Raw genomic sequence first — 144179 nt, 5'->3', positions numbered from 1 at the left:
CACTAGAGAGACTGTTGCCTTGCACTCCCCAAGACCGAGCAGTGGGCAAACCACCCACTTGAGAGACTGTGGCCTTGCACTCCCCAGGACCAAGCAGTGGGCAAACCACCCACTAGAGAGACTGTGTCTTTGCACTCCCCAGGACCAAGCAGTGGGCATGGAGCCCCCTCCAGGCCAGTGGCGTTGTACCATCTTCTGGCTGAGGTACCCCCATTTCCCGTCCCCCTGAGGTGCCTGTGTGTTTTCGACCTGATACCCATGCAGTGTTCTCTCCGTATTGAGGCAGGAGTCAAGTGTGGCCTTGGCCAGTGGGCCACAGACATTTTGGAGTGGGCATTGTCCCTCCTTTTGTATATATTGTACATACTGTTTGTTGCTTTAAAAACATATTTTTCTATACTTTTATTATTACACTCAATTTAATAAATTCCTTTTGTCCTTGCGTTATTCCTGAGGGTTACAGGGTGTATATGTAATGCTGTTGCATCCGTTTGTGTGTATGGTGTTGGGGGTGGGGGTGTTCCATGTTGCGTGTGTGTGTCACTCTCTTTTTCTTCCCTTGTGTGCTAGGTGCATTACTCACCATGGTTGTCTTCTCCGACATTCATGCTCCTGGTGTATGTGAAGGTACACCAGCATTGGGAAAAAGTGCAGCCAGGGCTCCATGGCGTCGTGGTTCTTCCTTGAGTGTTGAGAGGTGAGTCGTTTCTCTTCAGTGTTCTGTTTCTGCCGTGCTTTTGATGGCGTTGGTACTGCCCCGGAAGAGCTGGCGGATAGGCGTGTTGTAATGCAGTGGGCGGTACATTGTCTTCCGCCTGGCTGTAGGCGGTTACCGCCGCGGTGTTTGTTGCTACCGCCATGGCTGTTTGTGTTGTCGGTTTCTGCCATGGTCATGATTCCAAATTTTTTACCGCCGGCCTGTTGGCGATGTTACAGCCGCCTTATCACCGACTGCCAGGTTTGTAATGAGGGCCTTATGTTTTAGCTGTGGTAGCATCGTTCATGGGACTATTTCAAAAACACCTTGATGAATTTCAATTTATAAGCTCTAAGATCAAGATCACTTCTAGCAAGGTAGATCCACTCAGGAGCTGCATAACATTGGAATGGCACTCTTTGTCTCTCCATTCTTCTGACTTCTGGTTGTTCATTGTCACTAGCACTCCCTTCAGTTTGCTTTTGTTCTTCCCTGATCGTTTCTGGAATGCGTTCTTTTGAAACAATGGTTCTCATTCTTTCCACGCTTTTTGGCTACTTCTCTCTACAGTCCAACATACTTGCACTTTCTTCCAGTTTGTGGTACCCATTCCTATTTTCATCTGCTCGATTGATTGTAATTATTCTCTGCTCATCCAACACAGGCTGTGTGCTTCTCATGAGTTGATTTTGAGACCCTTGTGTACTGTCTTGTTCTCCCTCTGAATGTTCGTTCTGGACATGCGTGTGACTCTGCAAATCGTTAATTGTTGTCACTAGTTTTTCACTGGCATGTCATTCTCTTGGCATGGGAGGCGAGTATCCACTGTAGTAATCCACCACACTTAACAGCATTGTTCGTCACAAGGGTGACCTGAAATGGCCCCTTCCAAAGCAGCTCAAGACACATTTTCATGACATGTTTCTTCACTGGACCCAGTCTCCTTGACTGAGGTCAAGGCACAGCTATTGTCTTGCAGATCGGGTCACCAAGTCAACCTGATAAGAAACGGAATGCACCACATCAGCCAATCCTTTGCAATAGTCAAGAACTATATCACCCTTTATAGTCACAAGTGAAGCTGCAGGCACTGACAGAATTCTCATGGCTCTCCCCATCAACACATCATGTGGGGAAAACCCAGTTCTTCGATTTGGAGAGCTTCAAAGGCTCATTGTTACAGTGGTGCAAACCTGAGCAGAATTTGCGCATTGCCGCACTGCGTGGATTGTAACCGCCACAAAAGGCCTGCATCATCATCATCACATCAAGTACATAGTGGGGATAAATATACATCAATTACTTACGCTGTGACACTTTAATTGTTTATCGGACAACCATATTTCTTTACATAGTATTTATTGTAATATTTTTCTCTTTCATTTCAATTACCCGTTCTCCAAACTAGTATTCCAACATCACTGTATTATTCATATACCAATTCTTCTATACACCAGGGGCCAGATGTAGGAAGAAATAGGTTTGCAACTGGCAATTTGCGAGTTGCAAACCCATATGCAGGATGGTGTCCCTGACACCATCTACGAATCGCAAGGGGGTCGCAAAGACCCACCTTATTAATATTAATGAGGTGGGTCGCAATTTGCGACCCCCTTGCGATTCGCTGCACTCACAGGGATGGTGGCCTGTTGGAGACAGCAGACCACCATGTCTGTGAATGCTTTTGAATAAAGCAGTTTTTTTTTTTATTGCAGCCCGTTTTCCTTAAAGGAAAACGAGTGGCAACACACTTGAGAAAATGAAACTTTTTTGTTTAATTTTTTCAGAGCCATTCACAAAGGGGAAGTTTCCCTTTTGCGAACGGGTGAGCACCCACTTCACATGGGTGCTAACTGCGAATTGCTTTGCGACCTCGTTCGCGGTCACAAAGCAATTCTGCATTGCGATGCGAATCGCAAATAGGAAGGGGAACACCCCTTCCTATTTGCGAGTCGCATTCCCATTTTGCGAGTCGGTAACCAGGTTACCGACTCGCAAAATGGGAATGAGCATCGCGATGCGAGTTTTGCATGGTGCAAACAGTGAAATTCACTGTTTGCGCCATGCAAAACGTTTTGTACATCTGGCCCCTAGTTCCTCATCTATATTCGACGCAACATAAAATCACGTACCAAGACAAAATAAAATACATCCTTCTACATAACTTTGTCAATAACAACACCATATAAACGTTTCAGGGTATTATGCTTCCTAATTGTTCCACACAGGCTGCCATTTTATATTCAAAAGGGCAGTCCTCTATGAGGTAGTAGGATAAAATGTCTACAAACAGTGATGATTACACCATTGCGACATAATTAGGTGGTCTAGTCATTTCTTCTGTTAGATTCATAAATTTCCAATACTCCTCAAATCTTTCTGTTGATGCGCTTTGGCGTTTGTTGCTTCAAAGCCTCGTCAGGACATAGGAAGACATGCAATACCTAGATATAAAATTACACTCATGTGTATTTCTCTAGTCAGTAAGTGACATTCCCACCACGGTCAAATATCCCTCTGTTCACCATTATATGTCTGTACACTTATTCAATTAGAGCACCCCGTGAAGTTATCATTGTATTAAACATTATCTCTGCGTGAGCCTTGCATCGCAGCCCAACACTGCACCGAAACTGCTGTTGTACGACACATCCCTGCAGCAGGCCTTTTAATCTCTCGTCAACAGCAGTCTTGACGATGGCGCTGGACTCCACATCGTAGCCCCACAGCTCCTCTGAACTGATGCATCGCCCTGACTGCACGACTTTAGATTTTGCATTGCAAGCCCTCATCCATGAAATCGTTAACGTCGATGCAACAGAACCTCGCACTGCAGCCTCGTCGCATCTTGGATCTGACACATCGCTTCAGCTGCGATATGCATCTGCATGATCCAAGCAATGCGGCGCAATCTAGGATTAAATGTACTTTTGTTCAGCTGTCCTAATTGGGTCCACGTAGCTGGCCCGCTCTCTTTTGCGGTCGGCCTCAACTTGTGGCTTTGTTCTGGTCCTTCGTGGACAGATATCCACAATTGGCAGGTTACGCCCTTTGGTGCTATTTTTGCTAAAATCTTTTAAATTAAATATCTCAATTTCTACTGATTTTTTTCTGTTGTTTTGGTCTTGTTTTATTTATTAAATTAACCTCTAATGTGCTAACTTGGCGTGGGACCTTTTTGTGTTTTGTTCCCACTATTTTACCGTTTGCAGTGTTGCATGGATACTTTACTCATTGTTTCTAAGTTAAGCCTGTCTGCTCTGTTCCAAGCAGCCAGAGAGTTGAGCACAGGATAATTTGGGGTATGCACGTCCATTACCCTGACTAGGATTGTGGTTGATTCTTGACCAGTACTCAAATTCTAGCCAAACCAGTAGCCCAGTTTCTAACATTTGTGGCGATGGTGAGGATAGGATGTGTTTTTGTGCAGTGCCATACAGTGTTTTGGTGTACACTATCAGCCCAAAGCTAAGAGCAATTTGAGTTTCAAATTCTCCGATTGGCTTTTTCCTTTCTCTATATGCATTCTTACTGTACCTGACGGATTGTATCTGCAGCCTAACCTCCAAAGATGGAGTTTGAACTTGCCAACCTGGAGAGCTACACTTTGGCTGAGTTCAAGGAATTTTGCTTAGAGTGGGGGTTGCCCACCAAGAGTGGTATCAAAGAGATGGTGCTCCAAAGGGCCTTGAGGTCATGGGTACAGGCCCACCAGTTGCCAGTCACATTAGATGACCAGGAGGAAGAGAAGGATGCGGAATGATCAGAGCAAGATCTACAGAAGGGTCTTGGAATGCAACCTGTTGAGGAGGGGGTGTCACCTACACCCAAGATTGGGCTCTGTGCAGTGTGTGCTCCTGCAACCTGTTCCCAGAGGAACTGGCAGAAAGGCAGAAAGGGGTACAGTCTAGAGATGCCTAAGTTCAAGATGGAGGAAAAGAGACTGGCCGTGGAGGCAGAACAAAGGAAACTGGCCATAGAGAAGAAGAAATTGATGTTGGTTCATAAAGTCTTAAGGAGCTGAACCTCAAAGACAGGCACTGATGGTGGCAGCATTTCTACAGTGCCCTCTGGAGATGAGATTGTTCATGTTCCTAAAGGTCTGGAGCCTGACTTTATTGTGGGAGACGATACGACAAGTGGTTTCAGGCTTATGACATTGCCTTGAAGATGCACAAGTTCCTGAAGAGGATTGGGAGGGCCTAGTGAAGAGAGGGACACCCTACTGGACTAAGAACAGTGAGACAAGATGAAGTAACCTGCCATGAAGGAAGCCCTTGTCAGGAAGTATGGTCTGACCCCAGAGAAGGACAGACTGAAGTTTAGGAACTGTCAGAAACTGGCCTAACAGACCTGGGTGGATTGTGTGGATTCATTTTGCAAGGCACTGGATGGTAGGGTGAAAGACCGTGAAGTGAAGGATCATCAAGGGCCCTAAAAGTTGATTCCAAGGAGCACATGTTCAGACTTGAATACATTCCACAGTTGAAGAGGGTCAGGAGAACTACTCTAGCACCAAGTCCTCACTGGTGCCCCGAAATTAGACTTTCTCTTAAAGGAGGATACTCATAAATCACAGCAACATATGTTCTTAATAACAATATGTGTCCTTGTATCCATGTTTTCATTTCCATCATTTCTTTTTTCAATTAAAGTCAGTCTGACATCAGGATTCAGATTATTCCCACAGAGCCAAAACGTGTTTCGAGGCATCGCTTCTTTTTCAAGGCTGAAATAAACATACAAATTCATGTCTAAGTTAAAAGATAATAAAAATAAATGTATATGGTTATATTGTCACACAGTTCTGGCTAAATAAATCAACCTGCACAATATGCACATTATGACTTTTTATACATGATTTAGTATTCTTTAGCCAACACTGAAAAATAACATTCAAGTAGAGGATACCTACTTGTCTATTTTTTGAGTAGAGGATACCTTTTCATTTGTTGGGGAAATAGGCCATTATAACCAATATTTCCCTCTTTTTTGCCTTTAACCTTGAAATAGGTTCCTACTTATTTAGTGTAACAAAGATTTTCTTTCTAGGTACTTATAGTCAATGTTAACTCCACATTATCAAGTCCTGCCTTTTCACTTAATCTTTTCTGGCAACAACAATCAAAAGATCTCCGGTAAATAGCCCTCTAGCAGGCCCATCAGGCATTGCAGTGCTGGGCTGACAAGGAGTAATGCCCGATGATGAAACATGTCACCTATGGGTGAGTGAGGGCAATTGTTCCTAATTAACTAATGCATATTGACCTGGTGACTCCCCACCTAATTGGTTGTGTGGAGTCCACACCATCAGAACAGCGTACTTCAATTTGAGGTTATTTGCTTAAAACACAAATATTAAACAATACTTCTTCATGACCTGTACAAAAATAATAATGACTTTGATGTAAATGTTTCAATAAATCCGTTCATGAAATAATGCTTTGAGAACAGGAAGCACCATAGCCACTGGATCAAGTATTGAAGAGAAATAAGCCTCTGGCCATTTTGCTTCCCCGTAGGTCTGTGTCAACACAGACAGTGCACACTCTGTCTCTCATGGCAATGAAGGACAATGCCTTTGTAGTAATTGGCCATGCCTAGACCTGGTGAGCAGCAGAGTTACTCTCTGAGCTCCAGGAAGGTGCTTGCTTTCCCAGGGCAGTGGATCAGTCACAATAATGTGTGTAAGTCTCTGTAGAGGCTATGTCACTAGGAAACAGTTGAGAAATCACTGATAACAATAGCCCACCATTCCCAGAAATTTCCAGACCTCTCTGTAAAATTGGAGGGTTAATTCTCAGGATTGTAGGACACTTTCCTGTCTCCTTTCTCAATGAAGTGTCCCAAATAGAGAACCTTTCTCTGACAGTTCTGATGTTTTGTAGGGGTGTCTGTTCTCTGCAGGGTGATTCAGAAAACAATTGTGTTTTGCTTTCAGGCCTCTCAAGTTATAGACACCACCAGTTGGTCGTCTATGTATTGCACTAGAATCTAGCTGCCAGGCATCTGTTAAGTCTCCAGATTTTTGTCAGTATCTGATTAAATATTGTGTTTCCCTCTTTCTACGCCATGTGGGACTCATCACCACCTAAGTGTTTTAATAAAAAATTGTAACAATAAGAAATTTGCTATCCTAATGTTAGGGAATGAAAAAGAATGCTTGACAGAATCCATTGACTGAGAACTACTCGACATCACATGGAATCTGGAAAAGAATCACAGCATAATTTGGTACCATGGGGCAATATGGGACTACAATTTGATTAACTTTTGATCAGTTCCTGAACTATCCTTCATTTCCTGTTCGGTTTCTGAAGACTTATCACTGATAATTTGTAGGGACTTCCTTCATGATGTTGTGTTCTAAAATGGATTTGATGACAGATGTAATTCCTGCCACGGCCTCAGATGTGAGGTTATATTGGGGCATTCAGACATACTCTGCATTAGTTTTCACTGTGACTCTTACTGCTTCAACATTCTTAATTAATTCAGTGCCTTTGCTTGTAAAGTCCCTGACAATTTGTTTCACAGTACATCTTCATTTGGGAGGCAAAAATGTCCTGCTTATGCCATATGATCACAGCCTATGAAAACCAACTCCCCACATTCCTGCACCAATACTGGGCACAGATTTAAACTTCAATTTGCCACCTATGGACAATTCTGACATTTTTTCTGCGCCAACCTAGTCTTGCTACCATTTTTTCCTTGCTTAATCTTCTTCTGCTTAGCCTCCCAATCGTCACTTCAGTAGTTAGTGTATCAGAGAACCTTATCCAAGAACTTTGACTACCACAAAACACATTCTGCTGTATATGAGAACTAGAACTGAGACAAGAACCCATCAAGATTCTACCTTTCTAGATTTTCAGCACAACTGTGCTGTCTGAAAACTTGCATTAACCTCTCATAATAAGCATGTACCAACTCTTTTGACTCTTGAATAGTACTGGTTATTTGAATTTTGAATTTTGCGGAACCTTCATTTTCAAATAAGTAATCACATGGCTACGCTTGTCCATGACAATAGGAGACGACGTATGTGTCTGAGCATCTCTCTGCCATCCATGGTTAGGTCACCCATGGCCACATTTTTATCTGCCCACAAATCCATGGGACCCACAATTTCAAGAAACATATTCAGATCGACCCAAAACACCTTTGAGATTTTCACAATCTTGTTCACCTCAGTGTACTGTTTGTCAGGATTCTTTCAACTTGGGAAACTGATTTGTGAATGAATAAAGATCACTACAACTCTAGAGCACAAGTATGTACACACCTATGTGCACATCTCTCAACTGGATTTCTCCAGCCTCTGTCTCACTCACACTACACCTCCCTTCCCTCCTTCTTCTTCCCTACACGCTTTGTCCATTGGCTCTTATATTTCTTTACTTTTCCCTACTTTCTAAAGCATTACACCAACTCCTTAACATGCAGTTTCAAACTTGGTAATCTAATTTTCTGTAATTCATCCTCCATCATAACCATCACCATCCTAATGTTCTTCAGTAAATCCTTATTTTAAATCAAGTCAATCCCAAACTCATCACCCATCTCTTCCAATCTGGAATGTGACTCACAAGTAAATGTTGTAGCGTCTCCACTCAAAACCAAAAAATCAGTCTGGGATGTGCTTATGAAATCGAATTCAAAAGTCCCGTTTGCAAGCTCTTCAAATTCTGCTTTTAATTTTACATCATCAATCCCTTTAGAGGAAGCCCCTTCTGGTTTTGATTGTAATTCTGAAGCTAAAGCTGTAGTGACGACAGGGGCACTAGGGTGTTCCAGAAATTGTGATCCTGCAACGAATGTTGTGATGACAACAGATGTACTAGGGGCAATTCAGAGACCAACCCGAAGTGGCAGCCGCCAAGCATCCCTCTGGGGATCTTGCTCAACTTGTTCACTTGTACTTTATAGAGAGGCCCCTCCCACAGCCCCCAGCAGCAGTGGAGGTTGTTCTCCGGGCTGAGGGACAACATAATATGGAGGTGATTGGGTATTCAACAACTTGTACAAGAACTCCTCATCCATGTCACTGTCACTTTCATACTCCCTCTTCTCATGCCCACCTCCCTCTTGTGACTTTATTGATCCCTTCCTTTACAATCACAGGATAAACACCCACACTCTGAAGCACATTCTCTCACCATCCCTGTTGTCTCCTATTTATCTTCACTCCATCCAATTACTAACTTTATATCTCATTTGCATTTTATGTTTCTGCTTTTCCTTTTTGTTTGCAGCATATTCCCATGCATTCAACACTTCAAAATGTACAGGCCTTTGTTGGAGGTTCATCACATACATCACTCGTCTTAGAGTTTTCATCTTTCTCACATTGAACATGCCGTACCAAGGAAATTGTAAACATTCTTCTTTCGTTGTGATCTTATTTCATTGTTTGACCCAAAAACATATATGAAGGCCAACATTAATTACCAAATTGCATGCTGTTGACTCCGCTGGTGCCTCCTTATCTTCATGAACAGGCGCATCTTAGTTTTTCAACATATTTCTTATTTTCTTGAAGAATTTCATTTTTGCTACTCATGTAAAATAAACACAAAACTTGTACATTACTGTAGGAGGCTGGACTGGCTTGTAGTGAGTACCAAGGGGTACTTACACCTTGCACCAGGCCCAGGTATCCCTTATTAGTGTAGAGGGGTGTCTAGCAGCTTAGGCTGATAGAAAAGGTAGCTTAGCAGAGCAGCTTAGGCTGAACTAGGAGACGAGTGAAGCTCCTACAGTACCACTAGTGTCATATGCACAATATCATAAGAAAACACAATACACAGATATACTAAAAATAAAGGTACTTTATTTTTATGACAATATGCCAAAAGTATCTCAGTGAGTACCCTCAGTATGAGGATAGCAAATATACACAAGATATATGTACACAATACCAAAATATGCAGTAATAGCAATAGAAAACAGTGCAAACAATGTATAGTCACAATAGAATGCAATGGGGGCACATAGGGATAGGGGCAACACAAACCATATACTCTAGAAGTGGAATGCGAAGCACGAATGGACCCCAAACCTATGTGACCTCGTAGAGGGTCGCTGGGACTGTAAGAAAACAGTGAGGGTTAGAAAAATAGCCCACCCCAAGACCCTGAAAAGTGGGTGCAAAGTGCACCTAAGTTCCCCAAAGAGCACAGAAGTCGTGATAGGGGAATTCTGCAGGAAAGACCAACACCAGCAATGCAACAACGATGGATTTCCAGACGAGAGTACCTGTGGAACAAGGGGACCAAGTCCAAAAGTCACGATCAAGTCGGGAGTGGGCAGATGCCCAGGAAATGCCAGCTGTGGATGCAAAGAAGCTGCCACCGGATGGTACAAGCTGAGGATTCTGCATGAACGACAAGGGCTAGAAACTTCACCTTTGGAGGGTGGATGTCCCACGTCGTGAAGAGTCGTGCAGAAGTGTTTTCCCCGCAGAAAGACCGCAAACAAGCCTTGCTAGCTGCAAGGGTCACAGTTAGAGTTTTTGGATGCTGCTGTGGCCCAGGAGGGACCAGGATGTCACCAATTGTGTGAGGGGACAGAGGGGGCGTCCAGCAAGACAAAGAGCCCACTCAGAAGCAAGCAGCTCCCGCAGAAGTGCCGGAACAGGCACTACAAAGTGGAGTGAATCGGTGCTCACCCGAAGTTGCACAAGAGAGTCCCACGCCGCCGGAGGACAACTCAGGAGGTCGTGCAATGCAGGTTAGAGTGCCGGGGACCCAGGCTTGGCTGTGCACGAAGGAAATCCTCAGTGAGTGCACAGGAGCCGGAGTAGCTGCAAAACACACGGTTCACAGCAATGCAGTCTAGCGTGGGGAGGCAAGGACTTACCTCCACCAAACTTGGACTGAAGAGTCACTGGACTGTGGGAGTCACTTGGACAGAGTTGCTGAGTTCAAGGGACCTCGCTCGTCGTGCTGAGAGGAGACCCAGAGGACCGGTGATGCAGTTCTTTGGGGCCTGCGGTTACAGGGGGAAGATTCCGTCGACCCACGAGAGATTTCTTCGGAGCTTCTAGTGCAGAGAGGAGGCAGACTACCCCCACAGCATGCACCACCAGGAAAACAGTCGAGAAGGCGGCAGGATCAGCGTTACAGTGTCGCAGTAGTCGTCTTTGCTACTTTCTTGCAGTTTTGCAGGCTTCCAGCGCGGTCAGCAGTTGATTCCTTGGCAGAAGGTGAAGAGAGAGATGCAGAGGAACTCTGATGAGCTCTTGCATTCGTTATCTTAAGAATTCCCCAAAGCAGAGACCCTAAATAGACAGAAAAGGAGGTTTGGCTACTTAGGAGAGAGGATAGGCTAGCAACACCTGAAGGAGCCAGAAGGAGTCTCTGACGTCACCTGCTGGCCCTGGCCACTCAGAGCAGTCCAGTGTGCCAGCAGCACCTCTGTTTCCAAGATGGCAGAGGTCTGGAGCACACTGGAGGAGCTCTGGGCACCTCCCAGGGGAGGTGCAGTTCAGGGGAGTGGTCACTCCCCTTTCCTTTGTCCAGTTTCGCGCCAGAGCAGGGCTGGGGGGATCCCTGAACCGGTGTAGACTGGCTTATGCAGAGATGGGCACCATCTGTGCCCATCAAAGCATTTCCAGAGGCTGGGGGAGGCTACTCCTCCCCAGCCCTGACACCTTATTCCAAAGGAAGAGGGTGTAACACCCTCTCCCTGAGGAAGTCCTTTGTTCTGCCTTCCTGGGCCAAGCCTGGCTGGACCCCAGGAGGGCAGAAACCTGTCTGAGGGGTTGGCAGCAGCAGCAGCTGCAGTGAAACCCCGGGAAAGGCAGTTTGGCAGTACCCGGGTCTGTGCTAGAGACCCGGGGAATCATGGGATTGTCTCCCCAATACCAGGATGGCATTGGTGGGGCAATTCCATGATCTTAGACATGTTACATGGCCATATTCGGAGTTACTTTTGTGAAGCTATACATAGGTAGTGACCTATGTATAGTGCACGCGTGCAATGGTGTCCCCGCAGTCACAAAGTCCGGGGAATTAGCCCTGAACAATGTGGGGGCACCTTGGCTAGTGCCAGGGTGCCCACACACTAAGTAACTTAGCACCCAACCTTTACCAGGTAAAGGTTTAGACATATAGGTGACTTATAAGTTACTTAAGTGCAGTGTAAAATGGCTGTGAAATAACGTGGACGTTATTTCACTCAGACTGCAGTGGCAGGCCTGTGTAATAATTGTCAGAGCTCCCTATGGGTGGCAAAAGAAATGCTGCAGCCCATAGGGATCTCCTGGAACCCCAATACCCTGGGTACCTCAGTACCATATACTAGGGAATTATAAAGGTGTTCCAGTATGCCAATATGAATTGGTGAAATTGGTCACTAGCCTGTTAGTGACAATTTGTATAGAGAGAGCAGAACCACTGAGGTTCTGGTTAGCAGAGCCTCAGTGAGACAGTTAGGCATCACACAGGGAACACATACATATAGGTCACAAACTTATGAGCACTGGGGTCCTGGCTAGCAGGGTCCCAGTGACACATAACAAACATACTGAAAACATCGGGTTTTCACTATGAGCACTGGGCCCTGGCTAGCAGGATCCCAGTGAGACAGTGAAAACACCCTGACATACACTCACAAACAGGCCAAAAGTGGGGGTAACAAGGCTAGAAAGAGGTTACTTTCTCACACAACCCCCCCCCCCCAAACAAAGGACAATAAGGCTAACCTTGTCCAGTTGAGACTTTATTGTCTAAGTGGTGATAAGTAGAGAGTAGCTCTGCAATAGACTGGTTACTCCCTTTATCATCCACTATATGGTTACTTCCCTTTGGGGATGTAAACCACCCTGTTTGAAGTTTTTTAGTAAAGCAACAATGTGAAGATGTATTTTCAGAGTTTCTATCAGTAAGTTTTAGTTTAGAGCAGTGGGAAGTGTCCACTGAACCTATTTGTAGTGATGAAAATGCCAGACAGGGATGCTGTCTCAATAAAGCCATAGCTGGGCAAAAGCTTTGTCCATATGGCTTGAAGAGAGAACAGGGATGCTGTTTCTCTTGATTTGGAGCAGGGCAGGGATGCTGTCCTATGAGCTCCACACTAGGGCAGGGATGCTGTCCTAAGTGTTGTGAGGCAGTGCAGGGTTTCTGCACTAAAGTTTCTCTGGGAGGGTTGGAGGGATGCTCCATGTTAACTAAAATGGTGCTCTTTTTCTCACCAATGTTAGTTATCCCACAGAGAGGTACTTCTACCTCAGGGAGTACAGCTTTGCCAGCTGATGATTCCCTTGGAACAGGTGCCACCCCAGGAGAGGTTTATCCCACCACAGGAATGATATCCTGATTGGCAGGGTGGTTAGGGGATACTGTGATACCCTTTTTACCTGTTGTTGGAGAGGGATCCTGAGTTTTCAGGCCTTCTCTCCTTTGCTTTTTCATTTCCGTAGAAATGAGAGGGAACAATTCCTCTGGGATGCCCAGCATGGCTGCATGGGCATAAAACTCTACATCAGCCCAACCTGAGGCCTCTAGGTCATTACCTAAGAGACAGTCTACAGGTAAGCTAGGTGATACTACCACCTGCTTAGGGCCAGTAACTCCACCCCAACTAAACTGAATTATGGCTAAGGGAAGAAACTTAGTGGAGTTATGGACATCAATAATCTTATACTGTTGTCCAATGATGTGTTGTTCAGGATGCACTAGGTTTTCAGTCACCAAAGTGATACTGGCACCTGTGTCCCTGTAGGCCAAGGCCTCAACACCATTTATTGAAACTGTCTGCCTGTACTTATCCATTGTAAGGGGACAAGCAGCCAGTGTGGCAAGGCCAATGCCACTAGGTGTGACAGAAACTGTCTTGGGACTGACTACCCCAGTTTCTATTATGGACCCATAAGTGAACCCAACTACACCCTTAACTTGACTGTTGCCAGCAGTCCCACCACTAGTACCACTACTGCTAGGGGCACTAGAGCTTGATGTATTAGTGGTGGTACGCTCAGGGAGTTTACCTGGACAGGACTTATCCCCTGGCCTATGGCCTCTGTTTTTACACACAAAGCACCAAGGCTTTTTAAATTGAGTAGGTTGAGAAGAAGAGGAAGAATTTGTTTTATCCCCACCCCCTGAAGAGTGTTTAAGATTTGAAGAAGGATCTTTGATTTTACCCTTATCCCCATGCTTATCTTGAGATTTCTCACCATCTTTCTTCTTGCCATCCTTGTCACCACCTGTATGAACTTTTCTGTTCACTCTTGTTCTGACCCATTTGTCTCCCTTCTTTCCCAATTCTTGGGGAGAGGTCAGATCTGAGTCCACTAGATACTGGTGCAACAAATCAGACATGCAATTATTAAGAATATGCTCTGTCAGGATTAAGTTATACAGGCTTTCATAGTCAGAAACTTTACTGCCATATAACCACCCTTCCAAGGCCTTCACTGAATGGTCAACAAAGTCTACCCAGTCTTGTGAAGACTCCTTTTTGGTTTCTCTGAACTTCATCCTGTACTGTTCAGTGGTTAAGCCATAACCATCTAGGAGTGCATTCTTAAGAACTGTAAAATTATTGGATTCACTTTCTTTAACAGTAAGGAGCCTATCCCTGCCCTTTCCACTGAAAGATAGCCATAGGATAGCAGCCCACTGCCTTTGAGGGACCTCCTGTACAACACAGGCCCTCTCAAGTGCAGCAAACCACTTGTTAATGTAATCCCCCTCCTTGTAAGGGGGAACTATCTTGTGCAGATTCCTAGAATCATGCTCTTTTGCAGGATGACTATTTGGAATACTGCTGCTGCCACCATGGGTTTCAAAACCCAATTTCTGTCTTTCTCTTTCTATTTCCAAGGACTGCCTATCTAAATCCAGCTGTTGCTTCTTGAGCTTCAGCCTGGATTGTTTCACTCTCAATCTATTGAGCTCCCTTTCTAACACTCTGTTAGCAGGGTGGGTGGGTTGGGCATGTCTTGAAACAGAAGAATGGTGAGAATGAACAGAGGGAGACCTGGCTCTAACAGATGGCACACTAACATTCTGGCCTACAGAAGTGACACTTCTACTGTGATGAGAAGCAACACTATTACTGTGATGTGAAGCAACACTTTTACTGTGATGTGAATTCACATCAGTACCAGCTATGCTAGGTGGCCTGCTAAAGGGGCAGGTTGGAAAGATTCCCTCCCAAATCTTTTGCTAGGGGTGCCCCAGAATCAGAGTGGGAATCATCAGCTAATTTCTCACCAGAAGTGCCAACAAAAGTCTTATCTTGTTCAACTAGCATGTTAACTAATAGTTCTCTAGAGGGATTCTTCCCTACCCCTAAACCTCTTTCTACACAGAGACTCCTTGCTGCCTTCCAGCTAAGGTGGTCATAAGCAGTCTTGGACAGATCAACAGTTTGGCCTGTGCCAGACATTTTAGAAAGTGTTTAAGGGATAGAAAAAGAAAGAAAAAGTTTTTAGAACTTTTTAAAGGACAGGAAAAAACTTTTTAAACTTTTTAAGAACTTTTTGAAAGTTTTAGAGGTACTTTTCAGCACTTAGTAAAGAAGTGAGAGAAGAAAAGCAAAACTTTTTGGTTAGGTGTACATACACTGAACTTGTTTTGTATATTTTTCTCTTATGAAAAGTACAATGACAAAAGTGGTAAGTAGTTGCAAAGTACTTATCCCACCGCTGCACAACCAATGTAGGAGGCTGGACTGGCTTGTAGTGAGTACCAAGGGGTACTTACACCTTGCACCAGGCCCTGGTATCCCTTATTAGTGTAGAGGGGTGTCTAGCAGCTTAGGCTGATAGAAAAGGTAGCTTAGCAGAGCAGCTTAGGCTGAACTAGGAGGCGTGTAAAGCTCCTACTATACCACTGGTGTCATATGCACAATATCATAAGAAAACACAATACACAGATATACTAAAAATAAAGGTACTTTATTTTTATGACAATATGCCAAAAGTATCTCAGTGAGTACCCTCAGTATGAGGATAGCAAATATACACAAGATATATGTACACAATACCAAAATATGCAGTAATAGCAATAGAAAACAGTGCAAACAATGTATAGTCACAATAGAATGCAATGGGGGCACATAGGGATAGGGGCAACACAAACCATATACTCTAGAAGTGGAATGCGAACCACGAATGGACCCCAAACCTATGTGACCTCGAAGAGGGTCGCTGGGACTGTAAGAAAACAGTGAGGGTTAGAAAAATAGCCCACCCCAAGACCCTGAAAAGTGGGTGCAAAGTGCACCTAAGTTCCCCAAAGAGTACAGAAGTCGTGATAGGGGAATTCTGCAGGAAAGACCAACACCAGCAATGCAACAACGATGGATTTCCAGACGAGAGTACCTGTGGAACAAGGGGACCAAGTCCAAAAGTCACGATCAAGTCGGGAGTGGGCAGATGCTCAGGAAATGCCAGCTGTGGATACAAAGAAGCTGCCACTGGATGGTAGAAGCTGAGGATTCTGCATGAACGACAAGGGCTAGAAACTTCCCCTTTGGAGGATGGATGTCCCACGTCGTGAAGAGTCGTGCAGAAGTGTTTTCCCACAGAAAGACCGCACACAAGCCTTGCTAGCTGCAAGGGTCGAGGTTAGGGTTTTTGGATGCTGCTGTAGCCCAGGAGGGACCAGGATGTCACCAATTGCGTGAGGGGACAGAGGGGGCGTCCAGCAAGACAAAGAGCCCACTCAGAAGCAAGCAGCACCCGCAGAAGTGCCGGAACAGGCACTACAAAGTGGAGTGAATTGGTGCTCACCCGAAGTTGCACAAGAGAGTCCCACGCCGCCGGAGGACAACTCAGGAGGTCGTGCAATACAGGTTAGAGTGCCGGGGACCCAAGCTTGGCTGTGCACAAAGGAAATCCTCGGTGAGTGCAGAGGAGCCGGAGTAGCTGCAAAACACGCTGTTCCCAGCAATGCAGTCTAGCGTGGGGAGGCAAGGACTTACCTCCCCCAAACTTGGACTGAAGAGTCACTGGACTGTGGGAGTCACTTGGACAGAGTTGCTGAGTTCAAGGGACCTCGCTCGTTGTGCTGAGAGGAGACCCAGAGGACCGGTGATGCAGTTCTTTGGTGCCTGCGGTTGCAGGGGAAGATTCCGTCGACCCACTGGAGATTTCTTCGGAGATTCTAGTGCAGAGAGGAGGCAGACTACCCCCACAGCATGCACCACCAGGAAAACAGTAGAGAAGGCGGCAGGATCAGCGTTACAGTGTCGCAGTAGTCGTCTTTGCTGCTTTGTTGCAGTTTTGCAGGCTTCCAGCGCGGTCAGCAGTCGATTCCTTGGCAGAAGGTGAAGAGAGAGATGCAGAGGAACTCTGATGAGCTCTTGCATTCGTTATCTAAAGAATTCCCCAAAGCAGAGACCCTAAATAGCCAGAAAAGGAGGTTTGGCTACTTAGGAGAGAGGATAGGCTAGCAACACCTGAAGGAGCCTATCAGAAGGAGTCTCTGACGTCACCTGCTGGCCCTGGCCACTCAGAGCAGTCCAGTGGGCCAGCAGCACCTCTGTTTCCAAGATGGCAGAGGTCTGGAGCACACTGGAGGAGCTCTGGGCACCTCCCAGGGGAGGTGCAGGTCAGGGGAGTGGTCACTCCCCTTTCCTTTGTCCAGTTTCATGCCAGAGCAGGGCTGGGGGATCCCTGAACCGGTGTAGACTGGCTTATGCAGAGATGGGCACCATCTGTGCCCATCAAAGCATTTCCAGAGGCTGGGGGAGGCTACTTCTCCCCAGCCCTGACACCTTATTCCAAAGGGAGAGGGTGTAACACCCTCTCTCTGAGGAAGTCCTTTGTTCTGCCTTCCTGGGCCAAGCCTGGCTGGACCCCAGGAGGGCAGAAACCTGTCTGAGGGGTTGGCAGCAGCAGCAGCTGCAGTGAAACCCCGGGAAAGGCAGTTTGGCAGTACCCGGGTCTGTGCTAGAGACCCGGGGAATCATAGGATTGACTCCCCAATGCCAGGATGGCATTGGTGGGGCAATTCCATGATCTTAGACATGTTACATGGCCATATTCGGAGTTACCATTGTGAAGCTAAACATAGGTAGTGACCTATGTATAGTGCACGCGTGTAATGGTGTCCCCGCACTCACAAAGTCCGGGGAATTGGCCCTGAACAATGTGGGGGCACCTTGGCTAGTGCCAGGGTGCCCACACACTAAGTAACTTAGCACCCAACCTTTACCAGGTAAAGGTTTAGACATATAGGTGACTTATAAGTTACTTAAGTGCAGTGTAAAATGGCTGTGAAATAACGTGGACGTTATTTCACTCAGGATGCAGTGGCAGGCCTGTGTAATAATTGTCAGAGCTCCCTATGGGTGGTAAAAGAAATGCTACAGCCCATAGGGATCTCCTGGAACCCCAATACCCTGGGTACCTCAGTACCATATACTAGGGAATTATAAGGGTGTTCCAGTATGCCAATATGAATTGGTGAAATTGGTCACTAGCCTGTTAGTGACAATTTGTATAGAGAGAGCATAACCACTGAGGTTCTGGTTAGCAGAGCCTCAGTGAGACAGTTAGGCATCACACAGGGAACACATACATATAGGTCACAAACCTATGAGCACTGGGGTCCTGGCTAGCAGGGTCCCAGTGACACATAACAAACATACTGAAAACATAGGGTTTTCACTATGAGCACTGGGCCCTGGCTGGCAGGATCCCAGTGAGACAGTGAAAACACCTTGACATACACTCACAAACAGGCCAAAAGTGGGGGGTAACAAGGCTAGAAAGAGGCTACTTTCTCACAATTACAAATTGAAATTACCAGTAGTTTTCAGCAAATCACAATGCAATGGTCAGCAACACAAAAACAACTCCAGCAGGGCACCTCAGAACCAACCAATTGCAGTGCAACATTAAATGTTGCAACAGCCAATCCTAGCAAATCACACAAGCTAAACAACCAATCCCAACACAACACCTAACAACTAGCTCGTAGCACAGTACAGAGCAATTCTCACTACACTTAGATTTGCTTTGCATAAACAAAGTTGCAAAAAGTGGAATAATTCTTGTCTGTCTTATTTAAGAAAATATATAGTCAACAATAATTCTAGGTGAAAATAAGGCATTGGTACCCTACTGGTACTACTAAACACACAAAGTGAGTTCTCGACTGGCAGAAACTCACTCAGACTAATGAGGTATGCTCCTGCATGCGAAGGATCCACCGAACACCATTCTCAGTTAGCACGATTTTAGCTTGGTGTGACTGTGGTGCCTCATAATCCACACCTTAACCTTAACAGAAATGCCAAATGCCAGTTAAATATACCTATCCAGGGATCTTGAATTACATGTGCATTAATCGCAGTAAGCAAAAGTGATAAACATGAAAGGACACTCAAATCTACAGTTCGTCACAAAGTCCTCATGGACATATTTCAACACCACAACCTATAATTTAGCCAAATCATCAGAAAAGGCATAAACTCTAACAACTTACAATCACAACCACATTACACTACTTTTACTCACACTCATAGACTACTACATCTGCTTTCAGTAATGCTGTAACATCGTCAATAATACAATTGCACCATGTAAGGGCATAATCTTATATTGAATCGCAGCAAATTTTAAATCTGGGAGTGAATTGTAAATTATCTAAGCCTCAGCTGAAAACCATCCTCTGCTACCAGATTTTGTTAGCTTTTTCCTATGTGCACATTTCAGGGCCATAAAGCACTATTGGATTGACCAAGCTTTGTAGCTTAACATGGTCAAAAATATAATACCTCTGATAAATGTGAAGCTCATTAGGCTCCACAAGAAAGACAGAGAATATTTAAATTTCAAACATTGAAGGTTTATTTAACTTTAATAGTTTACAGAAGGCAACAATCAGATTAGTAATCAAAATATGAATGAATTAAATAATATGAAATTCAAATCAAGTCAATGTCTTATATACCAGAGGACGAACCTGCATGGTATTGCTTTAAAAGGGAAGGACAAATAAAATCAATTCTGTCATTAAGTGAGTACTCTAAATCTTGTACTCTGCTGTGCTGTAAGCTGCATTGAAAAACCAGTCTGAACTGTAATCTATTCTGCACTAACTTAAAACCCACAATTCTAACATTTTACACGCCTATGTAGAGTTCTCACGAGGCTATCAAATTAGGTTAAAGCAAGATGATACATGAATGTGCTGGTTAGGTTCTCAGAACGTCTCACTATATGGGCTTTTCTCAGCACACTTCAAACGTACATTATCTGCAACAAGATGAGATACAGGGGCCAGTTGGTACTCTACAAGTGTCTCCTTGAATGTGCTACTCATTAAGACTTTCTGTGATTATCATAAAGAACAGAAAACATTTATTCATATGGGAAAATGTCAAAAGAAGATTGCATTTAATAATAAAAAATTGACCTAGAAATAAAATGTTCACGTGTCACAAAGCAAGATGGCAACCAATAGTACCCATTATAAAATGTAAGCCTACATTAGATATAGTCAACCTAAAAGTTAAATGAACATAATTGCCTCTTCAAATTGCATTAGCTTATCAATGCATTAATGTTGTAGTCTTGCAAAAATATTTAACATAAAAAAGATGTCACCGGTATTACTCCCTATAGCTTTCACCAGCCTCTGTTTTCAGATTGTCCATAATGGGGTTTGTAGCTAAGATGGAGGTGATCTTCTGGGTACTCCTTGTCAAAGATAAAAGTAGAGGCATCAGTGAGTTAGATGTTTAGCACACAAAATCAGTACCGATAAGAACAGTTTGACCCGAAAGAAAAGGTCTGTGCTGCTGTGTTATGCTTTTAAGGCACTGTGTGTGTGTGTTCTCTGCTTATGTCATGTAGAAGCTTCAGAGCCGTAAGTTCCATTCTGGTCAGTTACTTCGGTACTGGCAAGAGGGGAGCCACATCTGAGGCAGGTTGTGAATAAATGTCTACTTATAACAACATTTGTGGAGTTGACGCCTTACTACAATTTGGTGACGAGTTGCCAGAACACAGCCTACTATGGGGCACCTGAATCCCATGCATGTGAAAGGAAGAAACAAAGCCCACATTTGAATATTGTAAAGGAGACTTCAGCATATGGTACCGTAACCTGCAGCACCAGCTTAGGCCACCATGTGCATAGGCCCATTTATTCCCTTCTAAAAATTCCAAGCTGGTGATTTCTACAAATACCAGAAGTGTGCAGCACTAAGGCCTTAAGTGCCTAATACTAACCCTGCATTTATTTGGACTAGCGCTGAAAGATTTTAATACGCGTGACAGCAATCACATGATGAATCTCAAATCATTCTCAGAGGTGCTTGTGAACAAGAGTCTTATGCCTGTAAAAACTATAAGCAAAACGACACAGGGCTCGCAAGCAAAACAAAGTCTAATTCTGCAAGAAATTTACGTGAAATGACATGACACTGGCCATCTTTAGTCATTGGGTAGACTCCCATTGACTACAATAGAGAACTCTACTCACCCTCTGATGTGTTGTCTTCAGCAAGGTGCCTTTTAACATCGGTGCTAGGCACACCTCTAAATATAAGCTTGGGAACAATACATTACAGTACATTTCCAGCAGCAACATCGGTGACTAGTGTACGCTGCTTTGTTTGTATTTGGTGCACAGAGTCTACACGCATCATTCGTTCTCACCAATTGGAGGATAGAAACTCATTTCTTTGCCCCAGAATACAGTATTTTGGTTCCATCAAATGGCTTCAAATTCTATAATCCTACCACTGCTGTTTACTCAGAACCAGGCTCACCTCCAATTAATTGGGAAGACTGGATAGATATCTTAGAAAACAACATATTAGCCCTGAATGGTCAAAACTTTAGACCTGAGAGAAAGAAAGCCTTATTACTAAGTGTGTTAGATAAAGAAGATCAACATATATTTTTCCTGTTGCTCTGGGCGAGGAAAATCGTCCCAGTCAAAACCATATGAATGGGGCGAAACTACTTCTGGGAAAGTGGTTGGCAAAGGAAACAAATATCGCCATGACCAGATATAGATTCTACACTCATTCTCAAAGACTGGAAGAATCCATTGACAATTTTGTTGCTAGGTTAAGAGAATTTTTCACAAATTGACAATTTGGTCAGATGGCAGGCAAACGTATGAGCGACCAATTAATAGTATTGTGCAGTAGGAATCTAAGTACTGTTTGTGTTAGAAGAATTAAAGGGAATCAGCAGATGAGGTGAGTGTATCCATGAATCACAGAGAAGGAGAACAAGGGTTAGTGGGTGCCTCAAGTAATGTAAGCAAGAATGTAAAAAATATATGAAAAGAAAAATGCTGTCAGAAGACAAACATCTGCAGAATACCCACTTGGGAGATTCAAAATCTTGCTTCACCATCAACAAGGAGTGTGTTAAGTGGGGACGCAAAGGCCATTATGCAAGAGTGTGCAGGACTAACAGTAAATATAGAGTTGCAGTGCCAGATGCAACTGAATTGTTCTCTAACAATAGTGAGGATTGCGTTTTAAATGAACAGCATGCTTCTTCTGTCCCAGTTGGTAGGAGATCTCGTTCTGCTGCAAATTTTCAAATCATGGGTAGAGAGGTTGAACTAATGGTAGATTCAGGCTCCATGTTCACTATTATCCCTAAAAAAATATTTTTGAACACCTGGCCTGGACTGATGCTTATTCCCAAGGATATAAAGCCAATTGGTTTCCGAGGTGAAACAATTGATATCACCATAAAATTTGAATCCAGAGAAATACGAGGAAAGATTTATGTGACGGAAGATGGCCCCTTGATACAAGGGTGAGTACACGAGTACGATTTGCACATTATTAAAAATCCAAGAGCACCTAACTAAGTCATGGTCGTAGGCGAATTAAACCTTAACATGATTTAAGAAGAAGCCAAAGATGTATTCAGAGAGGACTTGGGCCAATTGAGAGGGTATGTGCTTGAAATTGTACTCAAGAAGGGGGGCATTCCAATGAAGCACAACGTTAGGAGGGTACCCATTATATTCAGAAGTGAAGTGAAGAAAATGATTGAGGAAATGCATTGTGATGGCATAATTTAGCCAGTGGAAGCCACAAGTTGGATATCACCTGTAGTTATTATGAAAAAGGCTGATGGATGTCTCCGTTTCTGTGTAGACATAAGAAGTTTGAATCATGAGATTGTAACCGATAGCTTCCTTTTGCCTAACATAAACTAAATTATATTGTTATTGAAGGGAGCTCAATTCTTTTCCAAACTAGACCTCAAAAATGCCTATCATCAGATTTGCGTACATGAGAGCTCTAAAAGTTTAATTGCTTTTGTTACTATGGAGGGGACATTTCAGTTCATGAGAATGTCGTTTGGCCTCTCCTCTGCAACTAGTGTTTTTCAAAGAATGATGTCTGATGTATTTAGAGGAATGGAAAACACCATTTATTTCCAGGATGATATACTTGTCTTTGGGAAGTCTGAGGAAGAACACAATTGTGTTCTCCAACAACCCTTGAGAAGATTATCAGAGACAGGTCTCACATTGAAAAAAGACATGCTAATTTCTGGTGCAAGAGATAGAATACATGGGGCACACCATATCTAGTGAAGGGGTCAGGTCCAAAGACGACCTTCTCAAGGCGTTAACACAAGTCCCAATTCCCCAAGATTAAGACTAATTGTGTTTGTTTATGGGGCTGATATAGTATTATTCAAAGTTTGTCTAAAGATTTGCAGAAAAGACTGAAAATCATTGGGTTGTATTAAAAGAAAACGTATTTGATTTCGGGCACCGACAAACAGAATGCTTTTGAGGATATCAAAGGAGAGATTTGTAGGGCAGGTATTCTTGTGCCATTTGACACTTCACTCAAAACTATTCTGATGGTAGATATTAGTGCCTCATGTATTGGTGCAATTCTGTCCCAAGTACACAATGGAACAGAAAAAATTGTGGCCTTTGCTTCTCATTCAACAGACATGAAATGCAATTATTCTGTGATTGAGCGGGAAGCATTGGTGGTGGCTTGGAGTGCTGAATATTTTCGTACGAATTTGTGAGGTTTGAAATTTGTACTTCAGTCTGACCACAAGCCATTAATAAACATTTTGGGTCCTCTAGGGGCAGGTAAAGGTTCTGCCAGACTTCCAAGGCTAGTAGCAAGATTACAGGATTTCTGTTTCAAGGTTGAGTACATTCCTGACTGGAAAAATGTGCAAGCAGACTGTCTCGGCTCGCATTGGGCTGGAGAGAGGTAGATAAACAAGCAGTATTGATGAAAGAACAGGAAGGCGTTGTAGCATGGGTGGCAGACATAGAAGAACACTGTAGGGGAGCGGTTTTACCAGAGAGGAGTGGGAAAAGGAGCTGTAAAGTGATGATGTACTAAAGATGGTGAAGGAAATGTTATTACAAGGTAGCAGGAGGGAAAGTACTGTGTCGATTGGTATTAGACCCTATATCAACGTCCTGGCAGAATTATCATTGTGGGGACTGGTGTAATTATGAGATGGGACATGTTTGTACCTCCAATAGGGAGAAAACGTATGATAATGTTGGCTCATGAAATACATTTAGGGCAGACAATGACTAAAAAAAGGTTACGAGAAAACATTTGGTGGCCAGGGATGGATGAGGAGGTAACAAATTGGGTGGTTAATTGTCATGATTGCAAGGTGAGTGAGAAAAGACCTTATACCGGGATGCAATCAGAAATGGATCATATTGAGAACCTCAATATACCTTATTGCAATGTGTGCATGGACTTTATTAGCCCAATGTAAAGCCTGAAGTCAGATTTGAGATATGCTTTGGTGATGATGGACATGTATTCTAAGTGGCTCATAGTTACGTTTATGAAAGAAGTGACAACAAAGAGTACAATTTTAAGGTTGGAGAAAAATGTTTATAGAGGAGGGTTTTCCCAGGATTCTCATCACAGACAATGGCACAAAATACACATCTTGGAAGATGACAATTTTTTTGACGAAGCATGGGATTAAACACAGGAACATAACATTGTACAACCTAAAAGGTAATGGTCTTGTGGAAAGGGCTAACAGCTTAGTTAAGGGTACCATTTTCATGGGAGTACAAAGTGGTAAAAATGTGGAGAGAATGGTAGAGGAAATGGTATGGGCCAATCGGTCTACTGAGAATGCATCCATTAAGATGTCTCCTTTTGAATGCATGCAAGGGAGGAAGCTGGATATGAAGTTGATGCTCGCATGGTTACAGCAGGAAGGCAGGTTGGACAAGGTGGAGGAAAGTTTGGTAAAAAAAGGGAAGACCAAAGTTGAAGAGGGAGATTGGGTAAAGATCAAGAAGGGACATGTAGAAGCGGGCTTATCCAAGTTCTGGGGCCCATTTAAAGTCAGGTCTGTTCATGATTGCCATGTTGTAATTGAGGATGGAGATAAATGGAAAAGAGGAGAGTTGTGTTATACCAAAAAGGGGTTGAATACGTTTCATCACAAAACTTTGACCATAAGGACAATGGTAGTTTCACGCTGATAGAAGATGCTGACTTGATTTATAGTAAAAGGCAGAAAAGAATGGGTTACCCATGCGCTTGAATGATTACGTTGTATAGTACCTTGTTTACTTGCTCAACTCTGGGATATTATATTGTTTTTATTCACTCTAAATCCGTCATAGTGTTGAGCTAGCGGGGAGGGGATGTTTTTGGGGTAGAGGTTTTACGCAAGTTTACTTTTTGTCCTTGTGCTTCTTTGTCCTTTTTGCATTAGTTATGTTTATATAGTGCAATGCTTTCATTGCAAAAGGGGAAGGTATGTTATGCCCTCAAGGCATTGAGTGTATGTGTTCTCTGCTTATGCCATGTAGAAGCTTCAGACCCCGTGAGTTCAATTCTGGTCAGTTACTTCGGTGCTCGCAAGAGGAGAGCCATTCCTGGGGCAGGTTTTAAATTAACTTCTACTTATATCCACATTTCTGGAGTTGACCCGTTACCACATGCTGCTTTGTCCCCATCTCAACAAGAATCCATTTTCAAACTGATTACAGGAAGATTTGAAACCAGTCTATTAAGTATAGAACAGATTGGTTCAGAGAAAGATGCAGTGACCATGTCAGTCCCTATATTGCTCTTAACCCTGTAACTGACTGACAAAGTTGTGGCAATAAATATAGAAGTTTATACTTGTGGCCATGAAATGAAAACTCTCGGATTATCTACTACTTTAAAATACTAGTGCATGCCAGTACACAACACACCTATTTTCCAGTGTGCATCAAAATAGCCATGTTGTTAGCTTTCTTTAAGAAGTATAAGAGGCTACCACACGTCAATTGGTTTGAAATTTGCTTCAGCTTTCCAAGCCCGTATTGCATTGAGCCCACATCGTTCAAACAATAAATGATGACAAACTGGAGGACTTCCTCAGGTGGTTGCCACAAATTGTGGTTTATTGTGCACATTATGTGGAAAACCTGTGAGCACCTGAGAAATGGCCACTTTACGCCCCAAAACATGTGTCAACAGGGACTTGCAGCTGCTTGTAGGCCCTTTTTAAAGGGAAATTAACAGGGAAGATATTTTAGATTTTTCAGTGAAGTCCCTCATGTTGTCATCATTTTTAATGTTTGAACGTCATGGGCTCCAGTGTGATGTGGGATGTATGAGAGTCTCATATCTCACAGATATTCAAATGCTTCAGCTGGATGGGGGCACTTGATCGTTGAGGGACTGCAGGGGTGTTCTTTGTATACCATGAGAAGGGGTCTGATCCAGCAAATGTGTGGCTAGTTATTATCCTACAGGGAGTGCAGAATTATTAGGCAAGTTGTATTTTTGAGGATTAATTTTATTATTGAACAACAACCATGTTCTCAATGAACCCAAAAAACTCATTAATATCAAAGCTGAATATTTTTGGAAGTAGTTTTTAGTTTGTTTTTAGTTTTAGCTATGTTAGGGGGATATCTGTGTGTGCAGGTGACTATTACTGTGCATAATTAAAAGGCAACTTAACAAAAAACAAATATATACCCATTTCAATTATTTATTATTACCAGTGAAACCAATATAACATCTCAACATTCACAAATATACATTTCTGACATTCAAAAACAAAACAAAAACAAATCAGTGACCAATATAGCCACCTTTCTTTGCAAGGACACTCAAAAGCCTGCCATCCATGGATTCTGTCAGTGTTTTGATCTGTTCACCATCAACATTGCGTGCAGCAGCAACCACAGCCTCCCAGACACTGTTCAGAGAGGTGTACTGTTTTCCCTCCTTGTAAATCTCACATTTGATGATGGACCACAGGTTCTCAATGGGGTTCAGATCAGGTGAACAAGGAGGCCATGTCATTAGATTTCCTTCTTTTATACCCTTTCTTGCCAGCCACGCTGTGGAGTACTTGGACGCGTGTGATGGAGCATTGTCCTGCATGAAAATCATGTTTTTCTTGAAGGATGCAGACTTCTTCCTGTACCACTGCTTGAAGAAGGTGTCTTCCAGGAACTGGCAGTAGGACTGGGAGTTGAGCTTGACTCCATCCTCAACCCGAAAAGGCCCCACAGGCTCATCTTTGATGATACCAGCCCAAACCAGTACTCCACCTCCACCTTGCTGGCGTCTGAGTCGGACTGGAGCTCTCTGCCCTTTACCAATCCAGCCACGGGCCCATCCATCTGGCCCATCAAGACTCACTCTCATTTCATCAGTCCATAACACCTTAGAAAAATCAGTCTTGAGATATTTCTTGGCCCAGTCTTGACGTTTCAGCTTGTGTGTCTTGTTCAGTGGTGGTCGTCTTTCAGCCTTTCTTACCTTGGCCATGTCTCTGAGTATTGCACACCTTGTGCTTTTGGGCACTCCAGTGATGTTGCAGCTCTGAAATATGGCCAAACTGGTGGCAAGTGGCATTGTGGCAGCTGCACGCTTGACTTTTCTCAGTTCATGGGCAGTTATTTTGCGCCTTGGTTTTTCCACACGCTTCTTGCGACCCTGTTGACTATTTTGAATGAAACGCTTGATTGTTCGATGATCACGCTTCAGAAGCTTTGCAATTTTAAGAGTGCTGCATCCCTCTGCAAGATATCTCACTATTTTGTACTTTTCTGAGCCTGTCAAGTCCTTCTTTTGACCCATTTTGCCAAAGGAAAGGAAGTTGCCTAATAATTATGCACACCTAATATAGGGTGTTGATGTCATTAGACCACACCCCTTCTCATTACAGAGATGCACATCACCTAATATGCTTAATTGGTAGTAGGCTTTCGAGCCTATACAGCTTGGAGTAAGACAACATGCATAAAGAGGATGATGTGGTCAAAATACTAATTTGCCTAATAATTCTTCACTCCCTGTATTATGATTATTATTATTAGTAGTATTGTACTAACCTCATACTGAATGAATGGATGCAAAGTTTTGAAGAGTGTGTAAATATCCCAAAAGCAGATCTGGCTCAAGCCCTGGCCAGAAAGGAAATCGAGAACAAAGTTAAAAATGGAGATAAAAAAAGAGCATGTGAATTTTGGGATCTTCAAGAAAAAATAAAAAAATAGATCGCAAGCAGAATCAGCAGATGCTAGATCTGTTCTCACAAAATCCCCGATGCTCATCATATTCAGAGTGAAAGGTCCATCCGAGTCTTAGGGGGCGTAAGAAATTTCTTCTGGGAGCTCTGCAGATAGTCAAGAGGTTTTGTCTTTGACTTTGATGATAAGTGGAAAACCTGATGCCTGGATTTCTCATTATAAATTTATCACTATAGTATTTTTAAGAGATAAACTCAGTTGTGAACTGATATAGGGGATTCTAATATGAATTGTAATAAATAATTTCCTTTACAATATTTGACATGTTGCGTAATTTCTTTTTCCTATACTATTTAATTTGTTGTGTGTTACAGAACATTATTTAGGAAAACCTGACCTTACTATGTGCAATGATGAGCATCCAGAGGTGTAAATTTGAAATCTTTCATATGCATATTTTTGGAAGATGTGCTATCTGCCTACATCCTAAATGAAATGGAGAAGAAAAAAGTAGGAGAAGGAAAAAAAGAGGACATCAAGCATGGGTTAGCGAAACTCTGTTGCGTATAACTGTATTAGCACACAATTGCAGTTATACTTACCATCTCGGACCATTTTGCATGCATTGCCTTCTTGTCCAGGTGCCTCCACAACTTTGAAGAGGGGCGCCTTTAGCTGCACCACGGGCAGGAGCCACTGCCTTCCCCTGACCACAGAGACGGAGGTTTTGGCGCTGGAGGAGCATACACTGCGTCATCAGGCGGTGCAAGGGAAGGCATTAGGAGGCCTTTAAGCCTCTTGACCAGATCTCTTTGCCCCCTTCCAGTACGACCAGGACAGCCCCTTGCTTGAGAGATCAGTATTTTATCTAGTCAATTGAACCTTGTCTCGCAGTTAGGAAAATTACCTTGTATCAGTTGCAGATATTGCTGGGGCAGCTGAACTTTGCCTTGAGGGTAATACCCATGGGGAGGGAATTTTCTAAAAACATCGCCAGGGCTATGGTGGGTCTCCAAGCCAAACATCGACACACCAGGCTGGCTTCCGAGGTCAGGGTGGATCTGCTTACTAGGAAAGTTTTCATGACAACTTCTATGGTACCCTCTTGCGGCAGCAACCATCAGAGTCCAATGCTGACTTTGCTCTGTACACGGATGCAGCAGGCAGGCTGGGGTTTGATGCGATCTTTGGCATGAAGTAGTGCATGCAGCATTTGCCATGGGAATAGGTGGCTTCGGGGCTCACTCGCAATGTTACCTTATTGGAGCTTTTCCCCATCATAGTAGCCCTGCAGATATGGGGAGCTGCCTTGGCCAACAGCAGGATTGTTTTGGTCTGACAGCATGTCGGTGGTCGTGGCTATAAACAACCGGAGTGCAAAATGTCCCTTTGTGCTACATTTGCTTAAGGCCCTCATTTTCAGCTGACTTGCACATATTGTCTATTTTTCGGCAAAGCATGTCCTGGGGATAAATAATGCAGTGCCTAACACGTTGTCTTGTTCCAAGTTGGCAGAGTTCAGATCACTTTGGCCGCAGGCAGACAAGAGAATGTCAGACTTCCCCAAGGAGTCGTGAAAACTTGGTGACCCGTTGCACTTGACCTAATTGCCTCATCTCTGGCGCCCATCACCAAACGGGTGTATGGCAGATATATGAGTCCTCCTTCAAGTCGCCTGCTAAGGCTGAACGGTTTACCCCTGAGGGTGTACTACAGTTCTTGATGAGGCAAAAGGAGGGTGGCAAGTCACTGCACATAGTGCGGAGACAGTTGTCAGTGATTGCCTTCTTCTCTGGCTTAAAGGGGGTGAGGACTCGATCAAGGATCCTAGGGTGAAAAGGGCTATCATGGGTTGGGAGCGCAAGACCCATATTAAGGAGACCAATCAACATATGTAGGCCGGCGCGCATTGTTGGGGTGTTACATCAGATATGCCTATCTCCCTATGAGGTTAATTTGTTCAGTTTCACCTACTTGCTTGCCTTTTTTGGGGCATTTAGGATTTCCGAACTAGTAGCCTCCTCTAAGGCTGGGTGGGGCTCTGGGATCGAAGCGTCTGATGTTATTGTGTCTGGCAGCAATCTCCGTGTAAAGGTCAGAAGATCAAAGATGGATAGTCGGGGAAAAGGGACGTGGGTGAACTTCAGCCCAGCCCCCTGAGCCCCCTACTGTCTAGTGGTCCTTGCTCAGGAGTTCCTGCAGGTGTGCCTCACTATCGGATGTTCCAAGTTGCTAGTACACGCGGACAGAGCACCCCTCATCCGTTTCATGCGCATATACAAGCGTGCCTTGGCCCTTTTGGGTGAGAAGACTTCACGGTTTAGCTCGCACTCCTTCCGCATTGGAGCAGCCACCACCGTGGCCACACTGGGCCTATCAGGGTTTGACATTAAAAGGGTGGGCAGATGGGGGTCGAAGTGCTATGAGCTCTCTGTGCGTCCTCACCTGGCATAGGCTCCTCTGTAACCATGTTCCTTCTCTTTTTTGTAGCCAATGGGTGTGGGACAATTCACGTGTGCTAGTGTGGGTATTTCTTCATTCGTAGATCAGCTCAACGAGAGAGCCCAATAGGAGGTATGCCTCAAACATCACTCAGTGGGTATTGTGGGGCTTAGGTTGAGGGACCTATTCGACCAGATCTCATGGGCCCTTGAGAAAGGCATGGTTTGTACTCCAGATATCATTACCATTCCTGCAGGAGGTAAATACATGGTATCCATGGGTAGGCTAGGGGTTAGGGAGGCTCTATTCTCCACCCTGTCAAGGATTAGGAATCGGGTGCCGTCGGCAGACATATTATGGTTGGAGGTGATCCCCTGGTTGGTTTGGCCTGGGGGAGTGCCAACCCGTGGTATTAATGAATGTGAAAAAACTGAATCATTCTATATGAAAAATATTGGCGGGATCTTCGATGGGCATGGTGCGGCACAACTTGCTCCAGGTAACCAGGGTAGAGTTCTTACACGACAATGGTGTCCTTTTACCCGCCAGGGCCCAGTTGTTTATCCATACTATTTTAGGGGCTAGCTCTGATCTCTCCGAGAGCCGTTGGGGGGGAGGGCGAGTTCGCCAGGAAGCTCCTCGCCCTGTGGCAGGGCCCCTGGCAGCAAAATAGTATTGAATACCTCAAATTCAGATGCTTTAACTGGACTGACACCAGGGCAGTGTGTAATTGAGCAGGCACTGGGGTGGCAGGAGAGGGGACTGACCTGCCAGTGGACTGGGCTCTCTGCCTGGTAAGAACTTTGGGGGCTGCGCCTGTGTTCAGATACCCTGGTGGGGCCTTTGACCTATGCGGTGACATGGGAGTTGGTAGCACCCTTCCGGATTGAAAGGATCTGCAAATTTGGTTTCCGATGGTCTGCCGACAATGTCTTCTACTGATTGTACTTGGAAGCCCGGGTTGAAACCCGGAGGATGGTGCGAGTTGGGACCTTCTGGCACAACGCGCACTGCAGCCTTCACAGCAAGGAACTATCAAGGATTATGTTTGTTCACAATGTTTTATGTTGCTTCGCCTAATGTAACCATCTGCTGCTGTCGTTGTATTATCTGGAATTATCTCCCAAGTGATTGACTGGTATGCATTTCTAGCGTTCCTTTGGGATTTTTGTTACAATTATGAAGTCTTATGTGACAAATGACGTGACAAATGTGATGATATGAATAAAGAGCTCGTGGGCGAACAACATAAACATGTACGGATTCTTTGCGGGAGGTGGGTTGCACGTTGTGTGCACATTGTGTCCAGGCGCCTCCAGCACTTCGAGGAGGGGCACCCGTAGTTGTGCCACAGGAGGGAGCCCCGCCTCTCCCCCCACCATAGAAGTGGAAGTTTGACAATGGAAGAGCGTACGACTACGTCATCAGGAGGCGAGGGGAAGGGGTCGGGGGCATTTAAGCCAGTGCGCCCCTTGACCTGATCTATTTGCTCCCTTCCAGTGCGCCCAGGACAGCTTGATGGACACCAATTGTCACTCATCTACCTGTTGCCTTTTGGTTGGCTTGGTCCCTGGCAGAAAAATAGTGGTGAATACCTTGAATTCGAAGACTGGACTGACCCCTGGGCAGGGTGTAATAGAGTGGGCACTGGGATGGCAGGAGAGGGGACTGACCTGCCGGTGGTCCTGGACTCCCTTGTCCCAACCACAGTGCCTGGTTTGAACTTTGGGTGTTGCACCTGTGTTGAGGTGTCCTGGGAATTGGTAACACCTTTCTGGGTTGGAGGGATGTGCAAGGTTGGTGTGCCGATGGTCTGCTTGACAGTTCCTTCTACTGATTGTGCTTGGATGCCCAGGTTGGGACAGGAGGGATGATGCAAGTTGGGGCCTTCTAACACAATGTGCACCTCAGCCTTCGCGTCAAGGAATAATCGAGGACTATGTTCACAATGTTTTATGTCTCTGCGCCTAATGTAACCATCTGCTGCTGCCTTTGTATTATCTTGGAATTATCTCCCAAGTGATTGACTGGTATGAATTTCTGGTGATCCTTTGGGATTTTTGGTACAATTATGAAGTCTTATGTGACAAATGACGTGATAAATGTGATGATATGAATAAAGGGCTAAGCAGGGGTGAACCACATAAACCTGTACTGAATCTTTGTGGGGGGAAGTGTTGCACGTTGTGCGCACACTATGACTAGAGCAGTCATTGATCTATCTTTTCTTTGTTGAGGTTTGCAGTACCCAGCCAGCAAAGTGATGCTTGCTGGGACGTGCAGCACGTTGTGACAGCAGAGATACAGTCTCTACACTAGTCTGTTTAGAACTGCACTGACAGCACAATGCAAAATTACATTGACAATGACAGTACAATAATAACATTTGCACCAGCTGAAATGTACGCTTTGCATTAGCTTGCCAGTGCAAGCCAGTCACTCCAGTACAATATGCACAGCTGATAACGATGGAGCTATTCGTTTCACTTATTTGACTGCTAGATGGAGCTAGAGGCCAAGATCACAATGACGTCTTCCCTTTTAGAACTCGCTGGTAGATGTATGAATCGATAAGTATTTAATCTGCCTTGCCTAACAAGCGTGCTAAAATACTTTTCAGAAACCAAACATTTTTATTATATTTTCCTACTTCATTAATAATGATACCTTAATCAACTTGAGTTCTGTTTGCCTGTGCATGATTAGCAAGTGGTTATGCTATTTTCGTTATTGTGGTGAAGTAATCACATACTCCCTCATATACTTTTTTGAGGGTTGAGCGAACTCAGTGCAATGGTGTGGAATGCTTAACGAATGCTGACTTGACGAGTGTTTTGAAAAAGGAAACCCTACCTCAGTGAAAATGATTAGTGTGCCTTTTCTGTTTGTCTCATAGTAAGTAGCTCCCAAATCAGCACCCAGAAAACCGTCATGCACGCCCTAGTCACAAACCACCCTTTATGCTGGGATCAACAGAAAAACTCATCAGAAGGCTCTAGATCATTCAGAACTTTGGGCCATATTTATACTTTTTGATGCAAAACTGCGCTGATGCAGTTTTGCGTCAAACATATTACCGGCAGCATCGCCATTTCTTTGCACCGCGCAGGCGTCAAATTTATACTTTGACGCACGGCGGCGCAAACCACAGGTGTAAGTCATTTTTGTTTACCCACACCGCAGCGTCATGTCGTAAAGGAAAACAGCGTTAACGCGGCGGAAATGACTGTGAGCCGATTTACGACACCGCAAACCGGATATGCAGCGTTTTTTGACGCAATAGCATCAAAATTCCCCGCAAACACAGCCATTTCAGCAGAGAAGAACCAAAATGGATTCCAGATGCCTGTACAAACCCCAGGAAGATGACAACAGACTAGGAACCAGCCAGGAGGACCCACACAAGAACCAGGACAGGGAGAAGAAGAAAAGAAAGTGTTGCTTCAGTGCAGGGGAGCAGGAAATTCTGGTGAAAGAGGTGACGGAACACTAGCACCAACTGTTTGTCACCTCAAAGTTGCCAATCAGTAGGAGAGAGGCAATAGGCAACAAATTGTTGACAAGATTAACAGTGTGGCAGAAGTACGCAGAACAATCATCGAGTGCAAGAAACGCTGGCATGACTGCAAGCGCAGGACCAAGGAAAAGATGGCCAGGAACAGGAAGGCAGCACTGCAGACTGGAGGTGGGAGTCCTGCACACCAGGAGGCCCTGGACCACATGGAGGAGATGGTCGCAGCCGTCATCCCTGAGGAGATCGTCACAGGGATTCAAGGACAGGACTGCGCAGACTACCAGGAGACAACGCACATGCAGGGTAAGTCGCATCCGGAATTAATATGCACTAATGTGAACTACAATGGGGGGGGATACTGACTACAAAATGCATGGAAGTCATCATATACATGGAGTGGCATGGGTAAAGGGGTACGGCATGGGGGCATGGCCTGTACATAGAAAAGCTGGGGCACACCATAACGCAACACCAACAACAGTTCCATGGGGGTATGCTGCCATGCCAACGATGTAGCAAAGGTAAAGCCACGCCAGGAGAGAAGAGCACAACGTCAAACTGACATCCTGTCACACGTCAGCCACTACACCGCCTACATTAACTAGGGCCCAATTAACAACCTCTAGCCATACCGACAACTGGAATGTAACAGTGACAACAGTTCCACTACCACCTCCGCTGTGTGTGCAGCTCAAGTAGCCAACAGCAGTAACGTCCCCATGGATCATACACACCTAAATTAGAGGGTTTAGGATGACAACGTTAACAATCCCCTGAAACAAGACAAATGTTCTAGTCATGTCAAATGTAAATGCCCATAGTTGCCGCAAACATCAGCCAATGTCATCAACATTAGGAGCTACACAGCACTAATGTCATACCCATGCTGCATATGTCAGGATCCATCCTGTGCCTGGGTCACAATGCAACATACTGCTCATACAACAGCATTGAGGGGGAGGACACATGTAACTGGTCACTGAAATACACCTGCACAGTCAGAGGAGGTAATAGGACACTGCTACGACTATCCGGGCAATCCAATGTACCACACATTCCCCAACATCAGCTGTACACATATCCAATGCTGACATCCATATTGTGCCATCACAATGCTGTGCATAGTATACACTACATTTCAACAACATATAAGCGGATGTGATAGATCAGAAACTGGGGCAGGTCCAGGTTGTTAAGTGTGCTGCTAGTGCCATCACAGCACCCACAGCCAGTGAAAGGTCTCACCATGAGAATGGATGTAGACGGAGGGTTGAGTAGGACAAGAAGGTGGCAATTCACAAATTGGCCTGAACCAACACCTAGAGGAGATGATGCTGACAAGTTAAATAACTTATCACAATACATGTGACGTGCAGGTGGGGCATAGGCCTGGGAGAATGCCCATCTGAAAGGCTGGAGCAATGAACAGGAAACAAGATCACAATGTGAAAATCATCACAAGACAGGCATGTCACATCACCAATGCCACAACACAGACACACTAATTGTACCCTATTTCATTGCAGAGGACGATGGATCTCCTGCGGATATGCCTGTCCAGGACTACCCTGATGACATGGATGACGAGCTGATAAACATCAGCCACCAGACCCTCCAAGATGTCCTTGGAACCCTCCAGACCCCACCTTCAGTCACAAGGAGGAGCACAGAACAAGCAGCAATCACAGAAGACCCACCCACTACCCCAATTGTAAGACCTGCCAGCTTTAATACAGCTGACGACTCAGATGACACAGGCACCAGCTTTGAGAGAACTGTAGTCAGAGTACAGCGGGAGCTGGCCAAGGAGGTGCGGGTGGGGATGCAAAATATGGCAGCCAGCCTTGAGGGGATGCGTTCATGCATGATGTCATCTGCAGATCAGGCAGCAGCCATGCAAGTGCTAACATCCATTCTGCAAGGACTACAACAAACTCTAAAGGAATTCACCACTGCAGTAAGGGAGTTGCCACAACACCTCGCACCCCAAACCTTCCACTGCATGCACGAACGCAATCATGACCCCAGCAGGGCCGACCTGGCTGCCTACCATCGTGATGTGGCTGCTATTCTGAAGGACAAGCAGATCCTCCTTGCAGCAGTACTGCACTTTAGACCCTCACAGGTAGCAGCTACCGGGATGTCTGACTCCACGTCTTCAAACACTGAGGTGTGTGTTGCCACTTCACAACAACCACCACCTAGGACAGAGGAGGCTACACACACATCAGAAGAGGAAAACATGGAACAGATCACCTTCACACGTAAAAGTACCCGGAAGCACTAGTCCCTGCCACATGGCCACCTATTACCAAGGTCCTGCGCTTTGTAACATGCCAGTCTTCCAACAACTGTACTCAACGACTGTTCTGCAAACCACTGCATATCTTGTCAGCCTGCCTTGTGATTGTCTCTCACTTACTCATTGGCAAATCCTGTCCCTCTGCACTGTCTGACACATCACCCCAGCATGTCAAATGCATTTTCCTTTAGCACTTGTGTAGGATCACAATGGAAGATGTCACTATAATGGACTCACAATCATGAACAATGTACATATAGCACTACAGCACTTTTCAATAAATAGCACTTACACAACCACTTTGTCTCTGTGTAATGTGACCAATCAACCGTGCAGTACACCACTGAATTTTGCCTCCTGTCAAATTACATAGCTTGTCAATACAACTGTCCTGAAATAATGTAGTCTGCTAACTATGCACAGTGGCCTGGATTCTACCATACTCTGCCCTTCCTGAGGGTAATATCTGACAAAAAGCTCAACTATACACCATAATGTTGTGTTGGACTGAATAATGCTTCCTCAAGGGATATCTAAGCCATTAATAGTGCCTGCAAAATGTTGCCTCCATGCAAAACTAACATATATAACATTGCCCACAAATCTAAGCGAACAGTCACCAAACTGCATGAATGGAGGTGTCTGAGTTTACATCCAAATAAATAATCATGCTCAACAGAGTAACAAATGATCTATGTGAGTCATGAACACAATACTACAAGAGTGCTTACTACCACTCACCTTATAAGGGTTTCCTTGAACATCAGACTGCAGTCAGACATAACACCGTGTCCCCAATACCAAATCTGGAAGCACTGTATGTGATTTTGAAAACATACTTATTGAAAAAAACACGTTGGGATCCATAGTAACTGAACTTTGATTGGTGGTTGCAATGAATGGTCTAATCTTTTCAAGGCTGCTTTGGGGTAGCTGCCAATGTTACAGCTAATTTGGGATTTGTTTGTAGCATAGGACACAAATTGTAATAAAAAAGAAATCATGTACACTCATGCCAAGGCCCTGATCTACAAGCATGTCACACATACTCTAAAGGGTTTACTACATATTTATTAAACTGTAAAAACAGAAGAGAAAACTCAGGGAAAAGCCTTACCTACCCTAATCTACCCTAACTACTCATTACCCACAACTGTCCCTAACTAACCTAAGCTAAACTTACTTATCACATGTAACGAAACGTACTAAACATCAAACCCTCACCCCCCTTATGAGACAGGACACATGGAGGACAACAGATACTAACCTAAACACATACTATCCTATACTAAACAAATGTATATTTTTTTATTTTTATACATATTTTTTTTAAACACACAAGAACCCCGAAATTGCCCCCAACACACACACCCACCCACACACTCAAAAAGAAACAGTAGAAATAATCAGGACCACCCACCCACTAACACTAAATTAACAGCCTATACTAACCTAACACTAAGCCCCCTAAACCCACAAAGTATAAGAATAAGGAAAGAGGAGGGAGGGGAGGAAATCATGTCCATCAAAATGTCTATAGGCTGGCCCTCCTGAGGGTCCGCTTAATGGACGGCACCCGCCGGTTTATATGTTGCACATCGTGCCGCAGGCAACTCATTTTTCGCAGGACACGGTCCAATTTACGCTGCATGTCAACAAAAGCAGCAGGGTCAATAGCTGCAGCTGGGGTGGTCTGGGTGCCGGCTGATGAAGTGTGGGGCCTTGTAGTGTCCATGTCTGTGGGCTGCTCTGCAGGTGGTGCTGTGCTAGGGCCTGGAGCACTTGCTGATGTGGTTGCCACAACGGTCCCAGCTGTTGGTGGTGCCACCTGGGTGGTAGTGGTGGTGGTGGTGGCTGTGGTGGGCAAAGTGGGGCCGCACTGTGGGAATACCCCCCAGGCTCCGGAGGCCTGTTCGTTCTGGTATCCGTGGGACATTCTTCGGTACCCAGACTCTACCTGAAGTATATGCTGGTACCTCATTGCCCGCCTTTGGAATTCCCGCACCTGGATGGGTGTTGTATTTACAGCTGTGAAGAAAAATCGAAATAATAACATTAGGAACTGCATTGTGTGAAATGGCGCAAGAAGTAAATCAGACAATACATCTACTGTACTTGTAAGAGCTGATATCATCATACAGATCATTGAATGTCCCTGAGGAAGTACATGGCAGGTCAGCCTACAAAGGTTCTAACACACATAGCACATCCAAACTCTACAAGATGGGTAACAACTGGAATGTTTTGGCATCAGAGTTCTGCCAGTTGTCAGCTAACAATCATGCAGCACTTCCTCCGCCAATGCCAGAGATACAAATGTCCTTGTACGGGATGGAAATCTAGGGCCACATGATCTGCAAGTTGTAAATGGACTTGCTAGTAATGTACTCATGTGGGAAAAATGAGTGTGTATACTAGGCTCAGACAAAAGATTCACTGATTCTCATGTCTGTGTACCAAACTTGTATCATCAGTCCTAGGTACACTATTCACAAACCCATGCCTGTGTTTGAGGGTGGGGGATGGAGTAACAACTAACAATTTCAAACAACATGGACACCCAGGAAGCTTATGAAAGTTGGACATGTGTTTGGCTCTACACACACACCACAGGTAAGGTGTATCTACAAATAGGAGACAGCAAACCCTTGACCAATCCCAGCGCCACACGTCTGGAAATGCAGACCATTGTCCACATCATATACTTCCAGTAAGCCATGACTTACAACAAACACAGAGATGAAAAAACACCCCTGGCCATGATTTGCATGCACACCTAGGCCATTGCACTCAAATGCCACATACTCGTAGCACTACATGAGGAGCTACATGCTGCTAGGAAGTTCAACCCACAGTTTAATAAGTACATTAGTGAATTGGGAAGCCATGTATGTGGGTAAGCATTTAGCAGCCCCATTCTGGGAGAATGTGGGTCTGACAGGCTGACTAAATCACAGATTAGGTTCAGTGCGACTCTTGCTGATACACTTGTTATCCACATGACTCTTCCCCATTCACATTGCGGGGCCTACAGGACTGACCTAGAATCCCTAAATAAGACAATAGGATAAGCATTGGCCAACTCTAAAATGGTGATAAATTGAAATCCCACTCATGGAACAAGACAAATGATGGGCCAGTGCATCACACCTTGCTATGTGTTCAACACACAGGAGTCCATCACACATCACCAGCAAACACAACACATAACAGACATATCAACACTTAGTGGAGTTGTCTGGGTCCTTGAATGAAGCCACCTCGCCCACAGTGTAGGGTGCGGGTCCACCTGTAAGGCATGAAAGGGAGAAATGTGCTCAAATTCTGTGCACTGTCCAACAATTCCAAAGACAAATACTATGTGTAAGATTACATAATTAGGTAAAGCCACTCAGACATGATGATACTGCATCCGATATAGCACAGCTAACATGTACATACCATGGGTCTCCTGTGAATTTTACCCACATATCTGCACACATGCAGTGGCCCTAACTATCATGTGGTGGCACACATGCTCCTTCATTAGCGAGCAGACATAATAATGGAGTGTATTCGTCTCATCATGTGTATCCAAGAGAGACATCCAAAGCCACTTTCCTTGAGGAGTGCATTACCAGTCACACAGCCATTGTGCCCATGACAAATTGATGACACACAGGTACAATGTACAGAGGGGCAGGGACAGTTGTAAGCCCTCATGTTGTTACATTTTCTTCATTTGAAGTGGCCCAGCTATGATGAGTTACACCAACCGTAGAGATATGAACCCATGTGCATACCTTTGGCCAGCCATCCGTAAACGAAAGGTGGAACAACAAACACCAAATACCAGTCTAAGATGTTAGCTGAGGGCACCTTTAAATTTTTCCCTATGTCTCCAAATACAGATCTGACATGTGTCCGAAAAGACGAAGGGCCACAATAATCCCTAAGAATTTTTGAATTTCCTTGATCGCTTTCCTTACACACTCACCAGACACACATGAGACACATGTTTGGACCACATTGCTATCATCATTTGACGTGAAGCCTGCACTCATTTTCAGCCTCATGTAGTGTTTCAAAAGTCAGTCTAGCTGTTGCGTCAACAAATGTTGGTAATGATTTTGAAAATCTATACCTCACAGGCAAATGTGACCTATATCTATACATAATTGGCTCCTGATTTGTGTTGCTGTTTGACACAAAGGCGGCACCAACTTACATTAAGCCAAAGTATTCAGTAAGTTTGCAGAGCACTTGCTTCCTAACAGCTAGCAATTGTGGTCTTTAACATAGTCCATGAATGACCCTGTATGTTTCCAAAGCATTCCACACACTCAACAACATTGCCGGCAGATATTGTACAAATCATCTAATGTCACTACAGAGCATTTAATCGTGCACATTTACATGATTTGTACTCACCAACAGGGCCACCAATCACAATTCCCAGGTGGTCCAGCAGATCTTGCTCCCTGGAGATGAGGTCAGCCCTGCAGTGCTTCAGCTGGTGGTCATTCCTTGGGGTCCGATAGACGCGTTGCAAGTGATGCAATACCTTTCCCCACCGGAGCCTCCGTGCCTCGGTGTGATACCCCTGTATCACCCGCCCACCTGCCTCAATCATAAGGGAGAGGAAATGGCACACCAGCCATATGAAACCCCCAAGCTCCTCCTCACCCATCTTGCCAAGACGTGGCCTACCCAACATCTTAGCAGAAACAAGGGTAATAGGGGATAAAGGAGAACAAAGGAGAATAGGGGGAAAGTAGAATAAGAAAAAACGTAAACTAAACAACTAAAACAGCCCAACTATCCCCAAACTATTACTACCCACAACAGACTCCCAAAAACAACAAAGACAATACAATACTAGACAATTGTACACAATAAACATTCAGACAGGATACAACAACAATATTTTATTCACAAAATGACAAGTAATGGACCACACAGGAGACAAAAGCACAATTTGACCAGACAAAACTCTCAACACAGCCACACAGTCTAGAAGAATCACAGACTGCAAAGTGAAAGTGAAAGCACACCCACTGTACATAATCTGTAAACAGGATATCCTATTACATCACTTCCTGCCTAAAATGGTGGCCCTTTTTATCGTTATGCGTCAGAAAACTTTGATGCATACAGTCTGGGCGTCATTTTTATGGATGCACAGGAGTAAAAAGGAGCCCACATCCATATATTTGGAAATAGTCTAACACTTAACCAATTTTCTGAGGTAGTGGGGAAGAGTCAGGGCATTATGCGTCGTTTTTTGGGCATAAGCGTCATTTTTTGATGTTTGTGCGTCATTTTTTGACGCTTATGCGTCAAAATTCAGGACATTAACTGGGTTTGGGTCATTTTGCCATTTTAATGTTATGTAACATTAGTGACACAACTGAGATAGGCTGATTGCACCCACTTTGGTCTTCATGGTGTATGTGCACATGTGAGACATCATAACAGGATTTTCACTCTTCGCTGACGCACTAGATGGCCATATGTGTATTGCACAAATTGGGCATGTTTGCCGTCAGGAGAGGATAGCAATGTGACGCACATAAGTACAATACCTCAATGCCTATGGCTCAATGTGTGTCCATTGGCTACTAATGTAGTTGTTGACCGAGTGTGTGTGCATCACAAAGTGCATTATTGAAAATATGCTTGTATGAATGTGAAGTCAATGTGTCCAAACCTTAGATGCAAGTCAGTGTGGAAATGAGAGAGGACATGTGTTAGTCATACTTGTAGCAACATCTGTTGTGTGCACTTCCAAGACTTTGGGTAACGTAGACACCACAAATGACAAAGCATGCACCGGATAGATGGCAGACGCTTGTTCATGTCAATGGCCCAAAGTTGCCCTTCACATGTCCTGGAAATTTGGAAACTAATTCCTAGGCACTTGTTGGTGAACCCACCGTGAGTCAGGCACATGTACATCCTAAGTGGGTACCATGTTATTGACACGGAAAGCCAAAGGTGACCCACAAATGTAATATCACCCCACAGTTGTGGTCATATGACTGAGCCACAATTCTCCTGTGGCAGTGGTGGACCAGCAGACGAGGCAGCACGTGGCCACATATTTTCAGTGATCAATTGCACAGAGGTGTCTGGTTCATGTGTGTAGTGCAATGTTGATCCTGTATATTTTTAGGGGTCTATGTTGTCACAGTTACGTCCAGGTCTCATCATGTGTCAGTGGCGGCTATTCCTGTTTCTACTGAGTATCCTTCGGAGATCAATGGAAGTAAAGTCGATGAGGACATGAGAACCTACATGGGGATGGTCCCACCATGTCACTGCTGACGTGTTAGGAGACTGTCAACAGGGCAACCTTGGTGTGCTGAGTGAGATCATATTTCAGGAGTCATGTTCCGGCAGGTGTCATTACAACATTTGTACACAGGTTGGCCTGTAAAGTTCCCTCTGCATCTGGGAACATCATAGCCTCTGTGTTGATTAATCTTGCAGCTAATCAGCAAGCACAGGCCATCAATATGTTGTGAGCAATCTGATTCAGCGTGTGAACTGTCAGGGTCCTGACATGTGTGGAATTTTCATGCATATTATCAGAGGTAGCTGGTTCTGCTGGAGGCACCATACCCAATCCCTGCATACGGCCCTGGTACACTGTCACACTTTGTCATTCATGCATACATGAGACCCAGACTAGGGATAGGCCATGATTTTGGTATCTGGAGACAAATTTACAAATATGGTAAAATAAAAAAGCAGATGATCCTATACAATGTATTTGAGTATGCATTGAGGAAGCACCTGACAAAATACCCCCTGAGGAATGTGAGGTTTGGGAAAGCAAGTGTGGTACATATGTAGACACAAGTAACCTTTAGGGTAACACACAGACAGGTGCCAGTCAGGCTGACAGGATGCAGGGTAAATCAGGATTCTGCAATTTCACAAGGTACATACTCAGTGGTCTGACTAAGACTGGTCAGAGGAAGAACAAGACAGTTGAATTGGAAGACTGTGTTTGTCCTGTGTTTTTGAAGGTGACACATAAACCCAAGGACTGTAGTTACACAGCTTATTTTTCTAGCAATGCATAACAGTGTAATAGACTAAATGGCAGCTTCTATGCTGTTCAAAGCATCTGCAAGGGCAGTGCATGTTCAAATGGGTGGTCTGCATGGAGGTGCTCACAGGTGTGTCCTGCATCAGTTTCTCACAAGTCCTGTAGGTGAGATTCTAGTTCAAATGGCCAACAGTACATTTCACATGGGAAGCAATCTACAGCTGATAACAGGGCTTAGAAACTCCAAGCCAGTGTATTAATTAACCTGACGTCCATGCAGTCAGATGTACTATGACTATGGCATACCATACGAAAGGGTGAAGCACACTGGATTACTATTAGTCTGTGTGAGTAGAGGGGGGAATATCTGGGTACACATATTACCATTCCAGGGACCTCTTCAGACAGGTGGGGTGAGATCAGGAGCATGGGTGTGTCAGGAATTAGGACATGGGCTGACAAGTACATGGAATGTCATGTGCGCAATGCTTGTCATAGGTGTGGCACTTGTGCTGTCTATGTTCTGCTTATATGGAGCTCTAGTCACAGATAGTCCTTGCAAAGATAGGTGCTGTACAACTTACTGCTGTCAAGGGTCTGGTCATACATTCCTGTTATCAATGCAATAGCACATCCACTGCCTCATGTATGAGGCATATTTTTCCCTTATAGACTGATGGTGTCTTAGTTGTGTGCCATATGCTGTGATGAAACATGTTGCCAACATGTATGTGTGAAATAGGTGTGGTCCTCTGCTATTGTCCTTCAAAGGTGAAATGTACAGGATATATGTCATTTACAGTGTGTGTGAATGTGACTGTTGAATAATACGCATCACAATTGCTTTGGAAATTTCTGTGTCCTGATCGGTATATCAGCAATGCTCTATGAGGCTACACTCTTATTCTGACAGTTAGAGATAAAGGTGAGCAAAAATGATTCCCCAGACCATGACATGGTGAATATTATAGGTGTTTATTTACATATGTTGATACAGTGGTGATGGTGAGTTGTTTTAAAAGAAATTGTACACAATATGTTGGTGCCTACGCAATCCAGCTGCTGTGTTTTGTTGTTCCCCCTCATGTTGCAGGCCAGCATCCTCCTCTTCCTCCTCTTCAGGCATTTGTGGCTCTGGTTCTAATAGGGGAATGTTCCTTCGTATACAAATGTTGTGCTGGATGGTACATGTTAAAATGATCTTACAGACCATTTCTGGTGAATATAGGAGGCTGCCACCAGTGATGTCGAGGCACCTGAATCTCAACTTGAGGATGCCAAAGGTCCTCTCGACTATGGTGCGTGTTTTCCTATGTGCCTCATTGTAGGCACGCTCTGCTGCAGTGCTTGGGTTGCCAAATGGTGTCATAATCCATGGCTGGATCCCATACCCCTGATCAGCTGAAAGAGAAAATGATTGGGATCATGTTGACGTATCTTCCCCCATTAATATCACCTCACATGGCAGTAGTTGTCTTGTGTTGTCTGTGGCTCTTTTGTGTTATTGTGCGGATTCCTAGACTTCTAGGATGTACCATCTGCATTGGGTTGTTTCCTTGGCTGAACGAGTGTTTGCCTGCTGACCGGTTGTCAGCAGTATGTTTTGGGATTTGCAGTACAGTGTGCACTCCCTAGCATTGTGACTTGTGATACAGGTGTCCCTGTGTCTTCATTGGGGGTGAGATGATAGTTCCATACACAGATTCAATTTGACAGTGGTGGTAACACATTAGCGTCTATGTACCCTGGACATCCCATACCTTTAGACATATGCAATGGATTAATTTAAACATCAGTGAGACGCTTACATTTTGCAAGGTGACAATTAGCCAAACCTCTCCATACGTTGTGATCATTCATGTATTGACATTAGACTGTACACTAATTTCAGATGTGTGACACGTTCACTGCAGACCTATCAAACATGGCTAGCGGTGTCACAACCTCAGTGTGTTCCTGTCCACATGTTGCTGTTGTGGTGTATGTGTTGTGTGTCCTAGAGGGTTGCTGTGCAGTGTGTATATAAGTAGGTTTCTGTACTTACCAACAAGTAGTCCATTGCCATATCGTCCATCCTGGAAGTGTTGATTGATGGTAGAGTGACAGAAGATGAATGAGTCATGGACACTCCCAGGATACTTTGCCACAAAATTGGTGACAAATCCTTGGTGATCCACAATGGCCTGCACATTGATGGAATGTGTGTGCTTCCTGTTGCGGTATAGGTGTTCAGCTGCAGCAGGTGGCACAAGGCATATTTGTGTGCAGTCAATGGCACCAAGGACGTGTGGGAATCCATTAATGAGGTAAAACCCCTGTTTTGTCTCCTGCTGCTTCTGCTGTGTGTTTGGGAAGCAGATGTGGTGGGGTGTGAGTCCAATGATAGCATCCAGTACTTTGGGCAAGAAGGCAGAGAATGATGGCTGTGATATCCCGGCAACCAGGGCACCAGTAGTTTGAAAGGAGCCACTTGCCAACATGTGAAGTACAGCTAGTAGCTGGGTTTCTGTTGGGATGGTGCGGGGTGTCAGCAAGGTGGGTGCCAACTGTGGCTCTATGTTGCGCAGCAGCTGCTGAATGGCTTGCCAATTCAATCTGTACCTCTGGATGATGTCATGTTCCCTGAGGCCATGAAGGGTTGTCCTGGTGCGGAATATCCTCTCCTGCCTTCTGCGTTGCCTTTGGGGTCCCTGCTGGTGTTGTGGCAGCTGCTGTTGTCGTTGCTGGGTTCTGCGTGCACGCTGGATGAGAAGCACCTCCATGTCTCCCTTTTGCTGCTCTGCTTTTGCTTCTTGTCTGTTCAGATTATATACAGGTGTGTTTGCCCCATTTTAATGCCTGCCCTGACCCAGGCGTTAATTTTTTACGCAAATCGGGCTGTGCGTCATTTTCCGACTCCGCCACCCGGCCGTGCAGGATTTTTGCCCGGAAGCATAAATACGACGCACGGGCGTTTAAGTCTTTTCCTGGACGGGAACGGCTACCTTGCATATGATTAACGCAAGGCGGTTTCCCGCATCCAGAAAATGACACACACGGCGGGATTTTGACGTCCGCGGGCTTGGGCGTCAAAGTTTAAATATGGGGCAAGGTTTGCGCCGAATGTGCGTCAAAATATTTGACGCACATTTGGCGCAGACAGAGTATAAATATGCCCCTTAGTGACCAGAATTGCTGTCCTCCCACGCCCTACTCACATCTTATTTGAAGCAGCTCCACTGGCTCCTCATATACAAACTAGCACAATTCAAACTCCTTACCCCCACTTTCAAGGCACTGCATAACACTAGCCCAGCATACTGCAACAATTGTTTTTGCTTTCACAAACCTTCCAAGCACCTCCACTCATCCAGATTTTTACTTGAACACATCCTACGCATTCAGAAAAACAGATCTGGCTTGGAACCCTACTCCTGCATCTGTCCTAAAGCGTGGAACTTAAAAAAGCAGGAGTTTCCTGCATTATCTGGTCTTTTGGCATGACCTGAGCTGTTACCAGAGTAAACATGTTTGGTGCTTGGCGCCTCTTCCTCTTTGCACTAGCTTGAATGCTTCCATTCCCTAAGGCATTAACCCCAGAAACAATCGCTGTTTGGTGGTGAGCCCCAGCAAAACAGGAGGCTGTGTGGCATGAGGCCTGCTATTTTTAAGGACCCATCCATTTGACAATGCCTGCATCAACCCGGCTTGGAGACACCCATAGCAACAGGTAGATCTGGGACCTCAGATTTCGATACTCCAGCTTCCACCATCATGTGGCTGTTGCGGGCCCAGCTACCTTAATCGTCCTATGCAGTAAATTCTCCACTTTTCTTCACTGACTGAGCTCAGAAATTCCTGGCACCATGTCGGCTGATATCACTGACTCACCAAGGGTCCCCTTGAATTTGGTCATTTGACTGCCCTCAATACTGAGTCAATTGCTTTCCCTTCACGGTTACTGTATATCTGTGGCCTGTCTACTCACCTTACTTGGTCTTAGACATACTACACAGTGCAGTAACAACCATGTTGGCTTTTGATACCAGCACCCTTATCATTCGACCCTAGATGTGCCCCCAGATGTGGGTACATGCTTAGAGAACTTCTCTGCAACAAATGAAGCAGACTCTAAAACTAGACGGTCTACAGTACACCATTTTGCTTGTGAAGAAGTATATAAACTACTTCTCACTTTCCCCAACATTGGTCTGCCAACTATGGTGCAGCACCTGAGGCACTAAAAAGGCATTTTAAAACAACCAATTGATACATTGATATGAGACGATTGTCTTTGAAATTTTACCTCAGTGCATGTTAACTGGCCAACACAGATGAGTAAATTAGAGCACAGGCCATCCAAGGTTGTCATTTGTTGAAACTATGATGGCTTATTCTAAGACAGGACAAAACCGACACTACTAGCAATGCTTATTCTCGGGCACTCACACGCAGTATTTGAAGAACACATAAGTCCTCCATGAAAGTGTTGCTAACATCATGGTTCATCAACCCAGAGCCAGTTGAATATGGGAACGATCCAAGTTACACAGTGCAGAAGTTATCACTCTGAAAATCTTCCAAGCCATACAGATACTGCAGAGGACCCCTACCTCTCAACTCTTACCTGGCAAAAGAAAAGAAATGTTCAGTTTGTGGAAAATCCAACCACTTTGCTAAGGTCTGTACAAAGTCTTCAAGGTGGCAGCTTACACCAAAGAAACAAATGCCCTTGTCACACTAGGTGGTCAGACCAGTGTAACAGTCCTCCAATCCAGTTCCATATGATGAGTTTGAGATAGATGTCAGGAAACTTCCACTTGATCTCTGGTCTGAACAAGGCACATGAACAGACAGATAATAACCAGAATGCAAACTGAGCACCCACGTGGTATGCATTGTCAGCGTCATTGACAGAGGCACAACCATCTAGTTGGTAGTGTTACAAAACTATCTGAAACTATCAGCAACTCCAACTGTTAAGAGCCCGAACACAAAAATATATGCATGCAGCAGCTCAACACGTCCTGACAGCCGCAGTTTCACATCTTCACATCTTCACATCTTCACAACACCATCACAGCTAAAGCCTTTGTTAATACTCTCACCACCTGCAGAGCTGTAAAATCCCTTCAACTGATAGCTTTCTTATTTGAAGTACAGAAATGCAGCCTTGAAAGGATGCTGAAGGAGTATACTGGTATATTCCAAGGAATCAGTTCCCTCAAATATAGAAGGCTTAAACTCCACATCAACTAGTCAATCTGAGTAGCCCTGAGACACCATAGGATTCCCTTCATGTAGGAGGGCAAGTTGAGAAGGTGCTGCTAAATTTGAAAGAAGGCATAATTGAAAAAATAAATGATCCCACTCCACTGGTCTCAGTGATAGTGGTCACCTGCAAACCAAAATAGTCTTGAGAAGTGCGGATTTGCATGGACATACTGATGCCAACTAGTGCTATAAAGAGAGAACACTTCATCATGCCAACATGACAGACTTTATCACAAAGATGCATAGTGTGAAGTGATTTTAAAAATTGACCTCAAAGTAGAATATCCCCAAATGGACTTTCACAGTACCTCCAAGTACTTTAGCTCTTTCTCTCAACACATTATCCAACAATAGTAACAATGTCTCAAGGGCAGTCAAAGTGTTTAATTGTGCACATGTGAAGTACTAACTGGATTGCACGGCGTAGTTAATTACTCTGATAAAGCAGTTCTTAGACACACATCAGGCACCTGGATGCGCATTATGGATGGTGACTCAAAATCGCTGCTGAGTCTTAAAAAATCCCAATAGATGGATAAAAGCTACTTCAGGCAAGAAGTAGCTCTTGATGAAATGGTGAACTGAAAATTCGGATTGGGATACAAAATTATTCTTGTTTCGGTTCTGACATAACTTGTTCCAAAGTGAGTGGTCAACACTCAGAACATATGTATGTTTTATTGACAGTGTATAACAATTACAATTAAATACATTGGGGGTGATTCTGACCGCGGCGGACGGCGGTCGCCGCCCGCAAAGCGGTTCCCGCCAAAAGACCGCTCTGCGGTCATAAGACCGCAGCGGTCATTCTGGCTTTCCCACTGGGCTGGCGGGCGACCGCCGAAAGTCCACCCGCCAGCCCAGCGGGAAACACCCTTCCCACGAGGACGCCGGCTCAGAATTGAGCCGGCGGAGTGGGAAGGTGCGACGGGTGCAGTTGCACCCGTCGCGAATTTCAGTGTCTGCTAGGCAGACACTGAAATTCTTTTTGGGGCCCTCTTACGGGGGCCCCAGCAGTGCCCATGCCATTGGCGTGGGCACTGCAGGGGCCCCCAGGGGCCCCGCGGCACCCCCTACCGCCATCCTGTTCCCGGCGGGAGAACCGCCAGGAACTGGATGGCGGTAGGGGGTGTCAGAATCCCTATGGAGGATTCTCAAGGGCAGCGGAAAGTCGGCGGGAGACCGCCGACTTTCTGTTTCTGGCCGCGGCTGAACCGCCGCGGTCAGAATGCCCAGCGGTGCACCGCCAGCCTGTTGGCGGTGCTACCGCCGACCTCCGCCATGGCGGTCACCGACCGCCAGGGTCAGAATGACCCCCATTGTCTTCAACTGAGGGTTTTCAGTCAGATCAGTTCAACAGCATTAGCAAAGCCAATATGAAAGTCGAGTGCCGAAAAATTGGCATTGCCAGTGCTTCAATTAGTACTTGTATAGCACAGCGTATCACTCTCGAGGGTATCCAGGCCCTGTGCCGCAGGTGGCAGACGAAGAGCCAGGCCTTGAGTCAGTCCCTTTCTGAAGAGAGTCAGTGAGGGTGCGGTGTAGAGGTGAAGAGGGAGGGCGTTCCAGGCTTTGGCAGTGGAATGGGAGAAGGATCGTCCTCTGGAGCGGCAGCAGCAGATACATGGGGGCATATTTATACTCTGTTTGTGCCGGAATTGCGTCGTTTTTTTTAACGCAAATTCGACCCAAAACGAACTCCATATTTATACTCTGGCGTTAGACGCATCTAGCGCCAAAGTTCATGGAGTTTGCGTCATTTTTTAGCGTGGACACCTACTTTGCGTTAATGATATGCAAGGTAAGCGTTCCCGTCTAAAAAATGACTCCGAGGCATGTGCGCTGTATTTACACTCCCGGGCAAAAATGACGCCCGGGAGTGGGCGGGTCAAAAAAAATGATGTCCAGCCGCTTTTGCGTCGTTTTTTAGCGCCTGGTCAGGGCAGGCGTTAAGGGACCTGTGGGCTCGGAAGGAGCCCAGAGGTGCCCTCCCATGCCCCCAGGACCCCCCCTGTCACCCTTGCCCACCCCAGGAGGACGCCCAAGGATGGAGGGACCCATCCCAGGGAACTTAAGGTAAGTTCAGGTAAGTATTTTTTTTTTGTGGCATAGGGGGGCCTGATTTGTGCCCCCCTACATGCCACTATGCCCAATGACCATGCCCAGGGGACTGAAGTCCCCTGGGCATGGCCATTGGGCAAGGGGGCATGACTCCTGTCTTTGCTAAGACAGGAGTCATTTCAATGGGGGTTGGGAGTAAAAAAAAAATGGCGCAAATCGGGTTGAGGCGAAAATTTTGCCTCAGCCTGACTTGCCCCATTTTTTGACGCCCAAGCTCCATATTCCCCTACGCCGGCGCTGCCTGGTGTACGTCATTTTTTTTTACGCACACCAGGCAGCTCCGCCGGCTAACGCCGGCTAACGTCATTGAATAAATACGGCGCCCGCATGGTGCTTCAGAATGGCGTTAGATTTTTTGACGCACAACTGCGTTGGCGCAGTTGTGCGTCGAAAAGTATAAATATGGCCCATGGTATCTCTGCGAGGTTGAGGTTTGCGGAGCGGAGATTCCTGGTCAGTCAGTGGAAATGCAGGCAGTGGTTTATGTATGCGGGCCCTTGATTGTGGAGGGCTTTGTAGGTGTGGGTCAGAAGCTTGAACTGAAATCTCTTCTGGACAGAAAGGCAGTGGAGGTCCTTCAGGTGCTAGGGAATGTGTTTCCTCTTGGGCAGCTGTGTTCTGGATCATCTGGAGTATTTGCATGAGTTTAACAGTTGTGCCTGCATAAAGTGCATTGCCGTAGTCTAGTCAGCTAGTGATTAGGGCCTGCTTCATCATTTTCTTGGTGCTGAGGATCCATCTGAAGACTTTGGGAGCATGCGGACCATGTGGAAACAGGCTGAGGAAACAGCGGTGATGGGAGGTTTCATGGAGATTTTGCTGTCCAGGGTGATGCTGAGGTTTGTAGGCATGGTCTTTCGGAGTGGGGATTGGTCGAGCCCCGCCGGCCACCAGGAGGCATTCCAGAGAGCAGTGTCACTGCCAAAGATCCGAACTTCAGTTTTGTCCATGTTGAGGTTCAAGCAGTTGTCCTTCATCCAGGCAGCGACGTGCGTTATACAGTTGTGGAAGTTGGTCTTCGTTCAGGTGGGGTCGGCTGGGAGCAAGAGGACGACCTTGGTATCGTCAGTGTAGGAGATGATGTTGATGTTGTGCAATCTGGCAATTTCTGTGAGTGATGTCATGTAGATGTTGAAGAGGGTTGGACTGCATTTTTGTATTGACATTGGCACTCAATCACACTTTAGTTTTTATATTTAATCTACTGTTCTAAAATAGCTGTAGGCTATGCTGTAATTATTTCCTAAAAAAGAATCATTCCCAGATGGCTGCAGTATGTGTTGATGTGTGAACATGCACTGTGTCGGGCTAGCACAAATTTTGGCATTTTCAGTATCCCTTTCCAACATTCACAACAGCCATTTTAGAACAGTAAATTAAGAGTAAAAAGCAAAGTTCATGAGAGCACCAAAAATAAAGTGGGTGGCCTGATTGCACTTTGCAGCTGCCAGGCCAAAAGAAAAAAAGAAGTAAAAGAGTAAAAAAGAAGTAAAAAAAGGGGAAGACCAGTGGAGCACTGGAGTGCATCAGAAGAACGTGGTGCTTTAGAATATAATGTTAAAATCTTTATAACAAGCATTGGCAAAGCCAGTAAGTCTCGTCAATCTGAGAGCTATAGTCGTTGCAAATTTTAATATCTATAGGCATTGGCTACGCGTTGTCAATGCTAATGGCACATCCGCGCAACCATGCACACTTGATGCCAGGTGTGGCCTACCCTCTTCACAGCATCACCAACAGAGTGTCTAATGTGCCCTTCTCCCCAACCCCACTGTCCTCACTTTTATAAAGAACACTTGAGGTCATTAACACAATTTGCTTTCCTTATTGTTTATACTTCATGTACGAGAAAGACTGAGAGAAATATAGAGGGGAGTGGAAAGCAATACAGAGATACTTGGAAGATGCTCAAAAAGTGATTAAGAGATACAAAACAAATAAAGCCATACTGAGCAAGGCTCTAATAATTCAAGTCATCACTTTGTGTTGGTACATCATTAGCACACCGGCCAGTGTAAGTTAGGGACTGGTCCGTTTTCTCGTTTGTTTTGGCATACATGAATTCATTCTCGAAAGTGCTGATCGTGATGTCTGTTTTTTAATGTCTTATGTGTGATTGAATATATGCAGTTTACCCTTTCGAGATTATGGGCCTGATTGCAACTTTGGCGGAGGGGGTTAATCCGTCCCAAATGTGACGGATATCCAGCCCACCATATTACGAGTTTCATGGGACATAATGGCCTCTTAATACAGCGGGCGGGATATCTGTCACATTTGGGACGGATTAACCCCCTCCGCCAAAGTAATGAGGCCCTATATCTGCGTAAAAGTGGGTTCAGCAGTGATTATAAACAGTATTGGCAATGTTGCTCAGTTTGCCTCTTGTTTAGTGAAATGACTATACTAATAGTCACAGCACTCTCCTTTATATACCTAAACTGATCTTACATTCCAGAAATGTGATAAGGAGAAACCCCTTAAATGCAGCAAAATATACCCGGGGTTAAGGTTACGACTCAGTGTCACCAAGGACATGGAGCTCTAGTCCTGAGCTTATTTATTTAGCAGTTTGATATAGCACAAAGTTATAGGAGTGCTCTACATATGCACCAGTTACATTACACAGGGTACATTTTATTTTTTAGGCATGGGGAGAATAAGTGATTTGTTTAGAATTACAGGATGAAAAGCAGATGCCAAGGCACAAACTTGGTTCTCTAGCTCTAAAACTTTGCTAGTAACACCACATACACTCCCCGCTGTGTTCCCGAGCATGAAATCTGTTTGACTAACTGCAATTAGCCAAAACTTCAACTCCCAGGAAGCACTAGATTGTTAAATAAAAATGCAAGACACAAGCATTGTGTCCTCATTGAACAGAAAAAAAACATGGTAACATTTCACAGAAGGATTCTATCTGTACTTAACTTGCTTGAAGGACAAGAATTTTCTGATGTCCAGTGAAAATTCTGATGTAAATTGGCACATGACCCACACCTGAAAATCAGGCTATCGTGACCACAACTCAGAATACTCGCTATAAACAAGCCTCAATTATTACAAATGTTGGGTGAACACAGAAACCACGTGACAATCAGATCAAACCAGCACCTTGGTGCACAGAAGCTGCTGGGTCAAATCAAAAGTCTGAGCATGGTACGCTTCCCAATCCCTGTTGAGAGGAAAGTAGCTGAATCAGATCCAAAACTTCGATTTCTTACAGCTAAAATTATGCACAAAATACCGCTCCCACAATACTGCCTTGGAGTAGGAAGACCTGAAATATCAGCTGCAATAAACATTGCGGCCATTATGAAATGGTAATGTATATTTTGGTTGACTCGTGTGGAGAATGAAGGCAAGTTAGGCACTATGGCCCTCATTCTGACCTTGGCGGGCGGCGGAGGCAGCCCGCCAAAGTCCCGCCGTCAGGTTACCGTTCCGCGGTCGAAAGACCGCGGCGGTAATTCTGACTTTCCCGCTGGGCTGGCGGGCGGTCGCCTTCAGACCGCCCGCCAGCCCAGCGGGAAAGAGGCTTCCACGATGAAGCCGGCTCGGAATCGAGCCGGCGGAGTGGAAGCTGTGCGACGGGTGCAGTTGCACCCGTCGCATATTTCACTGTCTGCGCAGCAGACAGTGAAATACATGTAGGGGCCCTCTTACGGGGGCCCCTGCAATGCCCATGCCAGTGGCATGGGCACTGCAGGGGCCCCCAGGGGCCCCGCGACCCCCCCTACCGCCATCCGGATCCCGGCGGTCGGACCGCCGGGATCTGGATGGCGGTAGGGGGGGTCGGAATCCCCTCGGCGGCGCAGCAAGCTGCGCCGCCTTGGAGGATTCAATGGGACGCCGGTACACTGGCGGGAGCCCGCCAGTGGTGCCGGTCCGACCGCGGCTTTACCGCCGCGGTCGGAATCCCCATTGGAGCACCGCCGGCCTGTCGGCGGTGCTCCCGCGGTCCTCCGCCCTGGCGGTCTTTGACCGCCAGGGTCAGAATGACCGCCTATATGTACACTTACCCCTGTCAATTTAAAAATTAACGAGGAAGATACTGTGCATCTGTAACTACCACATGCGCTATTCTGTAAAAACTAATGTTGTATACTCATTTTGCAAAATTGAGGATTTTTAGTGCAACCTATTTGATCGCCGTTCCCTAACCTAACATTCTACTTATTTTTGGCAGTAAATGTTTTTTAAAAATATTTCACCTTTCCTTAAACTCTTCTCCAATATGGTCATTTGTGACTCTCACTGCCTTAGCAAATATAGCACAATGTTCCTGAATCCTGAAAAACAAGAGTCACACAGCGTGAGCTTCCCGAGTCAGGCAGAGGTGGATTTGCTGGAAGGTGACATTGCTTCTTACGTGGGGTAGTCTGCCTACACTTTCAAAGCTGCTACTGCTCAAACAGAAAGGTCTTGAGGTGTCTCCTGAAGGTCAGTAGGTCCTTGGTCTGTCGTATGTGGATGGGGAGGGTGTTCCATGTCTTGGCAGCGAGGTAGGAGAATGATCTGCTGCAGGTGGTTGTCCTGTGGATGCGTGGGACGGTGGCGAGGTCGGCGGGGCAGAGCTGTCAGTTCGGGGTGTAGAAGGTGAGTCGATCATTGAGGTATGCTCGTCCGGTGTTGTGGAGTGTTTTGTGGGCTTGCTTGAGGAGCTGGAATGTGATCTTTTTGTTGACGGGGAGCCAGTGTAGGACTCTCAGGTGGGCTGTGATGTGGCTGCGGCAGGGTTTGTCGAGGATGAGGTGTGCGGAGGCGTTCTACTTCGTTGCAGTCTTTTCTGGAGATTGGCCGTGGTTCCCTCGTAGAGAGCGTTGCCGTAGTCTAGTCTGCTGCTGACCGTCCTTCTGGTTTCGGTGGGGATCCACCTGTAGATCTTGCGGAGCATGAGGAGGGTGTTGAAGCAGGAGGATGAGACAGTGTTGACTTGTTGGGTCATGGAGAGCAATGAGTCAAGGATGAAACCCAGGTTGCGCGCATGGTTGGTGGGCATCAGTGCGGCTCCCAGTGTGGTTGGCCACCAGGAGGCGTCCCAGGCAGAGGGGGTGGGGCCGAGGATGAGGACCTCTGTCTTGTCCGAGTTCACTTTTAGGCGACTGTTCTCCATTCAGTTGGCGACGTCCTTCATACCTTTGTGGAGGTCGATTTTGGCAGTGGCGGGATCCTTGGTGAAAGAGAGGATCAGCTGGGTGTCATCTGCGTATGAGACGATGTTGAGGTTGTGAGATTGGACGATGTTGGCGAGCGGTGCCATGTAGACGTTGAAGATGGTCGGGCTGAGGGAAGAACCTTGGGGTACGCCGCAGATGGTCTTGGTGGCTTCAGATCGGAAAGGAGGGAGGCGGACTCTCTGGGTTCTGCCGGTGAGGAAGAAGGTGATCCAGTCCAGGGCTTTGTCGCGGATCCCTGCATTGTGGAGGCGTGTGCGCAGGGTGTGGTGGCAGACGGTGTCAAAGAGAGCTGAGAGGTCAAGGAGGATGAGGGTGCGGTTTTGCCTTTGTCCAGGAAGGTCCTGATGTCATCGGTGGCAGCGATGAGGGCGGTCTCGGTGCTGTGGTTGCTGCGAAAACCGGATTGGGACGGGTCCAGAGTGTTGTTTTCCACAAGGTGGTGGGTCAGTTGTCTGTTGACGATCTTCTCAATGACCTTCGCTGGGAATGGGAGCAGGGAGATGGGCGGGTAGTTTTTGAGGTCCTTTGGGTCCGTCATGGGTTTCTTTAGTAAGGCGTTGATCTCGGCGTGCTTCCAGCTTTCCGGGAAGGTGGCGGGCTCGAAGGAGCTGTTGATGATCATCCAGAGTTGGGGGGCTATGATGGAGCTCGCTTTGTTGAAGATGTGGTGCGGGTAGGGGTCAGATGGTGAACCGGAGTGAATGATCTTCATGACTTTGGTGGTGTAATCCTCACTGACGTGGTTCCAGGAGAGCAGGAGTCTGAGGTGTTGGCGACTGCCACTGGGGTCTTGGTGTTGAAGCTGTCGTGGATGTCTGGGATCTTGCAGTGAAAGAAGGTGGCAAGGGAGTCACAGAGGTGTTGCGAAGGTGGGATGTCGTTGGTGTTAGAGCTGGGGTTGGAGAGTTCCTCCACGATGTTGAAGAGCTCTTTGCTATTGTGCACGTTGTTGTCAATTTGTTCCTTGAAGGAGGTTCTCTTGGTGGCCCGGATGCTTGCCGATCACTTCTCGAGTTTTCGGCAAGTCTGTTTGGAGGTCCAGAGGTCAGTGGTGAACCAGGTGGCCTTTCTGACAACGTAGTTGTAGGAGGGTTTCTTGATCAGGGCGAGAGCGTTGGTGCAATCGTCGATCCATTGCTTGAAGTTGCGTGCAGCTGTGTCGGTGGTGTTGGCTGGTGGGACTCAGGCGAGAGCAGAGATCAACTGGTCGTTGGTGACCTTGTTCCAGCTGCGGTGGGGAATCGGTTGCGGGTGGTGGGTTTCTCGAAGGTAAAGTGGATGTAGCGGTGGTCGGTCCAGTGTAGTTCAGTGGTGTGGCTGAAGGTGATGTGGCAGCTGGCGGAGAAGATGGGGTCCAGCATGTGTCCAGCTGAGTGGGTGGGTGATGTGACAAGCTGTTTGAGTCCGAGGTTGACAAGGTTATCGAGCAGGGCAGTGGAGTTGCTGTCATTGGTGTTTTCTTGAGGTGGAAGTTCATGTCTCTGAGGAGGATGTAGTCTGTAGAAGTAAGGGCTTGAGTGCTGACGACATTGGCGATTGAGTCACTGAACTGTGGTTGAGGTCGTGGGGTCTGTAGATAAGGGTACCTCTGAGGGTGGTCTTGGGATCGATGTGGATTTGGAAGTGCATGTGTTCGGCAGTGCTGAGGGTGCCTTCGGTGTTGGTCGAGATTCTGATGGTGTTCCTGTGGACGTGGCGATCTCTCCTCCTGGTCCGTTGGTGTGGTCTCTGCCAGCCGTCCGGTGGTCCGGTGGTGCAACCTGGTAAAAGCGTGAGCACTGTTGTAGAGTGCTGCAAATCTAAGAAAAAAGTAGGTCCTAACACAGGTCTTAAAATGGGAGCAGTGGAGAGATACTTGTACTTTGCCCATGCTCTCCGGAAGTGGTAAACACAAGAAGAGGCATGACACATGCATGCCAAGGACAAATGATGAGAAAGAATAGGAAAGTGACAATGGAGCCAGCAAATAGGAAGCCTATGGGTGGGCTGAAGCCCACAAAGTAGATACAGCATGTCTCTTCGAGTCTAGAGGGAGTCAGTTTGGGGAGCAATGGATGAGTTGGGGAGAAAGCAGAAAGAGAAAGCATGGGAGTGGGAATTTAGGGGGAACAAACTGACAGAGCAAAGGAAGGCGATTCCACAACAAGCACTGAAAGAAACATTTAAAAACAGAGGTCCTTCAAGCCAGCAGTGAAAGGATACAACAAAACCAATTAGAAGTAATGTAAAGTATTATTGACGCAAAGGTGAGACAAGCACAAGAATGGGAGGATAACCTTCAAATAAGGGTGATAGAACTGAGATAGACAAGAAATCCATCCAAGCATGAGCAAAGGGCTTGGCACATAATACTACAAAGGCAGTGCTAATGGAATTGCACAGGCAGAATAATGTGTAATCACAAACAAAATATCAGCTTCAGTTGATTAAATGGTTTTTAAAAACATAACAATATATTTAATATGTATTGATGGGAAAAAAGTAATCTTCATATGCAATCACAAAGTATTGTACTAATTAATACCAGTTTGTATGGTTTGGCATGTGGTGGTGTAAACAATACAAACAACTATTGTTCGTGAAGAAGTTCAGAACAACTCATGATTTACAATGGAGCACGGAATATTGCACATGTTTGATGTGGGACTCTCTAAGCCTATGGGCAAAATTAAAAACACAACCAAGGATGTGGGAGAAAGAACTTTCTTTGGCCGATAACAGAGGCTTACAATTAGATTTTTGGTCAAATGGGAGGCCTAAATACGAAAAAACTTTTCCTTTCCCTAGTTTTTAGCCCTTGATCAAGAAATCCCAGAACTGAGTTTTGTTAGGCCCACTACCATGATGAAGGCCTTGCTAACGCTGGCGAACAGTTTGCGCTTATCCATAAAAGAGGCAAAAAAGAGGCAAAACCTTCAAGAAGCTTATAAGGTGAACTTCCTGTTCTGCCCCTCCACAATATGTCGTCCCCATAGAAAAGTATAGGACTGCTCTTGGAATTAATTTGTGATATGTCAAGATTAAGATGAACAAGTCTAGATTCTGCATCATTTATATATAGAAGAAATAGAATTGGCGCTAGCATGCAATGCTGCCAAACGCCCGTGGCCAAATTCAACAAATCAATACACTCCCACTTCTTATTAAAATGGTCTGTAGCATTAAGATCAATGTGCGAATGTTGCAAAAACAAGAGGATCCCATAATCTACAACCATTTTGTCTAATAAGGACCACAGCTCCACCTTTTTAACGCAATCAAAGGCAGAAGTGAGGTCCATAAGGGCCAAGAGGAGGAAACCTTTTTCTATAACTGTGTATCTCTCCACAAAGAGATGAAGAGAGAGACAATAGTTGCTAATCCCATTCTAAAACCGTATTGACTATCACATAGTATCCTCTTCTACTCTGCCCACCCTATGAGGCGTTCCAAGATGACCTGGCCTACAGCTTTAACTACAGCAGCAAGAAGAGAGATTGGGAGGTAGCAGCAAGTTCCCTGTCACCTTTTTTCAAAACAGGAATAATAGTCGAAGTGCCCATGAACTAGGTTTTGAGCTGGAGCTCGCAGCATTTAGGACCCTTGTAACCAAGGGGCCCAAAGAACCACATTGTTCTTTAAAAGGCCCATAGGCACCCCATCTGAGGCTTGCACCTTTAAAGAGGGGCTGTTATCCATTCTGATTGTCCACCCTGCAGCCAGTTTGTAGTTTCTAAGATTGAAAAGATCTGCTAGTTCAAGTTGAACTCGCACCTAGGGAGGCTTCCTTTTTACTCTTGGTGATTATCAACACATTCAAGGCTGCAAACACCTTTGACTTTATTATTAAAAGCGTTAGTGGCTAAACATTGTAAGTACCCCTAAATCAATTTCTGCGACACAAGCTGGCCTTAAATCATGTTTCTCATGTTATTCCCTTTACAGTTCCCTTTATGAATTTGTTAATTGCAATTAGCATTGCCTCACATATGATGATTTGGACAGTCTCCAAGACTCTAATTTTCCTAACGATTGCCTTTGTGATTTTCTGGTGGTCAGCCAATGGTGGGTGCAAGAGAAGGTGTATGACCATAAACATTAAGACAGGGAATGGAGTGTGTCCGACAGATATGATTATGGTTTAGGATGTAATACCTAATTAATTTAGTGTTTGTTTTAACGCTGCACCCTCTTCCCCAGCTCCCATGCTGAATGTTCTACTGTTAATGCAAAAACACTCCCTTTTCAAGACACGCTTAAGGTGCTTGTAGTCAAATCGGAATCAAGTTTTCTAAACATCATTTAAACCAGAGTTCAAGAAAATTTAACTTGGGGCCCCTTGCCTGCCTTTCATCACTTTAAGCGTCACACACCTACACTTTTTCAATCAGAACACAAAGTAATAATCAGAGTGCAATTCTCCCAGATGAGATAATCCCCTTTATCACTTAGGTGAGATGATATCTATCCATGGCAGCTCTTTTCAGTTGTAATTCTATTCTGATATTGACGGGCAGCCAAGTTTCCTCTGGAAAGTCTTTGATAGCTTTGAAGCCGAGACAACCTTTGCAGTTTATTGTTATAATAACTGATGAGAGTAATGAACTGCTCAGAGCCTTTATAATCCTAAATATCTAAATATCCCACCTCGTAGTGATCAGCAAATTACCCTTTTAGAAAAAAGTGATGATTTAACTTCTCGGGTGAAAAGAGCATTAAGACCTCAGACACCAGGGATTAATGAGTAAAGCAAATTTTCTTCCTTCTATCAGGAGGTAATAAGCTAATGGAAAAAGAAAAAGTAAATGCCGTCCGTTTAAAAGAAATAAATTGATCCAGATTGTAAAATAAAATCCAAGTCCTCTCTGCTGTTGAGTCTAAATATGTGAAATTGGTGGGATTTATTAGAATGCTGAATAAACCATTGAGAAAGGTAACAAAAAAGACTGGGCTGGTAGAAGACGGGAAGTCTGAGAAATCCGCCTCATTGCTTGAAGGTTTGGAGCTCATCTCTTCCACCAAATTTACCATTTAAGTTACCATAAAGTGCCTGGCCACTTTCACTCAGAGGTTATTTCTAATCAAATTGTCTTTGATCCCAGGGAGAAAGGTGGGATAATAAGACTGGGATTTTAGTGCAATATTCTGTAACATCATTTATGACATCTCAAATGACATCAGCGAGGACATCACTGATGGCATCATCCAAAGAGTGTGTTTGTTTGTTTACAGTTTACATAGTTGTGTGTAGGTACCATATTACTTTTCTTCCTAATTTTGTACAGCCTCTACCTAGCTAATAGTTTTGTTTACATAACACGTGCTTCTAATGCATCATAAGTGTGTACAGTCACATATTATAAATCTTTGTATTGAAGAGTAACCCTGTGTGCTGATGACAATTGAAGTCTTGCGTCCAATAAGTAATGCACAAGTTTTTTGGTTCTGCAGAAATAGTTTCCAACAGGGCAAAGAGTCTACATAGTAGATACCAAGTATTGTTGAGTTATTAGAGTTATTAGTCATCTCAGTATGACAATTTCTACATAACATAAAAGACTGTGTGCACCTAGTATAAATCTATACACATGGGCTTCTTTTTCTTGAGAAGATGGGCTAGCAGTAAAGTGTTCACCACAGTATGAAGGCTGTAGGTAGTATGATCTTTAGCACCTTTAGACCTTGGTTATTATAAGCAAATAGCATCCTTTTTGACAAGTACTGCATAGTAGATAAACTGTGTTCTTAGTAGATAATTTTTAATGCTCTGTGCTGTGTTTCTCATGAGAGTTTCACTGGCTGCATACAGTGTGGTACAACATAGTAAACTCTCCATAGATTAAACACTGTTAACAGTACCCACATTTCTACTCACATCACCTTAATCTCTCAAAGTAGGTTCCTTGACTGTGAGGGGTTTGATACAGATAAGAGATGTCCGTAGTAGGGCATTAATTTGGAACAGACGCAGATTGTAAATATGAACTAGGCCACTGGTGAAGTGTGTGGTATAGGGTCAACGTGGCACATAACACATGCTTGCTACACATAAGGGAGTTGTATCTGTGATGGCATTTATGATGCTTTATATTATTGAGAGCTATTTTGTACTTACTCTGAGGCCTCTAATGCCATACAACTTTATAGAATAATGTGTTCAACATAAGCCTGGATGATGTCATCAGTGACATCATCAGTGATGTTATTTAAGATGTCGTCAGTGATGTTATAAATAATGTCAAAGAACATGTCATGAGTGATGTAATATAAGAAGTCATAAGCAGTGCATGCTCTAACTATAACTGGTAAATTTCTCTGTTTTTTTAGTTCCAAACTTTAATGTTGTCATTGACATATTCACCTAACTATAACCTTACTAGGCCCTTTTTTTTTTTCAGTGAAATTCTAGAGTTTTTTAAAGTAAAGTAATATTTTATTAGTATAGGTAAAGCCAACCCCCCACCATGCACGGCCTACAGCTGTGTTGCCATGACCTTTCATCACATGCAGTGCATAGGCAGTCAACCCCATATTGCACACAGCCTTTGGTCGTGCTCAGCATGGGTTCAGCTGCCGGCCATGTCTTGCAGTCAGGCCCAACTCCCCACAGGCAGCCAAGCCCATGCTGCGCTCAGCCTTTGGTTTGGCACAGTGGGGAGGGTTGGCTACAGGGCCTGGCCAAGCCCCCTACCCTCATTAAATAGATTGGGCCCCAGGGGATGGGATCCCCGGGGTCAAAAATGGCTCAAGGAGGGGGTGGGCACATGTCCCATTCACCTTAAATATACCCAGTCCCGAGTGATGGTGTCCCTGGGGCCCTAAATGGGCTGTGGAGGGAGTCCCTACTGATGCCCCCTTCCCCATAAATAGATCTATATCTGAAAGTGGTGTCCGACATTTCATTTTTTCTATTGTAACGATCCTGATGGACCCCTGCAGTATCACAGAAAAAGGTGCTGATGTTTTTAAAATATTTCTTTACATTCTGTTTTAAAACATTTGGCCAGGGGAGGGGGGTCACAATGGGACCTCTCCTTATGTGGCATGGAGGGGCAGGGTATCTTTGCTCCCTTATATAATTTTTTTATAAACTTCAGGGCAAGGAACTAAGTCACTGAGTCCTATCTTGACTGCCAGTAACATTTTTCTCATGTTGCTAGCATCCAATCAGATTGCTTGCATAAGCAAGATAGCCCAAGGGTCAAAACAAGGGTCCCTGGGCCAAGCAGAACACTCTATTTTTAAAATGGCACTTCTGCGAGATCCCACAGACCCAACCGTCCAGATACACAAATAATTTCAAACCTCAATTTCTCAAAAACTACAGAACAGATTTAAAACAAATCACAAAAAGCACAATCTGTGAACCAAGATCTAGCTTCCTGTTACATTTACTATAATTTTGTTCAGCAGTTTTTGTGGTAGACTTTCTTAAAGAAATCTATGGAAATGGTTGCAGATTTTACATTTTGAGACCCCTCTTTCCTTTTGTCTGATCACCCCAAAACCTTCCTTGCACAAACTAGGCAAAAAGATCTTTTTTGGAAAGTTTTGTGGAGATTCATCAAAGCAGTAGAGGTAGCCACCTTGCAGTTGATGTTAGGATCCAGAGAGCCAGGAATTCCTCAGATTTTTGCATCCTAGTAATTTTGTCACCGTTTGGTGATTCTCTACGAAACTTTTGCAGATTTAATTAACTATCTCATCTGTGTGTGGCTCCCCTCTCTGAGCCACAGTGACCCCATCCCCTGTGGCAATATTCAAATATAAAGGGGAGGTGGGCCACACAGCCCCCCTCCTTGAGCCTTAAGAAGGCTGTTGGGACGCCATCCCCCAGGGCCATTACTTTATTTAAAAGGGAGGAGGACCCGAAGCCCACCACCCTGAGCCTTTAATGGCCTTGGGGACCTCATCCCCTGGGGTCAGGTCACTTACTGTGTGCCAAGGGGCACAGTTACATTGGCCAAACAAATGATTGCTCCCAACTGGGAGTATTTTTAAATCTCCCACCAAATGGGAGCGAAAACTAAGGGCCTGATTTAGATATTGGCAGATGGGGTTACTCTGTCCCAAACATGACATATCCCGTCCACTGTATTACGATTCCATTATATCCTATGGAAATTGTAATACGGCGGATGGCATAGTCGTCATGTTTGTGACAGAGTAACCCGTCCGCCAAGATCTCAATCAGGCCCTAAGTCTGCTCTCAGCTGACGGGAGATTTAAAAATGCTTCCGCTGGCTGGGAGCAGGCTTGTGTTCTGTTTCACTGCCTGCACTGATGCGGACAGGGAAATAGAACACATATTGATTCCACCCAGAGGGAGCAGCATAAATAGCTGCTCCCTCCAGGCAAGTGCAAACACTATGCGGTAAGCCAGCCGGTGTCGTGGGGGGCCATGGGGCCCTCCAACCTTTTAAAAAACGGCCAGCCGCATGGCTCAAGGAGGAGTGCCTCCTTCCCTTTTTAATTATATTTAGTACGAGGATGGGGTCACATGGACAACCACACAACACACACAACCAAAGGTGTGTGTGTGGTGTAACATGGGCTGCCTGGATGGGGGCGATTGGCTGCTTCTGCATGGGTAGGCAACAGGGCCTGCTGTGCACGGCAGAAGACTGTGTGCAGCGTGAGGTTGGTTGCTGGGCCTGGCCACAGGCAGGGTCCTGTTGCCATTCACCTGCTGTGCACAACAAAAGGCTGTGTGTGGCGTGGGGTTGACTGCCTGCACGGCAGGGTTGGCTGCCTCTAGGTTTCTTGACTGTGGCCAACCACCTGCTGTGCACTGCCGAAGGCTGTGTGCACCATGAGGTTGGCTGCCTGCAAGGGATAGGCTGCAAGGCCTGGCCGCAGAAGGCTGTTCTCGGCAGGGGGCTGGCTTTACATATGGTAATAAAACATTACTTTATGTCAAATCAAACCTCTAGAAAGCCACTGAACAAAACATACAGGTTAAAGTAATATTATTGTTAGGTGTGAAAAAAATAACTTGTTTTGTTTTAGGAAACAAGGAGAAATTCACTGGGAAAAAAACAAGGTTAAAGTGACGGTCAGTGACAGCATTAACATTTTGAACTCTGAAAAGCATAGATATTCACCAGTTTTAGTTAGCAGAGCTAACTTTAGCTTGCGCCTCCGTCATGTGCTCCTTATGACCTCACATATTACATCACTCATGACATTTTCTATGACATCATAGATGACATCACTTATAACGTCTCAAATGACATCAGTGAAGACATCACTGATTACATCACTTTTTCTTTGCCTCACTTACTTTTTGGCTTGCGCTCTTTTGTTTCTGTCTTGTTTTACTTCCTTCTATCTTCCTCTTCCCTATTTGTCTCATTTTAGGATTATTCCTTCTTTGGTTTGCTTTTTTCTTCTCTTTTTTGTCATTCTTTTTTTTATTGTAAATTTATTGACATTTTTGTACAACACAATTATCATGCCTATGAGAGTGATACATTAGGCTACCCACTGCAGTCCGTGCCCCCTCATAGCGCCTCCCCATGCGGAGTAAGCCTTACATTTTCCGTAGAGAGCACACAAATTTAAGGCAACAGTGTCACCCTACAAATGGTGAGTACAGCCATCTATTTCAGTAGTTGAAACACATACAAAACAACTTTAAACACACAACAAATAATCCATCCCTGGATATGTCTGAATTAACTAATAGAAGTGAGTGGTTGCGGACTCCCCTCTCTAAGCCAGAGGGGGGCCCTATCAAGTCCACTCAACGAATCTCAGCATCTGGTTCCTATATATGGAAGAGGTGCTATGCTCTGAGCCGGGGACCACATGTAGTAAGGGGTAAACCCCTAGAGAGAAACCTAACCAGGGGGTCCCAGACACAATCGAAACTTCTGCGCAAACCCTCCCCCTCATCAACCAGATGCTCCAGGGCAAGGCTCCTCCACAGCCTGGTGAACCACAAGGCTATAGAGGGTGGGTCTGCTCTTTTACAGAAGGAAGCTAATGTTGTCTTCGCCGCCCCTAGAGCCAACCAAGAATGGCACGGTCCCTGTGTGATTGGTGCTGCAATTCCTGGGCTCAAAGACCCAAGAGAATATGCTCCTGCGCGGTCGGTATGGGATATCCTAACATCTCTTCAAGAAGTGATAGAATTGCGTTCCAATAGGGGCGAATAGTTGGGCAGTCCCACCAAATGTGTCTCAAATTCCCCAACATGCCACAGCCCCACCAACATCTATCGGACACCTGTACGTATAGTTTCTTAAGCTTCTCGGGGTAGAGGTACCAGTTGTAGAGCAGCTTATAGTGTGCTTCCCTGGCGCCCATTGAGCGGTTATGCTTGGATATGTCCTGATATAGATTTCGCCAACGGTCCTCCCCCACCGAGATGCCCAACACCTGTTCCCAGAAGGGGATGTGTTGAAGGGTCGGCACCCTCTGTTTAGCGTCTAATATAGAATACAGCGTAGAAATACTGCCCTTGTCACTCCGCCCCTTTGCACAAATCTCTCCATTGGAAGCAAATCCCTTGTGGCTGCCTCCTGCATAAGTGGCTGTGAGACCCAATGCACCAACTGAGTGTAATGGTAGTGTTCGGACTGTGGGAGCTGAAAATCTCTGCAACAGTTATTAAACGTACAGAGTTGGTCCCCATGATATAAATCTGCAATTCGCAAGCAGCCCCCTTCCCTCCACTTATCAAAGGGCCCAGAAGCTTCCCCTGGGGGGAATGCCTTGTTAAAATGGATGGGGGTATGTGGTGAGGGGGAGGATGTAATCTTGCAGGCTCTTGTTACCTTGTTCCACACTTTAAGGGTAAAAAAGTGTCAGTGGGTGTGTTAATGTATGCGTTTTGCAGCTGTGCCCCCTTGGGCTTCCAGGGGACATCCCACAAAGTCTTGCCCGTCACTGCCCTATCCATATGCAGCCACAGCTTTTCTGACTCTCGGAGGGACCACTTAGCCAATACACACAGCTGTGCAGCTCTATAGTACTGAAGGAGGTCAGGGAGCGCCAATCCACCCTCTTCCTTGGAGCACACCAGTACTTTATTTGATACTCTAGCTCTTGTTCCCTGCCAAATGAACCTCTTGAACATCGCCCGGGTCTCAGCAAGGTAATCTGGCGGAATATCAGTAGGGAGGCTTTGAAAGAGATAGAGGAATCTGGGGAGCACTGTCATCCTAATGCTATTGATGCGCCCCAGCCAGGACAGCCATAGCGGAGACCACCTCTTAAAGTTTTCTAGTAGTGACTTGATCAAGGGGGGATAATAAGCTCTGAACAGATCAGACACCTGGGGAACAAGTCGAATACCCAAATATGTGATTTATTTTTTAGCCCACGTAAATGGGGTCAAGTAAGCTACCTGGGTCATTACCCCTACGGGCATCGTCAGGTTAAGAAGATATGATTTCCCTGCGTTTACCTTAAAACCTGCCACCGCTCAAAGAGTGTTAACTCCTCTTGAATTACCATGAGGAAAGCGCGGGGTTCAGTGACGAAAAATAAAAAATCATCAGCAAATAAGGAAATTTTATGGTGGTCGGAGCCAAATTTAATGCCCGGGAATGCAGAGCAAGCTCTCACCCATACCGCCAAAGGCTCAACACTCAAAAAGCAGTGGGGAAAGAGGCCATCCGTGCCTCGTGCCCCGTGATAGATCAAAGAATTCCAAAATCACCCCATTTACCGAAATACTGGACCTGGGGCATGAGTAATTGCTCATTACCATTGTTATAAATTGTTCTCCAAATCCGAAATGTCTCATGGTTGCCACCAAAAACATCCACTCGACTCTATCAAATGCTTTCTCAGCGTAAAGCTCCAATAAAAGTGCCGGGACCTTTGAACCTTTTTGATCAAATGGATGACACGTCACAGATTGTCATGCGTCTGTCACCCCTTGATAAAGCCCGATTGGTCCGGATGTATCAGCTCTGGCATCACATCCTCCATCCTTTGCGCCAGGATTTTACAGTATAATTTGGCGTCGAGATTCAGCAGGGCAATGGGTCGACATGAAACGCATAACTGAGGGTCCTTTCCCGCCTTGGGTATTAGGGTGATCAGAGCCTCCCCCATAGATGGGGATACCGCTCCTTCACCTCGTATGTAATTAAACAGTGCAGCAAGCTGTCCTGCCAGTTCGGCACCAAAAGATTTGTAGAAGTGGGCCGTAAAGCCGTCAGGGCCAGGGGCCTTATGCAGGGGGAGGGCGTCAATAGCCGCCTGAACCTCCTACACTGTAAATGGCGCCACTAGCATTTCATTCGTCTCCTGGGAGACCTGTGGCATCTGGGTATTTCGCAAATAGGTTTCTTGAGTGTGGGCTGGTGGGTGATCTGAGTGATAAAGACGGTCGTTAAACCGTCTAAATGCCATCGCTTTCCCCTGTTCAGTGAGGTGCTCTCCGAGCTCGTCGGTGACTTGCTCTATGTAGTCCTGGGCCTGTTTGGCTCGAAGCTGTCTTGACAGGGGGGTACCTATCTTGTTGCCCTTGTCATAATGGGATTTCTGAAGTCTCAGCAGTGTCAATTCTGCCCTATTTGTATAGATAGCTAGTAATTTACCTTTGAGGGACACCACCCTCCTCTGGGCTTGCCAGGTCGGGGATAGCTTATGGTCTTGTTCAGCTATCTTAAGTTCACATTCCAAAAGAAGTTGGTCCTTAGCCTTTAACCGGTGCATCGCAGACACTAAGGAGATGCATTTGCCTCTGATGACTGCCTTAAAAGCATCCCAGAGTATATGGGGGTTAGTATCTCCTACCCTATTATGTTGGAAGTATTCCCTGATCGTTAACGGCAGATCGTTACGGGATGCTGTGTCACGGGTGAGTATAGTGGGAAAGTACCAGCGCTTGGTAGAGGTGCGTGCCAGGGACCAATTTAGGCCAACCACCACTGGTGCATGATCCGATATTGTAATCGGATGAATGGCTACAGACTTAAGAATCTGTCTTAATGGTTTGCTCAGAAATACGTAGTCTATCCTCGAGTAGGAGCGGTGGGTATGTGAGCGAAAATTATAATCCCTCTCTAAGGGTTTCAGGGCCCGCCAAGAATCAAAAATCCCCAATCGGCAGAAGGTGGACTTCACCGATCTGGCAAAAGCACTTGTCTGTGATCTCTGTGGTTGTGTCGTGTCTAGAGCTGAGTCCCAAACCAGATTGAAGTCTCCCACTAAAATTATTTTGCCCTCTGCATAGCTCTCCAGCTCTCTCAGGAAATGTAACAGAAATTGGGTTTGACCGCTGTTAGGGGCGTAAATAGTAGATATCGTACACATTTCCCTTCTAGGCTGCCTTTTCCCATTAAGTATCTTCCCTCTTTATCTTTCTTGGAACCTGTTTCCCTGAAGTGGACAGATCTGTGAAACATCAAAGCCACCCCACAGTGCTTCGTTGGTGCTGAAGCTAAAGAAATCTGAGTGTAGTGCTTATGACGGAGACAATGTCCCTCTTCCCTCTTCAAATGTGTTTCTTGTAAGGCCACATTATCATAATGGTGATCATCAAAGTACTTTCTCAATTGCGACTGCTTATTGGGGGAATTAGGTCCTTTCACATTCCATCAAAAAGCTGTTCCAGCATCATCCACCGAAACAAAAACTCTCTCAACTAGACACCTACTATTATCTCTAATACCCCGCACATTGACCCCCATCCTCCCCCCTTTGGAACTCCAAGCCTTTTTTGGGCTTTCCACATGACTCTTTGGATATTGAAATGGATGGTAAACAATGAACAAACCAAAAGAACATCTCAGAAGAGATATAGAATCGTAGACTTGACAATACAGAACAACAAACTTCCCTATGTACTTCATTCCATGGACAGGGTCCAAGTCCGCCTCCTCTCCCCCTCAGGCCTCATCAAACCAAAATACATACAAGCGGAGGAGCCCTCCCAAAACTCCAGAATCCAACAGGAGTGGAGTATGCCATAATGTCATGTAGAGTTGAGGCCTTTATCGTGCTTCTCACGTCCACACATTCTCCCTAGAGGGAGGAGCCCCCTCCGTCACTCCATCTCCATTGAAGCCCCCACCTGGGGTTGCACGCCAGCTCTCTCCGGTGATCCGCCGGGGCCCTCCCCGAGACCAGACCGCCGGGCAAGGTAATCTCCTGGGGGTCTTCCTACCCCTCCTCTGTTGTTTTGTTGACGTGGAAGGGATATCCTCTCCTCGCCCAGCTCTAGCAGCGAAGCCGGCGTCACCCCTTTCTCCTCCAGACTCTAGGCCCAACGCGGCTGCCACATCATCCACAGCCGTGAAATGATACGCCCTATTTTGGAGTTCGAACACCACACCAAAGGGAAAGGTCCAACGATATCTTATGTTCTTCTCTCTCAGAGCCTCCGTCACCGTGTGGAATTGTTGACGCCGCGCCAAGGTTGCTGGAGCTATATCCTGATAGAGGGAGCATCTTGCACCCTGGAAGGAGATAAAGGGCCATCTGTAGCAAAGTTTTGCGAGTCGCAAATGGCCTGAATCGCTATTTGCGACTGTGCAAAATCGGAAATGGGATGCAAAAATCCCATTTCCAACTCGCAAAAAGCGATGCGAGCCGTTAGCGACTCGCAAAGATTGCAACCCCATTTTGCGACCCACAAATAGGAAGTCGCAATTTGCGAGTCGCAAACCATATGCAATTACAACTCGCAAATTGCGACTAGTCGCAAAAAGCCCAGTTTGCATGTCCCATTTACTACCAACTCAGAGCAGGTGGTAACCATTACCAAAGTATAAAAGGAGACCCAGAAGGCATCAGGGTTACTCAAGATGGCGGAGATATACCAGATAGCAGTGAGGAGGAGAGTCCACGCAGCCCAGCAGAGGAGGAGGAGGAGCCAGAGACAGGAGAAGATTTACAGAACAAGGCAGACACTCTTCCAGCAAACTGAGGAAGAGATATACGACAAATACCGCCTTTGCAGCGCAGCCATACTAGAATTTATTGAATTACTAAAACCACAGCTAGAACGCCAGACGCTGCACGGCTGCGCCATCCCTACGCATGTGCAAGTGCTATGCCCACTGCACCTCTTGGCCTCAGGGAGCTATCAGGGGGTCATTGCTGTGGCAGGCGGGGTATCTCAAAGTGCACTGTCAAGGTTCCTCAGGGCATTCCTAGATGCCATACTCACACACATGTCTCACTTCATATACCTACCCGGGAATAAAGCAGAAATTAACAGCACCAAGCTGCAATTTTACCGGATTGCCAACTTTCCCCATGCCATAGGGTGTGTAGATGGGACACATATTCAAATATGCCCCCCTGCAAACCTGGAACATCTGTTCCGCAACAGAAAGTGTACCCACTCACTCAATATTCAGGTTGTTTGTGACGCCCACTATGTCATCACCGACATTGTAGCGAAATTTCCAGGCAGTACCCATGACTCCTACATTTTTAGGCACAGTGGGATACACCAACGCCTGGAACGAGGGGAGTTTGGAGATGGATACCTCCTAGGTAGAGCTGCATACACCTCGTAGACATACACACAGGTCACTGTGCACACCAACCAGGACTTTCTAACAGTGTAATGTTTGTGCCCAACAGGTGACAGTGCATATGCTCTACGGCCATGGATTATGACTCCGTACTTAACACCCAGCAATGATTCCGAGAGGCGATACAAAAGTGCACATAAGAGGACCAGGAACATAATAGAACGCACCTTCGGATTGCTGAAAGCAAGGTTCAGATGCCTCCACCGCAGTGGAGGTGCCCTCCAGTATACCCCCATTACAGCATTCAAAATTGTTGTCGCATGCGCCATCCTGCACAATATTGCCACCCGACGTGGGCTACCTCTCACCCCTGCAGACCCTGATTCAGAGGATGATGAGCAGGAGCAACCACATCGCCATCATGGGGATCGGAGTATAGCAAATTAAGGCAGACTGAGACGGGAACACATCGCAACCCAATACTTTGGAAGGTACGTGTCAACTTCAACCATGCTCACCTATTGACCAAACACTCCATTTGTTAAGTGGAGCAAAAAAAAATATTTAATATGTGCAGAAATTCAACTATTTACAATTACTAACTGTTCATGAACATCAAAAAGCAAACCATGCATGGGGCACATTTGTGTCATGTGCCCCTACATCAGGGACAGGGTCCAGTCTATGTCCTACGGCGGCCTCTGCCAGCCTGGCTGGTCCCAGGTTGTTCTGCAGTGCTCTGCCTGGTACTCCCACTCCGGAGCACCCTAGTGTCAGTGGCAGAGACACTGCTCACTGTAGAGCCCTCTTCGCTGTCCTGGGGTGTGTCCCCTGTGCCCCTGGACAGATGCCGTGCCTCCATTAAATCGATCACATGTGTGATCCGGCCCAGGCCTCTAGCCAAATCCCCTGCAAAGTGGCCCATTTCTACTTGGAGGCCAACTGTCCTTCTCGACAGGCCAGTGGTGTTAACTGCCAGTCTGCCAATTGATGTGGCCATCCTGTCAAGCCTCTGTAGCAGCTGACGGTCCCTGCGCCGTCCACCCTCGCCCTGTGACAGTAGTCCTGCCACCAGTTCCCTCATGGACAGGGATAGGTCCCCAGTGTTTGTGCCAATCATGTCCAATTGGGAATGGAGCTGCTGCATGCTGGCCTCATTGCTCCTCACAAAGCGGTGCAGCACCCCACTAATACGCCCTAACATATTGTTCTGCAGGCGCTGACCACGGAGCAGCTGTGCCTCGGTGTTGGTGGTAGATGGACGGCCGGACTCAGCCTGCAGCCCTGCTGTCCTGAACCTGCGTCGCCTGCGCAGCGGTGGATGCCCTGTGTGCTCTACTGTGGCACTCCTGCCTGTTGCTGGTGCAGCCTCCTGAACCACTGTTGCAGCAGGTGTTGACATCACAGGGATGGTGTTGGTCGTGCAGGTGGGAGTGGTGGCAGCTCCTGTGCTGTCCTCATGGGGCTGGCTGCTGTGGCTTGTGGTGGTGTCTTGTGGGAGACCTGTGGGACATGGGGAACAGACTGTCAGTGTCTACTATCTGTTGCACACTTCCTAATAAACATTTGCCTATGAACTGCCTACTTGACTACATTTCCCATAATGCATCATTCTGGTGTTTGCTACCCTGTAATGGAGCTATCTTGGTTGTGCATGCCCCTGTGTACATGGTGGGTGGGGGTATGGCATTGATGGGGGTACAGGCATATCACATGGTACTCACCGGTTGATGTAGTGGGCTCAGAGGTGTCCAGATCTCCTATTCCTGTCACTGCCTCCTGCTCCAGGGTCTCCTCCACCCTTTCTTCCAGGGGTGTGGGTGGTGGTACGGATGATGGTCCCCCTCCTGTGCCTCTCATCTCCCGGAGCCTTTCTGCCACCCTCTCCTTGGTCCGGGAGCAGAGGTCATACCACCGTTTTTAGGTCTCTTCCACACTCCTGTGGCTCACCCCCAGGGAGTTCACTTTTTCTTGGATCTCCAGCCAGAGTTGTTTTTTGGTTGCTTCTGGCACATTGAGGGCTGCCTTTCCAAAGAGATCATCATAGTGCTGACAGCATTCTTCTGTCAGCACCTCCAGCTCCTTCTCAGAAAATTTGAGTTTTCTTTTTCTTGGTGTTTCAGCCATTGTAGATGCTGTTCCTCCTGTTGGCTGTGCAGCAGTTCAAAATGGATGTGGTCCTCCCTCCTCCCAGGTGTATTAGTAAACTTCCTGGCTGTGATGTCATCATCATGTGCCAGGAAGTGTTTCCAGAGTGTTCTGGAGTGGTTTCTGGAGTGTTCTGCAGCACCTGCAATCAATTTACATGGTACTCGCAATTTGCGACACCCACTCGCAAATTGCGAGTTTGTTTTTTGCGCGGTCGCAAACAGCGACCTCGCAGACAGCGGACTCGCTATCTGCGTTGTGACTCCGGGTGCGAGTCGCAAATTGTACACGGACATTGTACCTGCATTCCTATTAGCGACATGCAATTTGCGAGTCGCACATACTCGCAAATTTCGAGTCGCGATTTTTTTTGTACCTACATCTGGCCCAAAGTCTTGTTGTTGTGCCTTTAATAGAATTCGTTCCTTCACCTTGAACGAGCCCAGCTTAGCCAGAATGTCTCTAGATCTTCTCCCCTCACCCGCAGCTCTACTGCCCACACAATGCACTTGTTCCACTTGCACCTCCGGTTGATCCTCTCCAAAAAGGGTGGAAAATAGATCAATCACAAAGGCCTTCAGATCAGTCCCCTCGGCTCCCTCCTCCAGGCCTCTCACCCTTATGTTGTCTCTGCATGCACGATTTTCTAAGTCCTCTCATTTTAATGTGGCAAGGTGTAGCAGCGCCTTACTATACGTAATCTCAGCCTCCACCGGGGCAACTTTCTGCTGTAAATCCTGCAAATGTCTTTCAAGATCCATTGTACGGGCCCCTACCGAGTCTACATCTGTTTGAAGTGCGGATAGTTTCCCATTGACGTCTGCTTGGAAGGCATCCAGCGTCCCTCTAATATCAGTCGTAAGCTCCTCTCGCAGTTTGGCTTTGAAAGTGCGAAGGGTGGACAGGAGGTCCTCCTTTGTGAGCGCCATCTCTCCCCCCTGTGGCAGATCAGAGTTCTCTAATCTGGCTGGAGAAAAGTAGCTGGAGACTCTGTTGGCCTGTACCTTTCGCCGCGGCATATGCGTCTGTCAGGGACCGGACCCTAGTGCTTGTCTGTAGGCTTTCTCTCCCCACCAGGACTTCTCTCCTTCTCATGAGGGCCCTCCTCTAGGCCTCTGCCCACGTCTCACAGCCCACTTCTCAAGGGGGAGTCATGTGTCTCTCCTCTCCCCCTGCATCTCACTTGCTCCCGCTCATTCCAGCTGTCTGTCGCTCCCTTGCGGGTGTGGCCCCCTCTTTGAAGTGCCCCGCCGCCAGTCACCTGTGGACGCACCATTGGGCCCTATTGTCTCGGGCCCCGCTCGGCCGGATCTTTCCAGCTCAGCGCTCTCCAAAGTGGCTTCTCTCTCCCCGTCCCGGCTCTTCCTGCGTGGAACCGCGCCATCATACCACCGTGCTGGCCCCAAAAATATTTTCCAGGGGAGATTCTCCTGTTGGCTCTCTAATTTCACCGTTGGGAAAGGGGGTTAGCTGTGGGGGGCAGCCGCCCTCTCCATTTCGGGCCGCAGCCCCAGGCTCTTGAAAATCATCCCTTCCTGGGCTCCGCCACTCCACCGATGTGTGCTCTGGCGCTCACCTTAATGGAGCTCTTCCCAGCTCCCAAGCAGCTCTGCAGGGGGAGACACCGCTCTCCCCTGCTCCGCGGCGCCCACAGATGTCATCTCCATGTCAGGGCTCCAGCCCCCCGCCGTCTCCACTCGGCTCCGTCCCGGCCACCACTAGGCCGCAAGGCCGCACTCCGAGGCGAGCCGAGTGCTCGGCTGATGGGCTCCACCTCGCATGACACACCTCTCATGGCCGGCAACCAGGACGGATTCTCCCCCTCCAGGGGCTCAAAGGCACACCAGCAGGTTGGGGGGAGTCCTTTTGCGCCCCTTCACCTCCTCAATACATTGGCCCTGGGGGGATTTAGACAGAGCCGACGGGGCTCACGTCCTTTCGGCCATGTTGGTTGGCCCTGCCTCCTGTCATTCCTTTTTACCCTTCTCCACTTTGTTCCTTCTCTCCTTTTCTTCTTTCCTTGTCATTTTTTCCATTTATTGTTGCCTTAATTCCCTTTACCCTTTTGTTCATTTCTTCGTTTTTTTTCTTTAACTTTTTACCCCATCATCCTCTTCTTTTACCTCTTTCTTGATTACTTTTTCCTCTCCTTCCTTTCCCACACTCTCCTTACACCCCTTTTGTTCCTTCCTCCATCCTTTCTTTCTTCTCTGCCTTTCATTTCTCTTTGCTTCATTTTTGTTTTGTTCTTACCTTCATCCTCATTCTGTTTCTTTCTTTTCTTCTCTCCCCCCTTTCTTTCTGCTTTTCTTTCTTCCTTTCTTTTTCTTTCTTTCTTCCTCTCCTTTCTTTTATTCTTTAAAAGTAGTTTAGTTCCTAAAGAAATCTCTTAACTGATTAATTTGTGTTTCAGGTTTGCCTCAGAGGTATATTTACCAGTACTGGGGTGGCTGCAGTGATATGTTTGGATGTAGAGCACTGTGATGCCTGCATATACCTGATATTATTCTTGGTCATTAAGGCAGGGCAAGTTTCTGGACATCAACCAATACATTTTAAGGCAATTGGCGAGATTATGGATTTCTTTCAGGCCTAACTCTCATAATGAGAGTAGTCTAATCCCATGTATTGCATGATTGGGAGGCCATAAACCCACGTGAGACACTTGAATCACGTAGGGTTTCTAAAGAAGAGTAGAGAGACATAACTGGTCCTTGAGGACCCCAGGGATAAACCTTTCCAGTTACAGCTCTTATGCACTTAATACTGTGTACTGACTATAGCAGGGCTGGGTGCTCTAGGGTCAGTGTTTAACTGGCTTGCCCTTTTGTGCTTTTACCTCATCCACATGTAAGACAGAAGCTCAATGTCTTCCACGAGGACTGATATTGAAATTGCTTATCAATTACTGATCAATTAGATTACTGATCCTGCGATTAACTCCATTACTCGTATGTACTGGTGAATATCGCTCACTGAGTTCTTCATCCTAATCCTTTTCAGTCTCTCCACATTAAATATGGTTATTGCCTGTGCCGAATCCTCTTTCCTACAGATTCTAGCTTTCTCACATTCAACATGGCTGTTGCTTTTTCTGATCTGTAACTGCACGTGGTTATGATCTATGGAGTTTCTTTTAATTTTTGTTTTCTTGCTTGTGGTCATAGGGCCTGTTTTTCATCTTCACAGGGGGGTGTTCCCTAGTTTCTTAGGTTTTTCAGTGGTCACTGGTCTTGTGGGTTTTATAACGCTTGTGCACCTTAGTTTACTACATAGTAGTTTGTTAGTTACTATATGCATACATCATACAATGTTCATTTATGTTGGCTTTATGATGTTAATCTTGCAGCCTTGAAAAAGTCATCTTTGACTGAACACGTGTTGGCTGCTTCTATTTCATCTGGAATAAAGAACATTGAATCAACTGGTACCTTACCAGACTTGGATATATTTTTCATGTACGACATGGACTACTTTCAAGGACATGTGTGTTGTTGCTCCTGATAAATTCTATTGTTGACTCTAGATGAACACAATCCACTCTGCCTCTGGCACCAGACCTCATCTCCTTTTGTACCTGCTGTGCAAGTTATTCTCATATCAGTTCCACACCTGGCTCAGTGAGCTTATTTACAAGATCCCACTGTGACTCCGATTTAGCGCCTGGAAATAGTTTCAGCTAGGATGAGCTCCATGTCATGCTGTATGATCAAACACCCTAACCTCAGACTCTTCTGCTATTCCCTTGCCTCAGACTCAGTATTTCAGAAGGATGGAGGCCTTCTTTGGTTCTGGTTCTCATTCTCTGCAAGGCTTTGAGCCTGTTCCAATAATGATGATGATGATGATGAGGATGATGCAGACCACATGCTCCATCCTCAGTATACTTATGCTGGCATGTATTTTGATCTCTAAAATGCTAGCTGCTTGGATACTTCCTGATAATGGGATGGAAATTGCCCTGAAGGGCCTCAACAGAAGCAAGTTCTTATGAAGAGCAGCTAGATTTGCAAATCCCTATAATGTAGGCAATAGCCAATATCCTCATTGAACTTTTGCAGCCCAGGCCTTTGTCTTTGAAACCTTCACCATTTAATGAAGTACTGAGTCCCTCGTGGCAGGCTGGTCTAAGCCTTGCTTGACTGCACAATTAAGCCAGCATATTGTAAAATGACACAGATCCACACCAAGTTATCTAACTTTCCTTATGCAGCAACCAACGCCTGAGAACATAAAAGTAGCAGCATAGTCAAGCATAATCAATTCAAACCATTTTCGTATTGCTCCAAAAGAGAATTGAAAAAAAGAAATTACAAACAAGTGAGTCTTTTCATTAGCTAGTATATTGCTTTAATACTTGCTGTTAATCTTCTTGGTCACTATACTCACACCCGTCGAGACATGACAAGTGACGTTTTGACAACTTTATATGAAGACAGTACAGGAAGACTGGGACGCAGGGAAATATATTTTATGGTGTCGTTTGGATACCATGTATTTTGTTAGCCAGACATCAGACATCATTCTTGGATGTGTGCTATCAGGATTTCAGGGAATGTTAAAGATTTATTCACCAACAGGGCTTTGGTTAAGCAATATTGTTAGGCAAAAAGGCAGTTTTTACAATAAAATGCTTTATGGAGACCAGCGATAAGGCTTGTTCCTTTGGGTTGCTTTCCCCCACCCTTCAATTCGATCAGCAGTGTCAGATATTTTGTTTATAGTTAAGTGGTTTTGCTTATCGAAATTGGTAGCTCACACAGCCCATATAGTCATTTTGACCTTTGTATGAATCCAAGGGCAAGGAGGGTGGTAGGAAGCGGAAAATACCAGTAGCAGCCTCTTTAGTATTCACCCCATCAGCTGTTTGGGCCAGTACTCAGCCTTTTCCAGCACTGTCCATTTCACTGGCACTGTGACAAAGCAGGAAGGCTTAACTTAAGAGGCAATGTGTAAAGTATTTGTGCACTAAACACACTCACACAGTAGCACAATAAAAACACCACAGAAAGACTCCACACAGGTTTAGAGAATATCTAAGTAAAATGAGACCAATACGACAAAAATCCAATTAGTAGAAGTCAAGATATGATTTTTTTTAAATTAAACTAAAAACAGTGCTTAGAAGTCACTTGCAGGCAAAATGTTACTTGAAGTTGCAAGGGACCGGGGCAGATGCAAAGTTCAGGTTGACAACGATGGAGCGCGGGCAGATGCAGTTCCAGGTGAGTGCTGCTGAAGTTTTACCTTCTCAGTTGGGTGCGAAGAGTTCATTCACGGGTGCAAAAAGCCTCCAGGCGTTGTGGATGGATGGGCTGGAGCCTCTGGGTTGCTAGTGGCAATGCTGCTGTGCAAAGAGAGGAAATCGCACCCGCTCACGCTGATCCTATGTGCAAGCGATGCGGTTCTGGTGCAAAAGGACCTGTCTGCGAAGAGCCCAAAAGCTTGACTGAAGTGAAAAAAGAGCAGAAAGACTGCTTCCAAGGGCCCAAGACAGGAGAGGTGCCTCTTGGGGGTCAGGAGCTGATGGAAGACGGAGCCAGTAGCTGTAGGAGGTGAGTTAGAAGATTTATTTTGTGTCCCTGAGGCAATCCAGCAAGACCTTGGGGTCACTCTGGGTTCAAATGAGATGGGTCCAGACCTTGGTCTCAGCAGGGCAGAGATCAGCAGGCAGCCGGGGCAGCTCGGCACAGCAGTGAAGCAGTTCCTCAGAACAGTCAGTGGTGAAGCAGAGTGTGTGAGAAAGTAGCCTCTTTCTTGCATGGTTACCCCCACTTTTGGCCAGTTTGTGAGTGTATTTCAGTGTGTTTTTACTGCATCACTGGGATCCTGCTAGCCAGGACCCCAGTGCTCATAGTGAAAATCCTACAAATCAGTGTGTTTTGCCTGTGTCACTGGGATCCTAATAGCCAGGACCCCAGTGATCATAGTTTGTGGCTAATGTGTGTGTTGTCAGTAGTATTTAACTGTGTCACTGAGGCTCTGCTAACCAGAACCTCAGTGCTTATGTTCTCTCTACTTCCACATTTGTTACTATAGGCTAGTGACTTCATTTACCAATTCCAGTTGGCACACTGGACCCCCCTTATAAGTCCCTAGTATATGGTACCTAGGTACCCAGGGCATTGGGGTTCCAGGAGCCCCTTATGGACTGCAGCATTTCTTTTGCCACCCATAAGGAGCTCAGACAAACCCTTTCACAGGACTGCCACTGCAGCCTGCGTGAAATGTTGCACACACTATTTAACAGCCATGTTCCGTGCCCTTAATTTACTTATAAGTCACCTATATGTCTAACCTTCATTTACTGAAGGCTAGATGTAAAGGTACTAAGTGTGAAGGCACCCTTAAACTAGCAAAGGTGCCCTCACGCTATCCAGGGCCCTTTCCCCGGACTTTGTGACACCATTACACGTGTGCACTACATATAGGTCAATACCTATATGTAGCTTCACAATGGTAACTCTGAATATGGCCATGTAAGGTGTCTAAGATCATGGAATTGTCCCCCCATTCCAAATCTGGTATTGGGGAGGCAATTCCATGCATCGTCGAGGGCTCCACCATGGACCCCCAGTACTGCCAGACCAGCTCTCTGAGGCTTGCACTGCAGCTACAGCTGCTGTCACCTCACAGACATGGTTCTGCCCTCCTGGGGTCTGAGCAGCTCAGTCCCAGGAAGGCAGAACAAAGAATTTCCTTTGGGAGGAAGGTGTTACACCCTCTCCCCTTGGAAATGGGTGTTACAGGCTTGGGAGGGGTAGCCTCCCAGGGCCTCTGGAAATACCTTGAAGGGCACAGATGGTGCCCTGTTTGCATAAGCCAGCCTACACCAGTTCAGGTACCCCCAGTCCCTGCTCTGGCACGAAACTGGACAAAGGAAGGGGGAGTGACCACTCCTCTGTCCATCACCACCCCAGGGGTGGTGCCCAGAGCTCCTCCAGTGTGTCCTAGACTTCAGCCATCTTGTTTTCCAAGGTGTGGGGACACTCTGGAGGCCTCTGAGTGGCCAGTGCCAGCAGGTGACGTCAGAGACCCCTCCTGATAGGTCCATGCTTGATAAGGTAGCCAATCCCCCTCTCAGGGCTATTTAGGGTCTCTCCTGTGGGTTTCTTTTCAGATTCTGCTTGCAAGTTTCCATCAGGAATCCTCTGCAAAATTTTAAGACTCTTCTGACCTCGGATCAACCGCAGCCTGCTCCAAGAAACACTGTAATTGCAACAAAGTGTCTACAAGAGACACTTTTCTTCAGCAACCTCAGCTCCAAGTCAGCAACTGCAACAGTTTCCACAGTGTGCAGGCTCTGGGGACTCCCTGTCTTCATCCTGCACCCGAAGGACCAAAGAAATCTTCCGTGGAGTGACGAGTCACTCCCATGCTCCAAGCAGGCACCTTCCAAGATGACGACCGGTACCCTGGGACTCCTCTCACAGTGACAAGCGTGTTTCTAAGGACACAGAGGGTGGACATCATTGACGTAGACTGTCCTGAGGTCCTGCTGATGCAATTTGGAGGAGGTAAGACCTTGCCTTCCCCGAGAGCGATGGTACCCCTTTGTACTGTGTCTTCTTTGCCTCCTGAGGCCTCTCTGCACTCCTTGCAAAATTCCTTCATGCACATCCTGGCCCAGGTCCCCAGCACTCCTTCCTGTGACGCTAAACTCGCTGTGTTGTTCTCCGGCGGCGTGAGACCTTCTTTTGTTGTGTTGCATCAACCACATTTTGCACCTCCTTTGAACCCAGGTCCTGCGGCTCCTGGGGGTGGTGGCTGGCATCCTGAGGGCTCTCTAAAGTGCTCACACAGAGTTGAGGCCCCCAGGTCCCTCCTGGGTCCATCCAGCACCATTTTGATGCAAAACATACTTTTGTTGTAGCCAAGGCTTGTTGGCGACTTCCAACACGAAATCTCATCTGCAACAATCTTCACACTGTGGGACATCTTTTGAATCATGCAGGAACCCGCTGGCAACTTCCGAGTGTGCATTCCTGCAGTCTTCGACTAACTGGGGAATCTTCTTTTGCACCCTCCTCTGGGTTGGCAGGGGCTCCTGTCCTTCCTGGAACTTCTTTCGACTTCTGGACTTGGTCCCCTCCTTTGCAGGTCTTCAGGTCCAATAATCCAGCAGTTGTTCTTTGCAGACTTGGTTGGCTGCTGCAAAATCCCAAAAACGTGGTGTAGTGTGTCCTAAGGAAACTTGCAGAACTTTACTCCTGCTTTTCGGGGGCTCTGGGGTGGGGTAATTTACTTACCTTTACTGTATTATTATCCTCCCAGCGATTCTGCACACACTACACTTGTCTAGGGGGGAATTCGTGATTTGCATTCCACTTTCTTAGTATATGGTTTGTGTTGCCCCTAGATCTATTTTCTCCCATTGCATTCTATAGGATTTCCTACTGTTTGCATTGTTCTATGACTATTTACTTGTCTAATTTTGGTGTCTAGTGTGCATATTGTGTATAATAATTACCTCCAGAAGGAGTACTGTCTCTAAGATATTTTTGGTACTGTGTCACCCAAATAAATACCTTTATTTTTGGTAACACTGAGTATTGTCTTTACTTGTGTATAAGTACTGTGTAACTATAAGTGGTATTGCATGAGCTTTACATGTCTCCTAGTTCAGCCTAAGCTGCTCTGCTATAGCTACCTCTATCAGCCTAAGCTGCTAGACCACTACTACATTCACTAACAAGGGACAACTGGTCCTGGTGTAAAGTGTAAGTACCCACTGTACCCACTACAAACCAGGCCAGCCTCCTACAGGTATTTTACTCACCTTTGTGGTATTCTTTCTCCCCCAGCATTTCTCTACACACTACACTTGTCTAGGGGGGAATTTGTGATTTGCATTCCACTTTCTTAGTATGTGGTTTGTGTTGCCCCTATACCTATTTTCTCCTATTGCATTCTATAGCATTTCCTATTGTTTGCACTATCCTGTGTCTAATTACTTACCTTATTTTGGTGTATAGTGTATATATTGTGTATAATACTTACCTTCAGAAGGAGTATTGCCTCTAAGATAGTTTTTGGCCTTTTGTCACTAAAATAAGTGTTGTCTTTACTTGTGTATTAGTTCTGTGTAACTATAGTGGTATTGCAGGAGCTTTGCATGTCTACTAGTTCAGCCTAAGCTGTTCTTCTATAGCTACCTCTATCAGTCTAAGCTGCTAGAACACTACTACATTTCACTAATAAGGAATAACTGGACCTAGTATAAGGTGTAAGTACCCCAAGGTACCCACTACAAACCAGGACAGCCTCATACAGAGTGCCAATCCGTAGAGCACAGCAGTCCTTACTCCAGCACAGTTCTTTCCAGGTCCAATAGTGTACCTGTTTGGTAGAGTCAGAGTCCCAGTTCTTATATCCAAATGTACCCTTGAAGTGGCCTTGACTTCAAAAAAGGGTCTTTAAAGTGCACAGAGATCCTTTCTTTCTAGCCCTGGTTCCAGACAACCAGTAGGGGTAATCGGCCCGTTGTTTGGGGACAGGCACTTCCCCAGTCAAGTGTAGATCAGAATTTATATGAATGCAGATGAGCGCTCAGACACACCTAACCTTCCTGTGTCTATGGCTGTCTCGAGGGAATGCACAAAATGAAGCAGTCATCTACCCCTGACCTTGTATTGGAGACAGACTGCAAGGCACAGAGAGGAGCAGGAGCAGAGAAATGACTAGTTTCTAAAAGTGGCATTTCTAAAAAAGTAATATTAAATCCAACTTTACCATTAAAGAAGATTTATCATTACCATTCCAATGATATGAAACATGATGCAGCAACTCCTTTCTGATAAGGAATTACAGCTTAAAAGTGTAATAATGAACTACCAATGCTGGCCTATGAGAGGAGTAGGCCTCACAGTTGTTAAAAATGACTTTAGGAGTTTTTCCACTACCAGGACATGCAAAACGCAAAAGTACATGTCCTACTTTTAACTTACATAGCACCCTGCCCTATGGGCTTCCTACAGCCTACCTCAGGGGTGACTTATATGTAATAGAAGGGGAGTCCAAGGCTTAGCAAGGGGCCAAGTTGAAGTGGCAGTGAAACTGTAAACACAGGCTCTGCAGTGGCATGTCTGAGACATGTTTAAAGGGCTACCTAATTGTGTGGCACAATCAGTGTTGCAGGCCCACTAGTACTATTTAATTTACAGGCCCAGGGTATATGGTATACAAGTTTACAAGGGACTTACAAGTAAATAAATATGCCAAACAGGTGTAAGCCAATGTTACCATGTTTAGAGAGGAGAGCACACACACTTTAACACTGGTCAGCAGTGGTAAAGTGCACAGAGTCCCAAAGCCAACAAAATTGAATTCAGCAAAAAGTGGAGGGTAAAAGGCAAAGGTTTAGGGGTGACCCTGCAGAAAGGGCCATTTCCAACAATGCTGTTAGTCACAAACGTAGCGATCAACTTCGTACTGATGACAGAGAGAGGCCTTGATTACAAATCCAGGTACTTCTTGGTCCAAAGTCTCAGGAGTTCCACTGTGACTCCAATGAAAATCAGAACTGTTTCAACGCCAAAGCACTATATGACAGACAAGTTCTCCCTGTGCCTTCTGTCCCATCAATTAGTCTTACCCACACCAGCAGGACTTGCACAACTGGAGTCTCTGAGAGCAAATCTCTCACGGGCACCTAGACTGCAGCGGCTGTCTCTAGTGTGTATCGCACATGCAGCCTTGCAGGTGCTGTTTTGAGGTGTCCTTGAGTTCCTCACACGCAACCCTGTGGAAGCAGCAGCTGGGTGTCATCATGCTGGTAATTTTCCTTGAATCTTCCCACCACATGGAGTAGGGGATTCAACACCACTGCTGCAAATCCTCAGTTGGGGAGTGAGCCTCTTCCTCACGACAACGGTCTCAACCAGTCCACGCTCCTTGCCATTTTCTTGGTAGCCCCACATAGCATATGCAATCCGCACATGGGCTACTGCCAGATTGACAAGGCATAAGAGTTCACAGCAGCCACAAGAAGGCCCCGAGTGTCCCAGATGCATGGATATCTAAATCTCTGGTAATGATTTTTGATCATGTACCTGTCTCAATCTAGTAAGGCCTGGTTAGACTAGGAGCGATGCAGCAATTGCTGCCCTTGCGAAGTTAGGATTATTGTGTTACCTGGAGTTAATTGTCACAAGCACAGTGGTGGCAGCATATCTAGTTTGTGTTCAGTGAAATCATTAGTGTAAACATGCCTTTTTACCCACATCACTGGAACAGGGTACTGGCCCTCTTGTGTAAAGTTCCATAGTTGTGTACTTAGCTCACTCTTAGCCTACATGGATTGTGTGAAGCGCTGCACATCTTTTGATATTTGTGTATGCGTGCTAGGATGCATTGTGTGCCTGTGTGTGATACTTAACAAGGAGGCCTTTGCGTTCTATTCTGGAAGTGCAGGGCCTAAAGCTGGAAAACAGGGTTGCTGACTTTACTCTGTACAGGGATACGGCCAGATTGGCACTACAGTAATCTTCACGGTGGCACCACCTGGCGTACGGGGTCGCCAACTTCAATCTGCACACAGGCTATGGATCGATCAGCATGGCTATAATATTCACAGTTGCCTCACCTGACATATGTGGTCGCAGACTTCACTCTGCTGATGGGGCATGACCTGTTAGGTGCAGAAGCCATCTCCTCACACCCCGCCAGAGATCCAATAGTCAGAACCTGTCACTGAACCTCACTCCCTCCAGCACACTCGTCTTCTTCACAGGGCACACTGGTCTTGATAAGCAGGCAGGCAGTGTTGCTCCAGGCTGTAGGGGCAGGTGGTCTTGGATACCCAGGGTGATGTCCCCTCACCAAGGTGGAAGACTGTCAGGCATTCAACTCCAGTCCTGGTCACAGGCAGAAGTCTTGGAGAGCTTCTCCTCCTTGCTCAGCTTGACTGGCTTCTTGACAGTTGACAACTTTGGGGGCCTCAAGCTCCTCTTCTTAAATTCCATTTCCAGACACTAAATGTGATTTATGGTCTGATTCTTTGAAGGTTATGTTGGGGGCTGACTTCCTTTTGACGTGCCCTCTACTCTGCTCAGCCCTTCCTGCAGAAAGCAATCTGTCATTGGAGGAATAACTTTAAGGGGGTCATTCTAACTCTGGCGGGCGGCGGAGGCCGCCCGCCAGAGTTCCCCCCTCCGAAATACCGCACCGCGGTCAGTAGACCGCGGAGGGTATTTTAAGTTTTTCCCTGGGCTGGCGGGCGGTCGCCAAAAGACCGCCCGCCAGCCCAGGGAAAAACTCCCTTCCCACGAGGATGCCGGCTCGTAATCGAGCCGGCGGAGTGGGAAGGTGCGACGGGTGCTGTTGCACCCGTCGCGTATTTCACTGTCTGCCAAGCAGACAGTGAAATACTTGTAGGGGCCCTCTTACGGGGGCCCCTGCAGTGCCCATGCCAGTGGTATGGGCACTGCAGGGGCCCCCAGGGGCCCCGCGACCCCCCCTACCGCCATCCGGTTCCCGGCGGGCGGACCGCCGGGAACTGGATGGCGGTAGGGGGGGTCGGAATCCCCTCGGCGGCGCAGCTAGCTGCGCCGCCTTGGAGGATTCCAAAGGGCGGCGGTACACTGGCGGGAGACCGCCAGTGTTGCCGGTCCGACCGCGGCTTTACCGCCGCGGTCGGAATGCCCTTGGGAGCACCGCCGGCCTGTCGGCGGTGCTCCCGCCGACCCTGGCCCCGGCGGTCTTAGACCGCCGGGGTCAGAATGACCCCCTAAATCTGATAGCCCCCCACATCACAGGCTATGGGAATGACTGGAGGGTCACACCTGGATGTCAGCCACAGTGATATGTATATCTAAAGTTTACTCCAGAGCCCAAGCCCTACCCTTTATGATTCTCTTATCAGCCTCATCGCCTTCCTGAGAAGTGCCCAGCCCCCTTCCTTGTGACCGCTCTCTGAATCAAAGAGCAATCTTTGAAGTATTCTGAAGAGCCTGTCTCTCCCCTCCTCCAGTGTGTCCCACCCAGCTCACAGGAGTCCAGCAATCTACAAATCTGTCAGTGGAATTCCTCTAGCACCTCATGATTTTCTAGTCAGCCCTGTGTACCATACACAAGCACACGTACATCCAGCATCTGCATAGAACACATTCACACTTCACAGCACTATATACTAACCTCATGGAGACAAAGAGCACACAGTAGCAGAACTTTACATCGATGAGCCGACAGGCCTTACTCAAGTGGCACAGGTTACAAGGCCTGTTCGACTCTACTTATGACTAAAATATATGATGCTAAAACCGCACTCATTCTGCTTACCTTCCTGAAAAGGCAGTGGCCTTTTACTACTATGAGGATAGCTCTATGGACACCCCTCCCAGTCCAACTAGACTGCAAGCTGTGAGACAGGCCTATGTCGTGGCACACAGGCTTGATCCAAGTTTGCCAATGACAACAAAAATCAGCACCAGGGATCCAGACATCACTGCAGTTGGGGCACTCATGGCAAGGATACACGTCCATCACCATGAGAGGGACTTTTCCATTCCAACAGGTATGCATTTTTTTGAAGGTGCATTCACATGTGGTTCTCTCTGCCCCCTTCATTACTCTACTGTGGGTCATCGGTTTACTACTGACACATGATTTTTTCTATTCTCTGCACAGATGCACCCGGAGCCCTCTTACTCTGAAAAACATGTTTCTCAGTCCTGTTACTTTTGTACATTGTGTCAGTGAGCAACAAACATTGTCAATCCAGTCTCCATATGGCATGGTATGGTACAAACATATGTAACATGCATACTCACTCTGATCAGAGTATTCTAGTGGCTCCATACTCTTCTGTGTCAAGCTGCTGCTTAAGGCTTGTGCATCCTTTCTTCCAAAAGTGGTGTCAATCTTCCATGTTTGGCAGTCCATCACTTCGCCCTGTGATTTTCTCTCCAGCTTTCCACAGCAGGTCCTAAGATTCTACATTGATATTACTAAGGGGCACTAAGTGGATGATCAACGGTGGGTTGGAATCACTGGTCCAAAAAAAGTATAGTCGGTACATAAACAGACCTTGACACAATGGATTGTCCTTTACATCAAAATGTATTACGCCTTGGCCAACAAGGATCCTTTTGAGGGCTCATTCCACCAGGACAAAATCTGTGACTACTGCATTGTCTCCAGCTGTTTCTGGTATGTTACATCATGGTATTTTGAATTTATGTAGCACCCTCACACCAGTGGTCTCTAGACGCTTTTTTGGACACCTGCGAAGCACTCATGTAGGCATCCATTCATACTTTCACCAGGCACTACTGTTTTGATTCTCTGGTCTGCAGTATGGGTCATTTTGGCCCCCTTGTCTTTCAGGACTTCTAGTGTAAAGTTCACTCCTCAGATCCACCATTTTGGAAGAGCCATTGATTTGGTATTAATTCACAAATTGAGGAATCTGTGGCTAAAAGTATGCATCAGAAAAACTCTATCTACCACTGATTCCTCACCACCTGCTCTCCTCCCCGTTCTGTGGAGTGGACTTCCAGCACTAAACAAGTTACCAACTTAGATTTTAATATTGTCAGTGTGTCCCAATATGTAAATCATGCTTTGTGTCTGAGTGCTTAGAAGACACCAGTGAATAACCCCCTGCCAGCGTGTGATGGCAGTTCTTAAGTGCAGCTCTCTGTCATAATCTCCTGAGGTGAGAATGTACACCCTGTGTACAGCTGCATATATATCTAAATTCCTGGTAATTATTTTTGATCATTGGCTAACATGGATCATGCACCCACTAATAAGGTGTGGTTAGACTTCTGCCTTCCTGCCTCCCCAGAACCTTGTGAGAAGGCCTAGAGTTTACCTGTATGCCATGGCCAGAGGGCCCAATGATGAGCAGGAGAGACCCTGGAGGGAAGCATGCACTGCAGTGATTCTGTTGAGTTGATACCATTGAACAAAGTTTGAGACATTCAGTTCGATCTGGAGCATTGCAGAAGTGCTAGTCATCCACCTGATTCTTCCAAGACAAAAACCCTGTGTGTGCAGGAAGGGGTCACCAGGAAAGTCGGGAGGTCGTCCGCATATGCGCCAAGTCAGGGAGCCACCAGGAAGCTTGAGCCTTTGCCCATGTGTGTGCCAAGTCAGTTGTCCTCCCATGAGCCAGAGAAGAGGAGCAAGCATAAAAGTTGGGCAGTCGCTCATACATGTGCCATAGTCACCCCCATTCCCTAGTGCCGGGAAGGGAGGAGGGACACTGTGGAGGCAGGGCCACCACCTGTTTGCGGGCCAAAGTTGGTTACCCCTTTGTGTCCAGAAGGAAGCCCCCGAGGGGCCAGGACCAAGGCAACTGTTGGCAAAGTTGATCAATTACGGTAGGAGCAGGGACATCTAACACTATCACAGTCATTAGGAGACCGAGGAAGCTGCAGCAGCATCAGAGGAAGAGTGGAGAGATCACGGGCCCTCTGACTGTGGAAACTGGAACATGCAAAGGACCACCCCTGTTCTCAGGAGTTGCCAGCTGTCCTCCAGTTGGGTAAGAATGTTCAAGACTAGTTGGCCTGAATGAGACTTGAATGAACATAGTAGCCAAGCACTGCTGATTTGCCTCTTAAGGCCAAACATAGACTCTGTTTGTGTGGTGCTAGATTGGGCCACATCTAGGAGTCACCTCCATTCTTGATTGGAGAGTACCAAACCCAGCTAGATGGGACAGAGAGACTCAAGGAATCTTCCCAGGGTGACACTGGCGTGCCTACTTTAAGACACAGTGAAAGTAATTTTAATGTGCTGATGCTATGTTTAGTGTGTTACATTAAAATACTCCTTTTTTCATAAAAACAACTGTTTGAGTGGAATATCACCTTATTGTTGTACTTTAAGGGGTCTGGTTCACAAAAAAAAACTTACACTTTAGTATAAGGTTACAATTTTGTGCTATTCACAAACACATTTTAGAAGTGCTATCTTTACCACTTCAGAGTCTCTGCACTTGTGGCAGAGACACCGCACTTAAAAGATAGGCCTGTTCTATCTTTTTATGTGCTCTAATGTTGACAAGTATCCACCCATGTATGCTCCGGTATCTTCTGGTTCAGATCAGCTGGTATCACCAGTTTTTAGTACCATACCACAACCTCTTTAGTGAGAGGGCTGAGTCCCTCATTCTTTTCTCATACTCCCACAGTTCCTTCCCCCACCACTTTGACCCTCCCACAATGATTTTAGTTGACCTTATTTGAATCTGGATATTGCAGCACCAGTCTGTATCCTAATAGCTTCCCAGGGTAAGTTGTTGGTACTATCCTTTAACTGGCTCAATACTTTATTGTAGCTCTCAGAATTAGAAGACTTACCTTGCCATCTAGAATACTTAGGCTTCCAAACGGAATTTAACTCTGAATAATAGTCGATAACTAGCAAGTTCCTTATTTAACACCATACTACCAAAAAGGTCTCAAAACCTTCAGCCATACTTTTTTGAAGAAGTTGGGATTGACAAATTTCTCTTAAAAAGCCTGCCCACCCTAATTTACACATCTTACACCCATGTAACCTCCTTCTCCAAGTATCATTGTCAGACAGTAACAAACTGTTTTTAAAATGGAATGCATAGCAATCCATCTGAAAAAGCTAGCCCTTTCTTCTCCAGTTTCCTCCTTAATTTCCTCGAGGCCAGACTCAGAGCTTCCGTGGCCCAAATAAAATGATACTAATCTTCCTTATATCTTATTTACCAAGTCCCTTTTGAATAGTGACCGTATGTTTTCAAGGAGAAATATTAACTTTGGCATGATAATCATCTTCACAAAATTCACCCTCACACAAAATCATCAAATTTCCCATTTACACAGTAGGGCATTGATCTCACTAGTAACTCTGCTCATGTTGACTTTCTGGATCTCCACTAATCTTAGGCCCACCTCAGTTCTCAGGTACCTCAACACCTTAGGCCGAGCGTGCAGAAGCCATGCACAATCATATGCATATACCACACCATGATCTCAGTCTTAGATGTATTATTGCTTAACTAGATAGGTCTCCAAAACTTTCAATTTATAGTTCAATTCGGGACAGGGTTTTATCCAGGTCACTCAATCAATCAATCAATCAAAGAAATTGATAGAGCGCGCTACTCACCCGTGAGGGTCTGAAGGCGCGGGGTGGGTGAAGGAAGATCACTGTTCGAACAGCCATGTCTTGAGGTTTTTTCTGAAAAGCAGGAGGTCTTGGGTCTTGCGGAGGATGGTGGGGAGGTGTGCAGCACAATGTTGCCTGCTCATAGTGTATTTTACTTACAAGCACACAACTCAAGAATGTCACAATATCCCTGACCTCCCTAAAATGCTGGGCAAGATACTCAATATATATGTCAAATAAGAATGGTGAAGGAGGACAGCCTTGCCGGGTTCCCCATTAATAACCATTTTCCTGGACAGACTACCGTTCACTGAAATCCGAACATTCATGCCTTCTGTAATTGTTTTATTCCCTATATAGAGCTTTCGGGTAAACCCACTACATGCAGAATATCCCTCAAGTATGCTCAACTGACTCTGTCAAAAGCCTTAGCTGCATCAATCAGAATCACAGCAAGGGGGCTTGCGTTTGCCATATCTATTTAGGATATCAATAGGTGGGTTAACGCATGTAGTTTCCTACCAGGAATAAAACCCTCTTGGTCCATGTGAACCACTTGTTTAATTACTTTGGCCAATCTATTAGCTAGGATTCCTGCAAATTTTTTATAGTGGCTATTTAAAAGTGAAATAGGCCTATATGACTCCACTACCCTACAACAGAAGAAATGTACAGAAAGAAGAACAGATGAGACAGATAAGAAATGAGAGAAGGGAAAGCAGAATAATCATCTGAAGCTGATTAGAACCTAGATTAACTTGAAGCATCACAGAGAAGGAGAGCACTACTGTCAGCAACCTTGCTTTCTGTTCATGCAAATGTCTAAAATGGCAGCAGACATTATGTAACAAGAAACAAATCAAGAAGACTCTTGCAGGCTGATCACAAATATATCAATCATTATATAGTTAAGTTGTTATCAGCCCTAATTCCCAAAGCAAATATAGGTAAAGAAGGCCTAAATTAGTATTTTTGCACATATTTTATATTTCCCTCAGTCATTTCCAGGGAGAGAATCACAATGTCCAGTTCTTTGTACAATAATATATTCTACTTATGGTTTGAGAATATATAGATATTCTTATAGGGCTGCTTAACAAATGTATACATTACTTATGGTTAAAATATATATATGTAATTATTAACAATACGTACCTATCAGCATTATTTACAGAAACACTTGAAGGTCTGACATTCTAGCTATTTATCCATACATGTACATATCAGACTTTTTATAACACAACTTTACATCTCTTTATTTTTTCCATACACATGTATACCTTTCTGAGGAATCTATAGACTTAGGCCCATATTTTGCAGAAAATGATGGAGCGTGATGCTGCACCAAAATTGGCAGCGCCGTGCTCTGTGATTTTCACAGTGCAGGGATGAGCCTCATTTAGTTGAATCTGGCGCTCCACTGTGTTGTCCCCTGCACTGTCACTAAGGTTTGCTGCCTAGCACCAACGCAGGCACCCTTGCACCATCATGCAAGGATGTCTGCATTGAGGGGTTTGATTGTTTATCTGTGGGAAGGTGTCCCTTCCTGCACATAACCAATCACTAATGGTGATTTGGCACTTCTGTGTGTGCTGCAGAATCCACTACACACAGAAGTGCCAAAGCGTCATTTTGAAATGATTGTTTATGGGCAGGAAGGGACAACTTCCTGCACATGAACAATCATGCCTGGCATTTTGCACTTTCTTTGTGTGCTACAGAATGCAGCACGCATAGAAAAAGCAAAAAAAAGAGGAATAAAAGTATTCCTCCTCGTTGTACCTTGCTAACGGCACCCCTGGGGTGGCGTTAGATTTTGGCACTCCCTCAGGTTTACAAAATCTCATAAATCTGAAGCAGCGTCAAAATGCAATGGGGGTTGCTGTGGCACGCCCACAGCAACGCCCATTGCGCGCCCCTTCCACGCAAAGGGCTGCATGTGAAGGGGCTGTATTAACAAGGTGGCGTTAAGGCACAAAAAGTGGCTTAACGCCATCCTGTAGATATGGCACAGGGCATAGCACCACTGGAGCGTCACTAAAAGTGACACTCCGGTGGTGCTAGGGGCTCTTAAATATGCCCCTCAGTACTTTACTCCTACTGTCAAGAAATCCTTCATCTCTCTCTAGTTCACTACTGTCTCATCCCATTCCTCTTTCAATATATCTTCTACCTCCGCTCTCTGACACTTCTCAAACCTCATTGTACTACTGTGATCCAGCTAATAACCATTTCTAGACACTTCCCTCCTCTGTCCTTTCTTTAGCTCATCTTAAACCTCATTTTACTATTATGATTTTGCAAACAACATTTTCTTGGCTCATCCCTCCTTTGACTCATCTCAAACCTCATTTTACTACTGTGATCTCCAAAATGACCATTTCTAGACTCTTCCCTCCTTTATCCCTCCTTTGACTCATCCCAAACCTCATTTTTACTACTATGATCTCCTATATAAAACACTTTCGAGACTCTACCCTCCTCTATCCCTCCTTTATCCTATTCAATCCAACTGACAGACTAACATTTCCTTCTCTATACTAGTCCACCACTAATCCATTTTGGATTATGTAGTAGCATGATACTCGCCGAAAATCGCTTCAACGCCTCATCAGGGGTAGTAAGCGCTATATAAATATATTTACAATTACAATTAATATTCAGCTTTAAAATTAGAGCGGTATTGGACTCATTCCTTGACCCAGAAATGCCCTCCCATCTCTGAAAATTGTATTGAATAAATGCTGCCATCCCTGGACTATAACCTCCTTCAGTTCCGTATATAATTCAATCGGCAGACGATCAGGCCCTGCTCTTCTTCACAAGAGGATTTAATTATCTGTAACAGAATCTCTTCTGATGTATTCTCCTCCTGCAACCACCATTTATCAGCATCCACTAGGCTTGGAAATGTTTTGTCTACCAACCACTCTAATTTCTTGGGCATTCACTAGAGTCTCTGTTTATAAAGACTGACATGCATTACAGACTAAGGATCCTATCTCGTTTCCATTTCAGTTTTATTTCCGTTATCATCTGTAACAAGCTCTACAGTTTCATTCCTCGCCCTGTCTCTTCTGGCTGTCTACGCCAACAGTTTGCTGCACTTTTCCCCATATTCAAAGTTTCTTAAACTATGTGCTAGCCACTTCTCCCTAGTTCTCTTTTCTATCAACTTCTTAATAACCTCTTGCTGTTCTTGTATCTTCTGCATCATCTCTTGTTTATTCTCCTGAGTGGCTTCAATCAACTTATTTTCTAGCTCTGTGGCCACTTCTTAAGCTTTCCTGACTTCTTCCCTTCTGATTTTATTTCTATGGCTACTCAGCTTACACAAGGCCCCCGTATATATGCCACATATGCATTCCAGACTATGCCAGCACTAGTTGTCTTTTCATTTAGCTTAAAGAACTCCCCAGACTCATTCTTCAATTCTGGCAAAATACCCTCTTCCAAAAACAAGGATCTGTCATTGGTCCAACTCTAATTTATATGTCCTTTCAGAAATTGCAGGGCTAAAATACCAGCTGCATGGTCTGAACAGTGCACCAGCATATGTATGTCTTCCCTTACTTTATCTTCCAGAATGCCCTTTATCAAAAAGAAGTCAATCCTAGAGACATGTCTATATTTTTTGCTATGAAAGGTGTAGCCCCTTTTCGTGCCCTTTCTTTTCCGCCATATATCACGTAATCTGAGACCTGCATGCCGCCTTGAGTGCCTTCCCCACCGTCCTATCATTTGCAGCTCTATTTTTTATGGATCTATCTAGAGCTTCATTGAGCACTCCATTAAAATCTTCCCTATCACTATTGCGAAGGGACAGTCTGCAAGGATAGCTGTCATTTCACGTAAGGGGGCAACGTTGTCGCAGTTGGGGGCCATAAAATCTTGCGCAGATGAAGTGCCACTATGGCCCTGACAGCTTCCCAACAATCCCCCTTGGGGTTGAATCAATTCTGTATTCAAGGGCCCCCATGCCTACGTTCTTCCTTACCGGTATTGCCACCCGCCTTGAGTTAAATCCCAGATCGGAAAATATTATTTGGTGAACGCAGTCCCGTTTACCAAAAATGGTCATGCGCTCGGATGCGGTAATTGGCGGAACCCTCAGGCCCCAAATTGATGGGTCTCAGATCTACTGGAACTCCACAATATATCATGAGTCAGCAATTGATTTAAAGTGCTAAGAGACTGCATAGATGAAGAAGGGCGTGAGAATGAAAGCTGAGAGTGATGCGAGAGGACCTCGGCTGCAGTAGAATCTCAATTAAAGAGTCTTTGAGTTGATATTAAGCAAAAATTTGAAGCCAAATCATAGATGAATTCACAATACCTGTTAGGCACTGGAATAAATGTTGTGGTAACACGATGGAATATGACCTTTGGACTGTTGTAATAAATGTGTGTTTATTAGTGCAGTTGCACTATATAACATGTTATTGGGACACATTTATTTTCACTGGCATGACATAAATAGTATTTGTTGTTGAAATTTGACAGAACCACTCTTAACATGTGAATAGTCCTTAAAAGGATATGTTTAGTTTAACAGCTGTATTTCTATTGCCAGTCAATAGATGTATGGGTTGTTGTTAGTTCACTGGCATCATCAATATTGCCAACAGTGGTGTGATACAGGATATCAAAGTCATGCCATGACTGATGTTATTTGTCAGAGTCTCTGTGACATTAGGTCTGTGGCCATGGATAATGGTTGGAGTTGGTAATGGTCACCTAGCACACATTAAAAGGTGAATTCAGAGTTAGTGTGTTTTTTTTTGTTGAAGAAATGGATTGCACACTTAATACAGTTTTAATGGAAGTTATTCACACTCACAAACCGAGATAGAAACTCATATACCCACTCACAGACCTAGACAGACACTCATACACCCACTCACAGACCCACAAACCTACACACACACTCACAGACCCATGCAGACACACACACACATTCAGATATCCAATCAGACACACACATCTACTCAAAAACCCACTCTGACACTCACAGACTCACATAGACACTCCATACTCACTCACAGATCCACACAGACGCCCACACACCCATTCACAGACCCAGACAGAAACTCATATACCCTCTCACAGAACCAGAGATGCACTCACAGACCTACACAGCCACACAAACACCTACTCTAAGACACACAGACTCACTCACACCCCCTCTCACACACCCACTCATATACCCACTCACTCAAGTTCGGCTCCAGCAGAGCACTTTGCCATGATTTTGTTTGTGGTGACACACTTTGACTCGCTATCAAAGGTAATGGGACTAGGTGGGAAGAACAGGGCGGGTTATCCTGGGATGCGCGCCACAAGTGCAGTTGACACATCACTCTTATAGCCTACTTTTTTAATGTTTTGGAACCCATTGTTTAACTTTTTAATATTTTAAACTGCACTGTGAAGCACTTTCTCATTGCACAATAGGGGCTTGGGGGGAGCAGAGGGCTTGCCCTGTCTCCCCCCGGGCTTATCGGGCGTCTGTGGTACAGTCCACACCCTGAGTTTTTGTGATTGGTTACAGTCCCGGGTGGGGCGGTGTTAGGCGCATCGGGATATAAGGCAGGTGCAGGGTGTGGGCGGCCTCTTTGGCCGTTGTCACACCCAGTAGGCGTGTTGTCTTCGTGTCTTCGGGGTAGGATTGTGTTTAAGGCGTGTCAAAGGCTGTTTTTGGAGGCGTTCTTTGTAGTTTTTAGGAGGAGTTTTGTTGTAGGTTGTGCTGCTTGTGAATTGTATTGTTTATTATGGAGCTCAACAAAGTCGTTCAGGCTCTTAAAATTTTACAGGATGAGGGGAGGGAGGACCTCATCAAGGAAGGGGTTTTAGAGGAGGCCTGGGTTGGTTTGAGAAGGCCTAAAAGGATTTCTTCAGGAGGCGTGATGGCCGCAGTGCTTGCGTGCACATCGCCTCAGAAAAAGTCTAAAAAATTTAGACGCGCTCACCTGAGTTTATTCAGTATGCTGGTTCTCAGGTCTCTGGGGCCGAGGAGGTGGTTGTGGTGCAGCGACAGGGCGGCGGTCGTGATTCCCAATGCTCGGGTGTTTCTTTAGTGAGGCGGGTGGCCGCAGGAGGGAGAGGGGCGGGCCTTGTGGGTGCGATGAGGTTCGGAGGCCGTAGGGGGGTGCAGGGTTATGGTGAGCATGCGCAACCAGTTTCGCGCGTCAGGCAGGCCAAAAAACAAGCTCAACCGCCGTTAGAGAGTGGCGTTGAGCTGAGGGAAGGCTTTTTGGAGGAAAGCTCCTTAGGAGGCGCGCCCAAGATGGCGGCGTCCTCTGGCATTATTTCTTCGGTGGAGGATATTTTAGAGGAAGGACAGTTAGGAGAGGCGGGCAAGATTGCAGCGCCCATGGATTTCATCGAGGATGATGTAATTTTAATAATAGATGAGGAGATTGAGGTTCAAGGAAGAAATAGGGTGGTGAGAGGTGAGGGAAATGTTAAGTTTGCTGGTAATTCCAGGCAACCGGTAAGTAAGGTGGTGTGAAGGCGTCCTAGTGTAGGTGGTTCTATGTTGCATGAGGTGCAGGCTTGGGACTTGGGGAACCAGTCTATGTTTAGATTGGGTGAGCAGGTGGAGTTTGTGGATAAGACCGGTTTGGTGCTTAGGGGCACAGTGTGTGGGGAAACTAGTGGGGATGGGTCCATAGGTAGGGCTCAAGTTTTGATGGATTTTTGGCAGTCAGAGCAGGGTGAGGTTATTCCTGGGTGTGACACTTCCCGGTTATTGGGCAGACATGGGGATGTGAGGGTGCATCACCAGTCTGGGTGGCTTGCTGGTGGTCAGAGTTTGCCAGTGAAGGTCAGGGCACCTTCAGGACACCGTTTTGAAGGGAGGGTAAAATCCGTAGCGGTTTACCCGACATCGAGGTTCTCTGGGTCAAGGTGCAGACTCAGTCTTCGATGAGCATCCTTCCACTAGCCGGGGCGCTAGTGCCAGGTTTGAGTGCCTGGAAGAAGAGTTGCTGGATTATGACGAAGAAGTGGAGGAGCAAGTTATGCCAGCAATGAAGGGTGATGTCAAGGAGACGCCACACATTGTCCCGAAGGTGGTCCGGGGCGATCACTTTGGGAATCGTTGTCGGGACATGGTGGTGGGCAGCTTGCCGAGAGGTGAGGAGGCAAGGTCAGTTTCAGTGGGCTTTGGTGGGGGGAGGGAAGATTTTGGGGTTGGCATGCGGGTGAATGTGGGTGGTGTGTCCCAGGTACCCAGGAAGGATGGGGTGTATGTCTCTATTCAGGTAGGTTCGGACTCTGGCGCTGGGGCAGATAAGTTGGAGGTGAGTTCGGGGACGGTTTCTGACGTGGTGCCTAAAGCGGATGAGGCAGTTGAGGTGCAGGATACTACCAAGAGTGTAGCGGTTGCAGGTTCGGGGGGTACGTCTAAAGCCAAGAGGTTACCTTATATGGGAGTGTTGATGCATTTGGGGGCACATCTCACTCAAAGTTTGAAGGAGAAGATATGGAAAGGAGAGTTTGTGGATGTCTTTAAATTGCTGCATAGGGAGGTACAGGCGAAGGAAGGTTCGACAGAGGAAGAATGGGAGTTAGCGAGACGACCTAGGGTTCCAACCACCATTGAGAATTGAACGTCAGCTTTTTTTATTTATGCTAGCGTGTATTATGAGCGTCATTCAGATTCTTGCGTGGCTTTGTTTAAGTATATGGAAGTGGTGCGTCGGGCATCGATGGATTATGGTGGTTTTGGTTGGTTTCGATACGATGAAGAATTTTGCGCACGGAAGGCCAAGTAAGGTTTGGGGTGAAATAGACAATGAACTTTGGATGCAATGGCTAAGGACGTCTAGGTATGCGCCTACGACACATACGGCGAGTGGATTACCTGTACAGTACAAGCCCTTTCAGGGGTGTCCCACCCAATTTGGGGTGGGGTTTGGACAGCGTGGACAGCTCCAGAGTAATGGGGCATGTTGGTCATTCAACAGTGGACTTTGTAACAGATAGCAATGCAGGTTTAGGCATGATTGTTTCAATTGTGGCGGGAGACACCCGGCATACCAATGTTATGGAGGGATCCAATGGAGCTGGCACGGGCAACAGTCCAGAGGTGTGGAGAGAGGTAGGGGTCAGATGCAGCACTTTACTGGAAAAGGGCCCTACACCTATTAAGTGGGAGGTGATTTCTCATTGGCTGCAGTTCTATCCTCAGGTTGAGGAAGCGAAGATCTTGTTTTATGGTTTTTGGACGGTTTTCGGTTATGTTATCAGGGTCCTAGGCTGCGCAGATGGGCCAACAACTTGAAGTCAGCGAGGGTTTACCCAGAGGTGGTCAGGTCTAAATTGAAGAAGGAGTTAGAGTTGGGTAGAATTGTGGGCCCCTTTTCGGAGTGGCCTTTGCCGAATCTGACCATTTCACCCCTTGGGGTAGTACCTAAGAAGCAGGCTGGTGAGTTCCTTTTGATTCATCACTTGTCATGGCTGGCTGGAGCTTCAGTCAATGATTTAATTGCAGTGGAGGGTACAGTGGTGCATTACGCCTGGGTGGATGAGGCTATTTTGTTGGTGCAAAGGTGTGGTCAGGTTGCGGAAATGGCTAAGTCTGACATTCAGTCGGCTTTTAGAATATTACCGGTTCACCTAGACAATTTTTCTCTGTTGGGCATCTAATTTGAAGATGCAATATATGTGGATTGGATGTTGCCGATCGGCTGTTCGGTGTTTTGTTCTTTGCTCGAGATGTTTAGTACCTTTTTGCCATGGTGTTTTCAATTTCAAGGGGGTACTAGGTTGGTGACACATTATTTGGATGATTTTTTCTTTGTTGGAAGGGCGAATTCAGGTGCATGAGGCAGGTCCCTGTCTGACTTTGAGAAGTTGATGTCTCTTTTTGGTGTTCCGCTGGCAAAAGAAAAGACGGAGGGGCCGTCGACATGTCTCAATTTTTTGGGCATTGAGCTTGATTCGGAAAAGATGGAGGTGAGGTTACCTCAAAACAAAGTGCAGCAGTTAATTACTATGCTGAAGGAGGCAGTAAAGAAACCCAAGTTGGAATTGCGGCAGGCTCAGGAATTACTTGGTCATTTGAACCTTGCTTGTAAGGTTGTGAGAGTGGGCAGGGCGTTCTGTAGGAGGCTGGGTTTTGCTATGCGGGGTGCGATTTTGCCGCATCACCATATTCGGCTTCGGGATCATGTTTGAGAAGATCTGAAGATGTGGATTGGTTTTCTTCAAGAATTCAATGGTGTGACAGTGCTGATGGGGGACTCTGATTGGTTTTGGCAAATTCAGATATTTTCCGATGCATCTGGTGCTAATGGTTTCGGGCTGTTTTGGAATGGACATTGGGCGGCGGAAGCCTGGCCAGCAAGTTGGAAGCCGGCGAGACACAGTATTGCATTTTTGGAATTTATTTATTGGTGGTTGCCTTGGTTGTTTGGGGTCCATATTTGGCTAACAGGAATGTGGTTTTTAATGTGGACAATCAGACTGTGGTGTCCTTGGTGAACTCGCAAAATGCAAAGGATGAGAGAGTGCTGAGGTTGTTGCGAATTTTTATGTTGAATTGTTTGAAGTTCAATATTATGTTTAAGGCGAGTTACATACCAGGCATTAATAATGATGTTGCTGATGCGCAACATTTTCAGTGGCAGAGGTTCCGTGGTCTGGCACCGGGAGCAGATTTCCAGAAGACTGTCATACCGTGGGAGTTGTGGGAGACAGGAGATTGAGGATGTTGGGGCTGGTACAGCAGTCTATAGCTCCATCAACGAGGAAGAGTTATTTTCAGGCCTGGTTGGAATTTCCGAACTCAGGTGCTGAAAAATGGGTGGGGGTGTGTGAAGTTATTTCTAGGAGGAGGGATGATGCTGTTCATTTTATTATGCAGCAGATTGAAGCAGGGTTGTCTGCGGTTACAATAGCGGGTAAGTTATCAGGGGTTTCATTTTATGGTAAGTATTTTTGGGGTTATGATCCAGTTGAAGGTGAAATTTGTAAGAGGATTTTGGCGAGTTGGGCTAGGTCATGGGGCGCAAGGTGGGATCGCAGGTGCCCGATTACATCACAGCTTTTACGGGCCATATTGGAGGTTTTAGAGGAGGTTTGTTTCCCAAATTGGGAGATGCGATTGTTTTCACTATGTATGTCTTGGCTATTCCATGGGGCATTTCGCGCTTCTGAGCTGCTGGGGGTGAGGGGGAAAGAAGGTATATCGGTGCGGATGTGGGGGTAAGAGGTGGCGACATTGTCATATGGTTGGGAAAGTCTAAGGTGGATCAGTTGGGAAGGGGCCAGGAGGTTATTTTAAAGGGAACGGGTTCGGGTGACTGTCCTGTTGGGCTTTGGAGGGTGCCAGACTCTGCCAGGTTGGTATTCTTGCACCAGGATGGCTCTTGTTTAACAGCTTCGCAAGTGCTTGTGGTTTTGAAGATGTCTATTAGGAGGTTGGGTTTGGATCCGAATTGCTACGGGGCGCATTCTTTTAGGATTGGTACTGCTACAGAAGCAAGAAGGTTGGGGAAAACTGATCAGGCAATTCAGGAATTGGGTAGGTGGAGATCGCAGTGTTTCCAGCGCTATGTTAGGCTGTTTAAATAGGAGGATAGTTTGTTGATTTCTTCTGATGTGCATATTACTTCTTCTTCATCCACTCTCCCCCCCACTCTTTTTTCCCCTACCTTCTTTTCTTGCTTTAAACGTTCTGTTATGCAAATCACTTAACATCTGTTCTTTTGTAGGTTGCGTCGGGGGCCCGGACAGAGCCTGTGCTGTATGGATTGTCGGGCATTAATTTCTTCGTTGGGCTGAAAAACAAGCTTCTTCGAGGCATTTTGGTCGGCAATTGGCTTTGGATGGGGCAAGGATCAAAGTTAGCTGGGTGGGTAAGAGTGGGATGAGGTGGGGTGAATTGTTATATATTCTTTCTAAAAGGTTGAACAGGGGGTTTGCCCTGATTTATTGGTGATTCATTTAGGGGAGAACGATTTAGTTTCACTATCGGGTATTGGCTTATTGAAGGTGATGAAAATGGATTTGGTAAGGATTAAGGAACGTTGGGCAGATACTCACATTGTGTGGACTAGTTTGGTGGACTAGTTTGGTGCCGAGGAGGGTATGGAGGGGCGCTAATTCTTTTAAGGTGATAGAGAAACAGCGTAGGAAGGTGAATAGGGAGATGAGAAACTTTTGTAGGGTGCAAGGTTTTTTGGTTCTAACTCATGTAAACATTATTGGGTCAGAGGTGGAACTATTCCGGCAGGACGGGATCCATTTATCATTCATGGGCAATGAAAATTATTTGTTGGAGCTGCGTTTGGTCATTGCAGATTTGTTGAGTGAGAAGCTCTGGGATAGGTAGAGGGGTTGGGTGGGGCAGGAAAATGCCTATCAGGTCTTCCTGTGTGGCGGGGGTTTGGTTCACTAAAAACCTTTCGGGTGGGAAGGGGATTGATCAAAAAGATGAGAGGACAGAGTTTTCACAGGCAAGGATAAATGCAGAAGGTGGACAGCGGGACAGATGGGTAATGATTAGGTCGGGTCAAGGTGGGGATGAGATAAGGGGTAGTGCTGAGGGGTAAATTTAGAGGGAGGGGGAGGGGCTAGGAGGAAAATTGTGTACTAGTGAGGATTTCGTAGTTTTCTGAGGCTTTTATGCCAAGGTTAAGGTTATTGCCAGACCTGTTCTATTAAAGCGGCCTTTTACCCCTTGAAAACGAGTGTGTGGTCTTTTTACTGTTACGCCCGATGGGGGCTTGGGGGGGAGCAGAGGACTTGCCCTGTCGCCCCTGGGCTTATCGGGCGTCTGTGGTACAGTCCAAACCCCGAGTTTTTGTGATTGGTTATGGTCCCAGATGGGGCGGTGTTAGGCGCACGGGGATATAAGGCAGGGGCAGGGTGTGGGCGGCCACTTTGGCCGTCATCACACCCAGTAGGCGTGTTGTCTTCCTGCCTTCCCGCCCTCCCGAGATTTGGTAATTTTCCCCCTTTTATGTTTAGTTTGGCTGGGTGATAGTCTCAATTCAGTTCCTCTGGTTTGTCTGGGGCTTTTGAGGTTATAGTTTGAATTGGATAGCTTTAACATGGCAGGTCAGCTGTTTTGCTTGATGGGACAATTTGCTTGTTTTTTTACATATATTGGGGTGGGGGGGTGTTTAGTTATGCCGCTGGGAGTCAGGTCTGGCTGTGGGGGTTTGTTTCACTGAAAGCCTTTCAGGTGGGAAGGGGATCGATCAAAAAAGTTGAGAGGACAGGGAGTTTTTACAGGCAAGGGTAAATGCAGAAGGTGGACAGCAGGATAGATGGGTAACGGGTAGGTCGGGTCAAGGTGGGGATGGGATAAGGGGTAGTGCTGAGGGGTAAATTTAGAGGGAGGGGGAGGGGCTAGGAGAAAAATTGTGTATTAGTGAGGATTTCGTAGTTTTGTGAGGCTTTTATGACAAGGTTATGGTTATTGCCAGACCTGTTCTATTAAAGCGGCCTTTTACCCCTTGAAAACGAGTGTGTGGTCTTTTCACTGTTACGCCTGAGGGGCTTTTTCTTAGCAGACAGTCCTCCATCAGACAGGCCGTGTTCAGAGCCTGCTCCATTTTTGAGCTGCTCTTGAGTTAAGGCTCTAGTTGTTGGTTTCTCACCTAATGCCCGGCCTGGTACTTAATGAAGACCGGGGCCTGGATGCGCATGTAGCACGCAACCTTGACTCCCGTAGAGCACTTTGTCTCTATTTTGTTTGTGCTGACACGCTTTGACAAGCTATCAAAGGGATTTGAGTTGAGGTGGGGAGGGCAGTGTGGGTAGTCCTGGGATTTGCACCGCAAATACAGTTGACACATCACTTTTAGAACCTACTGTTTTAATGTTTTAGAACACATTGGTTAACACTGTATTTTTGAAACTGCACATTGAAGCACTTTCTCCTCACTCCAGGGGCTTTTTCCTAGCAGACAGTCCGCCAATGAACAGGCCGTTTTCAAGGCCTGCTCCGTTTTGAGCGGCCCTCTTGGATTGGCGCTGTAGTTGTTGGTTACTTACCTGATGCCCAGCCCGGTACTTAATGGAGACCTGGCACGTTTTGACTCACTAGCAAAGAGATTTGGGACCAGGTGTGGAGAGCAGGGCTGGATTATCCTGGTATTCACACCGCAAATACAGTTCTCCAGTCCTCCTTGAACAGTTCTCCATCGAATAGGCCATGTTTAGAGCCTGCTCCATTTTTTGAGCCGCCATGTTGGGTTGGCGGTCTTATTGTTTGTTACTCACCTGACACCCGGTCCGGTACTTAATGAAGACCGGAGTGCTGACACACAGTGGACGCGTATAGCAGGTGTGCCGCTGGCATGCCAAATGCACACAAAAAGAAAGCCCATCTGCTCCCATCCTGTCTGGTCCAGGGCCAGAACCCTTGTCTATTTGACCCTGGCTATAGTTACATACACAGAAGCTTATCTTTATGCACTCAAGAATCAAGATACTCAATGCAGTAAGCATGCATTATCCACAGAAAGTGCAAAATTGACCTGTCAGGTCTACAAATGCGACATAGGGAATTTCAACATAGCCCATAGCAGTATAACTCGTCTGCTACCTATGATGGATAATGTTAAATGGAAATTGTTATTACTTAACTGTAGGTCGCCTCAAAACACCACTGGACCTATTCATGTTACTTGATAAAATGCACCCAGGTGCTGCATTTATTACAGAGATCTGGCAGTGACAGGACTCTATGCCAGCAATTGCTATGGCTCTCTGTCAAGGATATACTATCACCAGATGCGAGAAAGAAGACAGGATAGGTGGTGGAGTACCTATGATCTATAATGATGTTAAAAAGAAAATTCTCTCCTATTAAAAACCCAGGGAGTCCATCCCTCTTCTTTTCATTGAAACTCTCAGCAACCTTCACTTTTTCCGGGCTTCTGATTTATCGCTCCCCAGTATCTACCACTGAGTTCAGGAAAGTGCTTCCGAAAGTGGTGGCAGAACTCAGGCTTAAAAAGTTGAATGCTATGGTTTTTGGGGATCTCAATAGTCATTTTGACAGCATAAACAACAAGAACTCAAATCATCTAGTTTATGATATGGCTACCATCCAAATGACCCAATTGGTAAACCATCCTACACACCAGCTGTTACATTTTCTAGATCAAATTTTTTCAAATAGTAGGGAGTTAATAGTAGACCCACTGGTTGAAATGCATTGGACCGATCATCATCTAATCCCCTCCTATATACATCTAGGGCAGCATGTAATTAAAGCTCCTGCTCCCACTATAGTAAAGAGATGCTGGACTAAGCTTGACAAGTTCGGATAATTCGCTGGCAGACTCTATCCCTATACTGGAAGGGAGTACAGCAGAAAAATGTAGCAAATTTTGAAAATTGGATCAATGGTTCTCTGGATACTTTGGTTCTGAAAAAAACATATAGCTCAAGCCATCCTTTGGGATGAGCACCATGGTTTATTAAAAAACTTTACCAGTTAAAGAAGCACACCAAAAGGGATTGGAGAAAATCATATATGAGTCTAGCAAGATAATTTACAAGATGGATGTGATCAAAAATCAACATGCTATAAGGGAGGCTAGAGTTTCGCACTTCAATATGGAAATAGAAAAAAGTTCCATCGCCTCTAAGGAGTTGTTCAAAACCGTAAACGATCTTATGAATCGTGTAAAAAACTCAACTGGAGAGATGTAAAATGATTGCTGTGTTTTTCCTAGAGAAAATCAATAATATCTTGTTATTACCAAAAAATGAGCACTATATACCAGCCTAGGAAGTGTCTATAGCGGGAAATCAAACTTAATCTTTTTCCCTTCAATGAGTAGGGGAACAGCACTGGTGATTCTCAGCACCATCAAATCAGGGTCCCCATTGGACCAGGCCACTTCGGATAGCTTAAAAAAGGGGGTGATGCAGTCTTAATGATACTGACAAATGTGCTCAATCACTCCTTGCAGAATGGGGTTGTTCCTCTTGGCATGAAAACATGCAGTGGTTAAACCTCTTTTACAAAAACCTTCAGCAGAGCCCATTCCCACCGAGAATTACTGCCCATTCTCACTCCTTCTGGTGGCAGAGAAAATAGTGGAAAAATATGTGAATAAACATATTTTGTCTTTTCTGGAGGATCACTCCATCCTGTTCCCCACCCAAAAGGGATTCAGGACAGGATGCAGTATAGAAATGGCGTTACTTGCAGCAACAGAAGATCTCAGAGCAATTCTGGATTGTTGAGACATCGCAGCCATGATTCTTTTAGAGTGTGACATTCAAAATTGTCTCCCATAGGGCACTAACGCAAAGATTAGAAGAGGTAGGGATTGTCCATGATGCCCTCAGAACACAGACATTTTCAGGTTTAGGAAGGATCTATGAGTTCGGCTGCATTTCCTTTAAAGTGTGGAGTGCCTCAAGGTTCATCTTTAAGTTCAACCTTGTTCAATGTAAATGTCTCCCCTTTGGTTAAAATAGTGAAAGCTCATGAATGAACACTAGTTCCCTATGCAAATGATATGCAGATCATTATTTCTTTCACTGCAGATATTAGCAGAATCTCTACTCATTTAAACACTTATCTTACATAAGTCACCCAATGGATGTCAGCCAGCTGTTTAACGCTTAATGGTGACAGAACAGAGGTTCTGATGGTAGGAAACAATCCAGCAAAGTAGTTGGAACTCAATTGCCTGGACAAACTTGTCCAACTTCCCACACCCTCCTCAACAGTCAAAAGCTTGGGATTCTGGATAGACGAAAGGCTTACAATGGATGTTCAAGCAAAAAAAACTGACCGGTTGCTGTCTCAGACTCCTCCGAACCCTAAGGAAATTCCTTAGTTGGCTTGCCTTTGCTCTTGTGAGAATTTGTGGTGCAGGGCTTCATCAACTCATGCCTTGATTATGGAAACTCACTATATTTAGGGAGCCCAAAATATGTAATAAATAGATTACAGGTGATACAGAATGCTGCAGCGCACAATAATATAATCTGCAGAGATATGAATCAGCCAGGCCAGCACTGACAGCCTTACATTGGTTGCCAATAGAAAAAAGATTTCAGTTTAAAACCCTTTGTTTGTTGCATTGAGTCATTAACAAAAAGGGCTTCTCACTTTTACAATGCTTGTTGATGGCCTAATGAGTGAACTGGGGTGTAATAACAGGGGACTAATGGCGCTCAGGAGACTAATTGGCCACAATACAAATTAGGGGTTGCCTACACAAGGGAAAACACCCATCCCAACATTAATTAACATAACATGCGGCCCCCCTAGCCCAAAGTAATCTTAACACAAATCAAGTAAGTCAAAAGCTCAAGTGAGTAAAGTTCAAAAGAAACGCAATCTGTAATTCCACGCCAATCTTTATAAAGTCCAATCCAGTCCAGAATTTTATTGGATCATATCTTCACATTTACAGCAATCTTCATGGAAAAACACTCCGAGCCAACACGTGTTTCGTCATGGGAAAGTTCTCTAGTCCCAACGACTTCTTCAGGGCTCAAGTCAAAAGTCCACTACAATATTTAGTAAAACTTTTTTAGAAATTTTATATTGATTCCAACGGTGTGTACCATTATCCATATGGCTTATCACTGCACCAACATATATCAAACTCCTTATTTTCCAAGTGCTCAGTATTAACGAGCTGTGTATTTCAAATCTGCACATCACTTAAACGAGCCAAGAAACAGCGTTCCCCAAGCTACGGAAACGCTTCGTTGCGAGTACGCTTGTTGATGGCCTATAAGCCTACAAGATCATTGAGCTCAGAAGCACACAATTTGCTTCAAGTCCCCAGGATCAAAAAAGTTAGAGAGGAGGGAGTTCCTTTGCTTTCCTGGCCCCTAAATTGTGGAACGCCCACCCAACACAGTGGAGACTTGATAATTCAGAAAGCAACATATCTATTTTAGACTTAGCTTTTCGGCATAGACATTGTCGGGCCAGGCCAGAGTTGTTACCTGCGCTGGAATGCCGTTTGGGTAGCCATGCGCTGTACAAATCTTGCAGAATAGAATAGAACTCACAGACCCACACAGACACTCATACACTCACTCACAGATTCACACAGACACTCACCCCCCAATCACAGACCAACTCAGATACTCACACACCCACTCACCGACACACACGCACTCACCGACATGCATAGACACTAACACACACACTCACAGACCATGTCAGAAACTCTTATACTCACTCACAGACCCAGACAGACAAGCATACACCCACTCACGGACCCAGAGATGCACTCACAGACCCACACAGCCACTCAAACACCCATGCACAGACCCACAGACACACTCACACCTCCACTCACAGACCCACACAGACACTCACACACCCACTCACAGACCCACACAGAAACTCACACACCAGACAGAAACTCATATACCTACTCACGGACCTAGACAGATACTCATACACCCACTCACAGACCCACAGAAGCTCTCACAGGCCCACACAGTCACTCACACACCCACTTACCGACACACTCACACCTCAAATCACAGATCCACTCAGACACTTCCACACCCACTCAGAGACCCACTCACCTACTAACAGACCCTCACAAACACTCATACACCCACTCACAGACTCACACACACACTTCGACCCCCAGTCACAGACCCATCCAGACACTCACACCCACTCACAGACTCACACACTCATACACCTTCTCTCAGACCCATTGAGACACTCACACACCCACTCACCGACTCACACAAACAGTTAAATACCCACTCACAAGCCCACATAGACACAGAGCCACTGAGACAGTTACACATCAATTCACAAACACACACAGAGGTTAATACATCCACTCACAGACCCGGACACTCACACACCCCTCTCAGACCCTGACAGAAACTTATGTACCCACTCACAAACCCAGGCAGACACTAATAGACCAAATTACAGACCCACAGATGCAGTCACAGCCCCACACAGCGACTCAAACACCGACTTACAGACCCACTCAGACACTCACACCCTCTCAAAGACTCACACAGACAGTTACACACCCACTTACATGCCACACAGACACTCATAGAGCCACTGAGGCAGTTATATACCCACTCACAGACTCACACAGACACTCACCCCCCCTACTCACTGACCCACTCAGACACTCACACCCCCACTCACAGACCCACACATGCACTCACACACCCACTCACAGACTCACTCAGACACTCAAACACCCACTCACAGATCCACACAGACACTCATAGACCTACTCACAGATTCAAGACACTCACACCCCCACTCACAGACCCACATAGACACTCACACACCAACTCACACAGACACTTACCCACACAGGGACCCACACAAAAGGCTACACACCCTCACAGACCCACACAGACACTTACACACCCACTCACAGACCCACTCACACATGCACTCAGAGACCCACACAGACACACACACCTACTGACAGACCCACTCAGACACTCACACACCTATTCACAGATCTACACAGACACTTCTATACCTACTCAGAAACCCACTCACAGAGGTATGCACATACTTATACACGCACTGACAGTCCCACTGAGAGTGCAATAAAAGAGCTTAGGCATCTACTGACAGATATAGATATATTAGTGTTGGTGTTGTATATTGGATGTATGTGTTTGGTTTGAAAATCTGCAATGGATGCACGGATCCCACTGAGATTTTGTTTTTTTAAAAATGTTTTGAACATTTAAAAAAAACAGTGGTTGATAAAAGCATTGTGTTTATGATACGCAGATGAGCACTTCAGATGCAATCTTCCAAGTTGTTCAGGAGCACTCTATTGCCTTTCTCTGTGAAACAAACTTCATCCTTTTGCTATGATATATGGATCCCATGTTGTGGTCTCTGAGGAATGCAGAAACAGTTTTATTGAAATGTTTCCTGGATTCGTCTATTTGTGGACAGAATTTATTTGGCCACTTCCACTTCTGCCTTGGGCAAATGTTGTAGCATACCAAGGTAGTGTGTGGGGAAAGTGCCATTCATTTACCAAAAGTATACTCCATTAGGATTTCCAGTCCTACCCCAGTAGATGTGCCGAACTCATTACCATGATAGCGCACAATGATGAGGTCTGGATGTTGGCAATCCATAATGCTTCAACTAAAGGAATACATTGATGCCACTTTGAACCTCTCTGGCCAACACAAGTAATGTCCACATTAGGTAAACCCAGGTCCCTGTCAATGCCACTCTTTCTAGTAATCTGTCTGGCCCCATACACCAAACTATGATGAACAATCCACACTCTGGCCATTTTGGAAGCAAGGAGGAATAGCACTCTGGAGAAGGGTGCAGCCAAATGAGACAGTTTGAAAAATAAAAGGCAGTCAAAAATGGAGGACAGTACCTAAAATGTAAAACAACATAGTAGACTGGATGGTGTAACTGTTAATTTTACTAAGATTAGGTTGTGATATTGAGATAAAAGTAACTACATGCGTGATTGGCTTTAGAGAAATAAAAAAGTTATTCTGTTTGGGATATGTTTATAATTTCAAACAGTCAACCACACCTGCTACAGTTGAATTTGAAGCTAGTATGCTGCTCAGAGGAAGTATTGTGAACTTGTGACCTATTGCTAGTAGAGAATGTTTCAAACTGGGGGGCATATTTATACTTGTTTTGCATCAAATTTGCGTAATGTTTTTTACGCAAATTCGGTTCAAAACTAACTCCATATTTATACTTTAGCGCTAGACTAGCCGAGCACCAAATTTATGGAGCTAAAGTCATTTTTGGGACGTGGAGACCTACTTTGCGTCAATGAGATGCAAAGTAGGCATTCCTGTGCAAAAAATCACTCTATGGCCTTAGTGCCATATTTATCCCCCAGTGCTAAAATCACGCATGGGGGGAGGAGGGGTCAAATAATGGTGCAAAGCTTGCTTTGCACCATAATTTAAGGCCTGGGTCAGGGCAGGTGTTAGGGGACCTGTGGGCCTATTTCCTTGGTGAAACACCATGGAATAAGCCCACAGGTGTCCTCCCCAGGACCCAGGGACACCCCCACCCACACCAGAGGGACAGCGGAGGATGGGGACCCCATCCCAAGTAATTATAGGTAAGTACAGGTAAGTATTTTGTTTTTTTTAAGTGCCATTGGGGGCCCTGAAGTGGGCCGCCCTACATAGCACTGGGTACAATGGCCATGCACAGGGGATTCCTGGTCCCCTGTGGTGGCCATTGGGTCTGTGGGCATGACTCCTGTCTTTTTTAAGACAGGAGTCATGTGGTATGGATGGTTTTGCATCAGAAAATCACACTAGGCTAGTTAGAGATGTTTTTTTTTTACTCCAACCTGCCTAATGCCATTTTTTGGTGCAAAACCCCCTTGTTCCATACCGCCAGCCCCACCCGGCTAATGTCATTTTTTTTACGCTAGTCTACCCTTTGCACCGGCTTGCACTATTCCATAAGTATGGTGTCCGGCTGGTGCTCAGAAATGGTACAAGCTGGTGCCAAACCTTTTGGTGCAAAACTGCATTGGTGCAGTTTTGAACCAAAAAGTATAAATCAGAGCCTTGGTCACTATGGAAATGGACCTACAAGAACAAAGAGGGTGAATGGAACAAAAAAGAGCAGACTGTTAATTTGAAAAAGAGAGTGGTATGGGAATGTTTGTGACAACTGAGTGTTTGGGTTGAAACTTAGGCCCGTATTTATACTTCTTTAGCTCCGCATTTGCGCCGCTTTTTGACGCAAAAACAGTGCAAACATACGAAATACAATTGTATTTTGTAAGTTTGCGCCGATTGTGCGTCAAAAAGCGACACAAACGCGGCGCTAAAAAAGTATAAATATGGGCTTTAGTATTTTTATAAAGTGCATTATAAATGACATGCTTTTTCAGTAAATTAAGAGATAGTTCCAAGTATGGATTTAGGGGTCCGTGCGATTTTACATGGAGGGAGTTGTGCTGAGCCCCGTGGCGGATCCAAGAATCTGCCTAACCCCCTACTAAATTGGGCTTCATAACAGCAATATGTCAAAGGGTTAATAAAGAGTGCTCATTTACAAGTTGTTTAAGAAAATGTAATTTTGAAAGGAGGGTTGTGATCTGCTTACTATATCAGTATCACTGAAATAGTAAGGTTGTCAATAATCTTTCCTTTGTATTGAGAGTGGTATACCATTCCTGTACACGTCATTTGAGATTGTTATTGACAAGATTCTAAGTGATATTGAGAAAAACTTGGAGAAGAGCAAAGAGAGTTTAAATATATGTCAACTGAGATGTACTTTGAAACATAACATAACCTGTATTTGTAAAGTGCACATTCACCCAGAAGGGTGTCTTGGTGCTGAATAACAGAGGTTTATTGTTACTCAACTCAATGGTACTCATTGTATCAACTTCAGAAGAATGAAAGGCTGAATGGACCTGCCAGGAATTGAACCTGTGACTATGAGGTCAAACACAGTCCCCTACTGTGAAAACATTAGTCCAGTGAGCCAATTGCCCTGGTTTTGTTTTAAAAAAAGTGAATATTGCATATAAGGAGAAATAAAATATGAGCGGCACTGTGAGATCCTGCAAACCATATATCAAGATTTGCATGAACCCAGTACTGAGTGAGTTACAGAGAGATGTACCCAGCTATAAATTCAGATGTAAATGCAGTTCTCCACTTAAAGAGCTGCTGAAATATTTATTCTGTAAACTTTAGAGACATTAGCACAGTCAATGAGAGAGTGAGAAAGACGCTGAGATATCTAATGACCTAGCCAGACAGGAATGCACAAATAAAAGCATTCTTATATGATTGTGGTTGGAGATCCAGTAGGTGAGCAGAATTCTTCCTCCCTAGTTCTGATGCTGAAGTGATTTTGAGACCTATGGGAGGAAGAAGGCTGCAGTGTATGCTGCAACCTGGCCTCTGCCTTTACTTTTGTCTTGCCCACTCCATATTTTTTGAGAGGCAGGAGAAAAAGAAAGGCAAAGGCTGTAGATTAGTACATCAAAATGTTAACAGCAGTGGTCCAATAACAGTTTATATAGGCCACTGCTGCTCTATTATTTTCAATGGCCCTTTGAATACTCTAATGTTTTATGTATAGTTAGAGATCCTGCTACCAAATGAGTTAAACTTTATATATGTATTAATTTTCATAAAGTATTTAATGAAGCATATTTAATATGAAGTTAAATGTATTTTATGTTTGCTTTTCAGATTTTCCTGTTTAAAGAAGAAGATTTATAATATTAAGAAAGATAGAAAACAGAAAAAACAGAGGAAAGAGTACTATCCACTTGAAACTCGAAATAAAAAAAGCACATGATATGGAGTATGTACTCAGAAAAAAAGAGCTGCTGATAAGAGAACTAAGGAGTTTGCTAACACTGTCTAAGGGAAAATGCAAAATATGGGAAAAGTTTAAAATGAAAAGCCAGCATCACACTCTAGTCACAATGGAAAAGGAGTGAGTTATACTGAAAGTAGGAAAAGTTGCAAGAAAAATGCTAGTTTGACAAGAAGACAGAAACAATTTAAGGAAATGCAAGTTAGAATGTTTAGTAGGAGGGTAAAACAGAATTTGCTATGAAATATGAGGGAGAGTAAAAAAAGAAGAACAGTACTGAAGCAAAAGCAGCATATCAAAAGTGTAGTAGACAAAGCATTTGCCCTCAAGCAAAAACTTTTCATCTTAATACTGAACAGAATGAGAACAGTGCTTAAGACAGTGTTGTATATGAATAGGAAAAGCCAAAAGAAAAAGGTTATTAATCAAACTAATTTTTGCCAGGTTTTTAAAGGAGAATGGAAACACACATCAAGTACTAAGGCTTTCGTTAATGAAGAAAGCTATTTACAAGAGAACAAATTAATGCATGCAGTTAAAACAACTGGTTGATGTTACAGGTAAAAGACAGTACTCCCATTCAACAGGAAGAGATGGTTCCTAGAAGTGTAGAGGAAGGTATAGCTGAAGAGGTACAAGGAAGGTGTAGACTTGCCCCGTATGTAAATGGAACTGTAGCAGTATGTGCAGTGTTTGTTAGGAATCAATTGATATATTAAGAACTTTCCTACATGAATTTTCAGGTAAAAGTGTGTAGTGGAAAATTGCAATTTTGCAAAGTTTAGATCCATGCAAAGTGGGGAAATACTCCTTGCAATGTCTATCTAAGAAAGTATGCTGAAGAAACTTTTATTATTTTCACATGCTGGCTGTTCATCATTTGAAAATGGGAAATTTAGTTAGAAGACTGTACTTCTTAAAAATTCCTGCATTGTGTTTAGGAGAAATGATCAAAGACCTGTTGTATGGTACAGGGTCTCAGGTTGAAAATGTTTGTGATGATATTCAAATACAATTTTTGGTCCTGAATAGAAATGTAGGCAAAGTGAGTCTGTTTTTGTCCCAGTGTAGAGGAAGAAAACACACACATTAGTACCGATAACTTGCACAAGAAATAGCAAAGTTTACAGTAGTTTCTACAGAGAATCCAAGCTATGTTTGTGTTTGTTGTCGGCACACTCACTAAAAACTTGAAATGAGGAAAGTTGATGTGTTAATAAAAACTGAACAAGAAAATAGAGCTAAGTAGTTCGAATTTGCAGTGTACTTGTTTGTGGAAAAATGTTTTGATTTGTCTTAACTGCAGATTAGCTCTATGTATTGCTATGATAAATTAGAGGACAACACAATGCCTGCCAGAACAATACATAATAATTCAGAATTGATTCAAATACCAGAGAAACTTCAACATCTAAATGTTTACACTACAATACTGATACAATCTATACATCCCTTTCAAGCTGTAGTTCGTATGGAACCAAAGACTGGGAAGCTACCACCAACAGAGCTACAAAGGCCTAAAAGGTAGATTTGTATGCCTACCCTTAGATTTTAAACACAATATTGAACCTGTGAGTGTAGGTAGCTATATAGATGAACCCCGTATTATTCTAGTCCATGGTGTGCCAAAATGGTGGACCAAACAAAATTTGCAGGCACTAGTGGATGTTAGTAAGTAGAAGAAAGCAACGTTGTATCTGAAATAGATTAATGCATGTTACAAAAATGTAGATGTTGCTGCACAAGGAAATTGTATGCAGGATGAAATGTTACCTTCAAGCGGACAGATTGAAAAAGTGGATAGAAGTTAATGTGAAGAAATATACTCCTGTATCCATTAGAGAGTATGGGGGGATGCCATTGTTCTACAACAGATGAAATAAGCTAAAGGAGCTCCAATGAGTGTGTGGGAGAAAGGTTTAGAGGCTTGATGTTTTCCACACTGTTCCCAACTGGAGTAGGTGAATGATATGACTGTCCAGTGCAAATACCAGAAGCGGAGTAGAGTTCAACAAGATTACTTTCAGAAGGCCCTAGTTTTAGACAAAGTATTCTGTTCATATTTCAATTGCTATTTGAAAGTGATTTGTCTACGTTCTCATATGCTGTTATTTTAATAAAGCGGGAGTTAATCCACAAAGTATGTGTGCAAAAGATTTTCTTGAGAAAATACACAGCAAAGATGAGAAGTTGGAATACCATTTAATAGATTTGATGGCATGCCAATGTGGGACAAATAAATATTGATATCATCATCATGGTGAACTGAAGCACATGTTACCAAATTTAGGCGCACCAACTTTGGTTTGACTTACATGACTTTTTGAGAGAAGCAAACTCTAATATTCAGAGCATCAATTTGAAGACACAGTAAAACTTTGATCTTTGGATCCCAAAAATACTTGTAGGTATTTTAAGCACAGGTTTCAAGCCGTGCTTTCCTTCATTTGCAACAAAAAATCCACTTCTTAAAGAAGTTACAGATTTCATTTTGCCTAAAAAGTATGAAGCAAGAGGCAGTGCTCATATTGGTATGTTGTTGTGGAGAAAAGATACATCAAAATTTGAAACCGACACAGATGTGGCTGTACTTTCTTCTATCGAACAGTATGTTACACGTATCATCCCAAAAGACAATTGTTATTCAGACACAATAGTTGTTCAGACAGTAGTTGTTCAGTACTTAGTTGTAGAGACTTTTTAGTTGTTTAGCAGTAGTGGTTTAGGCTATAGTTGTTTAGGACCTAGTTGTTCTGTCACATATTCGTCCCATAGCCACTAGTGACTCCTGTCTCACCTCCTTGTCATAATCAAGTAGGGCCAGCAACGGCATGGCAGTTAATCTAAATCCAACTCTACTCTCCAAATCCTGAAATACTGTCATCCAGTATCTATGTACGCCAGCGCAGGTCCATGCCATGTGGAGAAAGTCAGCATCTCCCTCCCCACATCTCTGGCAGTCAGCCATGAAATGCAGTCCAAATGTAAATAGTCTAGCAGGTGTATAATATATCCGGTTGAGGTATTTGAAGTGGATCAATCTATGCCTCCCATTTAAGGAAATGGAGCGTACCATGGAGCAGCAGTACTGCCATTGAGCGTCGGTCAGTGCAATGCCTAAGTTTCTTTGCCAGTCAAGTCTAGCTTTAAGTAAATTGGGCCTACGCGCTTCTTGTGCAAAGGCTTATAGTCTAGTTACCAATTTATTATGTGTTGTCTCTTGTATCAACCAGAAGAGTGCTTGCATTTCGGGTGGTTCAAGGAGTTTGTCACCCATAAGCTCTCGTAGGGTGGGTCTGGCCCGAAAGTAGTGGTATTTGATGAGTGGGGTCAGTACTGTGGAGTGTTCTGTATAGGAGTCTGTAGCCGGGCGCCGGAACACCGGGCGCCTGACAATGGCGGCCTCCAGACCACCCGGTACCCCAGGAGCACCGCAGGGGCGGGACAGGAAAACGCTCCGCTTCCGTAGTGCAAAAGAGCGTGGGATGCCCGCAGCGGGAGGCAGAGGACACGGAAGCCAGCACGCAGGGAGGAGAAGACGGCACGGGAACACAAGGCAAAACGGGACAGGAGGACGCAGAACCAGGACCCACACAGAGAGCGGAGACCCCTGGAACAGCTGACTCAAGGAGAAAACCTTGAGGAAGGGCAAGGAAGCCCAGAAACACCAATACTCCGCCATGTCCCTGGAGGGGCGTGGCTCCAGCAGGTATGGTCCTGCCTTCAAAGCAGGATAAATGCTTTGGTGGGAAAGGAAGAGGGAGAGAGAGGGAGGAAAAGGGGTGAGGAGAAAAAGAAGAGACTAAACAGGGAATAACTGGCAGGAATTGCCATAAAATGTATTCTCTTTTTTTTTGATTGCCTTATCTTGCTATTGTTTTGGGTTTGTTTGAGGGAGAAGAAAACTATTTGCTGGTGTGTTTTTTTTTCTTCTTCTTTTCACTACAACCCACACGTACCTTTAGGACACGGGTGGTATAAATCTAATGTGTCCTCCAGAGGGATCTAGTTCACTAAGGTGTTTGCACTATGGGGTTAAACCTCCCCCCCTTTTTTTCACCAATACACCATTTTCCTTACTAGTCCACCACCCTCCCTCTCTATCCTTGCACCATTCTAAAACAGTCCAAGAAGCAAAGTCCAGAGTTAAGACTTACCGTACCTTCTTTCCTTTCCCGGTGTTCCCTGATGACGCCATTCCACCACAAGATCGTCGGTGAGCTGAACGAAGACCTGAAATAGAGAAGAAGAAAGAAGAGGTTATTTCACTGAAAGAGAGAAAGAGACTTTGGGGCATATTTATACTCTGTTTGCGCCGAATGTGCGTCAAAATTTTTGACGCACAATTGGCGCAAGCCCTGCCCCATATTTATACTTTGACGTCCGACCCCGCGGGCGTCAAAGTTCCACCATGTGCGTCATTTTTGGGAAGGGGGAACCAGCCTTGCGTTAATTATATGCAAGGTAGGCGTTCCCTTCCAAAAAATGACTTTAAGGCCTGTGCACCATATTTATACTCTGACGTCATTTTGATGCACAGGAGGGGGCAGGCCTTAAAAAACAGGCCCCGAAACTGGTCCCAGGATGCTTGTTTCCAGTCCAGGGAAGACCTAGCCTGGCAGTTCGGGCTGGACTGTTCCCATGGGGAACAGGGTCAAGACTGATTTGCATATGGCTGGGTCCAAACTGGAATGGCATGGGCAGCAAAAAAACGATGGATTAAACCCAGATCTGTGACTTGGGGTGAGTGTTTGCATTGTCAGCACTCCGTCCATCATCCTTTTGTGTTGCTAATGTTGCCCTAAGTGGGAAGGGTATGCCCAGACGTGGGTCCCGTGCTTCCCATGCCACTGGATTCAAGCTAGCCTGGCTGATGAGGGGTGAAACCCCGAAACCAGTCCCAGGTTGCTTGTTTCCAGTCCAGGGAAGACCTGGCCTGGCAGTTCGGGCTGGACTGTTCCCATGGGTAACAGGGTCAAGACTGATTTGCGTATGGATGGGTCCAAACTGGAATGGCATGGGCAGCAAAAAAGCGATGGATTAAACCCAGATCTGTGACTGGGGGTGAGTGTTTGCATTGTCAGCACTCTGTCCATCATCCTTTTGTGTTGCCAATGTCGCCCTAAGTGGGAAGGGTATGCCCAGACGTTGGTCCCGTGCTTCCCATGCCACTGGATTCAAGCTAGCCTGGCTGATGAGGGGTGAAACCCTGAAAACGGTCCCAAGATGCTTGTTTCCAGTCCAGGGAAGACCTGGCCTGGCAGTTCGGGCTATGCTGTTCCCATGGGGAACAGGGTCAAGACTGATTTGCATATGTCTGGGTCCAAACAGGAATGGCATGCGCAGCAAAAAAATGATGGATTAAACCCAGATCTGTGACTGGGGGAGAGTGTTTGCATTGTCAGCACTCCGTCCATCATTCTTTTGTGTTGGTAATGTCGCCCTAAGTGGGAAGGGTATGGCCAGACATGGGTCCCGTGCTTCTCATGCCACTGGATTCAAGGTAGCCTGGCTGATGAGGGGTGAAGCCCCGAAACCGGTCCCAGGATGCTTGTTTCCAGTCCAAGGAAGACCTGGCCTGGCAGTTCGGGCTGGACTGTTCCCATGGGGAATAGGGTAAAGACTGATTTGCATATGGCTGGGTCCAAACTGGAATGGCATGGGCAGCAAAAAAACGATGGATTAAACCCAGATCTGTGACTGGGGGTGAGTGTTTGCATTGCCAGCACTCCGTCCATCATCCTTTTGTGTTGCTAATGTTGCCCTAAGTGGGAAGGGTATGCTCAGACGTGGGTCCCGTGCTTCCCATGCCACTGGATTCAAGCTAGCCTGGCTGATGAGGGGTGAAACCCCGAAACTGGTCCCAGGATGCTTGTTTCCAGTCCAGGGAAGACCTGGCCTGGCAGTTCGGGCTGGACTGTTCACATGGGGAACAGGGTCAAGACTGATTTGCATATGGCTGGGTCCAAACTGGAATGGCATGGGCAGCAAAAAAACGATGGATTAAACCCAGATCTGTGACTGGGGGTGAGTGTTTGCATTGTCAGCACTCTGTCCATCATCCTTTTGTGTTGCTAATGTCGCCCTAAGTGGGAAGGGTATGCCCAGACGTGGTTCCCGTGCTTCCCATGCCACTGGATTCAAGCTAGCCTGGCTGATGAGGGGTGAAATCCCAAAACCGGTCCCAGGATGCTTGTTTCCAATCCAGCGAAGACCTGGCCTGGCAGTTCGGGCTGGACTGTTCCCATGGGGAACAGGGTCAAGACTGATTTGCATATGGCTGGATCCAAACTAGAATGGCATGGGCAGCAAAAAAGCGATGGATTAAACCCAGATCTGTGACTGGGGGTGAGTGTTTGCATTGTCAGTACTCCGTCCATCATCTTTTTATGTTGCTAATGTTGTCCTAAGTGAGAAGGGTATGCCCAGACGTGGGTCCCGTGCTTCCCATACCACTGGATTCAAGCTAGCCTGGTTGAGGAGGGGTGAAACCCCGAAACTGGTCCCAGGATGCTTGTTTCCAGTCCAGGGAAGACCTGGCCTGGCAGTTCGGGCTGGACTGTTCCCATGGGGAACAGGGTCAAGACTGATTTGCGTATGGATGGGTCCAAACTGGAATGGCATGGGCAGCAAAAAAACGATGGATTAAACCCAGATCTGTGACTGGGGGGGAGTGTTTGCATTGTCAGCACTCCGTCCATCATCCTTTTGTGTTGCTAAGTGGGAAGGGTATGCCCAGACGTGGGTCCCGTGCTTCCCATGCCACTGGATTCAAGCTAGCCTGGCTGATGAGGGGTGAAACCCCTAAACCGGTCCCAGCATACTTGTTTCCAGTCCAGAGAAGACCTGGCCTGACAGTTCGGGCTGGACTGTTCCCATGGGGAACAGGGTCAAGACTGGTTTGCATATGGCTGGGTCCAAACTGGAATGGCATGGGCAGCAAAAAGGCGATGGATTAAACCCAGATCTGTGACTGAGGTTGAGTGTTTGCATTGTCAGTACTCCGTCCATCATCCTTTTATGTTGCTAATGTCGCCCTAAGTGAGAAGGGTATACCCAGACGTGGGTCCCATGCTTCTCATGCCACTGGATTCAAGCTAGCCTGGCTGAGAAGGGGTGAAACCCTGAAACCAGTCACAGGATGCTTGTTTCCAGTCCAGGGAAGACCTGGCCTGGCCTGGCAGTTCGGGCTGGACTGTTCCCATGGGGAACAAGGTCAAGACTGATTTGCGTATGGATGGGTCCAAACTGGAATGGCATGGGCATCAAAAAAACGATGGATTAAACTCAGATCTGTGAGTGGGGGTGAGTCTTTGCATTGTCAGCCCTCCGTCCATCATCCTTTTGTGTTGCTAATGTCGCCCTAAGTGGGAAGGGTATGCCCAGACGTGGGTCCCGTGCTTCCCATGCCACTGGATTCAAGCTAGCCTGGCTGATGAGGGGTGAAACCCCGAAACCGGTCCCAGGATGCTTGTTTCCAGTCCAGGGAAGTCCTGGCCTGGCAATTCGGGCTGGACTGTTCGCATGGGGAGCAGGGTCAAGACTGATTTGCATATGGCTGGGTCCAAACTGGAATGGCATGGGCAGCAAAAAAAGGATGGATTAAACCCAGATCTGTGACTGGGGGTGAGTTTTTGCATTGTCAGTACTCCGTCCATCATTGACCCTGCTCCCCATGGGAACAGTGAAGGGTATGCCCAGACGTGGGTCCCGTGCTTCCCATGCCACTAGATTCAAGCTAGCCTGGCTGATGAGGGGTGAAACCCCGAAACCGGTCCCAGGATGCTTGTTTCCAGTCCATGGAAGACCTGGCCTGGCAGTTCGGGCTGGACTGTTCCCAAGGGGAACAGGGTCAAGACTGATTTGCGTATGGATGGGTCCAAACTGGAATGGCATGAGCAGCAAAAAAACGATGGATTAAACTCAGATCTGTGACTGGGGGTTAGTGTTTGCATTGTCAGCACTCCGTCCATCATCCTTTTGTGATGCAAATGTCGCCCTAAGTGGGAAGGGTATGGCCAGACATGGGTCCCGTGCTTCCCATGCCACTGGATTCAAGCTAGCCTGGCTGATGAGGGGTGAAACCCCGAAACCGATCCCAGGATGCTTGTTTCCAGTCCAGCGAAGACCTGGCCTGGCAGTTCGGGATGGACTGTTCCCATGCGGAACAGGGTCAAGACTGATTTGCACATGTCTGGGTCCCAACTGGAATGGCATGGGCAGGAAAAAAACGATGGATTAAACTCAGATCTGTGACTGGGGGTGAGTGTTTGCATTGTCAGTACTCCGTCCATCATCCTTTTGTGTTGCTAATGTCACCCTAAGTGGGAAGGGTATGCCCAGACGTGGGTCCCGTGCTTCCCATGCCACTGGATTCAGGCTAGCCTGGCTGATAAGTGGGGGTGAGTGTTTGCATTGTCAGCACTCCGTCCATCATCCTTTTGTGTTGCCAACTCTAGATATACTCAGGAAATAACGGTCAGAGTATTAGGGCCTTAGTGGACTCTGGGTGTAGCCAGTCTGTTATTAGGGCCGACTTGGTTGGGCACAACGTCTCACATCCCGAAAAACTAGTTTCCATCTGCTGCATACATGGGGAAATGAAGGATTATCCCTTAGTTTCTGTTCTCATCGAGTGGGAAGGGAAACAGGATTCAATCACAATGGGGGTTATTGACCACCTGGTAGAGGAATGCATTGTAAGCACAGACAATGTACATTTCACCTACCTACTACAGAGTGTAGAGAAAAAGAACCAACTAGAGTCATGGTGGGCGGAGGCCCCCTTTTTGGAGACCCAGATAGAAAACGTGATTGTACAATATAGACCTAGCAAGAGGGAGAAAAGAGACAATAAAAAGCTGTATTTCATGAAGGAAGAGAAGAAGGATCCAAGGAAAGTGCAGAATGTGGCTTCTCCCCCTCTGCCTTCATTCTGTGGTAGCCAACGAGTGGACCCCTCCCTCCAACATGCATGGGGGGCGGCTAAATAAGAGATCACTGGTGAGGTGGGTCCTTATTTTTTTTATACAGAAAGGCCTCTTATATAGAATTAACAATCATAATAATAGCGAACAATGGCAACTAGTCGTACCAGAGCCATACCGAATACAAGTACTCCACCTTGCTCACAGACAACCAGGAGGGGGACATTATGGCAGAGATAAAACAGAAGAATATCTATTACGATGTTTTTACTGGCCGGGAGTCTATGCCCAAATACGTCGTTTTTGTATGCAATGCCCTAAATGTCAAATGGTAGACCCAGGACATCAAAAGAAAGCGCCATTACAACCATTGCCTATAATAGACATCCCCTTTTCAAGGGTGGGAATGGATTTGGTAGGTCCCCTCCTTCCATAAACAAAAGGGTATACATACATATTGGTCCTTGTAGATTATATTAATAGATATCCTGAAGCTATACCCCTCTCCAGCATGACAAGGAAAAACGTGGCTCATGCTATGATTGGGTTCTTTTCCCGAGTGGGTTTCCCAAACGAAAGACTGACTGATCAAGGCACTTCGGGGCATATTTATACTCTGTTTGCGCCGGATTTGCGTCGTTTTTTTTTACGCAAATCCGACACAAAGCTAACTCCATATTTATACTTTGACGTTAGACCCGTCTAGCGCCAAAGATCTTGGAGTTTGCGTCATTTTTTAGCGTATACACCTACCTTGCGTTAATGATATGCAAGGTAGGCGTTCCCTTCTAAAAAATGACTCTAAGGCATGTGCGCCTTATTTAAACTCCCGTGCAAAAATGACGCACGGGAGTGGGCGGGCCTTAAAAAATGACATCCAGCCGCTTTTGCGTCATTTTTTAACGCCTGGTCAGGGCAGGCGTTAAGGGACCTGGGGGCTCGGAAGGAGCCCAGAGGTGCCCTCCCATGCCCCCAGGGACACCCCCTGCCACCCTTGCCCACCCCAGGAGGACGCCCAAGGATGGAGGGACCCATCCCAGGGAACTTAAGGTAAGTTCAGGTAAGTTTTTTTTTGTTTTTTTTTTTGAGGCATAGGGGGGCCTGATTTGTGCCCCCCTACATGCCACTATGCCCAATGACCATGCCCAGGGGACATAAGTTCCCTGGGCATGACCATTGGGCAAGGGGGCATGACTCCTGTCTGTGCTAAGACAGGAGTCATTTCAATAGGGGTTGGGAGTCAAAAAGAATGGCGCAAATCGGGTTGAGGCCAATATTTTGCCTCAGACCTGACTTGCCCCATTTTTTGATGCCCAAGCTCCATTTTCCACTACGCCGGCGCTGCCTGGTGTGGGTCATTTTTTTTGACGCACACCAGTCAGCTGCGCCGGCTAACGTCACTCAATAAATAAGGCGCCCGCATGGCGCTTTGGAATGGCGTTAGCCGGCGTTAACATTTTTGACGCACAACTGCGTTGGCGCAGTTGTGCGTCAAAAAGTATAAATATGGCCCTTCATTCATGTCAAACCTAATGGCCCATATCTGCCAAATCTTGGGAATTAAACAACTCAAAACCTCAGTGTACCATCCACAAACAGACGGTCTCGTTGAGAGGTATACCCGTACTCTGAAGTCCCTATTGAGGAAAACTGTCTCAGAGTCGGGACGGGACTGGGATAAGAAATTACCTCTCGTTCTCTACGCAATAAAATCCCATGTACAAGTCTCCACGGGCCATAGTCCCTTTGAATTGGTCTTTGGCCGTCAACCCCGTACTCTCCTAGACATGGCTGCCGAATTGTGGTAGGAGGAAGAAGGGGGGGAAAGACCCATAGTAGAGTTTACTCAACAACTCAAAACCCAGTTGCACACAGTTTGGGAAGATGTCCTTTTACATATGGAAAGGGCACAAGAAAAACAGAAACTGTACTATTATCAGGGTACTAAATTGTGACAACTACAACCAAACTATAAAGTTCTCCTTTTACTCCCGAGCTTAGATAATAAATTGCTAGCTAAATGGCAAGGCCCATACAAGATAGTGAGAGCAATAACTCCTGTCACTTACCTGGTGGAGCTATTGCAAAACCCAAGGAAGACACAGATCTACCACATTAACCTGTTAAAAAAACAGGAAGAGCCAGTTACCTCCCTTCCTCCAATAGCGAAGGGGTTTATGGTAACCCCTAACAAAACATTGGACATGGAACTGTGTCCCACTACTCCAGATTCGGAACTGCGGTGACCTCAAGTCAGTCCCACTCTACAAGAGAAGCAGCAACAACAAGTCGACAGGCTTCTAACACAGCATGCAAGGTTCTTTTTCTCGAAACCCAGGAGGACCCCACTAACGCAGCACTAGATCAAAACCCCAGATGGCCAAATTGTTTGCCTCCGCCCCTATCGTATCCCAGAAGCTCGAAAGCATCTGGTAGAGCAGGAAGTAAATAAAATGCTCCAAATGGGGGTTATTGAACCCCCCATAAGCCCCTAGTGTTCTCCAATTGTACTAGTCCCAAAGCCAGATGGCTCGATTAGTTTCTGTATTGATTTACGGCGACTAAACGCAAAGTCTCAATTTGATACCTTCCCCATCCCTCGTGTTGACGAATTGCTAGAGGGACTAGGGAAAGCCCAATATCCATCAACCCTTGATTTGACCAAGAGATATTGGCAAATACCGCTAGCCCCGGCAGATCGAGAAAAGACAGCTTTCTCTACACCCTCAGGGCTCTACCATTTCACCGTGCTTCCCTTCAGTTTGCATGGTGCTCCAGCTACCTTCCAATGGTTAATGGACCAACTCCTGAGACCTCACTATAAATACGTAGGACCTTATTTAGACATTATAGTGGTCTATAGCGAATCTTGGGAGGACCATCTTAACCACCTAGATCAAATATTCTGATTGTTATATTCTGCTGGCCTTACGGCCAACCCCGCCAAGTGTCACCTGGCCTACAATAACATAGCATATCTTGGGTATTTTATAGGCGAAGGGCAACTCCAACCGCAAAAGACCAAAGTAGAGGCCATACACCAAGTACCGGTCCCAGCCTTCAAGAGGAAACTTCGATCTTTCTTAGGCCTGGTAGGCTATTATAGGCGATTCATACTGAACTATTCCACTTTGGCAGCCTCTCTTACCGACCTATTACGGGAAGGACAACCGTCAAGAATATCAAACTTAACCCCAGGTCAACTATCTAGTTTTCACACCTTAAAAAACAGCCTCACCACAGATCCCGTTTTAAGTTGTCCAGACTTTACAAAAAGATTCCATCTCCAAACTGACGCATCCAATGTAGGGATAGGTGCCGTACTTTTCCAAACAGATGAGGCAGGCCATAACCACCCTATAATGTTCACTAGTCGGAAACTTCTGCCACGTGAACAACGTTATCCGATAATTGAGAGGGAGTGCTTAGCCATCAAATGGGCCATTGATAATTTACAGTATTACCTATTGGGCCATAATTTTTTCTTATATACTGACCATGCTCCACTCACATGGTTGTCTACAAACAAAAACACAAATTCCCGCATTTTGGGGTGGATCATGGAGCACCAACCCTTTTAGTTTCAGGTCTGTCACATCCCAAGGAATCAACAATATACAGCGGATTACTTGTCCTGTTACCCCTTTGACACAGAACTCAACCAGTCACTTTCTAGGGAGGGGCGATATAGCCGGGCGCCGGAACACCTGGCCCCGACAATGGTGGCCTCCAGACCGCCTGGTACCCCGGGGGCACAGCAGGGGGGGGCAGGAAAACGCTACCCTTGGGAATCCGGATATCCGGATTCCCGTAGTGCAAAAAAAGCGCTGGATGTCCGCGGCGGGAGGCAGAGGACGCGGAAGCCAACACGCAGGGAGGAGAGGACGGCGTGGGAACACAAGGAAAAACAGGACAGGCGTACACAGAACCAGGACCCCACAGAGAGCGGAGACGCCTGGAACAGCTGACTCCGGGAGAAAACCTTGAGGAAGGGCAAGGAAGCCCAGAAACACCAATACTCTGCCACGTCCCTGGAGGGGCTCCAGGATAAATGCTTTGGTGAGAAAGGAGGCAGGAGAGAGAGGGAGGAAAAGGGGTGAAGGAGGGGGAGGGAGAAAGGGAAGAGACTAATCAGGGAATAACTGGCAGGAATTGCCATAAAATGAATTCTCTTTTTTTTTTGATTGCCTTATCTTGCTATTGTTTTGGGTTTGTTTGAGGGAGAAGAAAACTATTTGCTGGCGTGTTTTTTTCTTCTTCTTCTTTTCACTACAACCCACACGTACCTTTAGGACACAGGTGGTATATATAGTTCACTAAGGTGTTTGCACTATCGGGTTAAACCTTTCTCCCCCCCCCTTTTTTCCCCAATACACCCTTTTCCTTACTAGTCCACTACCCTCCCTCTCTATCCTCGCACCATACTAAAACAGTCCAAGAAGCAAAGTCCAGAGTTAAGACTTACCGTACCTTCTTTCCTTTCCCGGTGTTCCCTGAAGACGCCATTCCAACACGAGATCGTCGGCGAGCCGAACAAAGACCTGAAAGAGAGAAGAAGAAAGAAGAGGTTATTTCACTGAAAGAGAGAAAGAGACTTAAGGACTGATAGAAAAGACTGATAGAAAGGACTTGTGAAGCATCAATAAACTACACACCTGTCCCAAACCCATAGCCCCGAGTGTCTCGTATGTCCTTACTGCTACACCCACCGCCACAGAGTCCCAGGGGCACATAGTGCCATCGCGAAAAAAGTCACTCATAGTAACACTGCCAAGTTTATAAAATGCAGAGAGTTGGTTGGGAAGCGCCACGTAAAGGGCACAATCCCACCCTTTTGATTTTCTAGTGTGAGAAGAACCGGGGAATGGTCGGAGTACATACTGGGTAAGGGTTCACAGTTATGTATGCGAGGCACAAGGCTTAGGGACACCAACCACTAGTCAATTCATTTGTGTAAATTATGTACCGCTGAATAGTGTGTGTAGCCTTCCCCTGTAGGAAACTTGTGCCTCCATGTATCAACTAGTCCAGTGTTACCCACGATGTCTGACACTGCGCTCACTGCAGCGGAAGGGCATCTAGGAGGCCCAGAAGAGCGGTCTACTGATGGATTTAACATGCAGTTGGAGTCTCCATCCAAATCTGCGGCAGTTCACCTCATCCGGTAAGTTTTGTGCATAAATCATAATAAAACTGCGGGTTATCATAAATTGGCCCATATGACCCTACAAGTATCAACTCCAAATCACCTCTATTGCGCAACAATGTACCTACCACCCAGGTCTGTGGCGAGCTCCTGGATACTCGTCCGAGGACCTACCAGTCCATATCAACACCCCTCGTGCCTGCGAAGTGTAAACTGGCCCTGTAGTGTACATGGGGTTCAAATCATCTTGCTTGGGGCCAAGTGTGCTTGTTGCAGTATTGCCATGTCTATATTGTGGCGTTTTAAATATGCAATAACTTTTTTCACCTTTCTGTGGTCATTGAGACCCCTGACGTTCCATGCTAGTAACTTTATTGGCGAGCAATGGGAGGGGCTGTCAGGCCCTGTATTTACCTCTGTCTTGTATCACAATTTGTGAAGTGTAATCTGAGCAATATAAAGTCAGTACAGTGAAACTTACTGCTGTGATGATCAGAGAAAACAACAATTAAAATATTTTAAACAAACCCACCATCCCACCCCCCTCCCATGACAGGCTGATCCCCAGCAAGCATGTAGTTAGGCAAATATGCCGACCTTACCCCACTCTCCTCCCTCCAATGGGAATATCCAATATAGATTGTGGAACACACATGGGGCAGATGTTACCAGATAATAGCCCTGGTTGCTACCAGCAGGTCCCCAGCAACATTATTTCAAGTCCTTGTGAGAACAGTAGTAGGAAGTCACATCAAGTGTGGGGTGCAATATAACAAAAAACAGTTATTGCAGGCCACTTCTCTGGCCATCGCCCCCTCTTTAAGTTGAATTGTGGGAACCGAGGTGGACCCCTACAGCACAGTCCACTTCTCGTGCCTCAACACGCCAGTCCTCTCCAGCACCCCCGGGGGCAGTTCTGGGAAGGGTTATCCGTGCAGAAACTTACATGGGGAGCGCCCAGTTGAACAATTGGCAGCGATTAAATATTCTTATTGTCCCCACACAAGGGAGTCGAGGCAGGCCAGCTACATCGAACACCGGGCCCTCTTCTGCATTTTAGGAAACGTTGCAGTTGTTTATGGTCATTGAAGAGCAGCGGCTTCCCGTCAATCACTACTGGAAGTTTTGCCGAGTAGAGCATGCCATATTCCTTCTTGAGTTCCTGGAGTTAGCGCTTGGCAGGGGAACCGATTAGTTTTGTACCAACCCTGGGCGAGGGAGTCGCTTGCCACTGGTCTCCAAGGTTATATGCGAGGTAGAAAAGTTGGTAATCAGGTGAGCTCCACACAGCCAAATATAGTGACACAGGCAAAAGCAGTGGTGAATGAGTGCATTGAGGGGGGTCAATCACCAGTCGCAGATCCACCCGTGGGGGCCACAAACACTTACTGTGGGCTATGTGCCTGGTCCCTCGGTCATCCTCATGCAAGGAAAAGCGACGCACACACCCTGTGGCTCTGTCGCTCCAAGCCGCACCGGCAGTGTCCCGTCAAGCAGGGAGAACCCACCCTCCTGCTGCTCCCCGCAGGCCTGTCTGTGCAGGGGCCCAGTCGGCCACTGCCACTCTCAAGAACCACTTTGCAGGGGCACCCCGCCTGGGTCCACCCACAGCAGTTGTCCGCCTCCTTCAGCCTCCCACAGCTAGGTGCCGGTGGCGGGGCAGCTCCATTGGGGCCAGCCGGCAGCATTCGCTAACAGAAGGCATTCCTCCACCCCTTTGGGCGGCTTCAACACCGGGTCCCACACAGATTGCCGCTTTAAGAGATATGTCCCAAGCCCAGCCAGTTCACAGCAACACAGCAGTGGCTTCAGTCTCTACCCATAGGCCCACCTCTCCCAGGGCAGACTGTGTTGTTCTTCCGGCAGGTGAGCACCGCACGAGTCAGCAAAACTTCACTTTTCCATGCACTCTGTGAGTGGCAGGATTGCAATATTAAGGAAGGTATGTCATATGCAGCCTTATCTCAAGTTAGGACATTGTCCAGTTTGTGTCTTGTTGAATTTGATAACAACAAAGTAAATGATGATGTCAGTTGCGTGAAAGACTACAACCGATTAAGAAGTGCTTATGCTCATTTACAACAGTATCCAGTTCATGAAAAACACACCATGTCCAAAGCAAAACTTTTCAAAGGATTGCAGTCATATTGTTGAAAAGGAGGCAAAAAAAGAAATGAAGGAAGTTGTTAAGGGGAAAAAATTATGATAAAGGGTACCAGTTGTCAAGCCTCTCTAGTGTCAACTGCTATGCTAATGTTGTTCTCAGTTACTGTTTCCATTACCTCATGTTTTTAAAGAAATTGAATAGAAACAACAAACGACACTGGCGGTGATTACGACTTCAGCGGATGGAAAACTCAGTCCGCCGAAGTCCCGACCGGTAGGTTGCCTCCAGTGTGGCCGCCTCCCCGCCAGCGCCATTACGAGTTTCCCGCTGGCCCAGCAAGAAACGGCCTACAGCATTGTCTCTGCTCGTAATAGAGCTGGTGACAATGTTGTAGTGCATAGGGTGGGCCAGAACTCTGCGACTGGGCTGGCCAGGGGGGGCCTCTGCACTGCCCATGTCAAGTACATAGGCAGTGCAAGTGCCCCCCTAAGGCACCCTGTCTTCGCCAGCCTTTTCATAGCGGAGTTACCACCATGAAACTGCTGGCAGAGAGGGGAGTCATAATCTCCAGGGTGGCGCTGCTTGTATTAGGACCTCCAGCACCTCCAGACTGTCCTGTGGACAAAAACTGGCGGTGCTGGCGGTCTGACTGCGGCACTACCACCGCATTCATAATGTGGTGGTTGGACCGCCACATTGGCAGCTGTCCTACTGTCGTCGTCACTCGGGCAGTCATTGGACCGCCAGCGTCGCAATGAGGGCCTTTTTGTTCTACACAAAAAGGATTACAAACTTTGAAGCAGAACAAATATCTATTTCTGGAAAACATGTAATACTGTCACTAAAATATTTCATGAAGGAGTTACTGTTATGTCTGGACACTATACTGTTTATTTAAAAAATAAAACTGGATGGACAGAATATAATGATAGCAACCTCAAATTCAAGATTGCCTTGTACACTGCCAAATTCTTATCTTTTGTTTCTTGAACATAAGTTCTGAGGATTACAATTGGAAAACTGAAATAGTATAGTTGTAGTGCATGTATTGTCAGTATTAATGACATCATATGGCCTACTAGGAGTGATGTCCTCATGAGGCTTTTGATATGATCATGTACACTTCATAATACAATGCTGTACAGCACATAGGGGGTCATTCTGACCCTGACGGGCGGCGGAGGCCGCCCGCCAGAGTTCCCCCCTCCGAAATACCGCTCCGCGGTCGAAAGACCGCGGAGGGTATTCTAAGTTTTTCCCTGGGCTGGCGGGCGGTCGCCAAAAGACCGCCCGCCAGCCCAGGGAAAAACTCCCTTCCCACGAGGATGCCGGCTCGTAATCGAGCCGGCGGAGTGGGAAGGTGCGACGGGTGCTGTTGCACCCGTCGCGTATTTCACTGTCTGCCAAGCAGACAGTGAAATACTCGTAGGGGCCCTCTTACGGGGGCCCCGCGACCCCCCCTACCGCCATCCGGTTCCCGGCGGGCGGACCGCCGGGAACTGGATGGCGGTAGGGGGGGTCGGAATCCCCTCGGCGGCGCAGCTAGCTGCGCCGCCTTGGAGGATTCAAAAGGGCGGCGGTACACTGGCGGGAGACCGCCAGTGTTGCCGGTCTGACCGCGGCTTTACCGCCGCGGTCAGAATGCCCTGCGGGGCACCGCCGGCCTGTCGGCGGTGCTCCCGCCGACCCTGGCCCCAGCGGTCTAAGACCGCCGGGGTCAGAATGACCCCCATAGTCCTTAATTGGAAACACTGTTTTAAACTTTACAGCAAGACAAGTATCTTTTTCTGGAAAAGCATAAACTACTATGGCTAGCATGTTTAATGAAGTAGTTAGTTTTACATCTGGACACTACACTGTGTATTTAAAAAGAAAACTGGATGCAAAAACTGTGATGACATCAACCTGAAACTCAATTAAACAATTCATTAAAAGTTATCAGGTTCCAAGGAGGATTAGAAATGTAAAGTGTAATACTGTAGATGTAGTTGATGCATTATCAGTGTTTATGACATTATAAAATAATTTCAAGATCTGTAGTGAGTGCAATGCACATATTTGCTTATTTACAGTGACATAGGGGGTCATTCCAAGTCTGGCGGGCGGCGGAGGCCGCCCGCCAGACTTCCCCCCTCCGAAATACCGCTCCGCGGTCGAAAGACCGCGGAGGGTATTCTAAGTTTTTCCCTGGGCTGGCGGGCGGTCGCCAAAAGACCGCCCGCCAGCCCAGGGAAAAACTCCCTTCCCACGAGGATGCCGGCTCGTAATCGAGCCGGCGGAGTGGGAAGGTGCGACGGGTGCTGTTGCACCCGTCGCGTATTTCACTGTCTGCCAAGCAGACAGTGAAATACTTGTAGGGGCCCTCTTACGGGGGCCCCTGCAGTGCCCATCCCAGGGGCCCCGCGACCCCCCCTACCGCCATCTGGTTCCCGGCGGGCGGACCGCCGGGAACTGGATGGCGGTAGGGGGGGTCGGAATCCCCTCGGCGGCGCAGCTAGCTGCGCCGCCTTGGAGGATTCCAAAGGGCGGCGGTACACTGGCGGGAGACCGCCAGTGTTGCCGGTCCGACCGCGGCTTTACCGCTGCGGTCGGAATGCCCTTGGGAGCACCGCCGGCCTGTTGGCGGTGCTCCCGCGGTCCTCCAACCCGGCGGTCATTGACCGCCAGGGTTGGAATGACCCCCATAGTGTGCAGTTCTGTTTTTTTCTGCAGTCTATATGATGGGCTTTTCCCCATTGTTCAATGATGATTCTTTATACAATACACCAGTTATGCTGTATAAGTATAGAACCTGAGAACAGTAAAAAAGGGAAAATGAAATGATTTAATTTAATGTAACATAATACAACAGCATAAGAAATGTGTAGTAATTTGTTCAAACAATCGAATTATGCATTATTATAATTGTCAGTGCCTTATAATTCTAACTCATATTTGTGTTTTATTCTTTGGGGTTATTGTTTATTTGTAATGGGGAGGGTCATCCCCCGTAGCCCCAGGGACCGCCAACTCCCTGGGATGATGCCTAATAAATATGTGGAGGAGCATGCAACACTCCACCTACCCAGGGCACAATGTTGCATTTGTGTGGGGGATGCCCGTCGGCCTCCCCTGCAGCCCTGGGGACCACCACCCCCCAGGGCATTCATACTGAGTATGAGGGGGCCACGCATTCCCACGTACCCCACCCGGCAGCCCGACCACCACCTCCCTGGGGTTATAATAAAAATGTGAAGGGGGTCTGTTGTGTACCCCCAGGCCCTGGGGACTACCACCGCCCGAGGGCTGGCTCCTATTATGTCCCTGGTGTCTCACCCCCAGGACAGAGCTGTTTGCTGTGGTTTGGCTGCAGCTTTGACAGCTGCAACCAAGTCACAGCAATCAAAGTCCCCTTTCTGACGGGGGAGACCTGCCAAGCAGGCTCACGCGGGAAGCTCACGCAGGAGAAGGGAGCTGGCTGGGACTGTGGGGGAGGCCTTGAGGCTCCCCCCACAGTCCCAGATAGCCTGTAAAGGTCAAACAATAATTAAACAAAACAATCTTGTGGGCCCGTGGGGAGGCCTAGAGGCTCTACCCGCAGTCCCAGATAGCCTGTAAAGGGCAAAACATTTTTATTTTTTTAAAAAGCTTCCAAATGGTGAAGGTCCCAGACTGTGACCCTAAGAGTCGAGGGTTCAAGTCTGGGTGTATCCCTAGTCATTGACCTCCTTTAATTTGTTTTCAACTACAAATATTTAAGGCTTCATACTGAAAGGCACTTTTACTATGTTTAATTGACAAATACATTTTTGTTTTCAATTTGTGCAGAAATATCTCATTCTAAGTATATCATACATCAAAGCCTAAAAAAACTCTCTATTTCGCTCCCTCTTACTTTCACTCTTTCTCTCTCTCTTTCTCTTTCAACCTCTCTCCCACTCCACACCCACTCAGTCTTACACAGACACTCACAGACCCACTCAGACACTCATGCACCCACTCACAGATACACTGACACCCTCATGCACCCACTCACAGACACACTGACACCTTCATGCACCCACTCACAGACCTGCACAGACACTAACACACCCACTAAGACAATGATGCACACACTCTCACACCCAGAGACTCTTACAGCCACTCTCAGCCACATATACACCCTCTTACACCTATTCTGACACCCAGAGAGACAGGCTGCAGCCAACTCCCGTGGTGCCTGGCCAAAGAGCCATGCGCAGTGTGGGGTTGGGTAGTTAGTGGAGTTGGCCACAGGGTATTGCTGCAGGCCAGGCCTTGCGGGCAGCCTGTGCCATTCACAGATGATGGCCATGCATGATGCAAGTTTGGGTGCTTATAGGATGCCCTGTCTGTGTTTGGATAAATGTATAGTAATTAAAATTACTATACACTAAAACAACATAGCAATTCACTGAAAAAAACAAAGTTTACAGGGACATTATAGTTAGGAAATAGAATTTTTTTTACATAGAAATTCACTTAAAAAAACAAAGGTTACAAGGACAGTATAGTTAGGCTCACTTTTTAAATGCACGAAACCATAGAGATTCACCAGTTATAGTTATCAAAAGTAACTATAACTTGTGCCCTAAGGTAACTATAACTCGTGCCCTCATCATGCACTGCTAATTACCCCAAATATTACGGCACTCATGACATATTTGATAACATCATTGATAATATAAATGTAATATCTAAGCATGGCAAGGGCACAAGTAATAGTTACCTTAGGGGGCGAGTTATAGTTACTTGAAATAATTCTAACTATAACTGCTGAATTTCTATGGGGTTGTGCAAGTAAATTCAAAACTTAACTTTAATGTCCCTGAAGCCTCTGGATTTTTTCAAAACAAGTGCGGGAGCCCGTGCTTGTTTTACTTCTTTAATTCTAACTGCAGTCGCAGATCTGCTGCGATTCTTGGCAAAAATTGTCAAAAAAATGCTCCCTACCCTGGCAGTCGCCAGTAAGTAGTTATAGTTAGGACTTGGGGGCACATGTACGTACCATTTTTCCTGTCGCAAACGGCCCGATTAGCAGAATCCGGCCAATTGCGACAGGAAAAAAACATTTTGTTATGTACAGAGCCTATTTTGCAATTCGGTAATCGATTTACCGAATCGCAAAATAGGTTTGCGAGTCACAATTAGGAAGGGGCGTTCCCTTCCTAATTGCAAGTCGCAGCGCGATGTAGCATTGTTTTGTGACCTTGAATGCGGTCACAAAAAAATTGCAGTTAGCACCAGTTTCAAACTGGTGCTAACCCATTCGCAAAAGGGAAGGGGTCCCCATGGGATCCCTTCCCCTTTGTGAATGCAGGGAAAATAATTTTGCAGAGCAGGAAGTGGTCGCACAAATCACTTCCTGCTCTGAGTAATTGAAAAGAAAACTTTTCATTTTTGTTTTTGAAGAAAACGGGCTGCATTTAAAAAGAAAAAACTGCTTTATTTAAAAGCAGTCACAGACATGGTGGTCTGTGATCTGCTGTCTCCAGCAGGCCAGCAGGCCACCATCCCTGTGAGGGTGGCCATTCCCAATGGGGTCCAAATTGTGACCTACCTCATGAATATTCATGAGGTAGGTCATTTGCAACCCCATTGCAAATCACAATAGTGTAAAGCACACTGTTGTACATCCGGTTTTGCGACTTGCAACTTGCGAGTCGCTAAGACTCGCAGTTTGCGAGTCGCAAAACCGGATCTTTGTACATGGGGCCCCGAATTCCTAGTTTCCATAGGAGCAGCATTTTTTGTTTTGCCAATAACTTTGGAGCTGCATGGCAAGCCTTCACAAATTTTCAAAAGGTATACTTTGGTCAGTTCAGCTGCTGTCTTGAAAGTTTCAGGGTGATCCATCAAGCAGGGGCTAAGAAAAAGGGAGGCCCCAAAATGTTTGTTCCCCATTCTTCTATAGACACGCCTACGGTCCAAACGGAATTACACCAACTTTGGCAGAAAGGTAGATCTTGTTGCACAGATTGTGCTTTTTGTAATTTGGTGTAAATCGGTTCAGTAGTTTTGGAGATATTAAAGGTTAAAAAATATAGATATTCAGGAACGTGGATCCTACAGGCCCAGTGATGATATCTGATTGGCACTTCAACAAGGAAGTGATGGCAACCATCTTGGGACTTGGCTTCAGCCGAGTCCCAGAAAAAAGTGAAAAATAAAGAAAAGGGGCCAGGGTAGGGTCACCCTGAGCCCTAGTCAGGGGTCCCTTACAGGCCCGTGCCAGGGCTAAAAAGCATATTGTTGTTAAAATGTTGGGAAAATCCATGGATCCCCAAAATAAAAATAAATAATAAAAGGTCGGGCACTGGAGGATAGGGTCCCAGGGGTTGAAATCACCCAGGGCAGGGGGCCAGGTGGCCCACCCATGGAATTATAGTGGGCCCCAGGGAATGGGGTCCCTGGAGCCAAAATCAGCTGGGGGAGTGGGGCCGCTCAGCCCCCCCCCCCAGAATGGATATTTACTCAACAACGTAGCACTTACTAACTAACCAGTAAGAAGTGCTCCCTGTTGGATAGACATTTTGTGCAAAATTGTGGACTCTTTTTCAATAAACGAGCAGGTGAGCTTCTTTTTGGGTCATGATGCCTATTTCACAGAAATTAAACCTCAACAGGCAGCACATACAAATATAAATGTTGCAGGTGTCCCGGTTGAAGCTCCACTTCTTGAAGGGACGAGTGATCCTAACTTGTTGGCTTGGCGAAGGCAAAGCATGTGTGCTTACTCAGCGTTTCCATATTGAAAAATGATCTGAAATCCTTTATGGAGGTGAATGCATCTTTTATCTACTGGAACGCAATCAACTCTCCCACCCACTCTCACACCCACATAGACCCTCTCACATTTACTCTCACACACAGACACTCTCACAGTCCCTCTCACACCCACAGACACCCTCTCACACCTATTCCCACGCTCAGAGAGACAGGCCCTGTGGCCAACTCCTGTTGTGCATGGCCAAAGGTTGTGTGCGGCATGTGGATGGGTGGTTAGGGAGGTTGGTGACAGGGACTGGCCACAGGCCAAGCCCTGGGGCCAACCCCCGCCATGCACGGCCAGAGGCAAGGTGCAGCAGAGGGTGGATTACCGGATAATAATGAAAATTACTTTACATTAAAAAAACATAGACATTCACTGAAAAAAATAAAGGTTACAGGGACATTATAGTTAGGACATAGAATTATTATTTAAAAAAAAAACCTTATCACTTAAAAGACCAAAGGTTACAGGGACTTTATAGTTAGGTTCTGAATTTACTCTCACAAAGCCAAAGAAATTCAGCAGTTATGTTTAGAGTTATTTCAAGTCACTATACATTTTTTGATGCTAATGTAGCAAAGCCCCACAATATCGTCCAAAATGTTGATGTTTTTGGGCTAACGACTGCCATGGTGTGCCGTATTATAAATACAACGCAATCATGGTGTTGTTAGGTGCCGATAGGGGGGCGCAGAAAAAGTGATGCATCAGCTGTAATGCACCACTTTTTCTTAAACATGGGCCTTAATTTAGAAAGGAACAAAATGAGGGGTTCATTTTGTCATAGAAATTATGTTTTTTGCTGTAAAAAGAGAAAATAGCATGTTTTAAGTGAGCTCTCAAATAACTTTGTCTTCTATTTCATTGAAACTTTCTGACATGGGGACTTAACCATGCACTTTCAACACCAGCAGCAGACTGCCAGTTAACTCCCTGGTGATCAGCAGCTTACACTCTTCTAATGAGAAACTAAACTGCTAATATTATGAATTTATGCCAAATGTGTGCCCCATCTGAAGGCCATCTTGATGGATTCAAAGTGGAAAACTGAAAGGATTTTCTACAGAGGATATTACAGTAAATAAGGAAAGTAGGGAGTCAGGCACTGTGTCCAATGTCCAACCCCTCTACTCCCCCCGTAGTGCATTGCAATTGGCATCTTACTTATGTCAATAAACCCCAAGAAATTAAATGAAAAAATAAAAGTTACATGGGGGTTATCTTTAGGAAATAAAATTTAAAAAAACCTTAGAAATTCACTAAAAAAACGAAAGTTACGCACACAAAACCATAGAACTTCAGCTGCTATAGGTATTTCAGGTATCTATAACTTGCGCCCTAAGGTAGGAACTATAAGGTTTGCCATCGCCATGCACTGCTAATTACCCAAGTTATTACATCACTCATGACATCTTTCTTAACATCATTGAAATAGCCTATAACATTCGCAGTACAATTATTGATTAGAAAGCTGTGCACGGTGAGGGTGCAAGTTATAGTTACCTTAGGGCACGAGTTATAGTTTATTGAAATACTGCTAACTATAACAGCTGAATTTCTGTGGTTTTGTGTGAGTAAAATCTAAACCTAATTATAACGTCCCCGTAACCTTTGTTTTTTTCAGCACAAAAAAAAAAAAATATATATATATATATATATATATTATATAAAATACACATACAAGCAGAAGACAGTACAGGTACACACATGTGCGAACATGACGCCTATTGCTTTACTCAAGTGCCTCATAAATATGTATTTGAACCGTAATATATGTGTAAATACTCATGCACACAGTGCACACACACACACGTACGCTCAGAAATACTGCATGCACCTTTACAGCAACGCACCCGTGCAGCATTTGATATTCATCTCAAGGCAATGTATTCAACAAAATTGGGGTGAAATATGATTCGTTTTGAAGCAAAAGCATTCTTGTAAGTCGGCAAAAAATAGCCTTTTCGAGCTAAAGATTGGGATTCCCGGTTTGATACTTCTTTTATTTCCTGAAACTCGTGCCACTTCTTTTCCTGGAAATCAGAAGCAGAAATTACTTCAAATAATGTACGGAGGTTTACTCAGGCGTATACATCTCTTGAGGATCCTGGTGCGGTGGAAAGTAATTAATCACGTTTATAGAAATTGATTTACATTCGGTGCTTGGAGTGCGAGGCCAGTCACCTTTGGTCTCTGTTCACTGGAGCATGAGAGGACCGTATATTCAAGCTCAGTCTCAGACTGTAGCAAGATTCTACACTGGTGTTTCCCGGCCTTTCCATTCAGTACCCAAAACTGATGCTTACTGTGATATACAACACGAAGATAGCTTAGGAGGCGATCATGCCTGGATGCAACATGAGAATACCACGTAAAAAGGCATTCACCCAAACTTTCATCTATACTAGTTTGCTAAATGAGTACCGAGGTGATGGAATACCAGCTGTATTATTATGGACTCGATTATGAGTTGTACGGAAACTGTTGGGGTGAAAGATGCACACCTGTAAACACCGGATTCATGCAGTAACACGCAAGCATGTCGAGAAACAACATGTTAACCTCCAAAAAATGAGGAATAACCATGCAGATCCAGAGTTTCTGACCCTGATCAACTTAAGTATACCAAGCTGCACCTGACTGAGGAGCCCCATTTAGTTAAAACCTGTCTTGGGTTGTTTGCATTGCGGTTGAGGAAGGAACTGAGATGACAGTTTGGGCAGATCTGTCCCTATTTGAGCAGGGCCAAGACTGATTTGCAAATGTCTGTGTCCAAAACTGCCGTGGCGTGGCGTACAAAATAGCAATGGCCGGGGATGCAGCAGGAGTAATTACCAGTGGCTGAGAGGATTTCAAGCATTCTTGTATACCTCGCCACAGATACAAACACACACTTCCTTCGGCTTCCACAATACTTCAGTTGACACTCAAGCAGGGGAGTGGTGCGTGCCTTCTGCTCTAGACTCTTGTTTCGGGTATGTTCACTCACAGATTAAACCTTCCACAGGTAAGGGCAGCTTAAACCTAAAGTACAAGTATCTTTTAATGTTGAAATATTGTAACTCCTACAACTAGAATGTCGAGTCACATGCTTTCTAGCACCATTATACAACGTGCATGTTTTCTCAGCTGAATAGGCACGTTGCATGTTAAATTAAGGGCATCTTGTAATAACTAGCATGAGTCTCAATCCCCGACCTTTGACAATGATTTGTTCAGTTAGACCTCTATCTCGTGGTTTTAACTTGTAATGTAAAAATACCAATACTGGTTACAACTGATAAACGTGCAGGTAGTGCAAGTATACCAACTTATCTTTTGGAGCAGAGACAATGGACAGGTCTCTCACGGACCTCTGGTAAACTAACCAAAAAGAGACAAAAACAAACAAACAACAACCACCTTTTTCTAGGTTCTCCCCATTCATTTTCTAATGCCAATACTTACACAAATCATCTGCACTAGTATAAGATTTTATCATAAGCCAAGCTAGTACAGGAGATACCCCAAATAATGGTAGCAAATATCACAGTTATGGTGGAAATAGAGAATATGAAGAACCTATATATTATAATGAAAGATAACATGGTATTGTTTTACTAATTCCCTTTTCCACTTGACCCTATTCTAATTTTAATTAACATCTACAAAGTCTGCCATAATGAGAAGTGAAATACAGCACTGCAAACCTGCTTGAAAAGAGCAGTCTGCTCTCATCTTGCAAAGGTCAGTCTAGGGGGCCATAACTGAGTGTTTTGCTAGCAAGTTCCTGGAGACACACATTCACTGGATGAAACAATGCAGAACTCTTTGTCTGAAAGAGCTCAATGCATCCTATTTGTAGTCTTTCTACAGGAGAAAATGAGAATATGAGAAAATGTCCTCATGTGCCTGATATACCATGTGAAGAACCGCAGGGCAATTCTTAAACACTTAGGGGCAGATTTACACCTAGTGCAGCGCTACTTTTCTTGGAGCCCTTAGCGTCCCCCTGACACCACCATGTCGGCACTGTATTTAAAATACGGCGCACCATGGCGGTAGTCAGGGAGACTAGCGTCATAATTTGTTACGCTAGTCCGGTGCTTAGCAGGATTAGTGCAAAAAATTATGGTGCTAATCCTGTAAAAGCACCCAGAGGCCAATTGTAACCAATGGGGACCTCTTTTTAATGCCTGCACTTAGGGTCCCTGAACACATTTTGCAGGGACCACTGCCACTTGGTTTTAAATCAATGATCTTAGAGCCTCTCTAGAGAGCCTTTCGGGGCAGGCAAATGTTGAGGCAAAAGAAACCTTTACACCTATCCTAATTACACATATGAAATACTTAGACATTTAGCCACATACTTGATGTATATAGGGCTAGGTGCATGGAAACATGGGGCTCTATAACAAAAAATGTTGCACTATCCTTGCATGTTCTGGACTGGATGCGCAGTCGCAGGAATTGATAGTGCACCATATTGCACTAGAGAAGGGCACTGTACTCAGTGCAAGCATAAATAGTGGAGCATTGAAATCTGGATAGGCGGTTTGAACCACTCTTCTGTCTTTCAGAGGGATCAGTAACACGTTAAGGAGAGGGCAGGGATACACAGTGGATGTGAGGATCTCCCTGCAGACTAATTGTTGGGGGTCCCTCAGCTACCTCATAAGGGATGTCCTTGGTGTGCGATATGGTGTACAATCAGTACATCTCTTACCAGCCTCTGACCACATTTTAAATATAAAAGCAAACAAACACAAATGATGGACGGAATGTGGAAGCAATCAAAAATTCATCCCCAGTCACAGATCTATGTGTAATCCATCAATTATTTTGCTCACCATGCCACCCCAGTCTGGACCAAGCCATATGCTAATCAGTCTTGACCTTGTTCCCCTGGGAACAGTCCAGTCCAAGCTGCCAGGCCAGGTGTTCCCTAGAAAAAATACAAGCTTCCTAGGACCAGTTTCAGGATATCACCTTTTATCAGCCAAGCTAGCTTAAATCCAATGGCATAGTGAGCCCAGGACCTAGGTCTGGGCGTATCCGGTGCATTTAGGGTGGCAAAGGCAAACAAACATAAACGATGGACGGAATGTGGAAACAATCAACCATTCACCCCCTAGTCCCAGAGCTGGGTTTAATCCATCAATTCCTTTGCTCACCATGCCACCCCAGTTTGGACCCAGCCATATGAAAATCAGTCTTGACTTTGTTCCCCATGGGAACAGTCCAGCCCAAACTGCCAGGTGAGGATCTCCCAGCAGAGAAATCCTTGGGGGTCCCTCGACTACCTCATGAGGGATGTCCGAGGTGTGTGATATGGTGTACAATCAGCACATCTCCCACCAGCCTCTGACCACATTTATAGTATGACATGCTTGCTGGAACAAAAGTATGCTCTCCTTCGCATGGAGCCACACCCACGCCATCATTTGATGGATGTACCTTTGAGATGGCATGGGTGTAAAACATGTGCCCACGCAATCCATATTATGGAAGGGCCTGCACATGTGTCTTCTAACCCTTCTGTAATACCAAAGGGCCCTGTGGTCCAAAACAAGCACATACACCCTTTACGCGCCCAGTTCAGTTTGAAAACTTGTCCACTGGTATGTACAGATCCCAATTGAATTGCCAGAGCTCTTTACCCATAGATGATTGGTGCACGTTTTCCGGTGAGAGAATGGCACAACCACATGCATTATATTACACCCTTCTTTGCTTTCAATGAGCACGTTTGATAGTGATGAAATACCACAGTGCATAATGCAAACATTCATAAAAAGCGCAAATTTTTTTTGTTCATGTACAAATATTTGGTGAATTAATATTTTTGAAAACAGCTTGAGCATATACCTTTGTACAATCTATCAGTTAATATTTTGACTACTTATTTCTTAAAAATCGAATGTTATCATTTACGTCATCGATGTTCTTGTGCAGACATCTATGTATTTGTATGCTGCCTTGCCACAGTGCATGGATTTAAATTGTAGTCCGTGAAATAACACACATGCAAAAACACAAAAAAAAATCATAATTAAAAAACATATTTCTATCACGGAGCTTTGCTCAATAAGCGCTCAGACTGGCACCACTAAAAAACTCCTTGATTATTTATTGCACTTCCATCTCCCCGTCTCAGATTCTTTGAATAAAGGCTTTTTTGGGCTGACTTTGTGGATGTGATGTAGTATTTCTTGCTCTGTGTTTTGTCCTGAGCTCCTGCTTGACAGAGGTGTTGAGCGAAATAACAATGGACAAAAGCTGAAGTCTCTGAAAGAGGAATTCATGAGGTGTGCTACAAAAAATCCTGTGTTTGTTCTAATGCCTATCCAGCTGCAATTTAATTAACATAGGAAGGGTTCCTAATAATTTGCTAACTTCACTCAACAATTTCACTCAACAATATTCTCTTATTTAAGCCACCCACGTTCATAACAAGGGAAGAAAGAAACTATACAGAACTGTTATTTTTTCAGCCACCAAAATGTGTATGTTTGTTATGATTGCTATTTAAAACTTTACTGACTGGCATACAGACATCTGTTTTTAGTTTTGATTGAACAAAGAATGCAATATATTATTGGACGGTTTGAAGGAGCGGGTTCGAGGGATGAAATGGTAAGTAGACTAAACGATCGAGCTTTCCTGTAGCTTCTGGACCGGTGCTAACTTTGTGGTGGCACCCTTTTAGATATGGGCTCAAATCCAATCCAATTACATTTCGCCCTTTGTGTCTGCCATACTCTGCTACAAAGCTACCCCCCTCAGAGGTGCACTTGAAAGTACATTAAAAAACAAGTGGCATCCTCCTATCTAATTAATAACTACGTCATGCCTTCTGTTTGTCCATCCACACTTCGGACGAGATGGCGCATTCTCATAACACACTTGACTGTGTGAAAAAGGTAACTTTAATGAGACAGTTGCGCAAAACATCACAAAGACCATACATCCTACCAGTGCAAGCCTCATTAATACATAATTTTACCTTACCACTAACATGTCCGCCTCCTTCACCTATACACACAATCCTCCTTTATTTCACCAACTATAACACCCCCACTAAACTTTTTCCCTTCTGTAGCCAACATCTTATGCTCCACTTAACCTGTGGAGCAGCACAATTTAGTCTCCATCCTTTACACGTCACCATTGTGAAAATATGCATTTACATTTGACATTATATTTACTGCATGTGTTAATCTTATTAATGTGGATGGATATTTTATGGATCAAGTCTGTTTATTGATTTTTCAAACATAAAACATCGCATATGCACCACATCACAGTATTGCCAATAGGCTCATAGTTAGCTTACTCGATGCGAAACAGTAGGAAAGAAAAACAAAAAAATATTAAATACAAAATACAACTATGTTTCCCCATGGCTGGCTGGCAGTATAAGAATCAAACAATCTCAGGCTCCTTTACAATATAGTCCTTGTCCTATATGTGCATCTCCTTAAAGGTTCGCTCCCCTCCACTCAATTCAAATTCAGAACCCTCAAATAAGTTGGTCATGTCAGTTCTGAAAACTCCACGGATAGAATACGTAAGTATGGTTGCCAAAGTTCTTTAAAGTCCCCGCTCCGCTGCTGTGAAGTCAGGGTGAGCTTTTCCATAGCGAGGATAAACCAGAGCTTGTGTAGCCATGAAATTATTGTCGGGATCTGTTCAGTCCCCCACACGGATAGCAACAGTTGTATTGCAGCATTTAAAGCTAAAGCCATCTGCCATCCCTTCAATGATCTCAGGGGAAAAGTGAGAGGATTGGGAAGGCCCAACAAGATATACGCAGGAAATCTAGGGATCTGAGTGTCAAAAGCCATGTCAACAGTGTCTATTATGTTCTTCCAGTACCGATGTAGTTTGGGACAGTGCCATAATAAATGCACAAGCGACCCCCCTCCCCCACACCCCCTCCAGCAAAGACTAGATTTATCGTGATCCCAAGCATGGATCCTTGTTGGGGTGTAATACCAGGAGGTGGCCACTTTATAGGCTGTCTCTGTGCCTGCTGCATTATAAGCTGTGTGGTGCGCCCTATAAAAAACATTCTCCCACTCGTCGTCAGATAGCTCTCTCTCTAGTTCCTTCTCACATCTCAATTGACCCTTAGTCTTGGGTGGGCGGGCCTCCCCTCGCATGAGGGCATAGAGCACAGAAACCACGCGCTTATCGCCCTTTTTCATGAGAATCCATTTTTCAAACGGTGTTAACGGCCTGTCTATTAATGTCCTATTGGCTGGAA

The sequence above is a fragment of the Pleurodeles waltl genome, chromosome 3_1, assembly GCF_031143425.1.
Source record: "Pleurodeles waltl isolate 20211129_DDA chromosome 3_1, aPleWal1.hap1.20221129, whole genome shotgun sequence".
Lineage (NCBI taxonomy): Eukaryota > Metazoa > Chordata > Amphibia > Caudata > Salamandridae > Pleurodeles > Pleurodeles waltl.
Note: the sequence above shows the minus strand (reverse complement) of the source record.